This window comes from Heptranchias perlo, chromosome 20 (genome assembly GCF_035084215.1).
Source record: "Heptranchias perlo isolate sHepPer1 chromosome 20, sHepPer1.hap1, whole genome shotgun sequence".
NCBI lineage: Eukaryota > Metazoa > Chordata > Chondrichthyes > Hexanchiformes > Hexanchidae > Heptranchias > Heptranchias perlo.
Window position 1 is genome coordinate 17,039,564 of NC_090344.1, and position 144,179 is coordinate 17,183,742.

General features: G+C 43.8%; 1 protein-coding gene, 1 long non-coding RNA gene and 7 other non-coding genes across 9 annotated transcripts; 7 read left to right on the plus strand and 2 right to left on the minus strand.

Annotated features, from left to right (window-relative positions):
- Positions 1-252: 252 nt before the first annotated feature.
- trnan-guu (transfer RNA asparagine (anticodon GUU)) lies at positions 253-326 on the minus strand. Its single transcript has one exon. It is a non-coding gene; the product is annotated as a tRNA-Asn (tRNA).
- Positions 327-36,913: 36,587 nt separating this feature from the next.
- LOC137335944 (deleted in malignant brain tumors 1 protein-like) lies at positions 36,914-80,075 on the plus strand. Its single transcript, XM_068001454.1, has 13 exons — positions 36,914-37,295; positions 52,111-52,143; positions 52,843-53,059; positions 54,060-54,458; positions 58,371-58,669; positions 62,445-62,759; positions 65,021-65,106; positions 65,200-65,335; positions 76,783-77,097; positions 78,130-78,444; positions 78,532-78,609; positions 78,703-79,011; positions 79,930-80,075. Exons 1-13 carry the CDS (start codon positions 36,914-36,916, stop codon positions 80,073-80,075), a joined length of 3,030 nt encoding a protein of 1,009 aa, XP_067857555.1.
- Positions 80,076-80,319: 244 nt separating this feature from the next.
- Positions 80,320-83,664, plus strand: LOC137335639 (uncharacterized). Its single transcript, XR_010966464.1, has 4 exons — positions 80,320-80,407; positions 81,044-81,133; positions 82,318-82,407; positions 83,593-83,664. It is a non-coding gene; the product is annotated as an uncharacterized lncRNA (long non-coding RNA).
- A 30,743-nt stretch (positions 83,665-114,407) lies between these two features.
- Positions 114,408-114,492, minus strand: trnak-uuu (transfer RNA lysine (anticodon UUU)). The gene is given in 2 exon segments: positions 114,408-114,443; positions 114,456-114,492. It is a non-coding gene; the product is annotated as a tRNA-Lys (tRNA).
- A 6,452-nt stretch (positions 114,493-120,944) lies between these two features.
- trnaw-cca (transfer RNA tryptophan (anticodon CCA)) lies at positions 120,945-121,016 on the plus strand. Its single transcript has one exon. It is a non-coding gene; the product is annotated as a tRNA-Trp (tRNA).
- Positions 121,017-135,776: 14,760 nt separating this feature from the next.
- Positions 135,777-135,850, plus strand: trnaf-gaa (transfer RNA phenylalanine (anticodon GAA)). Its single transcript has one exon. It is a non-coding gene; the product is annotated as a tRNA-Phe (tRNA).
- Positions 135,851-139,888: 4,038 nt separating this feature from the next.
- trnak-uuu (transfer RNA lysine (anticodon UUU)) lies at positions 139,889-139,961 on the plus strand. The gene has a single exon. It is a non-coding gene; the product is annotated as a tRNA-Lys (tRNA).
- Positions 139,962-140,978: 1,017 nt separating this feature from the next.
- On the plus strand, positions 140,979-141,051 carry trnaf-gaa (transfer RNA phenylalanine (anticodon GAA)). Its single transcript has one exon. It is a non-coding gene; the product is annotated as a tRNA-Phe (tRNA).
- A 2,862-nt stretch (positions 141,052-143,913) lies between these two features.
- trnak-uuu (transfer RNA lysine (anticodon UUU)) lies at positions 143,914-143,986 on the plus strand. The gene has a single exon. It is a non-coding gene; the product is annotated as a tRNA-Lys (tRNA).
- The last annotated feature ends 193 nt before the right edge of the window (positions 143,987-144,179 follow it).

Sequence of the window (144,179 nt, forward strand, 5' to 3'; positions counted from 1 at the left end):
ATTTATTGTGGAAACAGTCTGGTGTCGCTCACTGCAGAAACATCCATGTCAGCGTGAAGCGGCTCTCCGACAATCTTTGGACCTTGTCTGTCAAGAACAATTCTGATTTCCGTGAAGGCAATCTCAGGTTAAATGGTGGAAGATCGGCCGTTCTCAGCTGGCAATCGAAACCGTGCATTTTTTTGCAGACAGAACATATATTTGAAACCAGGAAATACGAGACCATGAATCTGAAGGTAAAAGTTTGCCTACCGTCCCTGGGTGGGCTCGAACCACCAACCTTTCAGTTAACAGCCGAACGCGCTAACCGATTGCGCCACAGAGACACGACACGTTCTTTTTTGAACCATTGATTCAACGAGCTAAAAATTCAGGTTGCCGCGTTCCGTATAACATCTCTCCACTGTCAGTTTACTTTTCCAAAATAAAGGGTGTGAAGTTTGCATGAGTGAAAATCTGTGCTGTATTATTTCTGAACATTAAACTCACCTTGCCATTAAACATCTGTATGTTTGAAGTCTTAGTCCCATCGTGGCAGAGAGGATTGATTTTTCGAGCTGTGATTCTCCATTCTCTATTCCAGTAATATTCAGGTGTGGTGAAAATGAGAGGAGATAAAACGAGCAGGTCCAACGAGCAGGTCTGTGGCACTACACGGTGTCTACAAAGTTGTCTCTTGCACTTACAGTGCAGCGGACGGCAGTTTTCACCAGTAAACCAGTAACTGCGATGTTAAGAAAAAATGTGGCCGACAAACACTCGATTTTAGCGCGGTGACACTGGGTCAGAGTAAAGTTCAGTTAATGCGATTGCCGAGTGGCGAGAGGGTGGATTTGGAACTCTTGTGCGGATGCACTGCGCATTGTCCAGATCTGCTTTGAGCGATATTCATTCAATTCATCGCTGACAGGGACAGTTTGATTCAATGTCTCTTTACTCCTGTAATTGGTGAGATTTCAATCGTTGAAAACCACCCGTGCTGACCTCAACCTCGCCACTTACACGCTGACAGATACAATGCGGTCACAGTCTGCTTCATTGAGATGAAAACCGAGAGCGATTTCACAGTCGAATGCAACGCGAACAAAACGTATTTAAATAAAGTGCAGGTAACAGAGGTGCCTTTAAAGTCCGGATTGTTCGAAGCAGAACTGGAAAATGCGCAATGCAGCCGCACAGGAATTCCAAATGAACTCTACGTGGAAGAAAATGAGTGACAGGAGCAGAAGGAGAGGCCACGTGAAAGATTTGGACCCAGACCTGCTGCATGAGACTTTAAATGTTGTCCACCTTTAACTGTCGCTCATAGTGTCAGAACTGTCACTGTTATCATTAGCCTTCTTGCACTGCAACTCCTCAATAGCCACATGTTATCACAGCATTACTTTCTTCAAATTGAATCCCAGTGTGAAAACTGACACGATTTCAAACCTAAGCAATGGTGTTTGAGATTGGAAGGAGAGTGCGAGTGGAGATCATGGGCCTGGGGGCAGTGATATCATCACCCGAGCATTAAGATATCCCACATACCAAAGAAGCAGGGAGATGAGATCTTTGTGTTTATTTTTCCCGGCATGTGCAAAATCCACCCCTTCTCAATGGCCAGCACTGTTCTTTCCCTCTCGCTCCCTGCTGTCCAGGTCAGGATGGGATTCATGAATTCCCCTGTGTTTTCATCAAGCATCTAATTCACCTGGCAGCTGGAGGAATAGAGGAAGCGGGAGTGGAAGAATAGTCAGAAACAGGAGATGCCACGTGAAACGGACCGAATCGTGTGTGTGTCAGTTGCTTCAAATGATCCACGGCAGCCTTGCATTGCTTCGCAGCTTTCCCAGGAGCTGCATCGATTCGGCCCGTGCGGGCGTGCATTTTGGAAATGGAAACAGAGACATCCGCTGCTTGTGGTAATATTTCACCTCACTTTTCAATTTCATGCACAGGACTATCCCCACTCGATACTTTCATGGCCTGAACAAGTCTTTTGTGTTCTCACAGAAAATGCCACTTTGTGCGAGCAGCTTGTCTGGACTGGACTGCACCGAGCTGGGACACTGAAAATATTCAATGAATGAAATCAGTACTTCAAACAGAAAAAAATCTTCACTCACTCATCCTGATACAATAGGGTCTCTATTCTTGAATTATTGTTTCATTCATTGGAAAATAGGAACTGGAGTAGGCCATTCAGACCTTCGAGTCTCCAGGTTAACACATCCTTCCTGAGGTGGAGTGCCCAGAACTGAATGCAGTCCTCAAGATGGGGTCTCACCAGAGCTCTGTGCAGCTGTAACATAACTTCCACCCTTTTGTATTCCAGCCCTCTTGAGATAGATGGGGAGAGTGAGAGCTCAAGAGAGAAAGCGGGAGAGAGCAAAAACGAGAGAAAGAGAGAGAGAGAGGAGTGAGAGAGAGCGCGCACTATGCATTACATAAACCGTCGCTGTGTCGATTTCTCAGGGGCTGCTTTGAATCCCCACTGAGCTTTCGAACCACTTGTTCCACCCGACCAAAAGTTCATAAGCAGCATATGGGAAATCTAAAATCACATCGACTGCAACCGGTTTTGCAGCGCAATAGTAACACGTCGGACTTTTACTTCAAAGATTGTGGATTCGAATCTCGCCACGGTTGATTTCGAACGAACAAATTATTCCTCATCTCTGAATTTAAACGTGTTAATGAGATCACCTCATTATTCTAAACTCGAGAGAATACAGGCCCATTCTACTCCTCACAGGACAATCCTCTCATCCCAGGAATCAATCTTGTGAACCTTTGTTGCACTCATTCTAAGGCAAGTATATCATTCCGCAGGTAAGGAGATCAAAACTGTACACAGTACTCCAGATGCCGTCTCACCAAAGCCCTAGATAATTGCAGCAAGACTTCCTTACTCTTGTACTCCAACCACCTCGCAATCAAGGTCAACATATCATTTGCTTTCCTTATTGCTTGCTGCACCTGCATGTTAACTTTCTGTGATCCGTGTACAAGGACACACAAATCCCTTTGAATACCAACATTTCGTAGTCTCTCACCTTTTCAAAGATATCCTGCTTTTCTATTCTTCCTAGCAACGTAAATAAACTCACATTTCACAACTTTATACTTCATTTTCCATCTTCTCGCCCACTCAGTTAACCTGTCTTTATCACTTTGCATCCTCTTTGCGTCCTCCTCATCGCTCACTTTCCCAACTACCTTTGTATCGTCAGCAAACTTGGACACATTACACTTGGTCCCCTCATTAAGTCGTTAATATAGATTGTAAATAGCTGAGGCCCAAGCACTGATCCTCACGGCAACCCACGAGTTACAGCCTGCCTACACGAAAATTATTCCGACTTTATGTTTTCTGTACGTCAACCAATCCTCAATTCATGCTAATATACCACCCACAATCCCATGAGCCCCAATCTTGTGGAACAACCTCTTCTGTGACACCTTGTCGAATGCCTTTTTAAAATCCAAATATACTACATCCACTGGTTCTCCCGTATCTATCCTGCTAGTTGCTCTCTAAAAAGCTCTAATAGATTTGTTACACACGATTTCTTTTTCAAAGAACCGTGTTGCATGTGACTAATCGAATTATGATTTTCAAAGTGCCCTGTTACCACGGCCCTGGTAATAGATTCTAGCATTTTCCCTATTACTATTGTGAGGCTAAATGGCGTGTAGTTCCCTGTTTTCTCTCTCCCTCCTTTCTTGAAAAGCGGGGTTACATTTGCTACCTTGCAAATCAAGGGGAACTTTCTAGAATCTAGGGAATTCTGGAACATCGAAACCAATGTATCCACAGTCTCTGCAGCCACCTCTTTTAAAACCTTATGATGCAGGCCATCAGGTCCAAAGGATTTGTTGGCTTTTAGTCCGGTTAATTTCTCCAGTACTTTTTCTTTACCAATCTTAATCTTTAAGTTCCTCACTCTCATTTGCCCCTTGGTTCCCCACAATTTCTGGTATATTTTTTGTGTCTTCTACTCTGAAGAGAGATAAAAGTAGTTTTGTAACGTCTCTGCCATTTCCTTATTCCCCACTATAATTTTCCTGTCTCTGCCTCCAAGGGACCCATGTTTACTTTTGCTAATGTCTTCCTTTATGCATACTTGTCGAAGCTCTTACAATCCATTTTTATATTTCTTGCTGGTTTACACTCATTCTATTTTCTCCCTTTGTATCAATTTCTTGGTCATCCTTTGCTGGTTTCTTAAACTCTCCCAATCCTCAGGCTACCAGCCTTTATTGCAACATTGTAAGCCGCTTCGTTTAACGTAATACTATCCTTAATTTCTCCAGTTAGCCAAGATTGCACCACTTTTCCAGTGGCATTTTTAATCCTCAAGGGAATGTATTATCATTGAGAATTATTATACATTTATTTAAATGTTCGCCATTGCTTAAAACCATCATATTTTAATCTAATTTCCCAACTACCTCTGCCAACTCGCCCCTCATAAATACGCAATTCGTTTTGTTTAAATTTAAGACCCTAGTTTCGGACTTAACGACATCACTCTCAAACTCAATATGAAATTCTATCATATTATGATCATTCTTCCCCAGAGGATCATTTATTATAAGATTACTAATTAATCCTGTCTCATTACACAATACTAGGTCTAAAATAGCCTGTTCCGTGGTTGGTTCCTCGACATATTGTTCTAGAAACCTGACTCGAATGAATTCCATGAACATAAATCAGGTTATCTTGAGTTGCTAACATGATGTAAGCACGATGGGGTGAATTATGACTCGAAGACATGGCCAGATCTGCCAGTTGAATTAGATGTTTGATGCAAACACGGAGAATTAATGAAACCAAGACTTCCCTGCAGAGCAGGGAGTGGGAAAGAAAGATGCTGGGCATTGAGAAGTTGAGGATTTTGTATGTTGCAGGATGAATAGATACAAGGATCTCATCTCCCTGCTTCTTTCAGATAATGAATATCTTGACGCTCAAGAGATCACTGATCCAAGCCAATTATCCCCAGTCTCACTCTCCTTCTAATCTTGCACACGTTGCTCAGCTTTGAAACTGTGTATTTGTTCTCACAGGGGTTCAATTTGAAGACATTAGTGCTGTGATCAGCTAGTGTTGTTAAAGAGCTTTGGTGCAGCAAGCTACATCAAAGGCCAATGATAACAGTGACTGTTCGGACACTGTAAACTACAATTAAAGCTTGGGAACATTTAAAGTGTCAGTCAGCAGGTCTTTTCCAAATCTTGACAGAAATGGAAAGAAAACTTCATGCAGCTTTTGAAAAAGACGTCATTTTACACAAGGCAAAAAAGTGCATTGTGTATCGCGATAATGGTTTGTAAGATTAAGGAATGATGCGCTGCTGGCTGTTAAGGCAGGAGCAGTGGTGGTGAAAAGGCTCATGTTGATTCGAGGGATTTTGGTAGGTTTGGCGTCTTTCAGATACTGACTATCTTAATGCTCAAGATATTTTTTCACTGTCCCAGGCCCATTATCTCCAGTCGCATCTCCTTCCAATCCTGGACACGATACTTCCATTTAAATTGTGCATTTTTTCACACTGGGATTCAATTTGAAGGAAACGATGCTGTCATCAGTTGGTGTTGTTCAGGAAATAGAGTGCAAGATTATACATAAAAGGCTAATGATAAGTCACTGTTCGGACACTGCGAGCTGCAGTGAAAGGTTGGCAACATTTAAAGCGCCAGTCAGCAGATATTTTCCAAATCTTGACAAAAATGGCAAGAAGACTTCATGCATACTTTGATGAGCGGCACGACTTTAAAACAGGAGGCATTTTACACAAGGCAAGAAAGTGCATTGTGTATCGCTCTTATGGGTTGTAAGATTAAAGCTTGACCGGTTGCTGGTTGTTAAGAAAAGAGCAGAAATAGCTCATGAGCAAGCATTATACGTTGATAAAGAAATTTGGTTGGTGTCAGTTTGAGTAATATCAACAAGGTCAAATTCTCCTATCGGGAATTGAACATGGGCCACAGAAACAACAGTACCGCATCTAAACCACCATAGAATCGACCGCAATGTTACGGCAAGAAAGCAGACCAGCACTGCTTTTCCTATTTGTCCCTTTGATGCTCAAGTCACTTTCGCCCCAGACAAGTTACTCGGACAAATAGGCATTTACTTTTGGAACACGAAAGACTTGTTCATACAACGTCAGCACCAACTGCGGGTTGGCAGGTACATGAAATGGACAGTGAGGGGAAATATTACAACAAGCTGCTGGTGGAACTGTTTCCATTTCCAAAACGCACGCACCGAATCTGTGCAGCTCTCGGGAAAGAAGCAAGGCAATGCAGGGCTGTCATGTCTCACTTGAAGAAATTGACACACACAAGATTCTGCCATCACGTGTCATCTCCTTCTGTTTCTGTCATTACTTTACCTCCAGCCTCCTCTGCTCCTCCAGATGCCGGTGAAATAGATGTTCAAAGCAAATACAGCGACTTAACGAAGAAAAAAACCTTTAACCGGAAAGCAGGAGAGTGGAAGAAAGATGCTGGGCATTGAGGGATGATGTATTTTGCATATACTAGAACAAATAGACAAAAATACCTCATCTCCCTGCTTCTTTCAGATACTGACTATCTAATGCTGAAGAGATGCTCTCGCTGCCCCAGACCCATAATCTCCAGTCGCACCTCCTTCCAATCTTGCACACGTTGCTTCGCTTTGAAATTATGCATTCTTTTCACACTGGGATGCTATTTGAAGACAGTCATAAGCTCGTGTTTTTAAGAGCTCCGACTAGCTCCCGGCAGTAGTGCTGAAGACTTGAGCTGCAGAACTAGCCGCGCATCGAGCCAAACTGCACAGCTACAACACTGGCATCGACGCGACAACATGGAAAATTGCCCAGGAGTGTCCTGTCCACAAAAAGCTGGACAAATCCAACCTGGCAAATTACCGCCCCATCAGTCTACTCTCAATCATCACCAGGTGCTGGAAGGTGTCGTCTAAAATGCCAACAAGCGGCACTCACTCACCAATGATCTGCTCACCAATGTTGAATTTGGGTTCCGCCAGGAACACTCGGCTCGAGACCTTGGTCCAAACATGGACAAAAGAGCTGAATTACAGACGTGAGGTGAGAGTGACTGCCCTTGATAACAAGGCAGCATTTGACCGAGTGTGGCACCAAGGAGCCCAAGTAAAATTGTAGTCAATGGGAATCAGGGGGTAAACTCTCCAGTGGCTGGAGTCATACTTAGCAAAAAGGAAGATGGTCGTGGTTGTTGGAGGCCAATCATCTCAGCCCCAGGACATTGTTGCAGGAGTTCCTCAGGGCAGTGTCTTAGGCCCAACCATCTTCAGCTGCTTCATTATTAACCTTCCTTCCATCATAAGGTCAGAAATCGAGATGTTCGCTGATGATTCTACAGTGTTCAGTTCCATTCGCAACCATTCATATAATGAAGCAGTCCGTGCCCGCATGCAGCAAGACCTGCACACCATCCGGGCTTGGGTTGATAAGTGGCAAGTGAAATTCGCGCCAGACAAGTGCCAGGCAATGACAATCTCCAAAAGAGGGACTCTAACCACCTCTCCTTGACATTCAAGAGCATTTCCATCGGCGAATCCCCCACTATCAACATCCTGGGGGTCACCATTGACCAGAAACTTAACTGGACCAGCCACATAAGTAATGTGGCTACAAGTGCAGGTCAGAGGCTGGGTTTTCTGCGGCGAGGGATTCGCCTCCTGACTCCCCAAAGCTTTTCCACGATCTGCAAGGCACAAGTCAAGAGTGTGATGGAATACTCTCCACTTGTCTGGCTGAGTGCAGCTCCAACAACAATCAAGAAGCTCGACACCACCCAGAACAAAGCAGCCCGCTTGATTGGCACCCGACCCACCACCCTAAAAATTCACTCCCTTCACCACTGACGCACTGTGGCTGCAGTGTGTACATTCACAGGATGCACTGCAGAAACTCGCCAAGGCTTCTTCGACAGCACCTCCCAATCGCGCGACCTCTACAACCTCGAAGGACAAGGGCAGCAGGCACATGGGAACAACACCACCTGCACGTTCCCCTCCAAGTCACACACCATCCCGACTTGGAAATATATCGCCGTTCCTTCATTGTCGCCTGGTCAAAACCCTGGAACTCCCTTCCGAACAGCACTGTGGGAGAACCTTCACCACACGGACTGCAGCGGTTCAAGAAGGCGGCTCACCACCACCTTCTCAAGGGCAATTAGCGATAGGCAATAAATGCTGGCCTCGCCAGCGACGCCCACATCACTTTAACGAATGAAAAAAGATATGGAATGCAAGGAGATACATCAAAGGATATATATCATATGATATCAGTGACTGTTCGGACACTGTGAGCTACAGCTAAATTTGAGCAACATTTAAAGTGTCAGGCAGCAGGTCTTATCCAAATCTTGACAGAAATGGTAAGAGATCTTCACGCAGACTTTGATCAGCGTCATGACTTCAACAAAGTGGCATTTTATACAGGCATTCCACACTCTGGGCTTTGACCCTTCCCCTGCGATCCTCACTTCGAGCAGCTGGGATTTGTTTTGAGACAGGATGTCCCAGCTCTTCACCTTTAAAGGGACAAGGAAAGCCCAGATGGGCTGAGTGGCACTGTTTATGACATTACAGCAGTGGCTAGAAACCCTGCTCAGTATAGTCTGTGAGTGTTTGATGGCTTGGTGTAAAAGTAGTTTTACTCTGCACCTAACCCGTGCTGTACCTGCGCTGGGAGTGTTTGATGGGAAAGTGTTGAGGGAGCTTTTCTCTATATCTAACGCTTGCTGTGCCTGACTGGAGAGTGTTTCAAGCAGATACTAGGTGCTCAGAATGCCAAATTCTCCGACGCTGACATCCATCACCTCGACGAGAACATTGAATCAGAAGATAGAATCATAGAATCATAGAATCATGGATTCATCACAGCACAGAAAGAGGCCCGTCGGCCCATCGAGCCTGTGCTGGCTCTTTGTAAGTGCAATCCAGTTAGTCCCAGTCCCCCGTTATTTCCCTGTAGCTTCCGTAGATAAGATAAAACCATCAGTTTCTCCCCTGACACAGATCTGGAAGAACAGTGAGTGTCCCTAACATTTTTGTACAGTGTGTTCGATATTTTATCCCTGGAGCTGAGTCTTTTGGTGAAGATTTGAAATTGATTCCCTCCAGTTACTGACTCACTGACCAATGGGAATAGTTTTTCTTGATTTACCTGATCAATTTTTGAACACCACGCACCCTTCTTTGCTCTAATGAAAAGAGCCCCAGTTTCACCAGTCTCTCCTCACAACTGAAGTCTCTGCTATCATCTCCGTCAATCTCTTCCACACCAATGGCCTTGACATCTTTCCCAGTGTAAGATGCCCAAAACTTTATACAATATTCTAACTGCAGATTAATCAATGATTTGGACAGTTTTACATGACCTCTGTCCTTTTGTACTCTATACCCCTATTTGTGAAACATAGGGTTCATTGTGCTTTTTTAACCACTTTATCAACTTGCCATCCCACTTTTAAAGATTTCTGTATCTGAACCCCTTGTAGATTTTAGAGATATTAACATAACATGTTTAAAACACATTGAATTAAATCTGATCTAATGTGTATTATGGGAACGAGAAATTTAGTCTGAGTTAGAAACTCAAACAAGCGTTTCACAGCAGACAGGTCGCCATGGAAACATTGATCAGATATTCCATTCCACAGAATCGGCTAGTTGGAAACTCTAACCTGATAAGGAGAAAGAACAGGAGTTTGTCTGTTATTAACCAAACTATAAACTTAAACCAGAGTAAGCAAAATAATAGATTGGATTATAACGTGTGATGTTTCTACCTGTAATTGTAAAAGTATAAGAAATAATATAATTAACAGTAGGCAGGGTAGCTTAGGGTTAATGAGAAAATTACTGAACAAAAGTAATCACTGGGAACCAAGGAATGCGTCCTTGTAAATCACAGATTGGAGAAGTTCCAGCTGTCATTTCCTCGCTTCCGGCCGAAACCCAGCAGAGAAGACAAAGAAAAGTCAGGTGACAGAGATGGATCACTAAAGGGTATAAAAGTGAGGGGTTGCTGATGGAAGTGGGCAGTGGGGACTGGAGACACCAGAGATCAAGCTCAGGGCATCCGAGGTTCCGTCCAATGGGCTGACCTCGTTCACATTACTGTGGACACCAGGGTCTTGCATGTTTACTCTGATTGATGGACCGATATAAGATACGGTTGAGGACAGGCAATCTGCTCATCTTGTATCTATTAATAAAGTATTAAAGTTGCTAACGCTAGACACTCGATTCTGCTAATTAATAAGACAAGGCGTTCGTTAGAATCTTGCACCCCGCTACTGTTCCGCTCCTCTACTCCCTTTAAACTTTTATCATTTAGTCCCGATTTTATCTTTTTTATAAATCACAAAATGTATCACCTCATATTGCCCCGCTTTAAATTTCATCCGACACCCACCTGCCCCATTTACTAACCTGTGTATGTCATACTAAAGTCACTAACAGTCCTTTTAACAGTTTGCCCTGGTTCCTTTTTTGGCGTCAACTGATGGTTTTCATCTTGTGCCCCATATACCCAAACCCAGATCATTCCTTTATATTGAGAAGAGCAATGGTCCCAACACTGACCCTGGGGGACACCATTGTTTACATTCCTCCAATCTGGAGAACATCCATTCACCACTACTCTCTGTTTTTTGCCCTTTACCCAACTACCTATCCGCGCTGTCCCACTCCCTTTAATTACTTCAGCCTTCATTTTATCAACAAGGCTCCTGTACGTCACCTTATCAAACACCTTTTCACAATCCATCTACACAACATCCGCTTCATTTCCTTTGTCATGGTGTCCTTAATTAATCAATTTTACCAACAAATGTTGAAACGTTAGATCCGCTTCACAGGGTTTCATCTGTTTAAAGCCACAATATAAAGGTCCGGTTTTCTCCTGGTGTTTAAGATAAATTAAGTTTTAAAAATGATGCAGAGTTTCAGACAATTCGGGTCATCCGGGCTCAGACCTGCCCACTCCGTGCCGTCAGTCCCGCTCCTCACACACTCCGACTGGTTGGAGGATCAGCAGCCCGCTCGGTCCTCCAGTCCATCTCCGCTCTTCCTATTGGTTCGGAACTCTCATTAGTCACCAGGGCGGGTTAATGGTGAGAGTGACGTCACGAGGGACAGTTGGGCAATAAACATTAATTGAACCCGCCAGTTGCAACATTTAATAAAACGAAATTAATAGCCACGGGAAAAAAAATCAAATGTGCGGTTCACCAAAGTAGCGGGTCGCGACTGCACTGAGTGTTTGTTGCGGTTTTAATAGCACCAAGCGTTGGGGTTTCAGTTTATTTTATTACCCTTGTTCCAAATTCGTCCTCCCTGATTCCAATCTCTTTGCTTTCAGTCCGGAGATTAAGCGCATCGATGGCGGCTACAGCCCCCAGCAAGCAGCGCGGAACAGAATGTCGCCTATCTGAACCAGAGGAGACCAGTGCGCAGGCGCAGTATAGGTTCATTGTTCGGCTGTGTGTTCGGTGCATGAGCGGTCGTGGAGGCTGCGGGAGTCGGAGCGGTCGGTGTTGGTGAGAGGATCGGACGGAACAGGTTAATAAACCATGGGGTGAGTGGGCCCCAGGCCCGAGTATAAAGCAGTGAACGTTATCCCCCCAACGCGACCCAACCCGACGGATTCCGGTTTCTCCCCTTTCGCTTCGGTCCAACTCTCAAACAAAGGCCCGTGGCCCCGCGCATGCGCCAAACTCTGGGACAGCCTGGAGGTGCTCGGAATTCTCAGGGAATGTCTGAAAATGAAGGAGAAACGGAATCATGTCAGGGAGCTTCCTCAATTGAAGGAAAAGTGTTGACATATCAGGTAGCGTCTGTAAATGAAGAGGATATGGTGACATGTCAGGGAGTGTCTGTAAATGAAGGAATGATTGTGACGGGTGAGGGAGTGTCTGTAAATGAAGGAGAAATGATGACGGTCAGGAAGCGTCTGCAAATGAAGTAGGAATCGTGATCGGTCAGAGAGTGGCTTTAAATGAAGGTTAATTCGTGACTGGACAGGGAGCGTCTGTAAAGGGAAGTGAAATGGTGACCGGTCAGGGAGTGTCTATAAAGAGAACTGAAATGGTGACAGGTCAGAGCATCTGTAAGTGATGGAGAAATGGTGATGGGTCAGGGAGATCCCTTCAGCAGAGTTGGGAGATATTGCAGATGGACAGCTCACAAGGAGGGACAGGGTGATGGAACGTGGGGAGAGAGACAGAGAGAGAACATATTGATAGAGGGAGACAATTAAATATGAGAGTATACCAGCAAGAAATATAAAAAACAGATTGTAACAGCTTCCTACGCGAAGTAAAAATGAAGAGATTAGCGAAAGTAAACGTGGGTCCCTTACAGGCTGAGACAGGAGACATTATAATGGTGAATAAGGAAATGGCAGAGACGTTAAACAAATGTTTTTTTATTTGTCTTCACAGTGGAAGACACAAAAACATATCAGAAATAATGGGGAACCAAGGAAAAAAATCCTCTCCCTCTCTACTCTATGGAATCCTATTATCAGTTTAAACACCTTAAGCAGATCAGTCCTCAACTTTCTAAACTCAAGGGAACACAACTCAGGTTTATGCAACCTGTCTCCGTAATTTAAACCTTTTATCACCGGTTCATTTAGGTCAATTTTCACTGTTCCCTTTCTCAGGCCAATCCATCCTTCCTGAAGTTTGGTTCCCAAAACTGAACACCGTTCTCCAGATTGGGTCTGATCAAGGCCCGAAACAACTGAAGCATCACTTCTGCCCCTCTGTATTCCAGCCCCCTCGAGATATAAGCCAACATTCCATTCGCCATCTCGATTCCGTGTTATACCTGTTTAGCAGTTTTTAATGATTTGTTTCCTGGAACTTAAATAATATATTTGGCAATTGTTTGCTTGTTTAAAATAATTGGCAACATTTGGGGATTCCCTAAAAATGCGGCACAATCATAAAATTAGAGCAAGGACATTCAGAAGTCAAATCAGGAAGCAGTTTTTCACCAAAAGGTTCGTGGAAATCTGGAATTCTCTTCCCAAAAGGCAGTGGAGGCTGGGTGAATAGATATTTTCAAAAATGATAGATAATTTTGATGAGATAAGTGTCTCGAATATCATTGATCAAAATGGCTATATTGAGTTGAGTTAAAGATCAGCCACGATCGAATGAAATGTCGGAACAGGCACGAAGGGCTGAATGGCGTCGTCCTTTTCCGGAGTTCCCTCTGCTGGTGAATACTGGACGATGCAGCAGTTAGACTGAAAACGCCCTCTGTTGGTGAGTAATTGCATTATTTCACTTTCAAAATTAAAATCCAAAAACATTGGCCCTGAAATTGTGATCAGATTCTCCTGATCTCCCGCCACACTCCGGAATCCCCAGCAACAGGTGTAGGGCAGTGAAACAACATTGTGGTGTGTCTGCGAACCGGTAGTAGGGAAGTGCACAGTGGTGTTCCCCAGAGGTCAGTGTGAGGACAAGTGCTCTTTTTAATATATATTAATGACTGGACTTGGGAAGAGAGGATTTAATTTCAAAGTTTGCAACTCGGAAATATAGTAAACATTGTGCAGGATAGTAACGGACTTCAGGAGGCCAGAGATAGGCTGGGACAGACACATGGTGGATGAAATTTAACACAGAGAAGTGTGAAGTGATACATTTTAGTCGGAAGAACGAGGAGAGGCAATATAAACTAAATGGTACAATTTTAATGGGGGAGTGCAGGAACAGAAAGACCTGGAGATCTATGTGCACAAATCTTTGAAAGTGACAGGACAATTTGAGAAGGCTGTTCATAAATCTAAGGATCCCATATGCCTTTTCAATCTCTGTTTAAAAAGCATATGGGATCCTTAGATTCATTAACAGAGGCTTCCAGTACAAAAGCAAGGAATATTTGCTAAACCTTCATAAAACACTGGTTCGGCCTCAGCCTTATTGTGTTCAATTCTGGGCACCACACTTTGGAAAGACAAGACCTTAGAGAGGGTGCAGAAGGGATTTACCAGGTTTGTACCATGGATGAGGGACTTCAGTTATGTGGAGAGACTGGAGGAGCTGGGGTTGTTCTCCTTAGAGCAGAGAAGTTTAAGGGGAGATTTGATAGAGGTGTTCAAATTCATGAACGGTTTTGATTGAGTAAATAGAAACAGAGAAAATAGGAGCAGGAGTTGGCCATTCGGCCCTTCGAGCCTGCTCCGCATTTCAATACTATCATGGCTGATCCTTTCTCTCAATACCTTATTCCCGCTCTCTCCTCATACCCCTTGATGCCTTTTGTGTCTAGAAATTTATCTGTCTCCTTCTTAAATATATTCAGTGACTTTGCCTCCTCTGCCTTCTGTGGCAGAGAATTGCACAGGTTCACCACCATTTGAGTGAAGGAATTTCTCCTCACCTCCGTCCTAAATGTCCTATCCCATATCCTGAGACGGTGACCCCCTCGGTCTGGAGCCCATAAGAACATAAGAACATAAGAACATAAGAAATTGGAGCAGGAGTAGGCCAATCGGCCCCTCGAGCCTGCTCCGCCATTCAATAAGATCATGGCTGATCTGATCCCAACCACAAATCTAAAGAACACAAGAAGTCGGAGCAGGACCCGGCCACATAGCCCCTGGGCCCTCTCCGCCACCCACAGGGCATTGACAGTGGAAACACCATCCCTGCATCCAGTCCGTCTAGCCCTGTCAGAATTGTTTATGTTTCAATGAGATCCCCTCTCATTCTTCTAAACTCGAGTGAATACTGGCCTAGTCGACCCTATCTCTCCTCATATGACATTCCTACCATCTCAGGAATCAGTGTGGTGAACCTTCGCTGCAATCCCTCTATTGCAAGTATATCCTTTCTTAGGTAAGGCGAACAAAACTACACACAATACTCCAGGTGTGGTCTCACCTATGCCATGTATAACCGCAGTAAGACAACCTTGCTCCTGTACTCAAATCCTCTGGTAATGAAGGCCCACGTATCATTTGCCTTCCCAACTGCTTGCTGCACCTGCATGTTTCCTTTCAGTGACTGGTGTACAAGAACACACAGGTCCCTTTGCCGATCAACATTTCCCAATCTATCACCATTTAAATAATACCCTGCCATTCTGTTTTTCCTTCCGAAGTAGATAACTTCACATTTATCCACGTTATACTGCATCTGCCATGTATTTGCCCATTCACTCAACTTGTCTAAATCGCCTTGAAACCTCTTTGCATCCTCCTCACAACTCACGATCCCACCTAGTTTTGTGTCGTCAGCAAACTTGGGAATACAAAATTTGGTTCCCTCATACAAATCATTGATATATATTGTGAATAGCTCGGGCCAAGCACCGTTCCCAGCGGTACACCACTAGTCACCGCCTGCCACGACGAAAAAGACTCATTCATTCCTACTCTATGTTTCCTGTCTGTCAACCAATTTTCAATCCATGCCAGTATATTACCTCCAATCCCATGTGTTTTAATTTTGCACACTAACGTCTTACGTCGGACTTTATCAAAGGCCTTCTTAAAATCCAAATGCACCACATCCACTGATCCTCCGTAATCTATTCTAACAGTTACATCCTCAGAAAACTCCAGTCGGTTCGTCCAACACGATTTCCCATTTATAAATCCATGTTGAATTTGTCTAATCCCGTTAACATTTTTAAGTGTCCTGTTGTCATATCCTTTATAATAGACTTAAGCATTTTCCACACAAAGGATATTAGGCTAACCGATTTGTTGTTCCCTGTTTTCCCTCTCCCTTTTTTTTAAATAGTGGAGTTACATTTGCCACCCTCCAATCTGCAGTCCATAAACAGTAGAATTTTGGAAGATGACAACCAATGCATCCATCATTTCCTCTTTAATACTCTGGGATGCAGATTATCAGGCGCTGGGGATTTATCAGCTTTCAGTCCCATGAATTTCTCCAGCACTATTTGTTTTACTAATACTAATTTCCTTTAATTCCTCCTTTTCTCTGAACCCTTGGTTCCTTAGCATTTCTGGGAAGTTGTTTGTGTCCTCTTCCGTGAAGACAGATTTTGTTTAATTGCTCTGCCATTTCCTTGTTCCCCATTATAAATTCTCCCGTTTCTGACTGTGAGGGACCTACAGTTGTCTTCACTAATCTTTTTTCTCTTTAGATTCTTGTAGGAGCTTTTACAGCCCGCTTTTATGTTCCTTGCAAGTTTACTCGCGTAATTTATTTTTCCCCTCTTAATCAATCTCTTGGTCATTTGTTGCTGAGTTCTAAACTTCTCCCAATGCTCAGGCTTGCTACTTTTTCTGGCAACTTTGCATTGCTCCTCTTTGGATCTGATGCTGTCCTTAAATAAGGAGAAATTGTTTCCAGTGGCAGAAGGGTCGGTAACCGGAGGACACAGATTTAAGGTGATTAGCAAAACAACCAGAGAAATATGAGGAAACATTTTTCTTTACGCAGCATTTTTTTAATCGGGAATATGCTGCCTGAAAGAGTGGTGGAAACAGATTCAAGAGTAACTTTCAACAGAGAATTGTATAAATACTTGAAGGGAAAACATTTACAGGACTATGCGGAAACTGCAGGGGTGTGGAACTAATTGGATAGCTCTTTCATAGGCATGGTAGGCCAAATGCCTTCTGTCTGTGCTGTCCTATTCCGTGAGACTACGATACGATGTTCATAACTTGAACATCGTAAACAGAATTACACCAATAAAGGAACACATTCCAACTAAAATAGTGAACAAACGTATTTTTTTTATTACAATTGAACGCTATTTAAGCTGTACATCACCACTTACATTATGAGACTGCAGCAGTCTCTGCACATCGAGCATAAGGTGTGAAATCATCTGTTGTTTCAGCTTCTGTGGCTGTGGAGGGACCAGTTATAATAAAGGGAGATAAAACAAAGACCATCCATTGGGGCCCCCTGCGGGTTCTAAAACTCATTTAATGATGAGATGTGAAAAAGTGAAGCGATCACATAATGAAGTTCCTGTAAACCCACTGTTAATAAACATAGGTTCTCTATTACAAAGTTGCTCCATCCATGCAGAACAGCGTACATACAGTATTAACACAAACTGAGCAATGATCAGAAATACATTGTTTCTGTTTTACATTTGTCAATTAAACAGAACATAGACACTTTCAGATAGAATATGGAGAAAAACCAAATCCAGTTATTTCAACACAACGTGACATGGTGATCGATTAAAATATAGTGATGTTTATATCATGATGAAAAGCACATTCAGCATGTTCACACTGATGGATAAGTTAATGGACATTCTCTCAGAATGAACACAGAACATTTCCCGCCAGTCTGTGACACGTCTCGGGACATCACATCCTGGATTTTACGTTGACTTTTACCTGGAATATAAACAAACGATGAGAGAGAGAGTGAGAGAGAGAGAGAGAGAGAGAGAGATCGCGGTGAAAACAATTCCCCCCAGCACACCCCAGAATCAAATTTAGTCTTTCATCATCACTAAATATTCAGAATATTCTCTCTGATAGTTTCTGTATCATTAACTGTAATAACTATATCCCCACTATCACACAATTAAATAAAATGCGGTTAGTATAAAGGGAACTTTAATTTAATTATAAAGCTACAGCAGTTTCTCTTTTATAGTTTATGAATCATAAATTGTAGGAAACACACGCCACACAATAAGACAATATAATTAAATACAGCCAGTATTAAAGGGGATTTATATTTAAACAGTAAAGACACAGAATGTTCTCTCTGATACTTTCCATCACTCTGCATTATAGGACAGGAGATATCACCCGGGTCTCAACGCTTAACCAACACTGGGATATCAGGGAGAGAAACAACTGCAGCCCTTGGTTAATATGTGTATCATTATATCATAGTAGATACAGCACAGAAGGAGGACATTTGGCCCATTGTGCCTGTCCCGGCTCTTTGAAAGAAGTCCTGCTCCCCCTGCTCTTTCCACATAGCCCTATAAATGTTTTCCCTTCAAGTACTTATCCAATTTCCTTTTGAAAGTTACTATTGAATCTGCTGCCACCTTTCAGGCAGTGCATTCCAGATCATAACAACTCGCTGTGATAAAATATGTTTCCTCATTTCGCCTCTGGTTCTTTTGCCAATCACCTTAAATCTGTATCCTTTGTTTACGGACCATTCTGCCACAGTTTCTCCTCATTTATTCTATCAAAACCGTTCATGATTTTGAACACCTCCAACAAATCTGCACTTATCCTTCTCTGCTCTAAGGAAAACAATCCCAGCTTCTCCAGTCTCTCCACAAAACTGAAGTCCCTCATTCCTGGTACCATTCAGGTAAATCTCTTCTGTACCCTCTCTTAGGCCGTGACATCCTTCTTAAATGGTGGGGCCCAGAATTGTACTCAATACTCCAGCTGCGGCCTAACTAGGGTTTTATAAAGGTTTACCATAAGTTCATTGCTTTTATACTCCATACCTCCATTGATAAAGGCCTGGATCCTGTATGCGTTTTTTAACGGCCTTTTCAACTTGTCAATGTCCCGGAAACGGGGTGGAGGAGGGGAAGGGGTTCGTGGTGTGGGGGGAGGGTGTGGTGGGGCGCCTCCTGCAAGTTGCCAGGAAGCAAGCTGCCTGTCCCATCCCGTTGGACATGAGTGTCCAAACCACAGCTCATGGACACACGTCAACCCTCACCAAGCACTGGTAATTGGGCCCTCAAAGCCCAGACAACTCGTTCCTCTTTGCGCTTACATTTCTCATTTGCTTTTGTCCAGCTTGAATTTTGTGGATCTGAAGGTTTGCACAGGTCTGCTCTTGGCACTGTTGGTGGATAAACCCTCAATCAGACACCAGGATGGTTCGGATTCACGGCTTGAGACTTAACGCAGATTAACAGGAACAGGGATTTAAACTTACATGTGGCCCTTGAGGACGAAAAGCTTGTACATTTCTGATTTGGGTATATGAAGTCCATGACTCTGAAGTGACCAGCAAGGGGGATGGAGGATGAATGGGAACAGAGGAACATTAGGAACAGGAGGAGACCGTTTAGTCTCTCGAGCCTGTCCCGCCATTCAACTCGATCATTGCCTTTCTGTACCTCAACTGCTTTTACCCACCTTTGCTCCATATCTCTTCATAACTTTGCCGAACAGATATCTATCAATCTTAGCCTCGAAAGCTCCAATTATCCCGCAGCATCCACAGCCTTATGAATATCAATAACACCCGGGACTGGACACTCCCCCAGCACTGGGATATCAGGGATAGAAACAAATGCAGCCCTTGGTTAATATGTGTAATAAACAATATCACCCGGGACTGGCCACTCCCCCAGCACTGGAATATCAGAGATGGAAATAACTGCAGCCCGTTGTTAATATGTGTAATAATCAATATCACCCGGGACTGGACACTCCCCCAGCACTGGGATATCATGGAGAGAAACAACTGCAGCCCTTGGTTAATATGTGTAATAATCAATATCAACCAGGACTGGACATTCCCCCAGCACTGGGATATCAGGGAGAGAAACAACTGCAACCCTTGGTTAATATGTGTAATAATCAATATCAACCGGGACTTGGCACTGATCCAGAAATCAGCCTAAACTTCTCTTGGATTCTTCTTCACTTTAAGATCGGGGGGAGAATTGCTGCTCCCGCTCTACCTGAATATCCTGATTGATTCAGACACAGAAATATTCTGCTTATCCGGACTTATAGATATTTGTTGTACATTTCGGAAAGTTTATCCGATTACCGTCCTCTTGTACTGGGATTCAATCTTTGCGATAAAGGCTAAGTTTGTTTTCAGACATTCAGCTGTCATGTGTTTTCAGTGAATTGATGATATTTCCCAGATATACTTCCCTCTGATACATTGACCTGCTGGATGTTATGCCCCTTAAGTTCAAATCACAAGGGGAAAGTTCCAGCAGCATTATGTCAATATTTCATGTGAGCAGACAACAAAACTCGACCACAGAAATCCCCACAACGCCAGGTGCTTCCTGTCAGTTCAACAGAACAGCAAAACACACAGTGACTGGTCTGAGACACTGCAGACTGTGAGCGGCTTTTCACGCACTGGGGTTATGGAAAGTCATCCTCGATTCCAAGTGATCACCTTCTATAAATCACTTCCCTTTTTGTCAACAGGGAACACATCGTGTCTTTCCCTCGCACATTTCATCGATGGTGATAATGTGCAACTTCTGATTCCCAGTAAACGTGTCCGTCGGCTCTGCTTCTCTGTGAGAGTCTCACTGAGCGTTCACAACACATTTCCTCTAATCTTTGGCAAGTTGCCATAAAAAGTTACAAGCTCATTTATAGATTGTGACTGTTAAACTGTTCAGAATGGCACAGTTCAGAGACGGTCTGTCCCTGGACAGTGGGTAAATACAGCAAAACTGGGCGATAAACAATGGGTGTTCCAGTACAGTGGGTAAATACAGCGAAACTGGGCGATAAATAACGGGGTCTCTCTACAGTAGATAAATACAGCAAAATTGGACGATAAACAATAGGCATCCATGTACAGTGGATAAATGCATCATCACTACAGTGAGTGAAAAGACTCAGAGCAGGGTCAGCTCCAAAACAAAACCCTTCAATAAACAATGGGGTCCACATATCCAACCACATACGCACTGCATCCCAAAGACCGCCTAATTCCATCTCTGTAATCTGGCCTGTCACCGCCCCTGCCTCAGCTCATCTGCTTCTGAAACTCTCATCCATGCCTTTGTTGCCTCTGGACTTGAATATTCCAACGCTCTCATGGCTGGCGTCCCAGCCTCCACACTCTATAAACTTGTGGTTTTCCAAAACTTTGCTGCCTGCATCCTAACTCACACCAAGTCCCGTTCTCCGATGGCCCCTGTGCTCGCTGACCAACATTGGCTCCCGGTCCAGGAACGCCTCTATTTTAAAATTCTCATCGTTGTTTTCAATCTCTCCGTGTCCTCGCCCTGCCTATCTGTCTAACCTTCTCCAGCCCTACAACCCTCCGAGATCTCTGCGCTCCTCCACTTAATGCCTCTTGTGCTTCCCCAATTTTAATCGCTCCACCATTGGCCTTCAGCTGCCGAGGCCCTAAGCTCTGGAAACCCCTCCCTAAACCTCTCCGCCTCTCTACCTATTTCTCCTCCTTTAAGACATTCCTTAAATCCTAACTCTTTGATCAAGCTTTTAATCACCTGTCCTGATACCTCCTTAACTGGTTAGTGTCAAATTTAGTTTGAAAATCGCTCCCGTGAAGCGTCTTGGGACGTTTTACTACGTTAAAAGCGATGTTAAATGCAAGTAATTTTTATTGTTTTGGTCCCTATACAGTGGGTAAATTCAGCATCGCTACAGTCAGTGATAATTACATAGAATTGCATTGAATTACGTAGAATTTAGAGCACAGCTACTGGCCATTCGGCCCATTTGATCTATGCCCGTGTTTATTCCCCACACGAGACTTCTCCCACGCTTCTTCATCTCACCCTATCAACATATCCTTCTATCCCTTTCTCCCTCATGTACTAATCGAGCTTCCCCTTAAATGCATCAAAGCTATTCGCCTCAACCACTCGATGTGGCAGCGAGCTCCACATTCGCACCACTCTCTGAGAAAATAAGTTTCTCCTGATTTCCTTATTGGATTAATTAGTGACCATCTTATATTCATGCCTACTAGTTTTGTATTCCAACACAAGTGGAAACATCTGCTCTCCGTCTACCCGACGAAAACCCCAACATTATTTGAAAGACCTTTATTGTTTCATGCCTCAGCCTTCTCGTTCTAAGAGAAAAGAGCCCCAACATGTTCAGTCTTTCCTGATAGATATCAACTCTCAGTTCTGTTGTCGGCCTTATGAATCTTAATTGGACCGTCTCCAATGCCTCTCTGTCTTGTTAATGATATGGAAGCCAGAGCGCTGCAAAGTGCACTTTAGGTGTGGTCTAAACCAGGTTCTATATAAGTTTAACAGAATTTCGCTACTGTTCAATTCGATTCCTCTAGAAATGAACCCCATGGCTTTGTTACAATTGTTATGGCCTTGTTAACCTGCGTTTCTAATTTTAATGATTAGTGAATCTTTTCCCCGAGAACTCTTTGCTCCTCTACCCCTTTTCGAATCTTATTTTCCAGGGTGTATGTGGCCGCCTTATTCCTCCTGCCGAAATGTACCATCAGCCATAATGTGAGCAGGGTCAGCTCCAATACAAAACTGTACAATAAAAAATGGGGGTCCTTGTAGAGTGGGTGAATGCAGTATTACGACAACTCGGGATAATAGTCAGAGCAGGGCGAGCTCCAATACAAAACTATTCAATAAACAGTGGGGGTTCATGTACAGTGAGTAAATGCAATATCACTACATTCAGTGATAATAGTCAGAGCAGGGTCAGCAACAATACAAACTGTGCAATAAACAGCCATAAGTCTATGTCCTCTGGTTGCCGATCCGTCTGCACTGGAAACAGTTTCTCCTTTTTTCTCTATCAAAACCGTTCATAATTTTGAACACCTCTATCAAATCTTCCCTTAACCTTCTCTGCTCTAAGGAGAACAACCCCAGCTTCTCCAATCTCTCCACATAACTGAAGTCCTTCATCCCTGGCACCATTCGAGTACATCTCTTCTGTACGGCTTTCACATCCACCCTAAAGTGTGGCACCCAGAATTGAACTGAGGCCTAACCAGTAATTTTAATGGTTCAGCGTAACTTCCCTGCTTTTCCTTTGTATGCCTCTGTTAATAAAGCCCTGGACCCCATATTCTTTTATTAGCAGCCTTCTCAACTTGTCCTGCCACCTTCAAAGATTTGTGTATGTGCATCTCCAGGTCTCTCTGTTCCTGCACCCCCTTTACAATTGTACTATTTGCTTCATATTGCCTCTCCTCATTCTTGCTACCAAAATGTATCACTTCACATTTCTTTGCGTTAAATTTCATCTGCCATCTGCGAATTGACCAGTCCGTCTGTGTCCTCCTGAAGTCTGCAACTATCTTCCACATTGTTTACTACATTTCCGAGTTTCGTGTAATCTGCAAACTTTGCAATTATACCCTCGATGCCCAAGTCCTGGTCATTAATATATATCAAAAAGATCAGCAGTCCTAATACAGACCTCTGGCGTACACCACTGTCTACTTCCCTCCAGTCTGAAAAACAACCGTTCTCCACTACTCTCTGCTTTCGGTCCCCTCGCCAATTTTGTATCGACGCTGCCAATTTCGCTTTGATCCCGTGGGCTTTAAATTTGCTAACCCGTCTAGTATGTGGTACTTTATCAAATGCTTTTTGAAAGTCGATATACTCAATATCAACATTACTCCCCTCATCAATTCTCTCCGTTACTTCATCAAAGAACTCAATCAAGTTCGTCAAGCATGATTTTCCTTCAACAAATCCGTGCTGACTTTCATTTATTAACCCATACTTTTCCACGTGCCGATTTATTTTGTCTCGGATTATTGTCTCTAAAAGTTTCCCCACCACCGACGTTCGGCTGACTGGCCCATAATTGTTGGTTTATCCTTCTCCCCTTTTTTGAACAGGACTGCAACATTAACAATCCTCCAGTCCTCCGGCATCATCCCCATATCTAAGGAGGATTGGAAGAATGTGGCCAGAGCCTCCGCAATTTCCACACTTACTTCCCTCAGTAATATGGGATGCATCCCATCTGGACCGGGTGAAATTTCTACATTGAGTTTTGCCAATCTTTTAATTACCTCCACTTTATCTATTTTTATCCTATCCGATATCACTACTACCTCCTCCTTTATTGGTATACTGGCAGCATCATCTTCCCGAGTGAAGACTAACATTATTAAGTTAGTGCTTCAGCCAAGCGCTCTGCCTCCACAAGTAGATTTACTATTTTTATCCCTAATCGGCCACACCCTTCCTTTGACTGCACCTTTAATATTCATATACAGAGAAAAGACTCTGGGTTCCCTTTTATTTTAGCCGCTAATCTATTCTACTCTCTCTTTGCTCCAATTATTCCCTTTTTTAGATCTCCCCTGTACTTTCTTTATTCAGCCTGGTTCTCAACTGTATTATGAACCTTAAATTCATCATAAACCTCTTTTTTTCTGTTTCATTTTAATCTCTTCATCTTTCGTCATCCAGGTAGCTCTAGCTTTGGAATCCCTTCCTTTCTCCCCTGTAGGAACCTGTCTACTCTGTACCTGAACCATCTCCTCCTTGAAAGCCTCCCATTGTTCAGTTACTGTTTTGCCTGCCAATTTTTGATTCCAATCCACCTGGACAAGATCCCTTTTTAACTCACTGAAATTTGCCCTCCTTCAGTTAAGCATTTTCACGTTTGATTGTTCCTTGTCCTTTTCCGTAACTATTCTAAACCGAATAATATTATGATCACTGTTCCCCAAATGCTGCCCCAGTGAAACATGCTCCACCTGCCCCACTTCATTCCTCAGAACTAGATCCAGGCACCATTTCCCTCGTGGTTGGGCCGGAAACACATTGTTCCAGAAAGTTTTCTTGAACACATTTCAGGAATTCTTCTCCCCCTTTGCCCTTTACTCTGTTACTGTCGCAGCCTATATTGGGATAATTTAAGTCCCCCATTATCATAGCTCCTCTATTGTTCCTTAATTCTAACCAGATTCTGTCTTTCACCCCTTAGCTACATCATCCCTTTTCAGTGCTATTATAGTTCATTTGCTCAAAACTGCCATGCCCCCTCCTTTATCTTTCTTCTCTATCTTTCCTGAATACCTTCTAGCCCGGAATATTAAGTTCCCAATCCTCCCCTTCTTTAAACCATGTCTCCATTATTACCACTCCATCGTAGTCCCACGTGCCGACTTGAGCCTGCAGCTCATCAACCTTATTTATCACACGACTTGCATTTACACTCATGCACTCCAATCACATACTGCCTCACATTTGCCACCGATTTGATCCGTCCTCCTTCTGAAATATTCGTTATTCTAGTGCTATTTGTTCCTCCCAGTCCTTTGTGCACCTTGATTCTCCTCTCTAATGTGTCATCCAAGTGTCCATTCCCCAGCCAAATTAATTTAAACGCTCCCCCACAGCACCAGTTATCCTCCCCGTGAGGACATTGGTCCCAGTTCTGTTGAGGTGCAACCCGTCCAGATAGCTCCTGCCTCCGAACTGGTCCCAATTCCCCAGGAACCTAAAGCTATCCCTCCTGCACCATTTCTCTAGCCACGCATTAACTTGCCATATCTTCATATTACTAGATTAACGAGCACATGGCACTGAGTGTAATCCTGAAATTACTACCTTTGAGGTCCTGCTTTTTAACTGCCGCCCAGCTCCTGAAACTCTGACTGGAGTACCTCCACCCTTATCCTTCCTATGTCATTGATCCCCACATGGGCCACGAAGTCTGGCTGTTATCATTCCCCCCTCAAGTTGTTCTGCACCCCCTCAGTGATGTCCTTTACCCTGACAGTAGTGAGGCAACACAGCATGCGGGACTCACATCGTCGGTTGCAGAAACGCCTGTCTATCCCCCGACTATCGAATCCCCTGTAACAACTGAATTTCTTTTGCCCTCCTGTGCAGCCGAGTCCCCCAAGATGCCGTGGATTTGTTCCTGACTGCACTCCCCCGAGGTGTCAACTCCCTCACTGGTGTTGAACACTCAATACTGGTTGTGAGTGCCACACTCCCAGGGGACTCCTGCATTGCCTGCCTGTTACTCCTCGTTTGTCTGGTGAACACCCATTCCCTCTCCGCCTGAATTCTCTGTAGCTGCCGGCTGACCATCTCCTGAAACGTGCTATCCACATAACTATCTGCTTCCTGTATGGACTGTATTGACGCCAGCCGCTCCTCCAGCTCAGAAAGCGAAGAGCTCGAGCTCGAGCAGTTGGCGGCACTTCCTGCACATGTGGTTCTCCAGGATACACACAATGTCCTGGAGTTCCCACATGGCGTAGGATGTGCATGCGACAGGCCCCAGATATCCCGCCATGTTAGCTACAGTCATTTAAACTTTGTTTAGCTTAAATGCACTTTACTGTTTATCTGTCACTAAAACACTAACCAATAAAAACACCACCCAATGAACTAAATACTGACATACCATCGGCGCTCCTCCTTGCCTTATTTAGGTTCCTCGTGCGGCTCCGTTTATGCTCCGCTCAGTCTTAGTCTACAGTGCTTTGGTTTAAATCACTTAGCATCTCCTTCCCCCTCTGCACCTAATTCCCACACTCACCATATTCCCACACTCACCTAATTCCAAGTTGAAAGTCCTCACCCTGTTTGCATTTCAGTCTGTTAGAGATTCACTCTCTGTCTTTCACAACTTCTGTGCTCAAGCCTTTATTGTTTTTACCTCTTACCTAATCTCACCATATTCACTTTTGTCATTCTCTCCTTCATTGTAATGTGTGAATGCCTTTTTCTTTAGATTCAATTTCATCCTCACCTCTTTATTTATCCATGATATCTCATTTGTTGCTCGATTGTTCTTATTTCATCATGAAAGCATAAGAACATAAAACTTAGGAGCAGGAGTAGGCCACACAGCCCCTCGAGCCTACTCCGCCATTCAATAAGATCATGGCTGATCTTCGAACTCAACTCCATTTTCCCATCCGATCCTCTTATCCCTTGTCCCCGAGAGTCTAAATATCTATCTATCTCAGCCTTGAATATACTCAATGACTCAGCATCCACAGCCCTTTGAGGTAGAGAATCCCAAAGATTACAACACTCTGCGTGAATAAATTCCTCCTCATCTGTCGTGAATGGCCGACTCCTTATCCTGTGACTTTGCCCTCTCGTTCTAGACTCTCTATACCAGGGGAAACAATCTCTCTGCATCATCCCTGTCTAGTCCCCTCATAATCTTATATGTTTCAATGAGATCATCTCTCATTTTTTTTAAATCTCCAGAGAGTATCGGCCCATTGTACTCAACCTCGTGGAATGTATTTCTCCTGAATTCTATTGCTCTCTCCTTTAAATGTTGCCCACTGTTGTTCTATCCCTTTGTCTGTCAAAATGTTTCTCCAGTTTACTTAACTTAGATCCATCCTCGTTCCCTCATGATTGACATCACCCCCACACCTTTATGTCTCTCAATCATTACCTTAAACCTCCTTATACTGTGATCACTAACCCGTAGATCTTCTCCCACATTACTCCACTTACCTGCTTCAGCTCATTCCCCATTACCAGATCTCCCAGTGCTTCTCCCCTTGTTCGGGTTCTTACACATTGGGTCAGAAACACACAGTAAAAAGCTCATTCCCCTTTCCCCTTTCACCCCCTCTTCCTGTCAGTTTATTTGGGGTTAGTTGAAATCTCCAATGATTCCGATTCTGTGTTATTTCCTCATTCCATATATGTACCGACATATTTCCCTCTCCACTTCCTTGCCACTATTTGGTGGGCTGGAGTATATCACCAATAGTGTGACTGATCCATTCCTATCCTTCAACTTAATCCTATGGATTGTGTTTTAACTCTTTGTTAGTTATATCCTCTCCTGCGACGGCCATTAGGTTACTTCTGATGAATACCTCCACCTCACCGTCCCTTGCTCCTTTCCTCTTATTTCTAAATACATTATATCTGCAATATTTAACTACATGACGAAATCCAGCGTCATTCTGCCGCAGTAAATGGAAGATGAAATATCAGAGCAGGTGTTCAACATCACACGGATGAGGTAAGCCTCGAGAGGAAGCTAGAAAGATCATTCATTGGATACCCGCTCTCTAAAGGGTGACACGATTTGTGGCTCGAACCTCTATTGACAGTAAAGTGATAAACAACGGAAACTGTCCAAGTATTGAGTGAAGAGATGTCTTTGAAATTGTCGTTGGAACTTAATTGAACCAATGCAGAAAAAAACGAGAGGGCAAAGGAGACTGTATCGCTGTACTGAAAGTTCACTCACAATCTAACAACAAGAAGTAAATGCTCGGAGAACAGACACACGGTGATCTGTGCACCAAAAACAAACAGTCTGAGCTTCAGATAATATTGAGACGAAAGGTTATCTCAATCCCATCATTTTGCTGAATGTCCCCTGTTAGAGCGGTTGTTCTCTCTAAAATGGAAACCAATTCTTTTGATATCTCTGTGGGACTTCACTGTGAAATTCTCCCCTCTAATCGCTTTCCTTCACTCATAAAGCATGGATTTGGGATTCTGGAGAATCCACCGAATTGTATAATAATCAGAAACACAAATCCCAGTCCAAACCAGCAATATTACAAATAGCGGCACAATTGTTAGAAATGTTTCTCTGAGTAATTTGAAACTGGCCACTTTTGGGGAGTTTTCGTCATCGAGGGTGGAAAGAAAAACTTTAAGCAGATATTTCAGATGAATATCGCGGTTATGTTCAAACATGATCGAAAGGCCAGTGTAGATTAGGTGTGGATGGTTCATGTCAGTTTCTGTCTGTGTGTTAAACGGCGTGCTTAACATTTGGTTAAAGACTTTGCAGTCTGTGACTGACAGTAAACGGAGTAAACCACAAGCTCTCTCAGTTAATACACTGATTATAAGCAGGATTTAGAAAGGGCAATACATTCGGTCTAAACATAGAAACATAGAAAATAGGAACAAAACTAGGCTATTCGGCCCTTCGAGCCTGCTCCTGCATTCAATATGATCATGGCTGATCCTCTATCTCAATACCATATTCCCGCTTTCTCCCCATACCCCTTGATGCCTTAAACTGTAACAGAAAATGAGAGTGCGCACAAATAAATGAAGAACTTTCTCTGAGACTAACTAATGAGTTATCAACATATAATATCATCTTTATATCAAGGATTAAAGGATGATATTAAGCGATTACATTAAAAGATTGAACAGTTTCCTTTTTGCTCTGTTGCCAGTAGACAGGTTCCCTCTCATTCCAAAATTGCACTTCTAGCTGGAGAATAATCATCTCTTTTCACTTAAAATGTCCATTACATTTCAGGTGAGATTTCTGTCTGATCCCAGCCCCCCCCCCCCTCCTAACTCTATAGTGTCTGTCCATTACATTTCAGGTGAGATTTCTATCTGATCTCAGGGCCCTCTCTAACTGTATAATGTCTGTCCGTTACATTTAAGGGAAGATTTCAGCCTGATCCCAGGGCCCATCGAAATCCAGACAAAAGCGTGGCAGATCTAGCAGCTCAAAACTGGGCATCCATGAGGCGCTGTTGTCCATCAGCAGCAGCAGAATTGTATTCCAGCACAATCTGTAACCTCATGGCCTGGCATATCCCTCACTCAACCATTACCAACAAGCCAGAGGATCAAACCTTGTTCAATGAGGAGTGTAGAAGAGCATCCAAGGAGCAGCACCAGGCGTATTGAAAAATGAGGTGCCAACCTGGTGAAGCTACAACTTAGGGCTGCATGCATGGTAAACAGCGGAAGCAACATGGCATAGACAGAGTTAGGCGATTCAACAACCAACGGATCAGATCAAAGCTCTGCAGTCCTGCCACATCCAGTCGTGAAAGGTGTTGGACAATTAAACAAATAACGGGAGGAGGAGGCTCTGTAAACATCCCCATCCTCAATGATGGCGGAGTCCAGCACGTGAGTGCAAAAGACAAGGCTGAAGCGTTTTCAACCATCTTCAGCCAGATGTGCCGAGTGGTTGATCCATCTCGGCCTCCTCCCCATATCTCCACCATCACAGAAGCCAGTCTTCAGCCAATTCGATTCACTCCACATGATATCAAGAAACGGCTGAGTGCACTGGATTCAGCAAAGGCTATGGACCCCGACGACATTCCAGCTGTAGTGCTGAAGATTTGTGCTCCAGAACTAGCTGCGCCTCTAGCCAGGCTGTTCCAGTACAGCTACAACACTGGCATCTGACCGACAATGTGGAAAATTGCCCAGGTATGCCCTGTCCACAAAAAGCAGGTCAAATCCAATCCGGCCAATTACCGCCCCATCAGTCTACTCTCAATCATCAGCAAAGTGATGGAAGGTATCGTCGACAGTGCTATCAAGCGGCACTTACTCACCAATAACCTGCTCACCGATGCTCAGTTTGTGTTCCGCCAGGACCACTCGGCTCCAGACCTCATCACAGCCTTGGTCCAAACATGGACAAAAGAGCTGAATTCCAGAGGCGAGGTGAGAGTGGCGGCCCTTGATAACAAGGCAGCATTTGGCCGAGTGTGGCACCAAGAAGCCCGAGTAAAATTGAAGTCAATGGGAATCAGGTGGAAAACTCTCCAGTGGCTGGAATCATACCTAGCACAAAGGAAGATGGTAGTGGTTGTTGGAGGCCAATCATCTCAGCCCCAGGGCATTGCAGCAGGAGTTCCTCAGAGCAGTGCCCTAGGCCCAACTATCTTCAGCTGCTTCATCAATGACCTACGCTCCATCATAAGGTCAGAAATAGGGATGTTCGCTGATGATTGCACAATGTTCAATTCCATTCGCAACCCCTCAAATAATGAAGCAGTCCGAGCCCGCATGCAGCAAGACGTGGACAACACCCAGGCTTCGGCTCATAAGTGGCAAGTAACATTCGCGCCAGACAAGTACCAGGCAATGAATATCTCCAATAAGAGAGAGTCTAACCACCTCTCCTTGACATTCAACAGCATTAACATCGCCGGATCCCCCACCATCAACATCCTGGGTTCACCATTGACCAGAAACTTAACTGGACCAGCCATATAAATACTGTGGCTACAAGTGCAGGTCATTGGCTGGGTATTCTGCGGCGAGTGACTCACCTGCTGACTCCCCAAAGCCTTTCCACCATCTGCAAGGCACAAGTCAGGAGTGTGATGGAATACTCTGCAATTGCCTGGATGAGTGCAGCTCCAACAACATTAAAGAAGCTCGACACCATCCAGGACAAAGCAGCTCGTTGTTTGGCACCCCATCCACCACCCTAAACATTCACTCCCTTCACCACCGGCGCACCGTGGCTGCAGTGTGTACCATCCACACGATGCACTGCAGCAACTTGCCAAGGCTTCTTCGACAGCACCTCCCAAACCCGCGACCTCTACCACCTAGAAGGACAAAAGCAGCAGGTACATGGGATCAGCACCACCAGCACGTTCCCCTCCAAGTCACACACCATCCCGACTTGGAAATATATCGGCCGTTCCTTCATCACTGCTGGGTGAAAATCCCGGAACTCCCTTCCTAACAGCACTGTGGGAGAACCTTCACCACACGGACTGCAGTGGTTCAAGAAGGCGGCTCACCACCACATTCTCAAGGGCAATTAGGGATGGGCAATAAATGCCGGCCTCGACAGCGACGCGCACATCCCTTGAATGAATAAATAAATGAAAAGGTGTAATTCGACATAGGTCAGTGTGAGCTCATCCATTTTGGACCATTTTTTAAATGGTGAAAAGGTAGGAACAGTGGAGGTGCAGACTGATTTATTGGCCCCTCCATAAAGATCACTAAAAAGTAGTTGGCTGGTACAAAAATAATCAAAACGGCGAATAGAATGTTATCCTTTATCTCCACCTTTTTATCCCCTGTTCATGATGGCCTACATCCTAGAGTTCTATAACAGGTTGCTGCATAGGTGCGGATGCATTGGTTATGATCTTCTAAAATTCTTTAGATACTAGAAAGGTCCCAGTGGATTGGCAGATAGCAAATGTAACACCGCTGTTCAGGAAAGGAGAAACAGAGAAAACAGGGAACGACAGGCCAGTTAGCCTGACATCAGTCGTCGGGAAAATGCTGAATCCATTATTAAGGAAGTGGTAACAAGGCACTTAGAAAATCATAATATGATTAGGCAGAGTCAGCATGGTTTTATGACAGGGAAATTGTGTTTAACAAATTTAATTAGAGTTCTTTGAGGATGTAACCAGCAGGGTAGATAAAAGGGAACTAGTTGGAAAGTAAGCTGTGAGGGGGCATAACGAGTCTACAAAGGGATATGGACAGGTCAGATGAGTGGACAAGAATGTGGCATATGGAGTATAATGTGGGAAATGTGAGGTTATTCAATTTGGTAGGAAGAATAGAAAAACAGAATATTTTTTTTAATGGTGAAAAACTATTAAATGTTAGTGTTCAGAGAGATTTGGATGTCCTCGTACAAGAAACACAAAAGGTTAGCATGCTGTTACAGCAAGCACTAAGGAAGGCAAATGGCATGTTGGCCTTTATTGCAAGGGGGTTGGAGTACACGAGTAAGGAAGTCTTACTACAGTTGTACAGTGCTTTGGTGAGACCTCACCTGGAGTACTGTGTACAGTTCTTGTCTCCTTACCAAAGGAAGGATATACTTGTCTTGGAGGCGGTGCAACGAAGGTTAACTAGATTGAATCCTGGGATGAAAGGCTTGTTCTGTGAGGAGAAATTGAGTTGACGGGGCCCGTGCTGTCTGGAGTTTAGAAGAATGAGGGATGATTTCATTGAAACATACAAGATTCTGAGAGGGCTTAAGAGGGTAAATGCTGAGAGGTTGTTTCCCAAGAGCAAGAGAGTCTCGAACCAGGGGGAATAGTCGCAGGATTAGGGGTCGGCCATTTAAGACTGAGAAGAGGAGGAATTTCTTCGCACAGAGGGTTGTGAATCTTTGGAATTCTCCACCCCTGTGCTCTGTGGATGCTGAGTCGTTGAATATGTTCAAGGCTGAGCTAGATATATTTTTGGACTCGAGGGGAATCAGAAGATATGGGGATCGAGCAGGAAAGTAGATTTGACGTCGAAGATCAGCTTTGATCTTATTGAATGGCAGAGAAGACTCGAGAGGCCGTAAGGCCGATTCCTGCTCCTATTTTTTATGTTCATATGTTCTAAAGGGCTAGAACATTAGAAAGGATAGATTGACCTTGGAAGGAGTGCAGTGGAGTTTCACCAGAATGATACCAGGGCTCCAAGGGTTAGATTATGAGGAGAGATTACATGAACTCGGCTTGTATTCCCTGGAATATAGGTTAAGGGGTGATTTGATTGTGGGTTTTCGGATTGTGAAATGAATTGAAAGGGCAGATAGAGATTTTTTTTCCACCGATGGGGAATCTAGGACAAGGGGACTTAACCTTATAATCAGAGCCAGGCCCATTCAGGAGAGAAGTTAGGAAACACTTCTTCACCCAAAGTTTGGGAGAAATGTGGAACTCTCGCACAAAAAGCTGTAAAAGCCTCTCAATTGGTAGTTTTAAATCTGAGATCGATAAATTTCCGCAAACAAATGGTATTATGGGGTATGGAGTCAATGTCATTATGGGTACAGCACAGGAGTATCCCAGGGAATCATTTAATCCTATAATCTACAGGGTCAGTTCATTATATTTCAGGTGAAATTTATGAATGATCCGAGGGGCCCCATTGACTCTCACGTATCTGTCCGCAAGTTTTCAGGTGAGATTTCTGTCTGATGCGAGCTAAACGCTTTAACCTTGTGGTTCTGAACTCCTGGAAATGCAGTAGAATGAATCTCTCGTTTCCATTCTCCTTCATGGTTCAGAACTCCTGGACATGCTGTCGAAAGATTCCCTCTGCTGCATGTGCCAGATCCACTGATAAATTATGAGGCGAATTTTGGGCACAAAATGGAACCCGTTTAACCTGGAGAGGACCCCGGGTAACAGCAGACGGTGTCTGAGAGACCTGGAGGGAGAATCAATCCCAAGATGAGAATATACCTGTTAAACCCCCTGATATGCGGCCGTGTATTTCCCGTTCCGCAGTTGGTGATTAGAGGGCCTCATGCACTGCACTGGATTTAAACGTAGAATATCAAGGGGGCCGACACCCCGTCAGCGTTCCTGTGTCCCCACATCCACCGCGATGAAGTCAGTTTCTCCAACTTTGTGCCAGAAATGCATAGCCGCAGTTCATGGGGCAGGGACTGAAACTCTGCTCAGTGTGAGATATGTATAGCTGCAGTTCCCGGGGCAGGGACTGAAACTCTGCTCAGTGTGAGATATGTATAGCTGCAGTTCCCGGGGCAGGGACTGAAACTCTGCTCAGTGTGAGATATGTATAGCTGCAGTTCATGGGGCAGGGACTGAAACTCTGCTCAGTGTGAGATATGTATAGCTGCAGTTCCTGGGGCAGGGACTGAAACTCTGCTCAGTGTGAGATATTTATAGCCGCAGTTCCTGGGGCAGGGACTGAAACTCTGCTCAGTGTGAGATATGTATAACTGCAGTTCATGGGGCAGGGACTGAAACTCTGCTCAGTGTGAGATATGTATATCTGCAGTTCTCGGGACAGGGACTGAAACTCTGCTCAGTGTGAGATATGTATAGCTGCAGTTCCCGGGACAGGGACTGAAACTCTGCTCAGTGTGAGATATGTATATCTGCAGTTCCTGGGGCAGAGACTGAAACTCTGATCAGTTTGAAATGCATATAGCTGCAGTTCCCGGGGTAGCCCCTGAGTGACAGCACCATTCTGAGCCCGGTCACTGAGACAAGCTCCAGGTTTAGTTGGTGTGATGAAGGGCGGGAAATCCACGGGGTGAATAACAATCGGGGTATTTGTTCTGAATGGGCAGTGATTTCATATTAACATGTTAGATAGAATGATCTCAATATGTTAGAATTTAAATCAACTGATGCTGTAATGAGTGAAGTGATCTGTTTCTGCTCCGGGCCTGTCCCAATGTGGTTATCGGTCCAGCTGTAGTCCGGCTGGTGCCGACCATCAGTGGGATGGTGACCGACCGGACTCGGGAATCTCCCGGCTTGGTGTGTTCATGGATCTCATATTCTCCTCTCCGTACCGGGAAAGGCAATTTAAAAAGGTCAGTGAAATAACGATCAGTGAGAAGATGATCAATGAAATGATGATCGGGGAAATGATGATGAGCGAAACGATGATCGGCGATTTTTTTTATTCGTTCATGGGATGTGGGCGCCGCTGGCGAGGGCGGTATTTATTGCCCATCCCTAATTGCCCTTGAGAAGGTGGTGGTGAGCCGCCTTCTTGAACCGCTGCAGTCCGAGTGGTGAAGCTTCTCCCACTGTGCTGTTAGGAAGGGAGTTCCAGGATTTTGACCCAGCGACGATGAAGGAACGGCGATATATTTCCAAGTCGGGATGGTGTGTGACTTGGAGGGGAACGTGCAGGTGGTGTTGTTCCCATGTGCCTGCTGCTCTTGTCCTTCTAGGTGGTAGAGGTCGCGGGTTTGGGAGGAGATGTCGAAGAAGCCTTGGCGAGTTGCTGCAGTGCATCGTGTGGATGGTACACACTGCAGCCACTGTGCGCCGGTGGTGAAGGGAGTGAATGTTTAGTGTGCTGGATGGGGTGCCAAACAAGCGGGCTGCTTTGTCCTGGATGGTGTCGAGCTTCGTGAGTGTTGTTGGAGTTGCAATCATCCAAGCAAGTGGAGAGTATGCCATCACACTCCTGACTTGTGCCTTGTAGATGGTGGAAAGGCATTGGGGAGTCAGGAGGTGAGTCACTCGCCGCAGAATACCCAGCCTCTGACCTGCTCTCGTAGCCACAGTATTTATATGGCTGGTCCAGTTAAGTTTCTGGTCAATGGTGACATCCAGGATTTTGATGGTGGGGGATTTGACGATAGTAATGTTGACTGTCAAGGGGAGGTGGTTAGACTCTCTTGTTGGAGATGGTCATTGCCTGGCACTTATCTGGCACGAATATTACTTGCCACTTATGAGCCCAAGCCTGGATGTTGTCCACGTCTTGCTGCATGCGGGCTCGGAATGCTTCATTATTTGAGGGGTTGCGAATGGAACTGAACACTGTGCAATCATCAGCGAACATCCCCATTTCTGACTTTATGATGGAGGGAAGGTCATTGATGAAGCAGCTGAAGATGGTTGGGCCTAGGACACTGCCCTGAGGAACTCCTGCAGCATTGTCCTGGGGCTCAGATGATTGGCCTCCAACAACAACTACCACTTTCCTTTGTGCTCGGTATGACTCCAGCCACTGCAGAATTTTCCCCTTGATTACCATTGACTTCAATTTTAAGAGGGCTCCTTGGTGCCACACTCGGTCAAATGCTGCCTTAATGTCAAGGGCAGAAACTCTCACCTCACCTCTGGAATTCAGCTCTTTTGTCCATGTTTGGACCAAGGCTGTAATGTGGTCTGGAGCCAAGTGGTCCTGGCGGAACCCAAACTGAGCATTGATGAGCAGGTTATTGGTGAGTAAGTGCTGCTTGATAGCACTGTCGACGACACCTTCCATCACTTTGCTGATGATTGAGAGTAGACTCATGGGGCAGTAATTGGCCAAATTGTATTAGTCCTGCTTTTTGTGGACAGGACATACCTGGGCAATTTTCCACATTGTAGGTTAGATGCCAATGTTGGAGCTGTACTGTAACAGCCTGGCTAGACGCGCAGCTAGTTCTGGAGCACAAGTCTTCAGCACCATAGCTGGGATCCTGCTCTTTGTGGACTGGACATACCTGAGCAATTTTCCACATTGTCAGTTAGATGCCAATTTTGGAGCTGCACTGGAAAAGCCTGGCTAGAGGCGCAGCTAGTTCTGGAGCACAAGTCTCCAGCACTACATCTGGGATGTTGTCGGGGCCCATAGCCTTTGCTGTATCCAATGCACTCAGCCGTTTCTTGATATCACGTGGAGTGACTCGAATTGGCTGAAGACTGGCTTCTTTGATGGTGGGGATATCGGGAGGAGGCCGAGATGGATCATCCACTCGGCGCTTCTGGCTGAAGATGGTTGCAAATGCTTCAGCCTTGCCTTTTGCACGCACGTGCTGGACTCCGCCATCATTGAAGATGGGGATGTGTGCAGAGCCTCCTCATGATCGGTGAAATGATGGTCGGCGAAATGATGATCAGTGAAATGATGATCAGTGAAATGATGATCAATGAAATGATGATCAGTGAAATGATGATCAATGAAATGTTGATCGATGAAATGATGATCAGTGAAATGATGATCAATGAAATGATGATCAATGAAATGTAGATCGGTAAAATGATGATCAATGAAATGATGATCGGTGAAATGATGATCGGTGAAATGATGATCAATGAAATGATGGTCAGTGAAATGACGATCAATGAAATGTTGATCGGTGAAATGATGATCGGTGAAATGATGATCAGTGAAATGATGATCGGTGAAATGATAATCAATGAAATGATGATCGGTGAAATGATGATCGGTGAAATGATGATCAATGAAATGATGATCAATGAATTTGATTTGAGTCCAAGAAAACGCATTCCTCGGTTTTCCACCCGTTTACACCACCCCTCCCCCGGTTATTCCGATATTTTGCATCTTCCCCATGCCCGGTCCGTGACTGGTTTCCTTTTCAGACTCACACAGGCCATTGGTCTCTCAGGAGAAGGCGGTGGGTGGAACCTGGGCTCACTGTATCTAGAAATGCGTAGCTTACTTCTCATTGGAGGATTTTACCGGACTGTAACTCACGCTTCACACCTGATTAAAATCTATTGGTTATTTGGATGGAAACATTGGTTTCTGTACAAACTGTTGTCAACGAATTAACTCCCAGATCAGTCGGGAGGTGCTGGAGGGACCGCTCGGTATCTGCGAACAGTTCGGTTAATGTTCAGGTCCCATCGGTGTAAGCGGCTCCCGGAAAGATGCTGCGGCCCTTCCTGACCCTATTTCTACTACAGGTTCTGAACTGTGAGTTATTGATCATTGAAAGTATTCGGTTATTTATTGATACGGTGATTATTATTAAACTATCTGCCTCATTAATATAATTATTGAACTTTACTACGGAACACATTGAGGTGACGTGGAAAGGAAATGTTGATTCCTTGAATTGTAATCCTGTCATTTAGAGTTTACTGAGAAATCGGGGCTTGTTTATCAATCGCCTGCCACCTGCCGCTCTTGTACAGACAGAGCAGACTGGAGTTGAAATTCTAATCGGACTGTTTAAACTGAGCCTGTTAGAAGTAGAGCGCGGTCACTGTTAGAATAGAGAGTATCGGAGTCTGGGGTGCAAGTTAACTCACTGAGTGTAGAACACCAGTCAAAGCTGCACCTACTGCCGACTGATCCCACACAGACATTTCTGTCCCCGCACTTTCTAAGCAGAGGCGCTGTCCGACCTTCGTGTGATAGAGAGAAATTAAATAAACATTTTTAAATAGTTTGTTCAGCATTAGAATGTTAGACAAGGTTTATAAATATTGTAAAATTAAATATTAACTAGATGTGGAACCAATATTGCTTTAATTAGCATTAATTATTACAATAAATATTATTAAGTTCACGCTCCAAAAAATGATGTTACTGAAATGTCCTAACTCTCTGTGGGATTTGCTGTGTGCGGGCTGTTGTTCATTTCGTGATAATCTTCAAAATGATCAGCACGCGATTTGTCAAAATGTTAAATGTTAAATTAAGCTTTCTATTTCATGCATTGATATGTACAGTGTCATATAATGAACTTTTTCCAAGCTCCTTCCGCGTGCTCCATACTTTTTATACATTGTTATGTATTATTTAATGATAGATCTAGTCTTGTTTATCAATCGCCTGCCATCTTCGGCTCTTGCACAGACAGACAGACTGGAGTTGAAATTCTAATCGGACTATTTAAACGGAACCTGTTAGAAGTAGAGCGCGGTCACTGTTAGAATAGAGAGTATCGGAGTCTGGGGTGTAAGTTAACTCACTGAGTGTAGAACACCAGTCAAAGCTGCACCCACTGACGACTGATCCCACACAGACATTTCTGTCCCGATATTTCTCAGTGGAAGCGCTATCTGACTCCCGTGCGATAAAGAGAATTGAAATTAAATATTTTGACTTGTTTGTTCAGCGTTAGAATGTTGGACAAGGACTATAAATATTGTATAATTCAATATTAACTAGAGATGGAAACAATATTGTTTCAATTAGTATTAATAGTTAAGTACAGTCTCCAAAAATGATTTTACTGAAGATTCTAAATCTCCAGTGGATTTGCAGTATCAGAATTTTTGTTTAGTTAGTGATATCTTCAAAATTCTAACTCTTATATTAAATTTAGCTTTCCATTTCATACGGTGCTATGCAGAGTGTCATGTCGTAATTAATGTTTTATAATCTCCTTCCACATGCTCCATACTTTTTACACAGTGTCCTGTGGAGTGTAATGAGATTTCGGGACATGTTTCTCAGTCTCCTTCCACCTGCACGATATTTTTTGCTGAGTTTGTCGGTCGGTGACTCCGTTCGGTTTCTCACTCTTTCCAGTCTGTGTTTGATTATATTTGTTAATCTCTATCAATAAGAAATGCTGCTTTCCAGAAAGAGAAACGTTCTCACTCTGTTATCAGATAGGTTATGTGTTCAACAAATGTAATTTCCGTAAATATCTTTTTTTAATTTTATAAAACTAATTGGATATTAAATCCTGCTTTTGTGGATAATTTAAAGAGCATTTACTGCACATCATAGAACAGAGAAAAACATGAAATGTATTTCACTCGCTGAATCATTTTGACAAATCGCGTGCTGATCAAAACCAATTTGAAGAAAACGGTTATATTTTCTTCAAATGTGTCATTCAATGTGATCATATCAAGTGAAGATTGAGATGGTTTAATTAATTTGTAGAATTTTCATTTACTACATATTTTAATTGTCTGAGTTTGAGTTCCATCAACTTCAAATAGAGAACAATTCTCCACTTCTGTCGGTATCTGTAACTATGTTCAGAACATTTTAGATCTGATCAACACTTACTTTAATTTCCCAGAGCAGATGTGGATCAAACTTAGATTTAAAACCGAAATCTACCACAAATACCGAGGCAGTTTGTTTTATTTTGTCCCCTGCAGCTCTTGCACAGACAGTTGAAATTCTAATCGGACTATTTAAACTGAGCCTGTTGGAAGTAGAGCGCGGTCACTGTTAGAATAGAGAGTATCGGAGTCTGGGGTGTAAGTTAACTCACTGAGTGTAGAACACCAGTCAAAGCTGCACCTGCTACCGACTGATCCCACACAGACATTTCTGTCCCCGATATTTCTCAGTAGAAGCGCTGTCTGACCCCCGTGCGATACAGAGAACTGAACTAAACATACGTTAAATAGTTTGTTCAACATTAGAGTTGGACAAGGTCTATAAATATTGTATTATTAAATATTAACTAGAGATGGAACCAATACTGATTCAATTAATATTAATTATTAGTATAATTATTATAAAGTATACTCTCCGAAAAATAATGTTATTTATCGGTTCTAAATCTACAAGTATTTGCTGTGTGAATATTCTTGTTTAGTTAACGAGTATCTTCAAAATTATAAACCTTTTATATCAAATTAAGCTTTCTATTTGATGCATTTGGATGTACAGTGTCTTCTTGTCAGTAATGTTTCTTGATCTCTATTTATTAATGTCTATCAATAAGAAATGCTGGTTTACAGACAGGGAAACGTTCTCGCACTGTTATCAGATAGATTATGCGTTTACATTAAGTATTAGGGTAAATCTCATTTCATTGTATCAAACTGATTGGATACTAAAATACTATTTTTGTCGGTGATTTAAAGGGCGTTGACTGCAAAGCGTAAAACAGAGAAGAACATGACATTTATTTTACTCCCTGAAACATTTGCAAAAATATTTTGCTCATAAAAACAAATTTATCGAAAAGATGCATGTTTTATTCAATATTTATCATTGAATGCGATCGTGTGATGTGAACATTGAAAAGTATAATTTAAATTGTAGAATTTTTGTTCAGTGCACATTTTTGGTTGTTGTCTGATTTTATGTTCCATCAGCTTCAAATAGACAAAAGTCCTTCACTTCTGTCGGTGTCAGTGAACATGTTGAGAATATTTTAGATCTGATTAACACCTAGTTTAAATTACCGGAGGGCAATTGCTCAAACTTAGATTTAAAACCGAAATTGGAAAAAAAAACGGCGGCAGTTTGTTTTATTTTGTCCCCTGCGGCACTTGTACAGACACAGCAGACTGGAGTTGAAATTCTAATCATACTATTTAAACTGAGCCAGTTCGAAGTAGAGCGCGGTCACTGTTAGAATAGAGAGTATCGGAGTCTGGGGTGCAAGTTAACTCACTGAGTGTAGAACACCAGTCAAAGCTGCACCTCCTGCCGACTGATCCCACACAGACATTTCTGTCCCCGATATTTCTCAGTAGAAGCGCTATCTGATCCCGTGTGATACAGAGAATTGAACTAAAATAATATGACTAGTTTGTTCAGCATTAGAGTGTTGGACAAGGAAAATAAATATTTTATAATTAAATATTAACTGGAGATGGAACCATTAGTTTCAATTAGTATTAATCGTTAATGTAATTATTATTAAGTACAGTCTCCAAAAATGATGATGTGGAGATGCCAGTGATGGACTGGGGTTGACAATTGTAAACAATTTTACAACACCAAGTTATAGTCCAGCAATTTTATTTTAAATTCACAAGCTTTCGGAGGCTTCCTCCTTCCTCAGGTAAATGTTCAGGAGCTCCTCGAAGCCTACGCATTTATACATATAGAACAATACATGGTGTTTACAGAATGCCCCTGCAACTGCCCGTTGCCAAGGCAATCACCGTGTTCAGACAGAGAGGTGTCACCTGCAGAACCCCCGAATACACATTCAACAAAAAAACAAACAGGAAAAAAAAACAGAGAGAGGCAGAAACACCCGGAAGGCAGAGAAAGCCAGCAAATGACCCATTATATTAAAAACAGATAACATTTGTTCGCTGGTGGGGTAACGTGTAGCGTGACATGAACCCAAGATCCCGGTTGAGGCCGTCCTCATGGGTGCGGAACTTGGCTATCAATTTCTGCTCGACGATTTTGCGTTGTCGTGTGTCTCGAAGGCCGCCTTGGAGTACGCTTACCCGAAGGTCGGTGGATGAATGTCAATGACTGCTGAAGTGTTCCCCGACTGGGAGGGAACCCTCCTGTTTGGCGATTGTTGTGCGCCATGTTCTCCGCAGCCTTCAACATGTCATCAATGATGACGAACACCTCGCTATGGCCATCCCCACACCTCCACTACTCGCCTTTAAACAGCCACCCAACCTCAAACAAACCATCGTTCGCAGCAAATTACCCAGTTTTCAAGAGAACAGCGTCCACGACGCCACACAGCCCTGCCACGGTAACCTCTGCAAGACATGCCAGATCATCGACACAGATACCACCATCACACGAGAGGACACCACCCACCAGGTGCATGGTTCATACTCCTGTGACTCGGCCAATGTTGTCTACCTCATACGTTGCAGGAAAGGATGCCCCAGAGCATGGTACATTGGCGAGACCATGCAGACGCTGCGACAACGGATGAACGGACACCGCGCAACAATCGCCAAACAGGAGGGTTCCCTCCCAGTCGGGGAACACTTCAGCAGTCATGGACATTCATCCACCGACCTTCGGGTAAGCGTACTCCAAGGCGGCCTTCGAGACACACGACAACGCAAAATCGTCGAGCAGAAATTGATAGCCAAATTCCGCACCCATGAGGACGGCCTCAACCGGGATCTTGGGTTCATGTCATGCTACACGTTACCCCACCAGCGAACAAATGTTATCTGTTTTTAATATAATGGGTCATTTGCTGGCTTTCTCTGCCTTCCGGATGTTTCTGCCTCTCTCTGTTTTTTTTTCCTGTTTGTTTTTTTGTTGAATGTGTATTCGGGGGTTCTGCAGGTGACACCTCTCTGTCTGAACACGGTGATTGCCTTGGCAACGGGCAGTTGCAGGGGCATTCTGTAAACACCATGTATTGTTCTATATGTATAAATGCGTAGGCTTCGAGGAGCTCCTGAACATTTACCTGAGGAAGGAGGAAGCCTCCGAAAGCTTGTGAATTTAAAATAAAATTGCTGGACTATAACTTGGTGTTGTAAAATTGTTTCCAAAAATGATGTTACTGAAGTTCCTAAATCTCCGATGAATTTGCAGTATCAGAACTTTTGTTTAGTTGGTGATATCTTCAAAATTCTAACTCTTATATTAAATTAAGCTTTCTATTTCATACAGTGCTATGCAGAGTGTCATGTTGTAATTAATGTTTTATAATCTCCTTCCACACGCTCCATACTTTTTACACAGTGTCCTGTAGAGTGTAATGAGATATCGGGACTTGTTTCTCAGTCGCCTTCCACCTGCACGATATTTTTTGCTGAGTTTGTCGGTCGGTGACTCCGCTCGGTTTCTCACTCTTTCCAGTCTGTGTTTGATTATATTTATTAATCTCTATCAATAAGAAATGCTGTTTTACAGACAGGGAAACGTTCTCGTTCTGTTATCAGATCGGTTATGAGTTTTACAAATTTAATTTCCTTAAATTTATTTTTTAATTTTATAAAACTGCTTGGATATTAAATCCTGCTTTTGTAGACAATATAAAGAGCATTTACTGCAAATCATAGAACAGAGAAAAACATGAAATATATTTCACTCGCTGAATCATTTTGAAAAATCGCGTGCTGATTAAAACCAATTTGAAGAAAACGGTTATATTTTACACAAATATGCCATTCAATGTGATCATATCAAGTGAACATGGAGATGGTTTAATTAATTTGTAGAATTTTCATTTAATACATATTTTAATTGTCTGAGTTTGAGTTCCATCAACTTCAAACGGGGAACAATTCTCCACTTCTGTCGGTATCAGTAACTATGTTTAGAATATTTTGGATCTGATTAACACTTACTTTAATTGCCCAGAGCAGATGTGGGTCAAACATAGATTTAAAACCGAAATCTACCACAAATACCGAGGCAGTTTGCTTTATTTTGTCCCCTGCAGCTCTTGTACAGACAGAGTAGACTGGAGTTGAAATTCTAATCGGACTATTTAAACTGAGCCTGTTAGAAGTAGAGCGCGGTCACTGTTAGAATAGAGAGTATCGGAGTCAGGGGTGTAAGTTAACTCACTGAGTGTAGAACACCAATCAAAGCTGCACGTGCTGCCGACTGATCCCACACAGACATTTCTGTCCCCGATAATTCTCAGTAGAAGCGCTGTCTGACACCCGTGTGATGGAGAGAATTGAACTAAACATATTTTAAACAGTTTGTTCAACATCAGAGAGTTGGACAAGGTCTATAATATTGTATAATTAAATATTAACTCGAGATGGAACCAATACTGTTTCAATTAATATTAATTATTAGTGTAATTATTATAAAGTACACGCTCCAGAAAGTAATAATTGAAAGTTTCTACATCTCTGCGGCATTTGTTCTGTGATTATTTTTGTTTAGTTAGCGATTATCTTCAAAATTAGAACCTTTTTTTATCAAATTATTCTTTCTATTGGTGAATTTGGATGGACAGTGTCTTGTAATTAATGTTCCTTTATCTCCTTCCACATGCCCCATACTTTTTATGCAGTGTCCCGTAGAGTTTAATGAGCGATGAGGACTTGTTTCTAAATCACCTGCCACATACTCGATATTTTTGTTAAGTTTGTCGTTCGATGATTTCGTTCAGTTTCTCCCTGTTACCAGTCTGTGTTTGATTATATTTATTAATCTCTGCCAATAAGAAATGCTGGTTTACCGACAGGGAAACATTCTCGCACTGTTAACAGATAGATTGTGCGTTTACTTTAAGTATTAGGGTAAATCTCATTTTATTTTATAAAACTGATTGAATACTAAAATACTGTTTCTGTAGGTGATTTAAGAGGGTTGATTGTAAAGCACAGAACAGAGAAAAAACATGAAATGTACTTTACTCCCTGAATCATTTTCAAAAATCTCAGACTCATGAAAACCAATTTATAAAAAGCGTGTATATTTTATTCAAATTTGTCTTTGAATGTGATCGTGTGATGTGTAAATTAAAAAGAATAAATTAATTCGTACAATTTTCGTTCAATGCACGTTTTTGGTCTGATTTTATGTTCCATCTGCTTCAAATAGACAACAATCCTCCATTTCTGTCGGTGTCAGTGAACATGTTGAGAATATTTTAGATCTGATTAACACATAGTTTAAATTACCGGAGGACATTTGTGTCAAACTTAGATTTAAAACCGAAATTGAAGAAAAATACCGTGGCAGTGTGTTTTATTTTGTCCCCTGCGGCTCTTGTACAGACAGAGCAGACTGGAGTTCAAATTCTAATCGGACTATTTAAACTGAGCCTGTTCGAAGTAGAGCGCAGTCACTGTTAGAAAAGAGAGTATCGGAGTCTGGGGTGCAAGTTAACTCACTGAGTGTAGAACACCAGTCAAAGCTGCACCTACTGCCGACTGATCCACACAGACATTTCTGTCCCCGATATTTCTCAGTCGTAACGCTGTCTGACATATTTTAAATAGTTTGTTCAAAATTAGTGTTGGACAAGGTAGATAAATATTGCAAAATTAAAGATTAACTGGAGATGGAACAAATACTGATTCAATTATTATTAATTATTACCATTAATATTATTAAGTTCACGTTCCAAAAAATTAGGTAACTGAAATTTCCTAAATGTCTGTGGGATTTGCTGTGTGAGGATTGTTGTTCAGTTAGTGATGATCTTCAAAATGATCACCTTTTTATATTAAATTAAGCTTTCTATTTCATACATTTTTATGTACAGTTTCATATAATGAACTTTTCTCAAGCTCCTACTTATTAGACAGTGTTATGTGGAGTTTAATAATAGATCGAGACTTGTTAATCAATCGCCTTGCACCTGCGCCTCCTGCACAGACAGAGCAGACCGGAGTTGAAATTCTAACCGGACTGTTTAAACTGAGCCTGTTAGAAGTAGAGCGCGGTCACTGTTAGAATAGAGAGTATCGGAGTCTGGGGTGTAAGTTAACGCACTGAGTGTGGAACACCAGTCAAAGCTGCACCGACTGCCGACTGATCCCACACAGATATTTCTGTCCCCGATATTTCTTACTGGAAGCGCTGTCTGACCCCCGTGTGATGATAAGAATTGAACTAATCATATTGTGACTAGTTTTTTCAGCATTAGAGTGTTCGACAAGGACTACAAATATTGTATAATGAAATATTAACGAGAGAAGGAACCAGTATTGTTTCAATTAGTGACAATCGTTAATATAATTATTACGGTCTCCAAAAATGATTTTACTGAAGATCCTAAATCTCCGGTGGATTTGCAGTATCAGAATTTTTGTTTAGTTAGTGATATCTTCAAATTCTATTGTTTCAATTAATAGTTATTAGTATTATTATTAAGTGCACACGCTAAATTACTGAAAATTCCCAAATCTCCGGGAGTTTGCAGTGTAAGTATTTTTCTTTAGTTAATGATAATATTCAAAATTATGACCTTTTTAAATTAAATTTCTATTTCATATGGACAGTGTGATGTAGCAATTAATGTTTCTCAAGCTCCTTCCACATGCCCCATACTTTTTATACAGTATCATGTGTTTAGTGAGATATCGGGACCTGTTTCTCAATCTCCTTCCACATGTTCTATACTTTGGTTCCTTTGTGTAACAAATACTAAATACTCATTTTATATTTATCTTCGACAGATAGTGACCAGAGCAATTTTTCCCCGGTCTTGTAAATATTCGCTGCATGTTTGGTTATTTTCTAATCGTGGTATCGTTTATTCAGGGATTAGTTAAGGTTTATAGAATTATTATGTTGGAAATTACTGTTTGCGCTATTAACCACAGAGTCTGGATTCTTTGGTGTGACCTCCATCTGTCCGGTGTTTCAATGGAGTTTTTAACCTGTTCTACTCAGACTGAGGCATCTCAACCCAACGCCTTAATAGTTACTTCGCTCATAGCGGATACCTCTCGGCGATAATCTTACATTTCAATTAAAGATAAATGTTTCAGTAATAATAATACCACTAATAATTGGTGGATCGCGACGTGTTAACGGTCAAGTTCCATTACTGGAACCAGCTACAATTAATGTTTGAACTTCATTTGCTTCGTAAATCCAACAGGAACTCCTTTAATTGTGAAAGCTGTCAAATTGATCCTGGAATTTTTTAGTATTTAATTATTGTTTTGATTATTGACATACTTAATAATCTGTTATGGGAGAAATACTTTTTTAGAAACAGTCTGTATTGACTGTCGGTTATAATCCACAATTCACCCCTGTTGTTGAATTCAATGAACTGAAAAAGAGCGCGGCTTTGTATCTCATTCAGGAAGTTAAATTCCCGAACCAGAATATCCCCAACTTCTGGCCTTTTAGTTCATGTCCTTCCAGTTTCTTTTTTAATTATATTAATAATTGTATTTCACTGTTTGTTCTGATACCAGAGCAAACCACCTGAAATATAACGTTTAAAATTAACTAAACAATTTCACACTCAGCTCATTACTCTAAACATCAGGAGGTCATTAGTGGGGTTTTGTGCGACCATTGAAATTTGGGGCGTTGGGGAACCAGGAGCCAATGTCGGTCAGTGAGGGCAGGGGTGAAGGGTGAGCGGGACTTGGTGTGAGATAGGATACCAGCAGCAGAGTTTTGGATCAGCTGAATTTTACTGAGAGTGGAGAATAAATTTAAAACAGAAATAGACAGTTTCCTAGAAGTAAAGGGAATTAGGGGTTACGGGGAGCCGGCAGGAAATTGGACATGAATTTAAATTTGAGGTTAGGATCAGATCAGCCATGATCTTATTGAATGGCGGAGCAGGCTCGAGGGGCCGATTGGCCTACTCCTGCTCCTATTTCTTATCTTCTTATGTTATGTAATGTCAGGCCGACCGGGAGAGCGTTGGGATCGTCGATATACTCTCTGTATAGATCAATGATTTGGACATGGGTTTACAGAGAATTAGATTCAACATTTGTTTAAAAAAACAAATGAGAGCGGATTGGAAACTATGAGGAAGGATACAGGAGATGTTGGAGGAATCAGCAGGTTAAGAGAGTTGTGGAGATGAATGGGAAATAGTGCCGTCTGAGGACAGGAAAAGACTGAACATTTATCCGATGTATATTAGATCATAGGATTACAGTAGGTACCGCACAGGAGGAGGCCATTGGGCCCATCGACCAATGTGCGGACTTGGGAGTCTCGGTTATCCTCTAATTCTTGCCTCTTGCGCATCCCCTGATTTTAGTCACTCCACTATTGGCGGCCGTGCCTTCATTTACTTGGACCTAAGCTCTGGAATTCCGTCTTTAAACCTCTCCACCTCTCTCTCCTTCTTTAAGGCGCTCCTTAATACCTACCTCTTTGACCAAGCTTTTGGTCACCTGTCCTAATATCACCTTATGTCGCTTGGTGTCAGATTTTGTTTGATTACACTCCTGTGAAGCGCCTTGGGACGTATTACGATGTTAAAAGTGCTATATAAATTCAGGTTGTTGTTGTAGATTGCTTTTATTGATTCTTGTGGTGTGGTCATCACTGCCCGGGGTGGAATTTATTGTCCATCTGTCCTGAGAAGCTGGTGACGGGCGTTATTCTTGAACCCTTCAGTTCCTGTGGTGATGATGTTCTGGGTCATTTATTGTCCATCTGTCCTGAGAAGCTGGTGACGGGCGTTCTTCTTGATCTCTCCAGTTCCTGTGGTGATGATGTTCTGGGTCATTTATTGTCCATCTGTCCTGAGAAGCTGGTGACGGGCGTTCTTCTTGAACTCTCCAGTTCCTGTGGTGATGATGTTCTGGGTCATTTATTGTCTATCTGTCCTGAGAAGCTGGTGACGGGCGTTCTTCTTGAACCCTTCAGTTCCTGTGGTGATGATGTTCTGGGGTCATTTGCTGCCCATCCTTAACTGTCCTGTGAAGGTGGTGGTGGGAATTCTTCTTGAACCACTGCAATATAAGTATTCAGGCGCTGAACGTTTTTAAGAGAGTAAATAGCAACAACAACTACTTGCATTTATATAGCGCCTTTAACGTAGTAAAACGTCCCAATGTGCTTCACAGGAGCGTTATCAAACAAAATTTCACACCGAGCCGCATAAGGAGTTAGTAGGACAGGTGACCAAAAGCTTGGTCAAAGAGGTAGGTTTTAAGGAGTGCCTTAAAGGAGGACAGAGAGTTTGAGAGGTGGGGAGGTTTAGGGAGGGAATTCCAGAGCTTAATGCCGAAGTAACTGAAGGCATGGCCACCAATGGCGGAGCAATTCAAATCGGGGATGCACAAGAGGCAAGAATTGAAGGAGCGCAGATGTCTCGGAGGGTTGTGGGACTGGAGGAGGTTACAGAGATAGGGAGGGGCGAAGCCATGGAGGGATTTGAAAACAAGGATGAGAATTTTAAAATCGAGGCATTCAATGATCACCTATTGTAGGTCGGCGAGCACAGTTGTGATGGGAGAACGGGTCTTGTTGCGAGTTAGGATACGGGCAGCAGAATATTGGATGAGCTCAAGTTTATGGAGGGTGGAAGCTGGGAAGCTGGCCAGGAGAGCATTGGAATAATCCATTCTGGAGGTAACAACGGCATGGATGAGGGTTTTAGCAGTGGTTCAGCTGAGGCAGCGGTGGGAATAGAGAACGATTATTCCCTCTAGTCTGTCAATGAGTAACAAGAAAAGGGGAATTTGCGGGTCACTGACTATTATCAGGGGAGTGTTGGTAAGGACTGTGAAGCACTACTGGGGTGGAAGCAAGTCGCGCACAGTCTACATTACAGAACCGGGTACAGAAAGACACCAGTGAGATTATGTTTGGGAAACTGGCTATCATTCAAGATTTCTCGGCAAGCACACCTGAGGACAGGAATCGGTGTCACACTGTCATAAGTACATAAGTAATAGGAGCAGGAGTAGGCCATACGGCCTCTCGAGCCGGCTCCATCATTCAGTAAGATCATGGCTGATCTTCTACCGCAACTCCACTTTCCCGCCCAATCCCCATATCCCTTGATTCCCTTAGTGCCCAAATATCCATCGATCTCAGTCTTGAATGTACTCATTGGCTGAGTATCCACAGCCCTCTGGGGTAGAGAATTCCAAAGATTCACAACCCCGTGAGTTAAGAATTTTTTCCTCATCTCGGTCTTGAATGGCTGACACCTTATCTTGAGACAATAATACATAACCTAGAGAATAGAAAGTGACCAGGAAATCTGCAACACAATATCATCAGGGGGATTGGGAGCAGGTCAATATACACGCTACATTTTAAAGAACAGCAAAGCTTAACCAGTGAACAAGAGGACCATTAACTGAACATCATTAACTGGTAAAATGATGGGACAAATCGGAGAGGGCAGGTTACAAGAGAACCCATAGAGTAGGAAATTAATGAGGAACAGCCCGCACGGAATTAGGAGGCGAGATCCCACCTGATAAACTCTTTCTTAAAATGTTGTTTTGTTTGAGAAAGTTAGGAATTCAATGTGTAATAAATCCCCCAATTAGAACTTGGAAAGTTCCACGTGGAAGAATATGGATCAAACTAAAAGGCAACGAAATTCATCACACAATTTAATAATCTTTATTTAAAACTATATCTCCGTTCCTTCCTTCATGGACATTGGATCGAAATCCTGGAATTCGCTACTTAACATCACCGTGAGAGCGCCATCACTCCAACGGGTTAAAGAGCAGTCCATCACCACCACCTTCTCAGGGCATCTACGCACGGGTAAAATATGGTCAGAGCACCTTCACCACAAGGAGCGGGCCCATCACCACCACCTTCTCAGGGCATCTACACCCGAGTAATAAATGGTCAGAGCACCGTCATCACAAGGAGCGGGCCCATCACCACCACCTTCTCAGGGCACCTACACACGGGTAATATATGGTCAGAGCACCTTCACCACAAGGACCGGGCCCATTACCACCACCTTCTCAGGGCATCTACACCCGAGTAAAAAATGGTCAGAGCACCGTCACCACAAGGAGCGGGCGCATCACCACCACGTTCTCAGGGCATCTACAAAGGTATTAGGGATATGGGGCTAAGGCGGGTATATGGAGTTCGGTCACAGATCAGCCATGATATCATTGAACGGCGGAACAAGCTTGAGGGGCTAAATGGACTACTCCTGTTCCTATGTTCCTGTGATCCTATGTCACCACAAGGAGCGGGCCCTGTCACCACCTCCTTCTCAGGACACCTACACACGGGTAATAAATGGTCAGAGCACCGTCACCACAAGGAGCGGGCCCATCACCACCGCCTTCTCAGGACACCTACACACGGGTAATAAATGGTCAGAGCACCGTCACCACAAGGAGCGGGGCCCATCACCACCGCCTTCTCAGGGCACCTACATATGGGTAATAAATGGTCACAGCACCGTCACCACAAGGAGCGGGGCCCATCACCACCACCTTCTCAGGGCACCTACATATGGGTAATAAATGGTCACAGCACCGTCACCACAAGGAGCGGGTCCATCACTACCACCTTCGCTGGACACCTACACACGGGTAATACATGGGGCAGATCCCGCGTTGCCCTCATCCCGAGGACAATGTAAGTCCTCTGTACACATAATGATTTGCGGAATTATTCTCCATGTGTTACATATCGACCAGAGCAATTATTGAACAGTGTTAAATAACGCACAATATTTCTGACCCTATCCCCTCCCGCTACGATAATTCGAGTTGAAATCGGTGACCAGTGAGAGGTACCTGAAATAATTAAAGTGGCCACAAGTGGCACTAACTTTTTTAGCAAATTTAATGGAGGCTTTAGGAGATATCACTAATTGTACAAGTTATATAGACAAGGAAAGTGAAGTACATACAGTGTATGTGGATTTCAAGAAGGAATGTAAAATAGGTGTACGGTACAGGAGGAGATGGAGCAGAATGTATAGAGCATTGGGTGTCAGAAAAGAAACAAAGGAGTCGGGTTAATGGGTCTTGATCAGTTTGAAAATGAATCAGAAATAGTGCACCCAGTTGTCAGTGCTGGACGTATATATATGTCTGTATGTGAGTGTTAATTTGTCTGTGTCCTCGTGTATAAGTCTGTATGTGCGTGTATTGTCCGTGTGAGTGTATCTGTGTGTGTTTGTGTTTGTGTGTGCGTGTGCGTATTAATTTTCTGGATAAATTGTTGGCACGTTACAAATGTTAGAATGTTGGAGAGACTGTGTTTGAGGTTTTATAAAGAATGAAGAACAGATGAAATCACAGACCAAGGTGTCATTTCTTACACAAAGTGACGGGAATATTTACTCACAGTTTGTTGCATTTGTAACTTTTTTTTCTGATATTTTCATTTATTTTTTGCCCGAGCGAACTCTAATTCTCAATGTCTCATTTCAGGCCGACCGGGAAACAGTCAGGCTGAGCGGTCAGGTAATCGCCCTTTTTTTTCAGATTCTCTGTTGAGGTGAACAGAATAGATGCATTTCAGGTGAAGCTAGATAAGCAGATGAGGGTGGAAGCAATAGAAGGATATGCTGATAGGGTGAGATGAAGTAGGGAGGGAGGAGGCTCGTGTGGAGCATAAATACCGGCAGAGACCAGTTGGGCCGAATGGCCGATGTCTGTGCTCGAGTTTCGATGTTCCGTCGTCCATGGAGGTCACATGGCCAACCAGCCCACCTCTTTCTTCATTGGCTCCGGGGGCAATATATCTTCCAATCCTTGCTGGAGCTCTGCTCTCATTATGCTTGTCCAATCAATTCCGAGCATGAAGGACAGCTGACCATTTTAGCCACGCCCATCTGTTGACCTGTTCAGACTGAAATACATTCTGAGCCTGTGGTCCATCCGCCCCGTGGGAGCCGCTCTGGTGCTGGGAATCTCCCGGTGACTGGGATTTAATACACTGTAACCGCTTGATGTTATTTCTGATATTTCACAGACTGTGGGACTGGTGAATGGGGACAGTCCTTGCAATGGGAGACTGGGAGTTTAATATACTGTAACTGCTTGATGTAATTTCTGATATTTTACACACTGTGAGACTGGTGAATGGGGACAGTCCGTGCACTGGGAGACTGGGGGTTTAATACACTGTAACCGCTTGATGTTATTTCTGATATTTCACAGAGACTGTGAAGCTGAGACTCGTGAATGGGGACAGTCCGTGCGCTGGGAGAGTGGAGATTCATTACGGAGGACGGTGGGGGACTGTGTTGGATCATTCCTGGGACCTGTTGGACGCAATTGTCGTGTGTCGGGAGCTGGGCTGCGGGGCCGCGCTGTCAGCACCGGGCGGGGCTCACTTTGGGGAAGGGCCCGGGCCCATTGTGACGTATAATGTTCGGTGCGGCGGGACCGAGGCCGCTCTGCGGGACTGTGATTCATATCCATGGGATCACTATTCCTACTCACACTCCAGAGATGCCGGCGTCATCTGCTCAGGTAAAAATCTTCCTTCTGTCTCTCATCTCCCGCCGGGTCTGACGGTTTCCGGGAAAAGCGAGAGTAAAATAATCCGGTACTCTCTGTACCCGGAAAGTGAGATAATAATTCCAGTATTCTCAGATTATTATTAATGTTGTATTATTAATAATAGGATCACTGTTTGTTATAATATCACTTATTATATTTAATCAACACCTCCCACCGGGAGCAGTAAATACCTGATACTCGGCACATTTACAAAGCAGACAGAACAAGTTCCCATTGAGATTTGACCCAGAGCCGCGGTGAATGATCCGAACCGCTGGAAATGTCCCAATCTCAATCCAACTCTCCATTCTCAACCCACCAACCGCTACCGGGCATATGCCGTGAGCCCGGCTGTGCCCATGCACTCATCGCCTGATGTGAGATCTGAGATTTTACCCAGACTCTGAAGCTGAGACTGGGGAGGGAGGTTTCTCAGCCTCGGGGCGAGCCTGCGCATTGGGTCCGCCGTTCCTGTGAGCACCACTGCACAGTAGGATCCCACATCTGCCTGCACGCCCACATTCATGTTATACTTTGAACGATAATAAGAACGAATTATCTGAATTCTCAGACAAAAGAGCATTAAAATATTTCTCGAGATTAACGCAATCCCGTGGAACTATTAGAAGTAGAGCAGGGAGTTCACCTGGAATCCTGGCCCATAATTCTCGCTCGGTCACCATCAAAACAGATTAAGCGCCAATTTGTACCATTTGCTAATCGTGGGCTCTTGCTGTGCACAAAGTGGCTGTCCCCTTTGCCAATTAACAACAGTAGCCGTAGTTTAAAGATAATTGATGGGATGAGAAGGGCTTCGGGTGTCTTTAGACCGTGCCAAGGGCTACCGCCGGGTCAATGCTTTCTGTCTTTAGATCCATTCCGCGTGATATCAAGAAATGGCTGAGTGCACTGGACACAGAAAAGGCTACAGGTCCCGACAACATCCCGGCTGTAATGCTGAAGACCTGTGCTCCAGGGCTAGCCTTGCCTCCAGCCGAGTTGTTCCAGGACAGCTGCAACACTGGCATCTCCCCAACAAAGTGGAACATTGCCCAGGTGCGTCCTGTCCACAAGGAGCAGGACAAATCCGACCTGGTCAATTACAGTCCTATCAGCCCATTCTCAATCATCAGCCTAGTGATCAAAGAAGTAATTAAAAGCGCTGTCAAGCGGCACTTACTCACCAATAACGTGCTCAGTTTTGGTTCCGCCAGTAACACTCGGCTCCAGACCTCATTGACAAATAAGGGCCAAAGAGCTGAATTCCAGAGGTGAGGTGAGTGACTGTCCTGGCCATCAAGGCAGCATTCGACGGAGTGATGGACTAAAGAGCCCTGGTAAAACTGAAGTCAATGGGGATCAAAGGGAAAACTGTCCAGTGGCTGGATTCATAACCTGTACAAAGAAAGATGGTTGTGGTTGTTGGAGTCCAATCATCTCAGCTCCAGAACATTGCTGCAGCAGTTCCTCATGGCAGTGACCTTGGCCCAACCATCTTCAGTTGGTTCATCAATAACCTTCCCTCCATCATAAGGTCAGAATTGAGGCTATTCTCTGATGATTGCAGAGCGTTCAGCTCCATTCGCAACCCCTCAGATAATGAAGCAGTCCCTGTCCACATGCAGCAGGCAGGAAGACATGGACAACATTCAGGCTTGGGCTGACAAATTACAAGTAACGTTCATCAAACAAGTGCCAGGCAATGACCATCTCCACCAAAAGAGAGTCTAACCAACTCCCCTTGACATTCATTGACATTACCATCATCGAATCCCCCACTATCACCATCCTGGGGGTCACCATTGACCACAAACTCACTGGAAGCCACAAAAATGCCCTGGCTACTCGAGTAGGTCAGAAGCTGATATTCTGTGGCAAGTGCTCACCTCCTGAACCCCCAGAGTTTCTCCACTTACATCACTTACAAGGCACAAGTCAGGAGTGTGATGGAATATTCTTCACTTGCCTGGGTGGGTGCAACTGCAACAACAATCAAGAAGCTCTACACCATGCAGGACAAAGCAGTCCACTTGATCGGCAGCCCATCCACCACCTTAAACATCCAGTCCCTCCACCACCGGCACACCGAGACTGCAGTGTGTACCATCTACATGATGCACTGCAGAAACTGGCTGAGGCTTCTCCGAAGGCATCTCCCAAACCCGCGACCTCCATCACCGAGAAGGACAAAAGCAGCAGATGCATGGGACACCACCACCTCAAACTTGAATCAAAATCATGGACATCCCCACGTTACCGCCTCCCCAAAGCCTCTCCAATACCTACAAGTTAGGAGTGTGAGGCAATCCTCTCCACCTGCCTGGATAGGTGCAGCTCACACAACCCCCATGAAGCTCGACACCATCAAGGACAACACAGTCTGCTTGATCAGCAGCACATCCACCACTTTAAACATCCACTCACTTCACCAGCGGTGCACCGGGGCTGCAATGTGTAGTAAGTGTCGGATGTACTGCAGCAACTCACCAAAGCTGCTTCCACAGCACCTCTCAAACACGTGACCTGCTCCACCTCGAACGCCAAGGACCGCAGGTGCATGGGAACACCATCACCTCCAAATTCCCCTCCAAGTCACACACCATCCTGACTTGGAAATATATCGCTGTTTCTTCATCGTCCCTCAGTCAAAATCCTGGAACTCCCGACCGAACAGCACTGAGAGATACCTTCACCATACGGACTGTAGCGGTTCAAGAAGTGGCTCACTACCACTTTCTAAAGGGCAGCTATGGATGGGCAATAAATACTGTCATTCTATAGACGCCCACAAACAGAGAACGACAAAAACGTCTGAAAATAAGAGGGAATGTTCAGGGATAGGAACTGCGATTCGGGGAAGGACCTGAACGTTGATTGTAGCGGTCATCAAAGGGAGCCGTCTGGGTCCCGGTCATCAAAGGGAGCGGTCTGGGTCCCGGTCATCAAAGGGAGCGGTCTGGGTCCCGGTCATCAAAGGGAAAGGTTTGGGTCCCGGTCATCAAAGGGAGCGGTCTGGGTCCCGGTCATCAAAGGGAGCGGTCTGGGCCCCGGTCATCAAAGGGAGCGGTCTGGGCCCCGGTCATCAAAGGGAGTGGTCTGGGTCCCGGTCATCAAAGGGAGAGGTCTGGGTCCCGGTCATCAACGTGAGTAGAAAGGAGCAATCAATATAAAGGTTATACTGGGCGACGACAAAACAAACCGGACACATGTAAATAGGAGGATCAGCTGTGGATGGAATTTAATAGGGACACGTGGAAAGTGCTGCGCATGGGAAGGGAAAGTGGGCGACAGGCGGACTGCGGGAATGGGGTGGGACCAGCCAGAGTGACGGGGAGAAATATCGAGTGGGTTTCGCGGCCTTGAACCTCAACATGTTCATTCATCGAAAATCAACAATCAGCGAAACAAAGCAGGTGCTGGACTATGTCACCAAACTGTACAGGACAAGTCTGGGAGATCAGCGTTAAACTGAACAGAGTTCTGTCCAGATATCGCCTTGTGCACTGTGTATAGTTCAAGTCACAAGGTGCAAGAGGTCAGTTAGACTGAACAGTGATCTGTCCAGATATCGCCTTGTGCACTGTGTATAGTTCAAGTACAAGGTGCAAGAGGTCAGTTAGACTGAACAGTGATCTGTCCAGATATCGCCTTGTGCACTGTGTATAGTTCAAGTACAAGGTGCAAGAGGTCAGTTAGACTGAAGATTGATCTGTCCAGATATCGCCTTGTGCACTGTGTATCGTTCAAGTCACAATGTGCAAGAGGTCAGTTCGACTGAACAGTGATCTGTCCAGATATCTCCCTGTGCATTTTTCATAGTTCTGGTCACCAATTACAATTGGTCAGAATTAAACTGAACACAGCTCTGTCAAGGGTTCGCCTTGTGCGCTGTGTATAGTTCTGATCACCGGGTACAAGTGGTTAAAGTTAAACTTAACAGACCTCTGCCCAGATATCGCCGAGTGCACTATGTATCATTCCGGTCATAAGGTACAAAAGGTCAGAATTGAACTGAACAGAGTTCTTTCAAGACCCCGCCTTCTGTATTGTGTATAGTCCGGTCTCCAGGTACAGGGGGAAAATCAGACCCCGGAAGAGGTGTGTAGAAAAGCCTGGAGACTGATGTCTACGGGTAGATACGGTACATTGTGGGCCTTGTAGCGGGAAATGCGGAGACTCAGAAGTGAGCTGCTGGAGGTATTAAATGTAGAGAAAAGGTAAATCTGGGAAACGACATTTAATTAAATCTTTACAGTGGAACAAAGTGGGAAATACAAAGTGGGAGAGAGACAAAGTTAGGACTGGCATCGGGATATTTTTCTCACAAAGAGAGGTGGATTGGTCCTGGTTGAGGAAAATAGAAACATTGAAGAAACTGCTGTGAAAAGCCTTCTTTAGGGTATTTCTGGGTTAATGAGCTGTACCGGCTTTGACCATCATCAGAAAACGTATGTATCATGTGTTGGGTAAAAGAGAGAGTGTGACCTGAGAGGGACGGGACAGTCCTGAGTTCTCCCCTCAGTGTCCTTCAGTTCCAGGGTGAAAGGAGGGTGTGATCTGAGGGGGGCGGGACGGACCTGAGTTCTCCACTCAGTGTCCTTCAGTTCCAGGGTGAAAGGAGGGTGTGATCTGAGGGGGATGGGACAGTCCTGATTTCTCCCCTCAGTGTCCTTCAGTTCCAGGGTGAAAGGAGGGTGTGATCTGAGGGGGACGGGACGGTCCTGAGTTCTCCACTCAGCGTCCTTCAGTTCCAGGGAAAAATAACTGTGCCAGCCCACCTCGGCCTCTGGTTTCTGGAGGAGAAAATGTATTCAGTCGGCAGTGGAGCGAACCCAAAGTGGGTGCAGGTAAGACAGAGATTGTTTGAATTGAATTTACCCATCTCTCGCCATTGATACTTTGCCGAGTTCTCTCAGTACGTGATTGCAACATCACAGTGACGGCAACTGGGTAAGGTAGCAATAAATAGAGGAATGTTATCAACAGCCATGCAGTCACAGTGTAACCAATAGCGTTTGGGGGGAAACAGCATTATCCATATTGGAACAGAATGGAACCAACCTGAAAGTAATAATCACAGATCTGTGATTACTCATGTGTATTCATTTGTAAATATTTAATGTTATTGTTATTATGATGCTTATTATTATGATTAATATGATTTTAGATCACAAAATTCCCAGACTGGTATTCGGAGACTCCCCATGCTCGGGCAGACTAGAGGTCCAATACGGTGAAACCTGGGGTTCAGTGTGTGACCTTCACTGGGATTTGAATGACGCCAATGTAGTCTGTGCGCAGCTTCAGTGTGGAGTCGCGGTGTCCGTGCCAAGAGGTGCTTATTTTGGAGAGAGCACTGGGATTGTAAGGAGTGATACCTTTCAATGTAAAGGGAATGAGACATCTCTTCGGGACTGCCCTCTTTCTCCAGTAAATCAGCAGGAGTGCACCCACAGGAACGATGCCAGTGTGATCTGTTCCGGTGAGTACAGATTTACTGAAAAACAGACAAATTCCTCCTTAATATTTGGAAAACTGATGGTGATGACATTCCTGTGCTTCTCTTTAACACGGTCATATCTAAACTCGCCCTGACAGTTTACTATTATTGTTCTACGTCTGGTGGAACGTGGTATAAGGTATCCACAATTATTTGTAAATAAGAAGTTTCTAAACTTTAACTTTTGTTCTGGAAGAAGTAGATTTGTTACTAGTTTGTTTACCGCCTGCACCGAATGTATTTTTCTCCATCACATTTGACCAAGTTTTCGGTGTCAATCAACTCACAGGTCCTGCGCTGACTCACGAACCGTGCACACCCTTCATGGACCATAATGGTAACTTCATTAATCTTGCACAACATCATCAACTATGGGTTGTCTTCATTAACTATAGGGTAACTTCATTAACTATAGGTTGCCTTCACGCAGAACACTTGTGACTTGATCAACCGTGCGTTGACTTCTTTAGTTCTGGGACTTTTCCGTTAACCTTCCTTAAAGTTCAGTTCCAGGCAGTCCATTGTCCTCATTGCTCAAACACTGACTTACTGATCACTGCACTGTCCTCATTAACCATCCGCTGACTGCACTGACCTCAACACCGTGCCACTGTATACATTTCTAATGCTCCTCTGTAATTAAGCGTGCATGAGGTCATCACCCTGACGTTCACTTCGCTAACAACTCAATTATATCAGCAGCTGTGGACTGTCCTCGGAGTCACACACTGAACCCCTCAGTGGTGCAGATACCTTCATAATTAGCATCAAATGTATTAACGTGGCACTGAACAGCGATCGCTTTAACTGATCACCCATCTCATTAACTGATCACTGATCTCATTAACAGATCATTAACCACAATAACTGACCTTTGACCTCAATAATTGACAATTGACCAAGAATCAGCCATTGATTTCATGAAACGGATAAACACGACACTGATACCTGATCGCATGAACTGATCGCATGAACTGATCGCATGAACTGGCCATTAACCGCAAAAATCGAATATTGACATCATGAAGTGCGCACTGACCTAATCAGATACTTTGATTTCAACGTCAGACCACATCAATTGTACACGGATAGAATATTGAAGTGAATTTCTAATGGTAAAACTGGTTTCTTTGAATATGGCTGTGAATATCTCTAATTAATAAATATTATTATGGAGAATTTATCCAAGGGATTTATAGGGTCGCTATCTGGGAGCTGCAGTTGTCCTCAGTGTCCCACACACCAGCAATAGGGGACTGAGCTCGAGCTCCTGCTTCTAGTCACTTGAGAATAATTGAATGTGTGTGTAGGATCTGACTGTTCCACACGGCAATAGCCTTCCGACCCTCCCTGTCCAGGGTCAGACTTACGGAACAGTAGGGTATCAGAGGGCGGCTGTGCTCCAGCACGGGTGTGTACAATCAGGCCAGATGGAGCGGATTTGGAAGTTATTTTACAGAATGTGTGCATTTTGCTGTCCACGGGGATATTGACAGGTTAAGCGAATGTGCAAAATTTGACAGATGGAATATAATGTGGGAAAATATGAAGTAATCCACCTTGGGTCGAAAAATAAAAAAGCAAAATATTATTTGAATGGAGAAATATTACAAAATGCTGCGGTACAGAGGTATTTGGGTGCCCTCGTAGATGAAACACAAAAAGTCTACATACAGGTGCAGCAGGTAATCCGGAAGGCAAACGGAATATTGGCCTTTGTTTCCGGGGGATGGAGTATAAAAGCAGGGATGTCATGCTACAACTGTACAGGTTGCTGGTGAGACCACACCTGGAGTAATGCATACAGTTGTGGTGCCCTTATTTAAGGAAGGACATACTTGCATTGGAGGCAGTACAGAGAAGGTTCACTCGGTTGATTCCGGGTATGGAAGGGTTGTCTTATGAGGAAAGATTGAATAGGTTGGGTCTATACTCATTGGAGTTCAGAAGAATGAGAGGAGATCTTATGGAACATACGAGATTCTGAGGGAACTCGATAGGGTAGATGCTGAGAGGATGTTACCCCTGATGGGGGAATCTAAAATTAGGGGCATTGTCTCAGAATAAGAGATCGCCCGTTTAAGACAGAAATTAGGAGGAATTTCTTCTCCCAGAGTGTCGTGAATCTTTGGAATTCTTTACCGCAAATTGCTGTGGAGGCTGAGTCATTGAATACATTCAAGGCTGAGCTAGACAAATTTTTGATCAGCAAGGGAGTCAAAGGATATGGGGAAAAGGCGGGAAAGTGGAGTTGAGGTAAAAATCAGATCAGCCATGATCTCATTGAATGGCGGAGCAGGCTCGAGGGTTCGAATGGCCTATTCCTGCTCCTATCATTTATGGTCTTATGGTCTCGGACCAACTGTCTTCAGGTGAGTCATCGATAATTTTGCCTCCATCATAAGGTCAACAGTGGGGCTGTTCGCTGATGATTGCACAGTTTTCAGCTTCATTCGCAATTCCTCAGTTAATGAAGCAGTCCCTCCCCGCTTGCAGCAAGACCTGGACATCACCCAGGTTTGGGCTGATAGGTGGCAAGTAAAATTCGCACCACACAAGTGACAGGTAATGGCCATCTCCAACATGAGGAAGTGCAACCAACTCCTCTTGTCATGAAATGGCATTACCATCGCTGATCACATACCATCAATATCCTGGGGTCCGCCATTGACCAGAAAATTAACTGGACCAGCCGCATAAATGCCGTGGCTACTACAGTAGGCCAGAGGTTAGGTATTCTGTGGAAAGTGGTTCACGTCCTGACTTCCCAAAGCCTCTTCACCATCTACAAGGCACAAGTCAAGAGTGAGATAAATTACCCTCTATTTGCCTGCATGGGTGCAACTGCAACAAAATTCAACAATTTCGACACCATCCAGGACAAAGCAGTCTGCTGGATCGCCAGCCCATCTACCATCTTAAACATCTATTCCATCCTTCATTGGCGTAGAGTGACTGCAGTGTACTATCTACAGGATGAACTGCATATATTACCGTTCTTTCATCGTCGCTGGTTCACAATTCTGGAACTCCTTACCAAAGAGATTTAAAGGACAGCTTTCACCACACTGATTACAGCGGTTCATGAAGGCCCCAAACCACCTCTCAATGGCAAGTGGGGATGAGCAACAAATGCTGGCCCTGCCAGCGATGGCCATATCCATAGGATGAATAAAATAAAATCCTTAATGGCCTTGTTCTGAATTGCTCCATCAGAACTTCTGTGCCTAATCTATCGAATCCCTTTATTAATTTAAACACATCAACGAGATCAGCGGTAAACCTTCTAAACTCAAGGGACTACAAGCCAAGTTTAAGCAACATGTCTTGATAATATAATGATTTAAGTCCAGGAATCATTCTGGTGAATGTGCGTTGCACCCCCTCCAACGCCAATAGATCCTTCCTGAGGTGCGGTGCCCAAAACTGAATGCAATAACTCGAGATGGGGTCTGACCAAGGGTCGGTTCAATTGAGGCATCATTTCCTCATTTTTGTATCCCAACCCCCTTTAGATGAAGGCCGAATTCGATTAGATTTTTTTCTAGGACGAGCTGTCACCTTTGTGTTCATCGGACAACTTTTTAACGTGGGTCCTGTCGTAATTTTAATTGTTTTTAGACAATTTGGATAAAATCCGGACAGACGATAGTGGTGTCTGAGGTTTACCTTATTGTCCCCTATTCTCGAGTTCGCCCCGTATTTATTCTGGGTATGATTTATAATTTATTTCGATCTGTATTTGTTTCCAAAACAGGGAACCATGGCCCACGATTGGTTGGTGGGGAGAGCCGATGCTCCGGTCGGGTTGAAGTGCTACACGGAGACCAGTGGGGGACGGTGTGTGATATTTACTTTGGTTTAGAAGACGCCAGTGTGGTCTGTGAGCACCTTCAGTGCGGGGCAGTAATCGCATCCCCGGGAGGAGCTCACTTTGGGGAGGGAACCGGCCCAGTGTGGAAGGAGAACTACAGGTGCAGAGGGAACGAGTCCCGATTGTGGGATTGTCCGGTTTCATCCTGGGATCAGTTCAACTGCTTACATGGAAATGACGCCAGTGTCATCTGCTCAGGTGAGTCCTCACAGTCTATTGAAATGAAATACACCAACTGTTCTACACTCCAGTAGAGTCTCACGTCAGTGAATCGATTTCCACCTTTCATTGATCCACCAGTTTTACTGATGACGATCTCATATTTTCATTCAGCAATGACGGCTGCTTAGTAGATTGGTTCATTACTGAACTACATCAGACTAAAGGGTTTCACTCCAGCACATGTCATTAATAAATGGTTCGACCTACTGTTTAATCTATCCGTGTGAATCCATTACGGATGGCACCAAATTGAGGGGGGGTGGGGGCGAACAGCTAACACTGAGGAAGAATACAACAAAATTGCAGAATGTTTAAATGTCCATTTAATTTCAATATAGACAAGTGTGAGGTGGTGCATGGTGGTAGGTGGAATAAGCAGGCCACGTACTCCTTGGAAAATAACGGACAAAATGGCGCAGAGGTACAAAGGGATCTGTGGGTACAGATTCACAAATCATTAAAAGTAACAAAGCAGGTCAACAAAACCATAAAAAGCGCAAACAAAGAGCTGGATTTCATTTCTAGTGGAATAGAATTCAAAATCAGAGAAGTTATGTGAAACTTAAATGTGACCTTGATTCGAACACACTTGTAGTCCTGAAAGGGTACAACTATCAGGAAAGACTGAACAGGCTGGGGCTCTTTACCCTGGAAAAGACTGAGAGGTGACCTGATAGAGGTCTTCAAAATTATGAAGCGGTTCGATAGGGCAGAGGTGGAGAAGTTGTTTCCACTAGTCGGGGAATTTAAAACTAGGGGCCATAAATATAAGATAGTCACTAATAAATCCAATATGGAATTCGGGAGAACTTCTTTAACCAGAGAGTGGATAGAATGTGGAATTCGCTACCACAAGGAATGGTTGAGGCAAAAAGCACAGATGCATTCAAGTACATGAGGGAGAAAGGAATAGAAGTGTATATTGATAGGGTGACGTGAAGTAAGGTGGGGGGCTCGTGTGGAACAAAAACATCGGCATAGATCCGGTGGGCCGAATGGCCTGTTTCTGCGCCGTCAAATTTAATAAAATTCTATACAACATCTCACGTTGCTGTAGCACAGAAATCCTGTGGTCGTATTTAAACCGTTACAAATGTTACCGGCTTAAATGTATCAGTCAACATAAAATTCATCGCAAAGATGAGATGTGCTTTTTCCTGGAAACCTTCGGCGTTAATTCGGCAGCAGATAAATGTTTTTCCAGATGAGTTTTTACCTGGTGTGCACGTTTCAGTATGTGTTAAATAGAGAACAATGTAATCTTGAGTGAATGGATCCTCTCGTCCTCTCCTTGGTTCACGATCACTCTTCTGGTGTCAGGAGCTTTATCTTTATCACAGCCCGTCATTTCCGATAATTGACTTGAATACGTTGCTAAAATCAATAATTAGTTGGCTGGTTCCTATTATTTGAACAGATTTATGCCCCGCGATGCGAAAGTAAAATTGTTTTTCAGCTTTGTCGAAATGACCGTTGAAATTGTAAAATTGTGGCTGGGAGGAACTTGTGAAACTGACTCGGTGAAATTCGTGCCTTTCTGGTCATTGGGGATCTCGGTCAGAAATACACCAGTGACCAAGTGACGGATTTACACAATGCACCTGTTGTGCTCCAAATCACACAGGGCCATGAATTTTACAGAGTAGTGATCCAGGCAGCGCTGAAACTAACAATCGCCCGTTTACCTGTGACTGGATTGTGTGTCTACTTCCTGTAATATAGTATCGCTATCTTCAACCATCGGTCCCAGTGATCACCCGCCACTCTCCTCATATGGTGAGGGCCTGATTGTGGCAGCTCTGCCCCCTGACACCGTGATCCACTTTACAAAGGGCATTTATACTGGGCTTAATTTCAAAGGATGAAATCCTGTCACTAACTCGGGACCCGCTCCCTATGGGAAAGGGAACCTGAGAGGCAGTTAATAGCTGTTATGACCATGTGAGCACTGTCTGAACCCGACCTCTATATACTGGAGGAGGCATAGTGCGAGTGGCCAGGAGTCATTTTCTGACCGAGCTCCTGCCATCGATCGCAGCACTACAACCACCGCCGGCCTGGACCGATCGCCCTCTGATTTATCTCCGATTCTCCGGAGCAGCGGCTGGTTTCGGCTCGGTATTTCTCCAGAATCTCTTCACCCGAGATCAGGAGACGACAGAAAGGATGTGCGCGCAACCCGCCTGTCCAACTGGGAGTTTCAGGTTATCCGCTGTTATTAATTTATTCTTCTTCAGATGAAGGTTGGCCGCCGAGACTGATGAATGGGGGAAGCCGCTGTGACGGGCGAGTGGAGATTTACTCCAACAGCAGCTGGGGGCGAGTGCGGGATAATCTCTGGGATTTAAATGGTGCCAGCGTGGTCTGAAGACAGCTGGGCTGCGGCTATGAGATATCCGCTTATAACTCTTCAAAGTACGGAGAGGGTGAAGGGCCCGTGTGGGTGAATGAAGTCCAATGTGAGGGAAACGAGTCGCGGCTCTGGGACTGCAGCTCATTCACATTGAATCAGAGTCTAACTGACAGCGAGGATGTCGGCGTGCTCTGTTCAGGTGAGTGAATGGTGACAATTAAGGAAACATAAACCATCGTTATTAGAGATCTGAGAAATAGAGAATGTAGATCCAGTGTTCATTCGTTTCCATGCAAACTGGATATTTAGCACAGAATGTGAGCCGACATGGGAGAAAATTCACAAACATTACGCAAGACTAGGAGAGATTTTCCCGCTAAATGTGGAGCAGACTCTCGACTGCAGCAGGCATCACCAAGGGCTTTGTACCACTTGCTTGGCAAAATGTTTGAGCGTTTTAAGGATAATGAGAACGGTTGGGGTTATGGAAATATTACACAAATAAAACAGTTTGCCTGAGTTGTATTATTCGGTGCAAGGAAATCTCCCCTGGCGTTGATCACGGTTAGTGGGTGGAACAGTTGTTTCTTCAGCTGCCTTTTCACTGACAGTCTGAACGAGGTTAAAGCGCCACCTCGCGGCCAACAAGGATCACCAGCTTTCCAGAAACATTGCTTGTGAGATAACAGCGCCATCCATTGGATGAAGTAACAAAAGCAGATGGGGTCTTTCGAGAACCACCCATTATTTTCAATGGACTGGTATCTCAGTGGTAATCAGGTAAATAAATATCAAAAGCGAACATTTCGACATATGTATTCTGTATTTGTGCTTGGATTGTTTTTGTAGAATTCTCGAACACAAGAGACGAGACAGGAAATGAGAGGAGAATGTAGATTGAGTGGAACTTCACTTCTCTGGGAGTTTGGCGCTAGAATGAGTTCAGTCAAACTCTCGGCACATGTTTTAATTTAGTCAGTCTGACACCGCAGGGTGGCAGTGCAGAGAGCCCAGGTGAGTTTCATGGAGTGAGCTTTGTCGGAGGTCATGTATTACTATGATGGGAGGAGGAAGTTACAAAGGGACATAGGCAGAATGAAGGAGTGGGCAAAACTATGGAAGATGGCGTTTAATGAAGGGGAGTGTAAGACCATCCGCTTTGAATCTCAAAGGGCAAATTTTAACATTGTCTCAATGGGAACAGACCAAAAACTGTGGAGAAGCAAAGAGGTTTAGGTTTCTAGGCACACAAATCACTAAAAGCTAGTGCACAGGTACAAGTGGTAGTCAAAAGGCTAATCGGATGTTGACCTTTATCTCAAGGAGAATGAAATACATAGGGGAGGAAGTGATGGTTCAATTGCATAGAGCATTGTTTAGACCCCAGCTGGAGCAATGTGTTCAGTTTTTAGCATTGGCCTTCAGATTTGTGCAGGGCAAATGGTTAAATTATGAGGACAGATTGCATATACAATGTTTGTATTGTCTTCAGCATAGATGATTGAGGGTGATTGTAAATGAAAATAAGGAAACAGTGGACATGTTAAATAATTATTCTTCATCAGTATTTACAGCAGAGGAAGAGGATAGCATGCCAGACACCCCAAGGAAACTAATTTTGAATCAGGGCCGGGCGTCACCATAATTAATGTAAGCAAATTAACAGTAATGAAGAAAATAATGGCACTAAAGAGTCACAAATCTCCAGGCCAGATGGTTTTCATCCCAGGATTTTGAAGGAAGGAGGTGAGAACATTGCAGAAGCCCGAACTACAATCTTCCAAAGTTCTTTCAATTTAAGAACCGTTCCTTTAGATTGGGAAATTACACATGTCACTCTGCTCTATAAGAAAGGTGAGCGAAGGAAACCATGGAATTATAGACCAGTTAGCCTGACATCTGTTGTCGGGAAATTACTAGAATCTAAAATTAAGGATAGAGTGACTGAACTCCTTGAAAACTTTCAGTTGATCAGAGAGCAACATCATGGATTTGTAAAGGGTAGGTCATGCCTGATGAAACTGATTGAATTTTTTGAAGAGGTGACGAAAGCAGTAGACGGGAGTGTCTATTGATTATGTCTATATGGACTTCAAGAAGGCATTCAATAAAATCCCTCATAAAAGACTGTTAGCCATAGTTGAAGCTCATGGAATTGAGGGCAAATTATTGACCTGGTTAGGAAGTTGACTGAGCGGCAGAAGACAGAGAGTAGGGATAATGGACACGTACTCAAATTGGCAAGATGTCCCAAAGGGATCTGTGTTGGGGCCTCAACTATTCACTGTATTTATTAACGACTTAGATGACGGGATGTAGAGTCACAGATCCACGTTTGCCGATGAGACGAAGATAGGCAGCATTGTAAGCAGTGTAGATGGAAGCTTAAAATTACAGAGAGATATTAATAGGTTAAGTGGATGGGCAAAACTGTGGCAAATTGATTACAATGTAGACAACTGTGAGGTCATCCGCATTGGACCTAAAAAAAGATAGATCAGAGTACTTTCTAAATGGTGAGAAGCTCGAAATAGTGGAGGTCCAAAGAGACTTTAGGGGTTCACGTACATAGATCATTAAAATGTCATGGATAGGTACAGAAAATAATCTCAAAGGGTAATGGAATGCTGGATTTATATAAGTAGAGGACTAGGATACAAGAAGGTAGAAGTTATGCTACAGCGATAGAAATCCCTAATTAGACCACACCTGGAGTATTGTGATCAGTTCAGGGCACCGCACCTTAGGTAGGATACATTGGCCTTGGAGAGAGTGCAGTGTAGATTTACTGGAATGATACCTGGACCCCAACCGAGGGCTAAATTACGAGGAGAGGTTACACAAACTAGAGTTGTATTCCCTGGAATTTAGAAAAATGAGGCATGATTTGATCAAAGTTTTCAAAATATTAAGGTGAACTGATAGGGTGGATTGAGAGAAACTATTTCTGCTGGTTGGGGAGTCTAGGACTAGGAGACATAGCCTAAAGATTAGAGCCAGGACTTTCAGGAGTGAAGTTAGGAAACACTTCTATACGCAAAGGGTGGTAGAAGTTTGGAACTCTCTTCTACAAACGGCAGTTAATGTGTGCTCAATTGTTAATTTTAAATCTGATATTGATAGATTTTTGTTAACCAAAGATATTAAGGGGTATGGGGCTAAGGCGGGTCTCTGGAGTTAGGTCACAGATCTGCCATGATTTTACTGAATGGTGGAACAGGCTCGAGGGGTTAAATGGTCTATTTATGTTCCGATGATCGAGGCATTTAAAATGATAAAGGATTCCAACAGTAGATAATGATACTATTTCCTCTGTTGGGGAATCCAGAACGAGTGGGCATAATCTTAAAATTAGAGCTAGGCCGTTTGGGAGAGAAATGAGGAAATCTATTTTCACCCAGAGGATAATACAAACCTGGAAGTCTGTTCCCGCAGACGGCTGTGGATTCTGGGTCACTTGACACATTCAAGACTGAGATAGATAGATATTTTTGTTGGGTAAGGGGATCAAGTGATATGGCCCAAAGCCGGTATATGGGGTTAAGATACAATACAGCCATGATCTAATTGAATGCCAGAACAGGTTCCAGTGAGGGTTGGTGGTGATTGTCCTCCTCGTCTTCCTCCATTCCTCCCCTTCTCTCCAGCACCACTTGCACTAAGTGACGAATATCTGGAGCAGGGGCGCCTACTGCTGGAGCAGAACCTGGTCACGTCCCACAGTATCAGAGGCTGAGTGCATTCGGGATGCGGTTGATGGGTGATTCCACAATCTGACAATTACAGCCAGGATGTATAGAAACATACAGCTCAGAAGGAGACCATTCGTCCCACCTTGCCTGTGGCAGCTCATTGGAAGAGCTATCCAATAAGTCCCACTCTCCTGTTACTTTCCCATAGCCCTGCACTGTTATCCTTTTCAAGTATTTATCTATTCCCTTATGAAAGTTACTGTTGAATCTGCTGTCACCACACTTTCAGGCAGTGAATTCAGGATCATAGCAATTCGCTGCGTAAAAAAACCTCCTCATCTCCTCTGGTTCTTTTGCCAATTATCTTCAATATGAATCCTGTAGTTATCGACCTTCCTGCCAGTGGAAACAGTTTCTCGTTATTTACTCTATGAAAATCCATCATAATTTTGAACACCTCAGTTAAATCTCCCTCTTTACCTTCTCTGGTCTGGACTGGGAATTCCAGATGTGGAACAGGGACAGTGCAGCTGCAAGTCGTGGTTTTGAGAAGTCCCAGAGAGAGCTTAAACAGTTAGACAATAATCTGAGATTGTAATATTTGAACGACTTTGTGCCATACGATGGCCAAGTAAGGTCGAGGATGTCTGGACAGATTAGCGGGTGGTTAAAGGGCTGGGCTAGGGTGTTCACATTCTTGGGCCATTGGAAGTAACTCTGGAACAAGCAAAAGAGGTACTGAAGATACAGCCTGTATCTGAACCAAATGGCCTAATGCCCTTGCGGATAGGTTAACAGGACCATTTGGAGATGCTAAACTAATATTTCCAGGGTCGTCGGAACGTGTAGACTTTGGACTAGAGGTAAAACATGATTAGTAACACAGTTGGGACAGAATAAGACTTGGCTGCAATAAGCAATAAGAAATATCACGAGAGGAGGAAGGGAAAGAAACAGGTTTCCAGGAAGTGAGAGATGCACGAAATGTATTAAAGTGGACAAGAGTTTGCCGGATTTAGGAGAGAGCTGCACAGAGGAGGACAGGAGCGCCGAGAGGTGCGGCAGAGGGAGGCGGAGGGACAGGAGGCCGGAATCAGAGGGACAAGGAGTACAGGGGATGGGGGGCTGGGGGAACTTGAGAGATGGGGTGTGTGAACATCATGGGGGAAGGGGATTGTAAACTGACAGTGTGGGAGGGGCGGTGGGAAAGGTTGAGAGATGGAGTTGGGTGACACCATGGGGAGATGGGACTGGTAACTCTCGGTGTGGGGTGATGTGGGGCTGGAGATGGTTGAGAGATGGGGTGGGGCTGAAGCCATGGAGGGGCGGGGATTTAAAGTGACACTTACGGGAGAAAGTTAAATAAGAAAATTAGAAATGGGAATCAGAAGACTTTCTGAAATAATCGGGTCAGGATAGCGGATGACTTATGTGCATACATAAGGCATTGGAAAGATTTATGAAGAATTTAAAAAGTTGTTAATTATAGCTGGACATGACCAAATTGCTATAACAAAGAGATGCCTTGTTTTTGGCAATTTGGGGACCTTTATATTCCTGGTCACCATAGTTAAGATGTGGTGAGGAGTTGAACTCCCCATTGTAATTTTTTCCCTCTATCTCATTAACATTTACCCCCTTGGGACCTTTCTCAGTCATTCCATCTCTGAAACATTTGCAAATGACTTTGTCACCTCATGAATTGGCCACCTTACTGCCCTCCCATACTCCACCCTCCAGAAACTCGACATTGTCCAAATCTCGGCTGCACATTCCATGTCCCACAATAATTCCTCACCGTTCATCATCCCTGTCCCACAACAATTCCTCACTCCCCATCATCCCTGTCCCACAACAATTCCTCACTCCCCATCATCCATGTCCCACAACAATTCCTCACTCCCCATCATCCCTGTCCCACAACAATTCCTCACTTCCCATCATCCATGTCCCACAACAATTCCTCACTCCCCATCATCCCTGTCCCACAACAATTCCTCACTCCCCATCATCCCTGTCCCACAACAATTCCTCACTCCCCATCATTCCTGTCCCACAACAATTCCTCAATCCCCATCATCCCTGTCACACAACAATTCCTCACTCCCCATCTTTCCTGTCCCACAACAATTCCTCAATTCCCCTTATTCATGTCCCCGCTGATATACAATTCCTTACCACCTATTATCCCTGTCCCCACTGATAGTCTTCTACATGCATGCAAACAGTAACCGGGTAGTAAGAGGAGGGGTCCGGCCGATTCGGGACCAGAAAGGAGATCTACTCATGGAGGCAGAGGGGACGGCCGAGGTACCAAATGAGTACTTTGCATCTGTGTTTATCATTAAAGAAGATGCTGTCAGAGTCTCAGTAAAGGAAGATATAGTTGAGATACTGGATGAGCTAAAATTTGATGAAGAAGAGCTACGAGAAAGGCTAGCTGTACTTAAAGTGGATAAGTCACCCGGTCTGGATGGGATGTATCCTAGGTGAAGTAAGGGTGGAAATTGCGGAGGTACTGGCCATAATCTTCCAAACATCCGTAGATACGGGGATGGTGCCAGAGGACTGTAGAATTACAAATGTTACACCATTGTTCGAAAACGGGTGTAAAGATAAACCCAGCAACTATAGGCCAGTCAGTTTAACCTCGGTGGTGGGGGAACTTTTAGAAATGATAATCCAGGACAGACTTAACAGTCACTTGGACGAGCGTGGATTGATTAAGGAAAGCCATCACGGATTTGTTAAAGGCAAATCGTGTTTAGCTAACTTGCTTGAGTTTTTGGAGTAGGCTACAGAGATGGTGGAAGAGGGCAATACAGTTGATGTGTTGCATATATGGACTTTCAAAAGGGGTTTGATAAAGTGCCGCATGGTAGGCTTATCAAGATCGCAGCCCATTGAATAAAGGGGGCAATAGCAACATGGATACAGACTTGGCCAAGTGACAGGATTCAGAGAGTTGTGATGAACGGTTGTTTTTCGGACTGGAGGGAGGTGTCCAGTGGTGTTCCCCGTGGGTCGGTGCTGGGTCAAAACTGGAAAGGGTAGTAAAGAGTGAGGAGGATAGTGATAGACCGCAAGAGGATATCGACAGGCTGGTGGCATGGGCAAATGAAATTTAAGGCAGAAAAATACGAAATGATACATTTCGGTAGGAACAACGAGGAGAGCCAATATAAACTAGAGGGCACAAATCTAAAAGTGGTACAAGAACGGAGAGATCTGGGGGTGTATGTGCAGGAATCGTTAAAGGTGGCACGGCAGGCTGAGAAAGCGGTTAAAAAAAGCATACGAGATCCTGGGCTTTATAAATAGAGGCATAGAGTATAAAAGTATGAAAGTCACGATGAACCTTTCTAAAACACTGGTTCGGCCACAACTGGAGTATTGTGGCCAGTTCTGGGCACCGCACTGTAAGAAAGATGTGAAGGCCTGAGAGAGGGTGCAGAAGAGATTTACTGGAATGATTCCAGGGTGAGGGACTATAATAACGTGGATGGACTGGAGAAGCTGGTGTTTTTGTCCTTGGAACAGAGATGTTTGCGACGAGATTTGATAGAGGTATTCAAAATCATGAAGGGTCCAGACAGAGTGGACAGAGACAAACTGTTCCCATTGGCGGAAAGGTCATGAACCACAGGGCATAGATTTAAGGTGATTGACAAAACAACCATGACATGAGGAGAAACTTGTTCACACAGCGAGTGATTAGCATCTGGAATGCACTGCCCGAGGGGCTGGTGGAGGTAAATTCAATCATGGCCTTCAAAAGGGAACTAGATAAGTACTTGAAAGGTAAAAAAATTGAAGTGCTGCGGGGTAAGTGCGGGGGTGGGGGCGGTCGTGGGGGGGGGGGGGGTGGCGTGAACTCGCTTGATTGCTCTTGCATCGAGCCGACGCGGATTAGTTGGGCCGAATGGCCACCTTCTGTGCTGTCCTTTCTATGATTCTATACACAATTCCTCACCACTCATTACCTCTGTCCCCGCTGATATACAATTCCTAACGCCCACTATCCCTGTCCCCGCTGATATACAATTCCTCACCATCCATTATTCCTGTCCCTGCTTTTATACAATTCCTCACCACCCAATATCCCCGTCCCCGCTGACATACAATTCCTCACCATCCATTATCCCTGTCCCCGCTGATATACAATTCCTCACCACCCAATATCCCCGTCCCCGCTGATATACAATTCCTCACCATCCATTATCCCTGTCCCCGCTGATATACAATTCCTCACCATCCATTATCCCTGTCCCTGCTTTTATACAATTCCTCACCACCCAATATCCCTGTCCCCGCTGACATACAATTCCTCACCACTCATTATCCCTGTCCCCGCTGATATACAATTCCTCACCATCCATTATCCCTGTCCCTGCTTTTATACAATTCCTAACCACCCATTATCCCTGTCCCTGCTTTTATACAATTCCTCACCACTCATTATCTCTGTCTCCGCTGATATACAATTCATTACACCCATCAGCCGTGTCCCCGCTGATATACAATTCCTCACCACCCATTATCCCTGTCCCCGCTGATATACAATTCCTCACCACCCATTATCACTGTCCCCGCTGATATACAATTCCTCACCATCCATTATCCCTGTCCCCGCTGATATACAATTCCTCACCACCCATTATCCCTGTCCACGCAGAGCTGCCCGTTCTCGCGGCATATAATCCCAGTCTGCAATGATCGACAACAGATCCCTACCACACATAATCCCAGTCCACACTGATCTACAATAGATCCCGACACACATAATCCCAGTCCATTTTGATTTACAACAGATCCCGACACACATAATCCCATTCCGCACTGATCTACAACAGATCCCCAACTCACATAATCCCAGTCCACACTGATCTACACAGATCCCCACGCACATAATCCCAGTCCACACTGATCGAAAACAGATCCCCCCACATAATCCCAGTCCACACTGATCAACACCAGGTTCTCCAACACATAATCCCAGTCCACGCTATTCCATAACAAGCCCTCAACGCACAGCAACACTTTCCACCATCTTTGCCCCACTGTTTGCAGAGCATTCTGCTGAGTCGCTACTCTCTGGTATCTCTGCTAATCTCCTATGACTCTCCGCTTCTCTCTCTTTTTGAACACCGTCTCAAAACCCAAGCATTTGACCCAGATCTTGGTCACACCTCATGTTTTCGGCTCGTAGAAAAAAAATGTTTTCTGTTACCTGGGTTTTCAAGAAGGCGTTCAATTGGCATCTCACTGAAGGCTGGTTGTAAATGATCTATCGTATCATTAAGTATTCTTAATGAATACATTGCGTCTGATTTCATAACAGAGGGGGATGAAGCAGAGATTGTAGTTAAGGAGGAGGAATGTGAAATATTAGCTGCGATAAACATAGTGCGAGAGGAAGTATTAAGGGCTTTAGCATCTTTGAAAGTAAATAAATCACCAGGCCCAGATGAAATGTATCCCAGTCTGTTAAGAAAAGCAAGGGAGGAAACAGCAGAGGCTCTGACCAACATTTTCCAATCCTTCCTGGCGACAGGCGTGGAGCCGGAGGATTGGAGGACGGCTAACGTTGTACCGTTGTTTAAAAAAAGAAAAGAGTAAACCTAGTGATTACAGGCCGGTCAGTTTAACCTCAGTGGTAAGAAAATTATTGGAATCAATTCTGAGGGTCAGTATAAACCATCATTTAGAAAGGCACGGGTTAATCAGGGACAGTCAACACGGCTTTGTTAAGGGAAAGTCATGTCTGACTAACTTGATTAAATTTTTTGAAGAAGTAACAAGGATGTTCGGTGAGGGTAATGCATTTCCTGGAGTCCACATGGATTTTAGCAAGGCTTTTAACAAGGTCCCATCTAGCAGGCTGGTCAGAAAAGTAAAAGCCATGGGATCCAAAGGAAAGTAGTAAATTGGATCCAGAATTGGCTCAGCGGAAGGAAGCAAAGGATAATGGGCGACGGGTGTTTTTCTGATTGCAAGGCTGTTTCCAGTGGGGTTCCGCAGGGCTCAGTTCCAAGTCGCTTGCTTTTCGTTGTACATATTAATGATTCAGACTTAAATGGAGGGGTCCTGATTCAGAAGTTTACTGATGATTCAAAAATTGGCATGCAGCTGATAGTGAGGAGGAAAGCTGTAGACTGCAGGACGATATCAATGGACTGGTCAGGTGGGCAGAAAAGTGGCAAATGGAATTCAATCCGGAGAAGTGTGAGGTAATTCATTTGTGGAGGTCAAGCAAGGCAAGGGAATACACAATAAATGAGAGGATACAGAGAGGTGAAGTGGAAGTGAGCGACCTTGGAGTACATGTCCACAGATTCCTGAAGCCAGCAGGAAAGGGAGACACGGTAGTTAAAAAGGCATACGGGATCGTTTCCTTTATTGGCCGAGGTATACAATATAAGAACAGGTAGGTTCTGTTCGGACTGTATAAAACATTAGTTAGGCCATAGCTTGGGTTCTGCGTACAGTTCTGGTCACCACATTACAGGAAAGATGTGATTGCAGTAGAGAGGGTACAGGGGAGATTTATGAGGATGTTGCCAGGACTGGAAAATAATAGCTATGAGGAAAGATTGGCTAGGCTGAGGTTATTTTCTTTGTAACAGAGGAGGCTGAGGGGTGATTTAATTGAGGTGTATAAATTTATGAGGGGTCGAGATAGAGTGGATAGGAAGGACTTATTTCCCTTAACAGAGAGGTCAGTAACCAGGGAGCACAGATTTAAAGTAATTGGTGGAAGGATTAGAGGGGAGATGCGGAAAAAAACCCACCAGTGGGTGTGTGGGTGTCTGGAACTCACTGCATGAAAAGGTGGTAGAGGCAGAAACCCTCATCGCATTTTAAAGCTACCTGGATATGGACTGGAAGTGCCGTAACCTGCAAGGCTGCGGACCAAATGTTGGAAAGTGGGATTCGGCTGGGGAGCTCTATTTCGACCGGCACAGACACGATGGGTCGAATGGCCTCATTCTGTACCATAAATTTTCAATATTTCTATGTAAGATATAAATGGAGATGAAGCAGCATTGGGTGATAGCTGTTTTTCGGACAGGAAGCAAAGTGCTGGAGTGCGTGGGCATTGCTTGGATTGGAGAAGGTTTGGAAGTCCCACACCCCGGGGTTCATTAATGCTCCACTTTTCTCCCCGATATATAGATGATTTGGATTGGAGAAGGTTTGGAAGTCCTACACCCCGGGTTCATTAATGCTCCACTTTTCTCCCCGATATATAGATGATTTGGATTGGAGAAGGTTTGGAAGTCCTGCGCCCCGGGTTCATTAATGCTCCACTTTTATTCCTGATATACAGATGATTTGGATTGGAAATGGGGAACACAATACTGAGATTGGCTGACGATAAAACAGTAAGGGATGTGGTTAACAGTGAGAATAGTGAAATGTTTCAGGCGAACACAAACACGATAGGAGAAATGTATTTCTTCACGAAACTGTTAGAGGACACATTGCTTTGCCACAGGCATTAGTTGCTGCACAGACCATTGCATTTTTACGGAGAATGTGAGTCAGCATTTGAACCAGATGAACATTCAGGGTTTTGGGAGAAAGAAAGGAAGTGGGATTAGTTTTTGACTTATCTGGCTAGGAGCTGACAAATTGGCTCCTTGTGTGCTGTAAGTATCTGTGGAAGGAACCGGAACAAACCGCAGACCTTTTCTAACCTCGGAAATGTAGTGTTGGGAGTTCCTGACACTGCGGATTGTCTGTGGTTAGTGTACGGAACGGAAGGAGAGGCCAGTTGGTCTTTTCTATTGCCGTTCCTTTGTACTGTGGTCCGGCAGGAGTCAGCTGATACTGGAGAGGAGACAAGGGGATTGGTGGAATAAAAGGGAAGACAACTTGTAGAAATGTTGCAAGAACTAATCAAGCCCTTTCAATCCACTACATCTAATACAACCTACCTGATTTACAACAGAACATAAACAGATAAGACTGGTGGACGGCGGAAGTCCTTGTGCTGGAAGAGTGGAAATGTACTACAATGGTGCCTGGGGGACAGTGTGCGATGACTCCTGGGATCGACTGGACGCCGATGTTGTTTGTAGGCAACTGGGTTGTGGATATTCACTAACGGCGACAGCTCCGGTTTCCTGTGGACAGGCCTCTGGGCCAATTTGGTTGGATGAACTGAGATGCACGGGTAACGAGTCGGTACTTTGGGAGTGTGATTCATCACCTTGGGGAGAGCATGACTGTATTCATAAAGAAGATGTCAGGATCGTATGCTCAGGTAAGTGAGTCGACACAGCAAGAGGGTATTCATGTTAAAGGAGTGAGGATTATATATTCAGATAAGGAACTAAAGACAACAGGAGTGTGTTCATATAAAAGGGGGAAAGGATGTACAATTATGGAAGGGACTAAACACTTGGTCCTATTCACTTGAAAAGATTGTGGATTAGTGTTGGATTAGCGATTGACTGTTTCCCTGTTTAAAATTCGGTGCTATTTACATGAGCGGATGTTGTCGTAGAATGGTATCAATCCGCTCTGCTGTAATCCTGGAACTTTAACCAATAATACAGTTCAGGCTGTGGCAGTCCCGCCACCAGAACCGTTTGTCGGTGTCGTAACTACTTTCTCTTCACTCCACCTTTTGCTCTGGGAGCGGCGTCAGACGATTCAAGTCTGAAATCGCTTTTTAAAAAAGTTTATAGCCGATTTACTTGGTAAGAAATCATTTTCACTGCGCTGCCGTATAATATAACCAGAGTGTGGACGCTCCTTTAGGTGTTGAACATACTGGGCGGGAAGCGAAGCTCTAGCATGTTTGTGAGCGGGGCTCACTGCTGGCTGGGCTCAGAGCCCGAGTCAGTGATGAATGAATTGATCGAGACAGTAAATGGTCGGGAGTCATTACAGGTAAGGAGGCGGTATTGTTCACTGAAACTCTCCCCCTACCGTCCAGGAATGAATTTATAAAGATTGACAGTGAAGCGAATTCCATCAGATGATATTTACAGATTCCAGTATCAATATCCCTTCCTTACTCCATCAGATAATGGTGACAGATTCCAGTATCAATATCCCTTCCTCACTCCATCAGATGTCGGTGACAGATTCCAGTATCAATATCCCTACCTCACCCCATCAGATGTCGGTGACAGATTCCTGTATCAATATCCCTTCCTCACTCCATCAGATGTCGATGACAGATTCCAGTATCAATATCCCTTCCTCACTCCATCAGATGTCGATGACAGAGGGCTGTATCAACATTCCTTCATCATTGTCAATTACTGACACTCTCTTCTATTCACAGAGCATAAGGAGATCAGATTAGTGAAAGGACACCATCCCTGTGAGGGCCGAGTGGAGGTGTTCTATCGAGGATCCTGGGGGACAGTTTGTTACGATGACTGGGATAAGAAAGACGGCGAGGTGGTCTGTAAACAGCTGGATTGTGGATCAGTTACCGAGATTCCATTCGAAGCCCATTTTGGAGAAGGCACTGGGCCCATTTGGCTGGATAACGTTGAATGCCGGTCAGACGAGTCCTTCTTGTGGCAATGTCTCTCCACACCATGGGGTCAGCATGACTGTAAGCACAGAGAGGATGCCGGTGTGGTTTGCTCAGGTAACAGTCTGTGTTTAATCAGTGCAAGTACCATTCATGGATATCTTTATTACAGTGCATCATTGGCGCATGTGTCTTGTACTGCAGGAAATCAATCGTCAACGAGGAGCGACAGTTTCCATTCCTGTCCTGGGACACCTGACCACACAAGTGATCATTTAACAGGTAGTTTCCTTTTAAATAATATGGTCTTTACGTGGGATTCCGCTAATGAGTCATAAAAAACTGAACTTCCTGTTGATTTGTTATTTTATTCAGGACAACAATTACGATTAGTTGGAGGAAAGACTAACTGTTCGGGAAGAGTTGATATCATGTTCAATAACACATGGGGGACGGTGTGTGACGATTCCTGGGATAGGCGAGAGGCCCGTGTGGTGTGCCGGCAGCTGGATTGCGGCTCCGCCCTTGCCGATTCCGGGGAGCCCGTGTATGGGAAAGGCGAAGGCCCTGTATGGCTGAACAGAGTCCAGTGCAAGGGAAGCGAACTCTTCCTGTGGGACTGTCGGTCATCAACATGGGCTCAGCGGGTCTGTGCTCACAAAGTCGCCAGTGTGATGTGTTCTGGTAGGAGCAGGAACATATTTATTCAGTCAATGGACGCCTTCATTTATTCATTTCCGTGCTTCATAGGAAATCTCTTGTTATGTATTTTAAAAGCGAGAATGTAAAATGATGATTTCCTTTTAACTGATATTGAATATTCGGGTTTGCCATCTCCCCCTAAAACTGCAAAAAAACGACATGTACTTTTCAATAGAAGTTTATGTTGTTCTTTAATTTGTGAATATTGATTGATGCGGATCAGTAGTCACTCTGTTTACTGATAAGATGAGACTGTTTGTTGTTTCAAACATTCTATGATTGAACCATAACCCCTTCCCCCTGTTTCCTGTAACAAACCAGTTCTCCAGTTTGTTCTCTTCCTAAAAACAGCCTCAACTAAAATGTGCGAATTTCCCCCTTTCTGGAAGTGTTGTTTCATTGAAGCAGACTTGTCGCTGTTCCCACAATAAGTCGCTCTGTTTGTCTTAATCAAACTCCTCATTGCCCCTCCTCTGTCACTCCGTCTATCGTTTGTCTCTCTGCCCACAGTAAGGCAGTTCAAGTCGAGATTCATTGTGTCAACTGTTTTCAAACTTTTCGAATTGATAGGGCAAACAATAAATACAAATATATATTAGTATCTTTCATTCATGCTTTATCCCAATTTAAATTCATTAAATTTTGACCATAGTTACTGTCCCTTCAATCATGACATCCAACAAATCAACTGACCCACAGCCAGTTTGTCTCCTCTTCAATCCTTGTCCTTGTTATAAGAACTTCCTGCTCTGACCCTATCTCAAAGTTCCTCTTTACTGCGATAGTTTTCTGCTCCTTGACTAAAAATCCAGCATTAACTCTTGACCTTAGTTAGATTTGAATCGTGTCAATGGAGAAATCGCTGCTTTGGTTTGTTTATTTTCCTCGTGTCTGTTTTAGTTACAGATGTGCTGATCCCGGGGGTAATAATATCCACGCCCGTTGCCGTTTCCATCATCCTGGGAACCCTGTTGGTTTTTGTGCTGATTGCACTGACTGTACAACAACAGAGACAGTCGTCTAGAAGAGGTACCTTTAATCTTTGATCCTCGGTGATCAGCAGTTTTCTGTGTGTGTTAAGTGGCTGTAAATTGCTCGCTATAATGCCGGATCCCAGTTGCGAATCAATCACCTTCTCACACTTGAAAATTCATTCTCTTTTGGGGGTTTTGAATGTAACAAAACAGGGGTCGTTTATTCGGTGGATTTAGTTCTGTTCTGAGGAGACAGCAGTCGGGAGGAGTCCGGAATCTAATAAATTAAATATGTCTGTTTTGCTCCTGAACAGTGAAAAAGCGCAGCTTCAGTTATACGATTTCCAGACCGGGCGAACCAATTTATCAAGAAATCGATGACATTACAGCTGGAAGAGGATCGCGTGAGTCCCAGCCCATGACATGTTCTGTCTGTCCAGGTGTCGCTTCCCCCCAATAAAGCTCCGCTGCATTGAATGTATTTGGGACCAGTCCCGTGATATTCGGCCCTGTTCACTGGACACCTCCTTTCACGGTGAATATGGTGCTGTCTGATTTTTCAGATTATTAACTGTTGTCAGCTTCATGTTTGATGGGATTTCTATATTTCTCACTTTCCTGTCTTTTCCCCGTCCTCCTAGTTTCTAATTCTGAAGCTTTTTCTGAGTGTTTTTCCCTACTCTCATTCAGAAGATTGTGTCGATGTACTCTGAGCAGTCACTGTGCAGTTTATCACACTCTCCTTGCCGCAGAGGGCAGTGATGCTCCGTGTTGCTCCCACAGCTGGGGTCACTGAGAGCACTGCGGTTTAATAGTCCATACAATGAATATGATCATACTTATTGCAAAGACTCTGAGGTGTGAAGACTGTAAATGTATGCTTGTCTTTGTATTCTGGTGTCATACTAATTAATGATGGTATTTACTGGCGATCTGAACAGTTGACAAGATTTCTGTATGACAGCATTTGTGTATTTGAAAGAATTTAACATCTTCAATTTACATTAAATGTTCTTCACCGTTCTCATTTGTTTTGACAGTTTATCGATCTAATAGCGGAGAGATTGATCTGGAATATTATACCAGTACAAGTTTATCTCAAACCGACCAGAACTCGCAGAATCCTGAAGGTATGTAATACCCAGAACTGTGTAATAGTTTGTGACTGTTACATTCCGCATCTAATTACTCAGATCTGTGTAATATTTTGTAAATGTGCCTTTCGGTGTGTAATTACTCAGATCATAGAATTTTACAACACAGAAGGAGACCATTCGGCCCGTCGTGCCTGTACCTGCTCTTTGAAAGAGCTGTCCAATTTAGTCCCACACCCCAGCTTTTTCCCATGACCCTGTGAATTAGTCCCCTTCAAGTACATACCGAATTGCCTTGAAAAGTTCCTATGGAATCTGATTCCACCGCCCTTTCAAGTAGTGCGTTCCAAATCTGAGTGAAACAATTTCTCCTCATTTCCCCTCTAGTTCTTTTGCCAAATCTGTGACCTCTGTTTACCGACCCACTTGCCAAATGAAACAGTTTCTCCCGACTGGCTCTATCGAACCCCCTCATAATTTTGAATATCTTTTATTTCTCCCCTTAACCTTCTCTGCTCCAAGGAGAACAATCCCAGCTTCTCCAATCTGTTCACAAATCTGAAGTCCCTCATGCCTGATATCATCCTGATAAACCTCCTCTGTACCCTCACCAAGGCCTTTACATCCTTTCTAAACTGTGGTGCCCAGAATTGTACACAATACCCCAGCTGAGGCCTAACGGTTTAACATGACTTCCTTGCTTTTGATACGATACCTCTATTTACAAAGCCAAATATCCCATACGCTTTCTTACACACATTATCAACCTGCTCATTATATACTAAGATCTGAGTAATATTTTGTTAGTGACATTCGGTTTGTAAATACTTAGATCTGTGTATTTTCTTGTAAATGTAACAGTCGGTGTGTAATTAATCAGATCTGTGTAATATTTTGTGAATATGATAATTAAGCACCAGCCACTGCTTGAAACATCGACACAATGTTCCACTCAGGGTGACAAAGAACCCGGAATAATTAAAACATTTTCTCACGCACCCAGATCCCTAAACCGGTGATGGTGATTGTTTTGCCATCAGATTGTAACAATAGCCGTGATGTCAATCAGGAATCCAGGAGCTCCACCCGATGGGTTCCCTTGAATACTTGACAGGACGTGTGCGTCATTAATTTAGGAGAACTCTGTTTAAATGGTCTGGAAAAGACCGCCTTGCGCCTCCACCGCTGTTCTCCGCTAAAATGAACATTTCCTTTTATAGATAAGACCAGAGAACGCCTCATTAAGCAGAATTACGATGACATTGATTCTGGCCCATTGAATGGCCAGACCCCCAGCACAGAGGGTCCTGGTAAGTTAAACCCTGGGCTCGGAGGCTGCCGACTCATTCTTTTATTTGTAATCACATTTCTTTACAATTGCACCAGCCCAATGCCAATGATTAATCGCCATTCGTACAATTGTTTTACAATTTGCGTTGAAAGATCCCATTGGTGACTCATGCCTGTTGCCCTAAAAAGCCCGGAAATTGCTGTTGGTGATTAAACCGACGAACACTTAACCCTTTCATACCACACTCAATTACCTGATATCGTGACAACGAAATAAGTCCAGTTTAAAGAAATAAATCAAACTCAGTTTTAAAATAGCGGAGAAAGCAATTTCAATGTGTTCGCCAATATCTGCGGCAATAATTAACGCCTACGGTTACATGTTGATGAAGAGATTTCTCCTGAATTACCTATTGGATTTACTAGCCACTATTTTATATTTATGACCTCTAGTTTTGGTCTCTCCCACAAGTGGAAATATTTTCTTTACTTCTCACCTATCAAAGCCTTTCATAATCTTAAAGACCTCGATCAGTGGGGATGGAGCTCACCGTGTGTGAGGTCCCGCATTCCATCCCCAGCAGCTCCAAACGCTTTACCCTGCACGGGCTCGAGAGGCCGAATGACCTCATGTGCTGTAACCATTCTATCGATCACCCATTAGCCTTCTCTTTTCCAGGACTGAGGACTGTTCCATATTGTAGATGGTCCCAAACTGTTCCCTGTAGTTTGATGTGTTTAATGACTGAGGATTATTCCATATTGTAGATGGGCCCAAACTGTTCCCTGTGGTTTGATGTGTTTAATGACTGAGGATTATTCCATATTGTAGATGGTCCCAAACTGTTCCCTGTGGTTTGATGTGTTTAATGACTGAGGATTATTCCATATTGTCGATGGTCTCAAACTGTTCCCTGTGGTTTGATGTGTTTAATGACTGAGGATTATTCCATATTGTCGATGGTCTCAAACTGTTCCCTGTGGTTTGATGTGTTTAATGACTGAGGATTATTCCATATTGTCGATGGTCTCAAACTGTTCCCTGTGGTTTGATGTGTTTAATGACTGAGGATTATTCCATATTGTAGATGGACCCAAACTGTTCCCTGTGGTTTGATGACTGAGTAACGAGGGGTTTCTGTTTTTTTTTTCTGAATTACCTTTTAAAGCTCCTGCTCTGATTCCCAACAATCATTTCCTTCCAGCGCCAGTTCCGGGAAGTTGTGACGATGTTGAGGACGTGACCCCGAGCAGCCCGGATCGTGATTCCGTGCTGGACAGAGGATTTCGTCTCACACTCAGAAAGACCGCGGATCACCCCGCCACAGACTGTGAGTTCAATTCAGCAGAGCGTCCTCGATAGTTAGTTCTCAGTAATCGACCGAGTGTCCATTAGTCTGTTTATTGACAGATCCCTGTCCAGAAATATTCGATTATTCAAAAAGTTGGGGAGGAAAGTGCAAATTATCTTTCTGGCTCTCCACATGCAGCAATATCAGCCTCTGTGTTCCCTCCCTCCCGCCCTGTCTTTTGCTCTGTCTCTCTGTCTGACTCTGCCTTTCTATTTATCTATTTATATATATATATATTTAGCTATCGCTCTTTATCGTCTCTCTATCATCATCTCTATATCTCTATCATCGTCTCTTTCAATCTCACTCTTCATCTCTCAACCTCCATATCTCTCTCTCCATCTTTCTACATCTATTCCTCCAACTCTCTATTTTTCTAATTTGACAGAAAGATTTGCCAAACCAATCAAAAGAATAATGTAGACTCAATTCTTATGCTGAGACAATGGAGCAAATGGCACTGGGCCTGGGGTTCATAGGACAAAGTTCGGTCAGAGAGACATCAACTGCTGCACATTGTTGCCAGAAGATGAGCTGAGGCCAGGTCACCGGACTCGCTTAACAAACAGCGCGATGTTGAGAAGGTTCTTCTGTTGAAAAAAAACGCTAAACTGGGGGGTCGGTGGTTGTGAGGGATCGACAGTGACATTTCACCTCCGGGTTAAAGTTCAGCCCTGAATGGTGGAATGGAAGTCTCCTCTCGTGCGAGCTGCAATTGAATTCAAACAATGTCGGTCCCAGTTCCAGATACAACCCAGTGAGCACTGGTCTACAGCATAAAACGGACCGGATTCAGCTTCAGTTGGCGCTAAATTGGCAACATTCCTGCAGGATGAGTGTGGGAATGAGAAAATATCAGACTGGGGCAATGGGGAGGGTATCCTGAGGTTGTAGTAATGTAAGGTTTTTGTGGCGGAACACGGGCTCTGACTGTAAACCGTATTATATTTGATGAATGAGCAGTTGATACCATCACTGATACACGCAATGGAAAGGAGTCCATGTCCTGCCAACAGAAGCGTCAGTGTCCACTTGTACAGCGCTCTCAGAAGTTTTCATATGGTGGAATTTGGAAATGCTGCTAGGAATATGATAAACACTAGGGGTCCAGTCCGAGGACGTGCTCCAACATGGAGCTTGATGCCTAGGAGTGAGGAGAGATAGATCCAGGTCTGTGCATTCAGGTGGAGAAATACAACGGCCTACCGTCACCTTCTCTGGACAACTAGAGATTGGCAATAAACGCTGGCCTTGCCAGTGACATCCCACATGCCGAGAAATAATTAAACAGATACTGAATGAAGATGGGTGATTTGTGAAAGGTTAACAGTGATGTTGGCGGGAGTGGGGTGGGGTGATACACAGCAGACCATAGTCAGAGACGTGGAGGGCGTGAGTTGGCGTCTATGGTAAAGCAGGTTGCAGAGGTAGATGGTCCGGACAGTGGAGGGATTCGTAAACAAGCAGGAGAATTTCCTTTCAAACGGAATGCGGGAAAGAAACTCGGGCACAGTCGGCCCCGGCCGCAACTCGGGCACAGTCAGCCCAGGCCACAACTCGGGCACCGTCGGCCCAGGCCACAACCCGGGCACGGTCGGCCCAGGCCACAACCCGGGCACGGTTGGCCCAGGCCACAACCCGGGCACAGTCAGCCCAGGCCACAACTCGGGCAAAGTCAGCCCAGGCCACAACTCGGGCAATGTCAGCCCAGGCCACAACTCGGGCAAAGTCAGCCCAGGCCACAACTCGGGCACAGTCAGCCCAGGCCACAACTCGGGCACGGTCGGCCCAGGCCGTAACCCAGATTGATTTACTTTAACGGTGGACAGTTTTTAACAGTGAGGTGAGAGCTCCTGATCGCAATCCACAATTGGAAAGCTTTCCTCAGTCTTCTGTGCCATTGCCTCATTATGCGGACAGTTTGATTTTCAATTTCATAAAAGTTATCAACTATCTAAAATGATCTTAAATTCTTAAATTGCAAATGTCCCAGAGATTGTGACACACATCAGTTTAAAATCAAACCTTTTTTTTATTCGTTCATGGGATGTGTGCGTCGCTGGCGAGGCCAGCATTTATTGCCCATCCCTAATTGCCCTCGAGAAGGTGGTGGTGAGCCGCCTTCTTGAACCGCTGCAGTCCGTGTGGAGACGGTTCTCCCACAGTGCTGTTAGGAAGGGAGTTCCAGGATTTTGACCCAGCGACAATGAAGGAACGGCGATATATTTCCAACTCGGGATGGTCTGTGACTTGGAGGGGAACGTGCAGGTGGTGTTGTTCTCATGTGCCTGCTACTCTTGTCCTTCTAGGTGGTAGAGTTCGCGGGTTTGGGAGGTGCTGTCGAAGAAGCCTTGGCGAGTTGCTGCAGTGCATCCTGTGGATGGTACACACTGCAGCCACAGTGCGCCGGTGGTGAAGGGAGTGAATGTTTAGGGTGGTGGATGGGGTGCCAATCAAGCGGGCTGCTTTATCTTGGATGGTGTCGAGCTTATTGAGTGTTGTTGGAGCTGCACTCATCCAAGCAAGTGGAAAGTATTCCATCACACTCCAGACTTGTGCCTTGCAGATGGTGGAAAGGCTTTGGGGAGTCAGGAGGTGAGTCACTCGCCGCAGAATACCCAGCCTCTGACCTGCTCTCGTAGCCACTGTATGGCTGGTCCAGTTAAGTTTCTGGTCAATGGTGACCCCTGATCGAAACTGATTGTATTTAATCCATTTACAGAGTGGGAATGAGACAATTAACTTCATTTACCAACAATGTTTTCTTTCTTCTCGTGGCAGAATTTTGGTTGAAATATTCCAACCGGATGTTTGATAATTTATCACCGGAAGTCCTAAAGTATTCGGCTCGATCATGGACGAATCTCGACTGACTGTCTCCACAGCCGTGGGTATTTTAGATGTTAGCTCATGTACGTTGCTAAGACAGCTTTATTTTCTGCTAAAATCCCTCCATGAAATTTGCCTTCTCAATCGATAGAATCTTATAGCGCAGAAGGAGACCATTCGGCCCATCGTGCCTGTGCCGACTCTTTCAAAGAGCTGTCCAATTAGTCCCACTACACCGCTCTTTCCCCATTCCCCTGTAACTGTTTCCTTTTCAAATATACAAAAAGAAAGAAAGGCTTGCATTTATATAGCGCCTTTCTCGACCCCCGGACGCCCCAAAGCACTTTACAACCAATGAAATACTTCTGAATTGTCGTCACTGTTGTAATATAGGAAATGCGGCAGCCAATTCGTGCACAGCAAGATCCCACAAACAGTAATATGATACTGATGAGATGATCTGTTTTCGTGATGTGGATTGAGGGATAAATATTGGCCAGGACACCAGGGATAACTCCCCTGCTCTTCTTCGAAATAGTGCCATGAGATCTTTCACGTCCACCTGAGAGGGCAGATGGGGTGTCGGTTTAACATCTCATAAAAAAGACCGCACCTCTGACAGTCCAGCATTCCCTCAGTACTGATCTGGGAGTGTCAGCCTAGATATTGTGCTCAATTCTCTGGAGTGGGAATGAACCCACAATCTTCTAACTCAGAGGCGAGAATGCAGCCAACCGAATCACTCCAATACATCCAATTCCCTTTTGAAAGCAACTATTGAATCTGCTTCCACCACCCTTTCAGGCAGAGCGGTGCAGACCAGTAAGAACTCCCTGTGCAAAAACAAACATATCTCCTCATCTCCTCTCTGGTTCTGTTGATAATTACCTTAAGTGTGTGCCCTTTGGTTACTGACGCTCCTACCAGTGGAAACGCTTCATCCGGATTTACTCCCTATCAAACCCCTAACTATTCTGAGGACCTCTATCAAATCTCCCCTTAACTTTCTTTGTTCCAAGGAGAACAATTGCAGCTTCCCCAGTCTCTCCACATATCTGAATTCCCTCATCACTTGTACCATTCCAGTGAACCTCCTCTGCACCCTCTCCAAGGCCTTCACATCCTTCCTAAAATGTGGTGCCCAGAATGAGACACAATACTCCAGCTGAGGACTCACCAGTGATATATAAAAGTTTACCATAACTTCTTTGCTTTTTACTTTATATCTCTGTTCAATAAGGGAAGGGTCCCTTTTATTTTTAACAGGTTTATCACCTTCTTCTCTGTAACCTGCTCCAGCCTGACAACCCCACTCACCCAACTTTCCCCGCACTCTGGCTTGGATCTCTTCTAACTCTCCCTCCGTTCAATCTGCCATCAGCGCCTCGGCCTTCAGCCGGCGAGCTCCCACATTCTAGAATCACCCCGCTCCACTCCCCCGAGGATCAATTTCCCTCGGCCCGAGTTATACCCGGCTCTTCGATCAAGCAGCGACGAATGCCTCCTCCTCTCTCTCCTTCACGCTGTGTTGCTTTTATTTCACATTCTCTTTGAGGAGCCTTTGGGTATTTTTCTACCTTAAAGGCGCCATTTCAAAAGCAAGTTATTGTTGTAAAATAAATTGATTTAATGTCTTTCTTCGATCAACAAACATGGGGAATTTGTTTAACTGATGTAATTCTGCGGAAAAAATGCATTTTGAATTGAATAGTTTTATCAGCTGATGATCTTTGTATCATTTTATGTCGTTGTTTTTACTCAAATATTGTTAATGAAGAATATTAAAAATATCTGATATAACAGACTGAGAACTGCGGTGTTTTGCTATTACTAAGGAAAGTTGCTGTCCTCACCATTGTTAGTATCGGCATCATCCGTTTTAGTTACATTTTTAATCAGACTATTGCGGTTCCAGCAGAATCACCAACAAACAAATATTCCAGTTTCTCTGAAACCCTCATGGAACCAAAGAGGGACATCGGTTTCAAAATGAAATATTCCTCAATTTGGATTCTGCTTCTTGCGAAATGTCCACCAGGACCGTCACAGAAAAATGAGACTGAGTTGAATCCCCATCTCACACAAGCTATTCTTGCGGCCGAGTGTGGAGTTTAAGGAAAACAGTTATATAGGAACATAGGAACAGGAGTAGGCCATTCATCCTCTCGTGCCTGCTCCGCCATTTGATAAGATCATGGCTGATCTGTGATCGAACTCCATAAACCTGCCTTTGGTTCATATCCCTTAATACCTTTGGTTGCCAAAAAGCTATCTATCTCAGATTTAAATTTAGCAATTGAGCTCGTATCAATTGCCATTTGCGGAAGAGAGTTCCAAACTTCTACAACCCTTTGTGTGTAGAAATGTTTTCTAATCTCGCACCTGAAAGGCCTGGCTCTAATTTTTAGACTGTGCCCCCCACTCCTAAAATCCCCAACCAGCGGAAATAGTTTCTCTCTATCCACCCTATCTGTTCCCCTTAATATCTTATAAACTTCGATCAGATCACCCCTTAACCTTCGAAACTCGAGGGAATACAACCCCAATTTGTGTAATCGCTCCTCGTAACTTAACCCTTGAAGTCCGGGTATCATTCTAGTAAACCTACGCTGCACTCCCTCCAAGGCCAATATGTCCTTCCGATGGTGCGGTGCCCAGAACTAATCACAGTACTCCAAGTCCGGTCTAACCAGGAATTATCGATAATTCAAAGAGTAAATGGTGTTTAGTCAAATCCAGTGGTCATTAAACATCTGCTCCTGCCCTTGATTTCTGTTAAATTTCTAACTGGCATAAGGTCAATGGACAGACATCATGTAAGAGTTAGGGTGGGAGATGATGACCATGTGATAGGTATGAGTGGGATGTCCAGGCGTGATTTGATCTCTGGGTGAGGATCGAGACCTGGGACCGGGATGGGGACTGCATTATAGAGCAGTGATATTTATGGAATAATGTCACCTCTTGCCGGTGTGTACTACATCATACAGCAGTGATATTTAGAGAATAATGTCACCTCCTGCTGGTGTGTACTGAATCATACAGCAGTGAGATTTATAGAATAATGTGCGGACAACACAGTGAACTACTGAGAGTTTGGTAAGTGTGGGAGTTCGGTGAAGTGGGGGAGGGAGGTGCTGCTTTGCCTTGCTTTTCCGAACATTTTCCACAGAGCGGCAGTGGACCTGAGCGTAGAAGACTGAGATTGGGGAATAAAAGCAGCAGCAGACCTGCATAAACTACTGTGCGACGTCACAGGTGAGGCAGGAGAGTCCGGGAGGTGAGCAGATTAAAAAAGGAGAGAACTAGAGCGGGAGGAGAGTCTGAGAGTCAAAGGCAAGTCATGGCAGCACAGCTTGCACCCGTGATATGCTCCTCCTGCACTATGTGGGAAGTCATGGACACTACCATTGTCCCTGGCGACCATGTGTGCAGGACGTGTGTCCATCTGCAGCTACTGGCAAACCGTATTTCGGAGCTGGAGCTGCGGGTGGATTCACTGTGGAGCATCCGCGATGCTGAGACTATCGAGGATAGCACGTTCAGTGAGGTGGTCACACTGCAGGTAAAGATTACTCAGGCAGAAAGGAAATGGGTGACCGCCAGGCAGCGTAAAATGACTAGGCAGGTAGAGCAGGAGTCCCCAAGGGCCATCTCCCTCTCAAACAGATAATCGGTTTTGGATACGGTTGGCGGAGATGGCTTATTAGGGGAATGCAGCAAGAGCCAGGTTCGGGGCACCACGGGTGGCTCTGCTGCACAGGAGGGGAGGAAGAAGAGTGGCAGGGCTACAGTGATAGGGGCTTCAACTGAAAGGGGAACAGATAGGCGTTTCTGCGGCCGCAAACGTGTCTCCAGGATGGTAGGTTGCCTCCCTGGTGCGAGGGTCAAGGATGTAACGGAGCGGCTGCAGGGCATTCTGGAGGGGGAGGATGAACAGCCAGTAGTCGTGGTCCATATTGGTACCAACGACATAGGTAAAAAAGGGATGAGGTCCTGCAAGGGGAATTTAAGGAGTTACGAGATAAATTAAAAAGCAGGACTTCAAAGGAAGTGATCTCAGGATTCCTACCAGTGCCACGTGCTAATGAGTATAGAAACAGGAGAATAGACCGGATGAATGCGTGGCTACAGGGATGGTGTAGGAGGGAGGGATTTAGATTCCTGGGACATTGGGACCGGTTCTGGGGAAGGTGGCACCTGTACAAGCGGGACAGGTTACACCCGAGCAGGACCGAGACCAATGTCCTCGTGGGGGTGTTTGCTAGTGCTGTTGGGGAAGGCTTAAACTGGAGTGGCAGGGGGATGGGAACCTGAGCGGGGAGTCAGATGGGAGTAAAGTTGATAGCAGCAAGAGAGGGGAAGACCCAGGGGAAATTTACAATACAAATAGTACAAACAGTTGTTCAAGAACAAGTGAAAGGGAAAAGCGTAGAGCAGCAGAAAGAAAGTGTACCTTAGACACTACAGATAAAGTGAAAACTGGAAGGCGTAAGGCGATTAACCGAGCATCAAAGCTGAAGGTCAGGCTAGGGTGTGTGGCCCAACTACGATTTCCAAGGAGTACAAGGAATACATTAAATGAACTACAGGTTCAGTTTCAAATTGGAGGGTATGACATGATAGCTATTACTGAGACATGGCTGCAGGATGGTCAGGATTGGGAACTAAATATACCGGGTTATAAGGTCTACAGGAGAGATAGGGAAAATGGAAGAGGTGGAGGAGTAGCCTTAGTGATTAGAGATGAAATCACTTCAATGATAAAGTAGGATATAACGAGAGGTAAGCAGCCAACAGAGACCTTATGGGTTGAATTGAGAAACAGGAAAGGATCTAAGACTATGGTGGAAGTTTTGTATCGGACCCCTGGCAGCAGCTCTGAAGTGCTAGATTGGATAATTGCAGAGATTAGACAAGCGTGTAAGAAAGGCATAGTGGTCTTAATGGGGGGACTTTAACCTTCACATAGATTGGGGAAAGCAGACGAGCAACTGTCAAAAAGTAGTGAATTTCTTATGTGTGTTCGGGATAGTTTTCTACAGCAGTATGTCCTAGAGGCAACAAGGGGGCAAGCCATACTAGATTTAGTAATGAGTAATGAACCAGATTTAGTGAACGGCTTAATTGTGCGTGAACATCTATCCAATAGCGATCATAACATGATCGAGTTTAATGTAGGTTTTGAAGGGGAAAAAGTGAGTCAGCTGCTAAGATTCTAGACTTGGGTAAGGTCGACTTCAGTGGGATGAGACAGAGACTGTCCACAGTAAACTGGGCAAATCTGTTAATGGGTAAAACAACTGATGATAAGTGGGAAATGTTTAAAGAAACATTTAACGTGATACAGAATCGGTTTATACCCCTGAGGGGCAAGAGCTCCACTTGCCAAAAAAAAACAGCCATGGACAACTAAAGAGGTAAGGGACAGTATAAGACATAAGGAAAGGGCATACAAAAAGGCAAAAAATAGCACAGATCCTGGCGAATGGGAAAGATACAAAGATCAACAAAGGGTCACAGCAGATAATAAGAGCTACAAAAAGAGAGTATGAAAATAAATTTGCAAGGGATATCAAAACCAATACGAAGAATTTTTATTGTTATATTGGGAAAAAGAGGGTGGTCATGAGCAGTGTTGGCCCCTTAAAAACTGAAAGTGGGGATATTGTCATTGACAATGGGGAAATGGCGGACATGTTGAACAATTATTTTGCCTCAGTATTTACAGTAGAAAAAGAGGATAGCATGCCAGAAATCCAAAGAAAACTAATATTGAATCGGGGACAGTGTCTCGATAAAATTAACATTATTAAAGCAACAGTAATGAAGAAAATAATAGCACGAAAGAGTGACAAATCCCCAGGACCAGATGGTTTCCATCCCAGGGTTTTAAAGGAAGTAGGTGAGCAGACTGCAGATGCCCTAACTATAATCTTTCAAAGTTCTCTAGATTCAGGAACTGTCCCTCTAGATTGGAAAATTGCACATGTCACTCCGCTTTTTAAGAAAGGTGAGAGAGGGAAACCGGGGAATTATAGACCAGTTAGCCGAACATCTGTTGCGGGAAAATTGCTGGATTCTATAATTAAGGATAGGGTGACTGAACACCTCGAGAATTTTCAGTTAATCAGGGAGAACCAGCATGGATTTGTGAAAGGTAGGTCGTGCCTGACAAACCTCGTTGAATTTTTTGAAGAGATGACTAAAGTAGTGGGCAGGGGAATGTCAATGGATGTTATTTATATGACTTCCAGAAGGCATTTGATAAGGTCCCACATAAGAGACTGTTAGCTAAGTTAGAAGCCCATGGAATCGAGGGAGAAATATGGACTTGGTTAGAAAGTTGGCTGAGCGAAAGGCGACAGAGAGTAGGGATAATGGGTAAGTATTCACATTGGCAGGATGTGACTAGTAGAGTCCCGCAGGGATCTGTCTTGGGGCCTCAATTATTCACAATATTTATTAACGACTTAGATGAAGACACAGAAAGTCTCATATCTAAGTTTGCCGATGACACAAAGATTGGTGGCATTGTAAGCAGTGTAGATAAAAACATAACATTACAAAGGGATATTGACAGATTAGGTGAATGGGCAAAACTGTGGCAAATGGAATTCAATGCAGACAAATGAGAGATCATCCACTTAGGATCAAAAAAGAATAGAACAGGGTACTTTTTAACTGGTAAACAGTTAAAAACAGTGGATGTCCAAAGGGACTTAGCGGTTCAGGTACATAGATCATTGAAGTGTCATGAACAGGTGCAGAAAATAATCAATAAGGCTAATGGAATGCTGGCCTTCATATCTGGAGGACTGGAGTACAAGGGGGCAGAAGTTATGCTGCAGCTATACAAAACCCTGGTTAGACCACACCTGGAGTACTGTGAGCAGTTCTGGACACCGCACCTTCGGAACGACATATTGGCCTTGGAGGGGGTGCAGCGTAGGTTTTCTAGAATGATACCCGGACTTCAAGGATTAAGTTACGATGAGAGATTACACAAATTGGGGTTGTATTCTCTCGAGTTTAGAAGATTAAGGGGTGATCTGATCGAAGTTTGTAAGATTTTAAGGGGAACGGATAGGGTGGATAGAGAGAAACTATTTCCGCTGGTTGAGGATTTTAGGAGTAGGGGGCACAGTCTAAAAATTAGAGCCAGACCTTTCAGGAGTGAGATTAGAAAACATTTCTACACACAAAGGGTGGTAGAAGTTTGGAACTCTCTTCCGCAAACGGCAATTAATACTAGCTCAATTGCTAAATTTAAATGTGAGATAGATTGCTTTTTGGCAACCAAAGGTATTAAGGGATATGGGCCAAAGGCAGGTATATGGAGCTAGATCACAGATCAGTCATGATCTTATCAAATGGCGGAGCAGGCACTAGGGGTTGAATGGCCTACTCCTGTTCCTATGTTCCTGTGTTCCCAATAGGCGTACGTTGATGTGTCAGCAGTTCATTTCTGCTTTTAAGCTCTTCTCACAGTCAGTGAATTAAAAGGTCACTCAATAGTGTGAACAAGTTGATGTTTCAGAAGGTGAGATGAATTAGTGAATCCCTTCCCACACACGGAGCAGGTGAACGGCCTCTCCCCAGTGTGAGTACGTCGATGTCTCAGCAGTTTGTTTCTGATTTTAAATCTCTTCCCACAGTCAGATCATTTAAAGGTCTCTTATCAGAGTGAACTCGCTGGTGTAACAGAAGGTGTGATGACTGAGTGAATCTCTTCCCACATACAGAGCAGGTGAACGGCCTCTCCCCAGTGTGAACTCGCTGGTGTCTCAGCAGGGTGGATGACCGAGTGAATCCCTTCCCACACACTGAGCAGGTGAATGGCCTCTCCCCAGTGTGAGTGCGTTGGTGTATCCGCAAATAAATTTTGCATTTAAATCTCTTCTCACAGTCAGAACATTTAAATGGTGTCTCATCGGAGTGAACTCGATGGTGTGACAGAAGGTGGGATGACCGAGTAAATCTCTTTTTGCACACGGAGCAGGTGAACGGCCTCTCCCCAGTGTGTGTGCGTTGGTGCCTCTGCAAATTAATTTTGATTTTAAACCTCTTCTCACAATCAGACCATTTAAAACATCTCTCATCAGTGTGAAGTCGCTGGTGTATTAGCAGGGTGGATAAAAAAGTGAATCCCTTCCCACACACAGAGCAGGTGAACGGCCTCTCCCCAGTGTGAGTGCGTTGGTGTGTCAGCAGATTACTTTTGCTTTGAAACCTCTTCTCACAGTCAGAACATTTAAAACATCTCTCATCAGTGTGAACTCGCTGATGTGTCAGCAGGTGGCATGACTGAGTGAATCCCTTCCGACACACGGAGCAGGTGAACGGCCTCTCCCCAGTGTAACTGCGTCGATGAGTTTCCAGCTCTGAGGGGTAATTGAATCCCTTCCCACAGTCCCCACATTTCCACGGTTTCTCCATGGTGTGGGTAGCCTTGTCTCTCTCCAGGTCGGTCGATCAGTTGAAGCCTCGTCCACACACAGAACACGTGTACGGTTTCTCCCCGCTGTGAATGGTGCGGTGTTTTTTCAGACTGTGTAACTGGTTAAAGCTCTTTCCACAGTCAGTGCACTGGAACACTCTCACTCGGGTGTGTGTGTCTCGGTGATTTTCCACTCACACTGATGTTTGAACTCTTCTCCCAGAGATAGAACAGACAAACATTTCTCCTTCCACATTCAAAGGCCGAAGATATTCAGGTCCTGATGAATCGAGTGGCTCTGTCAGATCTTGATATGATCTTTGGTTTGAGTTTCCTGTCTGCAAATCCTCCCCTTCTCATACCCTGTAAAAGGAGTTTATAAAAGTTATCACTGTAAGTACAGGATAGAAATTCAGAACAGACAACTCTACTTTCTATGGAACATTCTTTCCTCTCTTGTTTCACAAAGCTGTAAATCTCCGTCCCACATACTCTCCCTCCTCCCTGTGCTGAAATCCAAACCGATCGCATCATCTTTTAGTGGCCCTAAAAGATGAGTGAAAGGGTGATAGAGCGAGGTAGTAATCTCAGGATTGCTACCAGTGGCACGGGCTAGTCAGAGTAGGAATGACAGGATAGGTAGGATGAATACGTGGCTTGAGAGATGGTGCAAGAGGGAGGGATTCAAATTCCTGGGCCATTGGAACCGGTTCTGGGGGAGGTGGGACCAGTACAAATCGGACGGTCTGCATCTGGGCAGGACTGAAACCAATGTCCTAGGGGGAGTGTTTGCTAGTGCTGTTGGGGAGGGTTTAAACTAATGTGGCAGGGGGATGGGAACCGATGCAGGAAGTCAGTGGGAAGTGAAGTGGTGACAGAAAGAAAAGGCAATAAGGGAGAGTATACAAAACATGACCGGACAGATGGTCTGCGAAAGCAGTGCAAAGACCAAGGGAAGTCCAGATTAAACTGCATTTATTTCAATGCAAGGCAGATGAACTCAGGGCATTGATGGGTACATGGGACTGGGATGTTATAGCTATTACTGAAACATGGATAAGGGAGGGGCAGGACTGGCAGCTCAATGTTCCAGGGTACAGATGCTATAGGAAAGATAGAGCAGGAGGTAAGAGAGGAGGGGGAGTTGCGTTCTTGATTAGGGAGAACATCACGGCAGTAGTGAGAGGGGATATATCCGAGGGTTCGCCCACTGAGTCGATATGGGTAGAACTGAAAAATAAGAAGGGAGAGATCACGTTCATAGGATTGTACTCCAGACCCCCAAATAGTCAACGGCAAATTGAGGAGCAAATATGTAAGGAGATTACAGACAGCTGCAAGAAAAATAGGGTGGTAATAGTAGGGGTCTTTAACTTTCCCAACATTGACTGGGACAGCCATAGCATTAGGGGCTTGGATGGAGAGAAATTTGTTGAGTGCATTCAGGAGGAATTTCTCATTCAGTATGTGGATGGCCCGACTAGAGAGGGGGCAAAACTTGACCTCCTCTTGGGAAATAAGGAAGGGCAGGTGACAGAAGTGTTAGTGAGGGATCACGTTGGGACCAGTGATCATAATTCCATTAGTTTTAAGATAGCTATGGAGAATGATAGGTCTGGCCCAAAAGTTAAAATTCTAAATTGGGGAAAGGCCAATTTTGATGGTATTAGACAGGAACTTTCAGAAGTTGATTGGGAGAGTCTGTTGGTAGGCAAAGGGACGTCTGCTAAGTGGGAGGCTTTCAAAAGTGTGTTAACCAGGGTTCAGGGTAAGCACATTCCTTATAAAGTGAAGGGCAAGGCTGGTAGAAGTAGGGAACGTTGGATGACTCGGGAGATTGAGGCCCTGGTCAAAAAGAAGAAGGAGGCATATGACATGCATAGGCACGTGGGATCAAGTGGATCCTTTGAAGAGTATAGAGATTGCCGGAGTAGAGTTAAGAGAGAATTCAGGAGGGCAAAAAGGGGACATGAAATTGCTTTGGCAGATAAGGCAAAGGAGAATCCAAAGAGCTACTACAAATACATAAAGGGCAAAAGAGTAACGAGGGAGAGAGTAGGGCCTCTTAAGGATCAACATAGTCATCTATATGCGGAACCACAAGAGATGGGTGAGATTCTAAATGAATATTTTACATCGGTATTTACGGTTGAGAAAGGCATGGATGTTAGGGAACTTGGGGAAATAAATAGTGATGTCTTGAGGAGTATATATATTACAGAGAGGGAGGTGCTGGAAGTCATAACGAGCATCAAGGTAGTTAAATCTCCGGGACCTGATGAAATGTATCCAAGGACGTTATGGTGACGATCCGGATTCTTTCCCCTCAGTCTGGTTCAGTAATAACTGAAGTCGAATACATTTTAAAGTCCAACACATCTTTAATAGCAGGGTTCTTAGTCTGCAGCATAGATTTGGACTCCTGATAGAGTCCCTCTATGCTGGCAGAGCAAGAACAACAACATACAGAAATCCACACGTTTTTATACAGATGAATAGGGTTGGAACATACTTAACGAGGGTCAACACCAATCATAAGCCGGGCATAGGTTGCCATGCGAGGTTACATTATTTCCGACCAATCATAAATCGTCCATGTGCTGATCATGCTGCTGTTAGACATCAAAGGGGATAACCTCCTCACTTTCCAACTTAGAATGTTCTTCCCTGTTCCTTCTGTTCCTTATCTCCCAACCTGGAATGTCTTTCAACTTTGGCTAAGCTCGTTACCTATATTGATCTGCCATAAACATGGAGACATTCAGACCAGTCCTTGACTCACATCAAAGCCTCTACATTGCTAAGACCATGCAACCCTGCTGACTAAGCAAACATATGGCCCAGCAGGAGGGCCAGGCCACTTGTATCAATCTCAGTTACTAACTAATTAACCCTTTCTAACCATTTTGCATTCTGCTTCTTTGCCACGTAGGCATCTTAATATTTTACCGAAAACTGACCACGTAGGGATTCTCATTCCCCCCTTTTATCATTTTATGATAACCAATTATTACGGTGCTCACTGGTTCTGCAGGTTCTGCAGTGCAGCAACATTTAAGTAAGCAATAAACTATAAGAATTATAACAATGAATATGACTAGCCCTTGAACTAGAGAAGTCCCAATAGAACACAGACATGTTTCATCAATACGCCTTTGTATCTTATCTGTTCTCAGGAACAGACTCCTTCTAAACATCTCTCAAGTAAGCTGCGAATGTCCTTGGTCAGCTAAACCTATTCATGTTAGTTTGAAAAGGCTAACATAGTCAAATATCCTATGGTGATTTATATTTTGTTTCCAGCCTATCTAGACTGAATGGTACCTTTCAGACCATTTTACACCTGTGAATTGGTGCCCTCCCCATTATATCCCTTAATCCAAATTCTCCCTACAATATCCCGTTAGATGCTGTACCTCATCTTAACCAGGTTCCCTTCGTGTTGGCCACCAGTCCGGGTGGAAGAGAGGCAGAGCATCTGATAATCCTATCAAACTATAATTGTCTTCCCTTTTACATGCACCTTACCCCAGCGGGTGCTACTCCCGGTACCATTAAGATGTGTTCTTAGTTGAAACCACAGAGACAATGGGGACATTCTCACCCAGGCTCTGTTTTACTATCTTTGCCAAACCCTTCATCCTCTGCTTACATTTATTACATGCAATGAAAACCAAGAAGCACATTACAACAAACTGCACTACGACTAATACATATGAAATTAACCTAATCCAAGGATGGATCTGTATATTCAGTCCCAAATTCCAGAGGTCATTTCACCAGGTGGTGACTTTAATTTGGTCAATGTCATGCTTAATGTTGTTACTGTCCTGTTGTAGGTTATAATAAACCTTCTGGGAGAGGCGTATCTCCATTCGCAATGCTTTCAAGTATTTAGGCAACAGGGGTGTCAGATACCCAAATGTGTCCTGATATGCTTTGAACTCCTTTCTGACATTCTCAGAAACTTGCAAGGTGGTGAGGTTATGCCGGTGTATCTCTACCAGTTCCTCGGGTCCAATCCAAACCAGGACTTCAGAAATGGAGTAGAATTCTGGACTTAAAATATCACAAGTTAGATTGGCATATTTAAACGTTTTCAAATTAGTTGTAACACAGTATTCGCCCTCTCCGGCATATACCACTTAAGTGGGTTTTAGATCCACCTCTAGGGCCTCCATGGTACAGTTAATATCCCGATTGGTACCGGTATTATTAAACCCACACTGTGCTTCTAGGCTGTGTCCAACACTATGTGGACACACAGTGACAGCATGTCTAGTAACACATCCCTTTAATTTTGTTCCAGCCAATCAGCTTAAATCTACGTCCTCTAGTTCTTGAACCCTCTGCTAGGGGAAACAGGTACTTCCTGTCTACTTTATCTGGGCCCCTCATAATCTTGTAATTTTGTATCCATCGTGCGGATATCTTCTAAATATTGTTTCTCCCAATTTTATTGTTAACTGATGGGAACCTAACCCTGAATTTTGGAAATCCAAATTACTGTGTCCCTTTGTACTCTAATTTCAGTCCTTTTGATTGATACCAGTGTTTCCTGACTGTTTCATTAATTAGTTGGTTTCTCTATGGACCATGTGTCAGTGCCTTGTTTAAAAGGATTTCTCACTCGCCTGGACCACATTAACCATTTTCCTGTTGTGCTGTTGTCAAGTAACTGAGCCTGTCTGAGACTCATTCTTCAATGTATCTTCTTCATGTATCTCCGCACACTAGCAGCATCTCATAGGAATGAGCTTAGTGTTCTTGGATATTAACTTTCTGCTGGCCAGTCTCTTCTTCCTCATGGTATTTCCGAACATTTTCCATGGCACACATCATATGACCTGTAGGATTCAGTCCTGTAAAAGCAACTGGTTTGTTTAAAGAGTGGTTGCAATAGCTCACCAGGCCATAGGCCTTTGTAATCATGTTCTTCATCCTGATCTCCATTTCAGATGATGGCAACATATATTTGTATCTTTTATGTCCACTGTAGCCATTCTTAGGTTTTCAGGTTATCTTATCAAAAAGATCAGGGGTATCTAGAGTGCTTATCTCCCCCTGCATGGTCCCGATGTCAGGGTAGTGGCCAGGCTATTGAGTGTAGTTTTCTCATTATTCATTATAGGCAAGGACACAAATATCTCCACGAGAAAGCTATCAATTTACTATTCTCAACTACACTTTCCTGACTTCCACTAGATTGTATATTTATGCCAGATTGATTTTTTATCATGCCCAATTCAATGACTTTAGAGAAATTCCCATATCTCCGCACCTCGAGCATTCTGTCTCGGAAGACAACAAATAGGTTAAAACAAAACACATCAAAATGTTTTCAAAAGAGAATCAGGTTGATACCACCACGCTGTGACATTTGGTATCCGCTGATGTCTGCAGCTAAAGTCTTAAATCTGGATCGTTTCCTGCACCAAATTTCTCCAGCAAAGGTTGCACCGTAACTTTGTAATTACTCTTGGTAATCCTGCACCATCAACACTCACGTGGTCCAAAAAAAAAAAACAGGGTCACCTGTTTTAAAAGAAACACAGAAAATCCATTGCGGCTCTTCTTGAGAGCCCAAGTGATTAATTTGTCAAATCTTCATTTATTATTTATTTATCCAAAGGAATAATCCCTATACCCAAAACAAATACAGAAAACAAAACAGGAGAGAGAAATTGCCTAGTTCCACTCTTGCTCTTTCTCTGAAGCCCGCAGCCTGTCTGAAATAAACACTGTCTCTCCCACATACAGATGTACGCAGGGCTGCAGACTGGAATTTCTAACTCCAGGTCCTAATCTCTGTGTTTTCAAGATGTAACCACATTAAGCAGATATCATTAGCAGCCGCCTGCTAAGATACGTTATATTCCTCTTTTATTAATTTATTAATGGTTTGGGCATGTGTTTCTAGCACTGTAGCTATCCTTTGCAAATATATGGTCAGCATTTGATCCTCAGACAATTCCTTATCTGTATTTTCATTTATCTTTTAATATATCTTTAATCCGAGACCCTAAATCTCTGACCTTTTGATCTAATGTTGCCAAATCAATGGTGTTAACAACTGAGGCAAAGGCAGTTGCTATATCACTTATCACAGATCTTTACGTCCCCATATTTGCCTATCTCTTTTTACGATGTCCACCTCCATTCCATGTGGCTCTTTGTTTTAACACTTGAGTTAGGAGGTGTTGATCGAATTGTTGAGTTTTCTTAGCAGTCTCAATGCGAGTTATATAATTTGTCAGGGAAGGTCTCCCCTCTTTGGTCAGATCTTGTATTCTACTATGAATTTCAAATAAAATTGAATAGCCCCAGAACTTGTCAAAACTTTCTTATCATACTGTGGCAGGGTAAAACTGATAGGCGTTTAGTACCCTGTGTCAGTACATAGCTCAAGTAATGGACTTCCTTTTCATATGATTTGTTTTACATTCCTTTCTTATCAATTTTTCACTGTAGCATGAAAACTTATATCTCAGTCAATTGTAGCCTTTGGCATTTCCGAGTGATTGGGACAATTTTACTAACATAACCTATACCAATTGTTACCTCATGTTCACCTGTGTAATGGTTAGCCTCAGACAGTTCTCAACCGACTGGGTCATTTCTATCTGTTTGAACTGCTCTTGGCATGACAGTCTGGCTTCTTGGGATGGAAGGGGTTAATATTAACTTGCTCTTGTGGTAGGAGTAACTTGATCCTTCTCCCTTTTGAGATTAAGTTCCCACCTTCAAAATTTCACTTCACACAGGTTTGACTGATTTTTTTACTTCTCACATTTGTGGATTGCTTTATACTATATTTTTGCACACTATTTTTTACATACATACAGTGGATGTGATTATAATCAATGCTCCGAGCTGTTCCAGCTTTCCAACTTTTCCTATCACAGTGATACCAGATAGTTTTTTAATGTATCCCGTTAATTTTTAACCTCTTTTTAAACCACAGCCAATCACAAAATAAACATTCAAAATGCCAATTTTTTGAAGATCCCATGTCTAGAATTTAACATGCCCACACTTTATAAGAACCAGAATTTAATAGGTCACTTAACCTCAATAACTCCAATTTTAATTCGGCAGTATCAGAATTAAACACACGACAAGACAGATACATTACACAAAGGAAGAAAACACACAAGACACAGTAAGAAGGGGGCGTAGCCCACAACACCGACAAAAACAACACTGATCAAGACAGGCTTTTTAAAGGGACAGTACACTGAAACAACAGAACCTTTCTTTTTCGGGTCTCTGTCTTTTAAACATTTCTCTAGTCACTTAATTCTATCCATATTTTTTACAGTACTGTCTCCATAAAGCAATTAGTTCTTTGGCTGAGGTACCTCTGTTATTTTTCCAAATTAATTCCTGAGCCTTTTTGGCGGCATCTAAATTTTTATCAATAGTTCCTGTTTATATCCAATCATCAGGAACTTAAACCCTGACTACCCTCAGTGATATTAACCACTGACCTACCGCTTACAAGTTATTCCCTCAGTGATATCCGACCACTGACCTCTTCCTGCTATTTCTGTGTATTCGCCAGACTGACCTGAATCTTGTAAGGACGCCACGCGAGTGTTAGCGATTGGACGATTCGTCGTCAGACTGACGGATTGGAGGAAAACCGACATAGTAAATTAAGACTACTTACATCGGGGCGCCATTTCCTTCCTCCGTGTCAGACTGGTGAACCTGACATCTGTAGTGGGTAAGTTGTCAGAGGGTATTCTGAGAGACAGGATCTACAGGCATTTGGAGAGGCAGGGACTGATTAGGAACAGTCAGCATGGTTTTGTGAGAGGAAAATCATGTCTCACGAATTTGATTGAGTTTTTTGAAGGGGTAACCAAGAAGATAGATGAGGGCTGTGCAGTAGACGTGGTCTACATGGACTTCAGCAAAGCCTTTGACAAGGTACCACAAGGTAGGTTGTTACATATGTTTAAATCTCACGGGATCCAAGGTGAGGTAGCCAATTGGATACAAAATTAGATTGACGATAGAAGAAAGAGGGTGGTATAAGAGGGTTGTTTTTCAAACTGGAGGCCTGTGACCAGCGGTGTGCCTCAGGGATCTGTGCTGGGTCCGCTGTTATTTGTTATTTATATCAATGATTTGGATGAGAATTTAGAAGGCATGGTTAGAAACTTTGCAGATGACACCAAGATTGGTGGCATTGTGGACAGTGAAGAAGGTTATCTAAGATTGCAACGGGATCTTGATAAATTGGGCCAGTGGGCCGATGAATGGCAGATGGAGTTTAATTTAGATAAATGTGAGGTGATGCATTTTGGTAGATCGAATCGGGCCAGGACCTACTCTGTTAATGGTAGGGCGTTGGGGAGAGTTATAGAACAAAGTGAGCTCGGAGTACAGTGTCATAGCTCCTTGAAAGTGGAGTCACAGGTGGATAGGGTGGTGAAGAAGGCATTCAGCATGTTTGGTTTCATTGGTCAGAACATTGAATACAGGAGTTGGGATGTCTTGTTGAAGTTGTACAATACATTAGTAAGGCCACACTTGGAATACTGTGTACAGTTCTGGTCACCCTATTATAGAAAGGATATTATTAAACTAGAACGAGTACAGAAAAGATTTACTAGGATGCAACCGGGACTTGATAGTTTGACTTATAGGGAGAGGTTGGATAGACTGAGACTTTTTTCCCTGGAGAGGAGGAGGTTTAGGGGTGATCTTATAGAAGTCTATAAAATAATGAGGGGCATAGATAAGGTAGATAGTCAAAATCTTTCCCCAAAGGTAGGGGAGTCTATAACGTGGGGGCATAGATTTAAGGTGAGAGGGGAGATATACAAAAGGGTCCAGAGGGGCAATTTTTTCACTCAAAGGGTGGTGAGTCTCTGGAACGAGCTGCCAGAGGCAGTAGTGGAGGCGGGTACAATTTTGTCTTTTGAAAAGCATTTGGACAGTTACATGGGTAAGATGGGTATGGAGGGATATGGGCCAAGTGCAGGAAATTGGGACTAGCTTAGTGGTATAAACTGGGCGACATGGACATGTTGGGCCAAAGGGCCTGTTTCCGTGTTGTAAACTTCTCTGATTCTAGGATTCTATGAATTTGAGAGAGCGCGAGAGAGTGAATGTGAGAGTGCGCAAGAGAGTGACTGAACAAAGAGAATCCTTCAAGGAAGAATTGGTTTGGGTACAGAATAGACAGATTGCCACGAGGAGGAAAGGAATGGCCTCCAAAGCTAGATCTCCCTGGATGAGTTAAGATACAGAGATCACCATTTCACCTTCATTTACAGATGCTCACTGACCGATCCCCATTTCTCCATTATTTACGGACGCTCCATGACCGATCACCATTCCCCTTCATTTACACACTCTCCCAGACCGATCACTATTTCTCATTCATTTACAGACGTTCCCTAACCGATCACCATTTCTCATTCATTTACAGACATTCCCTGATATCTCACCATTTCTCCTTCATTTCCAGGCATTCCCTGACCAATCATCAATTCTCCTTCATTTGCAAACCTTCCCCGACTGATCATCGTTTCTCATTCATTTACAGACGTTCCCTGACCGATAATCATTGTCTTTCATTTACAGACTCCCCCTGACCGATCACCATTTCTCCTTCATTTCGACTCCCCCTAACCGATCGCCATTTCTCCTTCGTTTCCAGACTCCCCCGACAGACCACCGTTTTGTCATTATTTACAGACTCTCCCTGACCAATCACCATTTCTCCTTTACTTAAAGACGCTCCCTGACCTATCATAATTCTCCTTCATTTACAGACGCTTCCTGACCGATCACCATTTCCCCTTCATTTACAGACGCTCCCTGACCGATCACCATTTCACCTTTAATTACAGACGCTCCCTGACCGATCATCATTTCTTCTTCATTAACAGACGCTCCCTGTCTCCCTGAAAATTCCCAGTTTACACCGCGCATTGGCGGGGACGCGGCCTTTCGTTGAGAGTTGGGTCGGAGCGAAAAGGGAGAAACCGGAAACCGGCGGGTAGTGAGGGGGGGATAATGTTCACTGTTTTATATTCGGGTCTGGGGCCGCACTCGGGGTTTGTGAAGCCTGAACCTGGGCCTGAGACCGGACCCGGGCCCCGTGGTTTATTGAGCCTCTTGCTCCGATCCTCTTTCCTGCACCGAACGCGCTCCTCCCGCAGCCTCGACGAACCACTGCCCGCTAATGAGTCAGACTGCGCCTGCGCGCTGTGCTCAACTGATTCAGACAGGGCACAATCTGTACCGTGCTGCATGCTGGTTGATGCAGCCGCCATTGATGGTCTTAACATCTTGCCGAGAAGCAAAGACATTGGAAGCAGCGAGAGCGCGTTTGGACCAAGGAAAATAAAAGTAACTGAAATCCCAGCTCTTCGTGCCATTTAAACTGGTACAAACACACAGCGCAGACGCTCCACCACTTTGGTAAACTCCAGAAAATATTTTTTACGGTAACTTTTATTAATTTCGTTTGATAAAATGTTGCAACTGACGGGTTCAATGCAGGTTTATTTTCGAACTGCACCTCAGGATGTCAGCGTCAACACTAATCCCGCCATGGTGATTAAGGAGAGTTCCGGACCAATAGGAGGAGCGGAAATTGACTGGAGGGGTGAGCGGGTGTGGGGTGAGTTGGTCCTCCAATCAATCGGAGTGTGTGAGGGGCGGGAGTTGCGGCACAGAATGGGCGGGTCTAAGCCCAGATGTCCGTCATTGTCTGAAACGTAATTTTTAAAATCTAATTTATCTTAAACTCCAGAAGACGACTTGATCTTTCTGTTGCGTTTTGAAACAGATCAAACCAGATGAGGTGGAGCAAGCATTTCAACATTTGTTAGAAAAACACGTTAATTAAGAACAGCCAAAATGGATCATTTGAGATAACTCAAGTCTACTGATAAAGGAATGTCGTGGATATTGTGTGCATTGATTGTGAAAGGGTGTTTGGTAAGATGCCGGACAGGAGGCTTGTTGATAAAATTAATACTGCCCGTATTATCGGGAATGAGGCAGTGTGGATAGGAAGTTGTGTAAAGGGCAGAAAACAGAGAGTAGTGGTTAATGGATGTTCTTCAGACTGGAGGGATGTAAACAGTGGTGTGCTCCAGGGTCAGTGTTACCATTGCTCTTCTCAATACAGAGAATGATCTGAGCTTGGATATGTGGGACACAAGGTGAAGATTTCTAGATGACGCCAAAATTGGCACCTTGGGCAATTGTGACGTCCACGGGTTAGTAAATGGGGCAGGTGAAATTTAATGCAGAGAAATGTGACGTGATACATTTTGAGAGGAAGAAAAATGAGATGAAATATAAACTAAATGGTCAAAGTTTTAAATTAGAGCAGCAAAGAGACTTAGGGGTGGAAGTTTCTAACTAATGCATTGTCTTATTGATTAACAAGTCTGAGAGTCAGCAACTTTAATACCTCATTAAGAAATATATGAGCAAAATCTCTTGCCTCTACCGTTCCAGAGTAAACATGCAAATCCCCCGTGTAGACGAGATCAGTCCTCTGGATGGAACGACGGACGCCCTGAGCTTGATCTCGGGTGTCTCCAGTCCTAACTGCCCCTTACATCAGTATCCCCTCATTTTTATACCCTGTTGTGATCCATCTCTGTCACAGGAGCTGCAACTTCCCTAATCTGTGGTTTACAAGGACACATTGCTTGGTTCCCAGCAGTTACTTTTCTTCAGTAGTGTTCTCCTGATCGCTGAACTACCCTGCTTACTGTTAATTAGAATCATAGAATCATAGAAAATTTACGGCACAGAAGGAGGCCATTCGTCCCATCCTGCCAAATCCCACTTTCCAGCACTTGGTCCATAGCCTTCTAGGTCACGCCACTTCAGGTGCATATCCGGTTACCTTTTAAATGAGTTGAGGGTTTCTGCCTCTGCCACCCTTTCAGGCAGTGAGTTCCAGACAACTACCAGCCTCTGGGTGAAGAATGTTTTCCTCAGCTCCTCAATAAACCTTCTACCAATCACTTTAAATCTATGCCCTGCCCTTTGTTTATTGACCTCTCTGCTAAGGGAAATCGGTCCTTGCTACCCAGCCTATCTAGGCCACACATAATTTTGTACACCTCAATTAAATTACTCCTCAGCCTCCTCTGTTTCAAAGAGAACAATCCCAGCCTATCCAATCTTTCCTCGTGGCTAAAATTATCCAGTCCTGGCAACATCCTCGTAAATCTCCCCTGTACCCAATCAAGTGCAATTACACCCTTCCTGTATTGTGGTGACCAGAACTGTACACATTACTCAAGTTGTGACCTAATCACTGTTATATTCAGTTCCAGCATAAACTCCCTGGTCTATGCCGTGGCTAGTAAAGGAAAGAATTCCATATGCCTTGTTACCCACCTTATCTACCTATCCTGCTACCTTCAGGGATCTGTGGACATGCATTCCAAGGTCCCCCACTTCATCGACACCTTTCAGTATCCTCCCAATTATTTGTACTCCCTTGCCTTATTAGCTGGCTGCAAATGCATTACCTCACACTTCTCCTGATTGAATTCCATTTACCACTTTTCTGCCCACCTGACCAGTCCATTGATATCTTCCTGCACTCTACAACTTCCTCCTCATTATCAAACATACGGCCAATGTTGTATCATCTGCAAACTTCTTGATCAAGCCCCCTACATTTCAGTCCAAATCATTAATATACATCGCAAAAAGCAAGGCACCGAGAAATGAGCTCTGCGGAACCCTACTGGAAACAGCCTTCCAGTCATTACCTTTTTTTTTCCTGCCACTGAGCCAATTTTGGATCCAACTTGCAACTCTCCCTTGGATCCCATGGGATTGTACCTTTTTGACCAGTCTGCCATGTGCAATCTTGTCAAAACTCTTGCTGAAATCCATGTAGACTACATCAAATACATTACCCTCATCGACTCTCCTTGTTACCTCCTCAAAAAAATCAATCAAGTTAGTCAGACACGACCTTCCCATAACAAATCCACGCTGACTGTCCTTGATTACTCCGTGCCTTTCTAAGTGATGGTTTATCATGTCCCTCAGAATTGATTCCCAAACTTGCCCACCACCAAAGTTAGACTAACTGGCCTGTAATTACTCGGTCTATCCCTCGCTCCCTTTTTAAACAATAGTACAACATTAGCAGTCCTCCAATCCTCCAGCACCACGCCTGTATCAACTGAGAATTGGAAAATGATGGTTTGGGCCTCCGTTTTTTCCTCCCTTGCATCTTGTAACACCCTGTGATACATTTCATCCGGCCCTGGTGATTTATCTACTTTCAAAGATGCTAAACCCCTTAATGCTGCTTCTCTCACTAAGTTTATCGCATCCAATATTTCACACACCTTCTCCTTAACTACAATGTCTGCACCATCCCTCTCTTTTGTGAAGACGGTAGCAAAGTATTCATTAAGAACCATACCTACATCTTCTGCCTCTACACATAGGTTCATTTTTTGGTCTCTAAAAGGCCCTACCCTTTCCTTCATTTTCCTCTTGCTCTTAATGTATTTATAAAACATCTTTGGATTTTCCTTGATTTTATTTGCCAATATTTTTTGATGCTCTCTCTTTGGTTTCCTAATTTCCTTTTTAATTTCACCCCTGCAATTTTTATACTCCTCTCGGCTTTCTGTATTATTGAGCTCTCGGTGTCTGACATGAGCTTTCCTTTTCTGCCATATCTTACCCTGTATGCTACTTGACAGCAGGAGATAAAATTTCATATTCATTAAATAAGCATCACACATTACAATCTAATCTATTATATTGATCACTCTGGTTTAGGTGTACATTATGGTTAATAACAGACGAATTCCTCTTCCTTCCCCTTATCGGATTAGAGATTCCAACCAGCCGACTCTGTGGAATGGAATGGCTGATTAGTGTTGACATGGCGACCTGTCTGCGCCTGTTTGAGTTTATAACTCAGATTAAACTTCTCTTTCCCATAATACACATTATATCAGATATTTAATGTCTGCACCATATTGTAGCCATGTTATGTTAATATCTCGAAAACCTGCGAAGTGTTCAGATACACAAACCTTTAGAAGTGGGAGTTCAAGTTGATCAAGTGGTTGAAAAAATACATGTGATCCTCGGTTCCACAAACAGGGGTATAGAGTACAAAAGGACAGAGGTCATGTAAACCTGTACAAGTTATTGGTCAGGCTGTGGTTAGAATATTGTGTCAAGTTTTGGCGATCTTACACTAGGGAAGATGTCAAGGCCATGGGGAGGGTGCAGAAGAGATTCACTGAAATGATACCAGTGACGAGAGACTTTAGTTATGAGGAGAGACTAATGAAACTGGGACTCTTTTCATAGAACAAAGAACGGTAAGGGGAGATCTGAGGGAGGTGATCAAAATTTGATTATGGGCATTGTCTAAATATGTTAGGGACACTCAATGTCTCCCAACGTCTGTGCACAGGGCAGGAGCAGATGGGTTTATCTTTTCATCTTCGGGTTAAGTGTTGTTCTCATCGAGGTGAGCACCCAGTGTCAACACTCTCCAGTCAGGTACAGCACGGGTTAGATACAGACTAAAGACACTCTACACTGTGCCATCAAACACTCCCAGGACAGGTACAGCACGGGTTACATACAAAGTAAAGCTCCCTCCACACTGTACCATCAAACACTCCCAGGGCAGGTACAGCACGGGTTACATATAGAGTCAAGCTCCCTCCACACTGTACCTTCAAACCCTCCCAGGGGCTGGTCCAGCACTGGTAAGATACAAACTAAAGATCCACTCTACTGTCCCATCAAACACTCCCAGGGCAGGTACAGCACGGGTTACATATAGAGTGAAGCTCCCTCTACAGTGTCCCATCAAACACTCCCAGGGCAGGTACAGAATGGTTTAGATACAGAGTGAAGCTCCCTCTACACTGTCCCATCAAGCACTCCCAGGGCAGGTACAGTGTTAGATGTAGAGTAAAGCTCCCTCTACACTGTCCCATCAAACACTCCCAGGGCAGGTACAGCACGGGTTACATATAGAGTAAAGCTCCCTCCACACTGTACCACCAAACCCTCCGAGGGCAAGTACAGCACGGGTTAGATACAGAGTAAGGCTCCCTCAGCACTGCCCTATCAAACACACCCAGGATAACTACAGCACAGGTGAGACACAGAGTAATGCTCCCTCTCCAATGTCGCATCAAACTCTCTCAAGGCAGGGACAGCACGGGTTAGATACAGAGTAAAGCTCCCTCGCCTTGTCCCATCAAACACTCTAAGGGCAGGGACAGCACAGAGTAAAGCTCCCTCCACACCCTCTACACCGCCCAATCAAACACTCACATACCGAGTTGGGTTTCTCGGCACTGCAGTGATGTCATAAAGCAGTGCCATTCAGCCCATCTGGTCCTGTCCTTGTCCCATTAAAGGTGGAGAGCTGGGACATCCTGTCTCAAAACAAATCCCTCCGGTTCATAGTGAGAATCAGAGGGGAAGGGTCAAGGTCCAGAGTGTGGAATGCTGGTATAAAATGTCAGCTTTTTTAAAGTCATGACGCTGATCAAAGGCTGCATGAAGTTTTCTTGCCATTTGTGTCAAGATTTGGAAAAGACCTGCTGCCTGACACTTTAAATATTGCCCAGCTTTAACTGTTGCTCACACTGTCCGAAGAGGCAGTGATATCATTAGGTTTTTATATATCTCCTTGTGTTCCACCTCCTTAACAACACGAGCTGATTAGAGCAATGTTTTCATCAAATGGAATCCCAGTGTGAAAAATTGCACAATTTCACAGCGAAGCAACATAGGCAAGATTGGTGGGAGATGCGACAGGAGAAAAAGAGCCTGGGGCAGTGAGAACATCTCTTTAGCATTAAGATATTCAGTATCCGAAGAAGCAGGGAGATGACGTCGTTGTGTCTATTAATCCAGGTATCTGCAAAATCCATCGTCTCTCAACACCCAGCATCATTCTCCCCCTCCCCTGCTTTCCAGTTAAGGTTTTTTTCTCGTTAAGTCGCAGTATTTGCTTTGAACATCTATTTCACCGGCATCTGGAGGAGCAGAGGAAGCTGGAGATAAAGTAGTGTAAAATGGGGCTGTCGTTGTCTGAACAAATCGTTCATGTTCTAACAGTAAATTCCATTTTGTGCGAGCAACTTGTCTGGGGCGAAAGTGAAGTGAGTTTCAAAGGGACAAGTAGGAAAAGCAGCGTTGGTCTGCTTGCTTGAATGAAAACTGCCTGAACAGCCAGCAGCCCATCATTCTTCAATTTTACAACCCATAAGAGCGATACACAATGCACTTTCTTGCCTTCTGTAAAATGCCTCCTGTTCGAAAGTCGTGCCGCTGATCAAAGTCTGCATGTAGTTTTCTTGTCAATTCTGTCATGATTTGGAAAAGATCTGTTGCCTGACACTTTAAATGTTGCCGACCTGTATCTGTAGCTCAGAGTGTCCGAACAGTCACTGTTATCATTAGCCTTTTATGTATCTTCTTGTGTTCCATTTCCTGAACAGCACTAGCTGATGACAGCATCGTTTTCTTCAAATTGAATCGCAATGTGAAAAAGTGCACAATTTCAAAGCTAAGCAACGTGTGCAAGATTGGAAGGAAAGTGCGAGTGGAGATAATTGGCTTGGATCAGTAATCTTTTGAGCATTAAGACATTCATTATCTGAAAGAAGCATGGGGATGAGATTTTTGTCTATATTTATCAGTGTAGAAAAGAAGCAGGGAGTTGAGATCCTTTTCTCTATTCATCCTGCTATCGACAAAATCCTTCGCCTATCAATGCCCAGTATCTTTCTTTCCAACTCCCTGCTCTGCAGGGAAGTCTTGGTTTCATTAATTCTCCGTGTTTGCAGCAAACATCTAATTCACATGGCAGATCTGGCCTTGTCTTCCAGTCATAAGTCATCCCATCGTGCTTACATCATGTTATCAACTCAAGATGAGCTGTTTTATGTTGATGGAATGCATTCGAGCCAGTTTTCTAGATCAATATGTCGAGGAACCAACAAGGGAACAGGCTATTTTAGATCTAGTATTGTGTAATGAGACAGGATTAATTAGTAATCTTATAGTAAATGATCCTCTGGGGAAGAATTATCATAATACGATAGAATTTCATATCGAGTTTGAGAGTGATGTCATTCAGTCCGAAACATGGGTATTAAATTTAAACAAAACCAATAACTTAGTTATGAGGGGCGAGTTGACTAAAAACGTTTGGGAAATTAGATGAAACATATGATGGTAGATAAGCAATGGCGAACATTTAAAGACATAATTCATAATTCTTCAACAAAATTACATTCCCTTGAGGGTTAAAAACTTCACCGGAAAAGTGGTGCAATCTTGGTTAACTGGAGAAATTAATGATAGTATTACGTTAAAAGAGGCTTACAATGTTGCCAAAAAGAGAAGTAAGCCTGAGGAATAGGAGGGTTTTTAGAAATCAGCAAAGGATGACCAAGAAATTGTTAAAATGGGAGAAAATAGAATGAGGGTAAACCAGCAAGAAATATTAAAATGGATTGTAAGAGCTTCTACAAGTGTCTATAAAGTAAGAGATTAGTGAAAGTAAACATGGGTCCCTTGGAGACAGACAGGAGAATTGACAATGGAGAAAACGGAAATGGCAGAGACGTTAAACAAGTATTTTGTATCTGTCTTCACAGGAGAAGACACAAAAATCATACCGGAATTATTGGGGAACCAAGGTTCTAATGAGAGAGAGGAACCTAAAGCAATGAAGATTAGTAATGAAAAAGTACTGGATAAATTAATGGGACTAAAAGCTAACAAATTCATTGGAACTGATAGCCTACATCCTAGGGTTTAAAAAGAGGTGGCTGCAGAGAAAGTGGACGCATTGGATTTACCTTCCAGAGTTCCCAGGATTTTAGAAAGGTCCCCATGGATTGGCAGGTACCAAATGTAACCCCGCCATTCAAGAAAGGAGGGTGAGAGAAAACAAGGAACTACAGCCCATTTAGCCCGACAATAGTAGTAGGGAAATTGGGAGAATCTATTCGTAGGGACGTGGTATCACGGCACTTAGAAACTCATAATATGATTAGGCACATGGAACACGGTTTTATGAAAGGTAAATCGTGTTTGACAACTCCATTATAGGTTTTGAGGGTGTAGATAGCAGGGTAGATAAGGGAGAACCAGTGGATGTAGAATATTTGGATTTTCAAAAGGCATTCGATAAGTTGCCACGCAAAATGTTGTTAAACAAGATTAGGGCTCATGGAATTGTGAGTAATATATTAGCATGGATTGGGGATTTGTTGACGTACAGAAAACAGAAAGTCGCAATGAACAGGTCATTTTCGTCTTGGCAGGTTGTAACTAGTTGGGTGCTGTGAAGATCAGTGCTTGGGCCTCAGCTATTTACAATTTATATTAATGGCTTAGATGAGGGAACCGAGTGTAATGTATCCAAGTTTGCTGACGATACAAAACTAGGTGGGAAAGTAAGCTGTGAGGAGGACGCAAAGAGGATGCAAAGTGATACAGACAGGTTAAGTTAATGGGCTAGAAGTTGACAAATGAAGTATAAAGTGTGGAAATGTGAGGTTATTCACTTTGGTAGGAAGATTAGAAAAGCAGAATATCTTTTAAAAGGTGAGAGACTACGAAATGTTGATAGTCAGGGAGATTTGTGTGTCCTTGTACACGGATCACAGAAAGTTAACATGCAGGTGCAGCAAGCAATTAGGAAAGCAAATGATATGTTGGTCTTTATTGCGAGGTGGTTGGAGTGCAAGGAAAAGGAATTCTTGCTCTAATTATATCCGGTTTGGTGAGACCGCATCTGGAGTACTGTGTACAATTTTGACCTCCTTACCTGCGGAACGATATATTTGTCTTATAGTGGGTGCAACAAAGGTTCACTCGATTGATTCCTGGGATAAGACGGTTGTCCTGTGAGGAGAGATTGAGTAAAATGGGCCGATGTTCTCTGGAGTTTACAATAATGAGGTGATTTCATTGAAACATATAAAATTCTTTGAGGGCAGATGCTGGGACGCTGTTTCCCCTAGCTGGAGAGTGTAGAACTAATGGTTATAATCTCAACATAAGGGGCCGGCCATTTCGAACAGAGATGAGGAATAATTTCTTCACTGAGATGGTTGTGAACCATTGGAATTCTGTACAGCAGAAAGCTGTGGATGCTGAGACATTGAATAGATTCAAAGCTGAGATCGATAGATTTTTAGACACGAAGGAACTCAAGAGATATGGGGAGAGGTCGGGAAAGTGGAGTTTAGGTCGAAGATCAGCGATGACGATATCAAATGGCGAAGCAAGCTCGAGGGACTGGATGGCCAATTCTTGCTCCTTTCGCAAATTTTGGTCCGCTGGAAAAGCAGAACTTGCCAGCTGTTTTAAAATTTTGAGCCTGAACAGGGACTTGAACCCTGGACCCTCAGATCACTACCTGTTTTAAAAGTCTGATGCTCTACCGACTGAGCTATTCAGGCTCGTTGCTACACTAGTTTCCATCATACAGATTCATGGTCGGACTCTGAATTATCCCTGTCGATGTCGAATTCGGGGGAGTATCCCTTTTATTCAATTTTCAGCATCGTGTTGAGGAGAATCCTTGTTTCTGTTGAACATGATGAAAGAAACATGGACACGAACTCGTGATTTTGCAATTCTTCTTGTTTGTACAAAATGCCTTGTCATTCCTCAGCAGCAATTAAAAGAAAACACTTTACCCAATGGCTCAAAAGCTAAACTTGTTCCACAGGGAGCTGGAAAAAGCCTCTCGACCTTTCAGCCGATCATTAATTGAAAGCTGAATAAGGCAGCATATTTGCCTCCAGAATTTTCCCTACACGACACTTCAAACAGATGAATCCCTGCTTCACGGAAAGAAGAATTGTGTTTTTGGTTGTTTAGATTTAAAGATGTCGTGCCGGCCGCTTTACCATTTCAGCTGTCGCCAAACGCCCCCTCTCCCTTTTACAAACAAATAAACTCTCACCTGCTATTGCAAGACGGTAGGCCAGAGAAGCTTCAGTGCCCACATGGGGACACGAAGGAGTTGATGCGTTATGGAACATACCGTTTGTACCTTGAACTCCGGTCAACATGTTCAAAAGGTTCAACGACTTTAGGTGAGGCTGAAACTCACAACCTCGCCATTTCTCGAGCGTATAATTATTGTAGATATATCGCGCGCTGACCGATTGCTCCACTGGAGCCGCGCACGGTCTGTGTCACCAGTGCTCCCATCAAACAGCTTCAGTGAATCTGCGCTTCACCCCCTCCAAGGCCAATATATCCTTCCCGAGGTGTGATGCCTAGAACTGAATGCAGTAATTTAAATGTGGTCTCAGCAGAGTTTATATAACTGTAACATAACTTACACCCCTTTGAATTCCAGCTCCCTTAAGATAAAGGCCAAAGTTCCATTAGACTTTTAAAATTATTTTTTGTAACTGTCCACTGACTTTTAATGATTTCTGCACTTGGACCCGTAAATATATTTCCTCCCACAAAGTTCCTAGCTTCTCACCAGTTAGAAAATATTCTCATCTATTTTGCTTAGGTCCAAAGTGGATGACCTCACACTTCCCCATATTGAAGTATTGAACAGTCTTCGGCTCTTTTCCATAGGAAATAGAAGGCTGAGGGTTTGATAGGTCAGACGTAGATAAGGTGTTTGCAATTTTGGGGGGAGGAGTTCAAAATTGGGGCCATAAATATAAGATAGTCAGAAATTAATCCAATATGGCATTCAAGAGAACCATATTTACAAAGAGGCACGCTGGAATGTGCAACTCGCTACCACAAGGAGTAGTTAAAGCGAAAAGCATGGATGCATTTACGGGGAAGCGAGATAAACACATGGAGGAGAAAGGAATATGAGGGTTTGCTCATAGGGTTAGATGAAGAGGGGTTGGAGGAGGCTCGTCTGCAGCATAAACACCGGCATAGTCCAGTTGGTCCGAATTGTCCGTTTCTGTGATGTACATTCTATGTAATTCTATGTAAGCTCCATCTGACACAGTTTTACCAACTCACTTCATCTATCAATTTCCCTTTGCAACTTTATGCTCCCATCTACATTACTGACTGTGCCACCGAACTTGGTGTCGTCGACAAACTTGGATATATTGCTCTCTATTTCTTCATTTGCCTCATTTATAAATATAGTAAAAAGCTGATGCCCCGGTACAGACCCCTGAGGGACACCACTAATCACAGCCTGTCAAAGCACAGACTCATTATCCCTACTCTCTGCCTCCTACCTCCCAACCAACTCCCTACCCTTGTCAATAGGTTGCTTTAATTTCCATGTGCTCTCATTTCTGTTAACAGTCTCTTATGTGGCACCTTATCGAATGCCACTGGAAGTCAATATACATATAACACCCATAGACACTGCATTATCTACCACGTTATTTACATCTTCAAAAAGTTCAACAATGTTGTTAGACTTGACTTATCGTTTACAAATCCATGCTGGCTCTCTCTGATCAATTCATGTGTATCCAAGTGCTCAGTCACTGTTCCCTAATAACAGATACTGGTAACTGCCGCACAATAGACGTCAGACTTATAGGTGTATAATTTCCTACTTTATCTCTCCTCCCATTCCTAAATAATGGAGTGACATTGGCAATTTTTCAATCCATGGAACAATTTATGAAACAAGAGAGTTTGAACGATCATGACTAAAGCATGTACAATTTTCTCACCGATTCCTTTTAATCCCCTGGAATGGTAACCATCAGGTCCTGGTGATTTGTCTATCTTTAGTCTAATTAATTTCTCCAATACCATTATTTTACTTGGACTGAATCGGCGAAGCCCAAATTTAGCCCTAGACTTTTGATCTTGAGCTGCAGTTCAAACTTTTGTAAAGAGGGAAAAGAAGTCCCCAAATTACTCCACCTGAATCTCAAGCGCTTTCGGAAGAAGTTCAGTTCAAACAATCTGTACTTTAAAGGCACCTCAATGACCTGCACTTTCATTGAATGAGCTTTCTTTGCAATTGCCATGTCGATGACGAGGTTAGCTTTGATATCGGTCGCTTTCAATATTGAAGATATCTTCAAGTTCAGGGAAAAGAAACCGAGAATCGAATTGTCCCTGTAAGTGATGAATTGAAGGGATTGGTGCTCCAAGCAGATCTGGGAAATTCACAGAGCGGTCGATCAGGAGTTCCAAATTCACCCTCTCGCCACTCGGCGATCATATTAACTGAACTTTACTCTGGCCCAGTTGTCACCGCGCTGAAATTGAGTAGTTCTCCGGCACGTTTCTCTTAACTTCACAGTTGCTGGTTTAAGAGTGGATTTTCGTTGGATTTTCATTCCTGAAAACTTCAACCATTCATTGTGGAAAAGTAAACTGACAGGAGACAGCTGTTATATTGGTCACTGCAGACTCAAGGTTTAGCTCAGTGAATCACTGGTTTAGAAGGTGGCCTCTTCACTTGTCTCGATGGTGCTATTGGTTAGATTGATTCGAGCCCTTATTTTATTTTTCCGAAGGATTCATCGCCTCAAAGTTCCACGGTTTCAATGTGTGTTTTGTCTGCAAGAAAATGTACCGTGATCATTGCCGGCTGAGCTCGGCTGATATTCCACCACTTACCCTGTGGACCAAAAAAAACGTTTGAGTCGGATAGAAGGACATGAAACTTATAAAGTAATGGAACATTGGCATCACGTAAATCACAAATCACCTTGACAGACAAGGTCCCGAAAGGCGAAGTCGCTGTGACATGGAGATTTCTGTAGTGAGCGAGACCAGACTGTTTCTCTGTTCAGAGAATAAATGTCACAACCTTTATGTTGGAAAAGCAAAACGGTGGGGATTTTTGTCATAGCCCGATGCCTTTCGCGTTGTATCAGATGTCCCTCGTTGCGCTACTTTCATCTTGATCGCATAAGCAGTTAGGGCGTTCCTGTGATAAACGGCGACAACTGCATGTTATTGATAAATTTAACATCGGCTGCACCAGATTCCTGCTGTCAGAAGCACTGAACTTTTAATCCCACTCTTAAGATACAGACTGGAAAATGATCAAATTTCATCACATGCAAAGCACACAAATCAAAGATTCCAACCACTCGCTGTGTAAAGAAGTTTTTACTCATGTCACTTTTGGTTCTTTCGCCAATCACCTTAAATTTATGCCATTTGGTTCATGTCCCTTCCGCCAATGGGAACAGTTTTACTCTATCTACTCTGTCTAGGCCCTCCATAATTTTGAATATCTCTATCAAATCTCCTCTCAAACTTCTCAGTTCCAAGGAGAACAATCCCAGCTTCTTCAGTCTATCCATGTAATTTAAGTCCCTCATCCCTGGAATCATTCTAGTAAATCTCGTCTGCATCCTCTCAAGGCCTTCACACCCTTCCAAAAGTGCACTGCCCAGAACTGGACACAATACTTCATTTGTGGCCGAAATAGTGTTTTATAAAGGTTCATCATGCCTTCCTTGTTTTTGTACTCTATGCCTCTTTTATAAAGCCCAGCACCACGTTTGCTTTTTAAACCGCTTTCTCAACCTGCCCTGCCACTTTCAACGATTTCTGCACATATACCCCCAGATCTCTCTGTTCCTCGAATATTTTAGAATTGTGCCCTCTAGTTTATATTGCCTCTCCTCGTTTTTCCCACCGAAATGCATCACCTCGCATTTTTCCGTGTTAAACTTCATCTGCCACGTGTCCATCTATGCCACCGGCGTGTCCATATCCCCTTCAAGTCTATCCACCTGACTGTTCTCTACCCTTCCAAGTATTGTGTCATCTGCAAATTTTGATATTGTACCCTTTACTCCCAAGTCCAAGTCATTAATATATATCAAGAAAAGCAGTGGTCCCAGCACCGACCCCTATGGAACACCATTGCGCACCTCCCTCCAGTCCGAAAAACAATCATTCACCACAACTCTCTCTTTCTTGTCATTTAGCCAGTGCTGCATCCATGTCGCTATTGCCCCCTTTATTCAATGGGCTGCATTCTTGATCGCAAGCCTACCACGTGGCACTTTATCAAACGGTTTTGAAAGTCCATATGCACCACGTCAACTGCATTGACCTCATCTACCCTCTCTGTTACCTCATCAAACAACTCTATCAAGTTGGTTAATCACGATTTGCCTTCAACAAATCCGTGTTGGCATTCCCTAATTAATCCACACTCGTCCAAGTGACTGTTAATTCTGGCCCGGATTATCATTTCCAAAACTTTCTCCATCACCGAGGTTAAACAGACTGGCCTATATTTGCTGGGTTTATCTTTACACCCTTTTTTTGAACAAGGTTGTAACCTTTGCAATTCTCCAGTCCTCTGGCACCATACCCATATCGAAGGATGTCTGGAAGATTATGGCCAGCACCTCTGCAATTTTCCTCTTTACTTCCCTCAGCATCCTCAGGTGCATCCCATCCAGACTAGTTGACTTATCTATTTTAAGTACAGCAAGCCTTTCTAGTACATCTACTTTCTCATTTTTTAGCCCATCCAGTATCTTAACTATATCTTCCTTTATCGAGAATCTGGCAGCATCTTATTCCTTGGTAAAGAACAATGCGAAGTTCTCATTTAGTACCTCTGCCATGCCCACTGCCTCCATGAGTAGATCTCCTTTATGGTCCCTATTCGTCTCCGACCCTCCTCTTACTACCCGTTTACTGTTAACATGTCTGTCGAAGACGTTTTGATTCCCATTTATGTTTTCCGCTATTCTTATACTCTCTCTTTGCCTCTCTTATTTCCTTTTTCACTTCCCCTCTGAACTTTCTATATTCTCTCTGGTTGGCACTTGTGTTATCAACCTGACACCTGTCATACGCCAATTTTTCCCGCTTCATCTTACTCTCTATCTCTCTTATTATCCAGGGAGCTCTGGCTTTCGTTGCCCTACCTTTCTACCTCGTTGGAATGTACCTTCTCTATACCTGAATAATCTTTTTAAAAGCCGCCCACTGTCCAATTACAGTTTTGCGTGACAATCTTTAATTCCAATTTACCGGGGCCAGATCTTTTCTTATCCCACTGAAATTGACCCTCCTCCAATTGAGTATTTTTACTTTAGAGTGGACAGAGTCCATTTCCATAGCTATTCTAATCCTTATGATACTGATCGCTGCTCCCTAAATGCTCCCCCACTGACACTTGCTCCACTTCGCCCGAGTCATTCCCTTGAACCAAGTCCAGCAATGCCTCCTTCCTCAGTGGGCCAGAAACGTACTGGTCGAGAAAGTTATCCTGAACACATTTCAAAAATTCTTCCCCTTCTTTGCGCCTTATATTATTGTTATCCCAGTCTATATTAGGATAGTTGAAATCCCCTGTTATCACGACTCCATGGCTTTTGCACGTCTCTGTAATTTCCCTCCAAATTTGTTCCTCTATATCCGTCCCACTAGCTGGTGGCCCATAGAATACACCAAGTAGTGCAATCGCACCTCTATTGTTCCTTAACTCAGTACCCAGGAGAAATTCCCTCGTTACTGGGAACTTTGTATTAAGCAGAAGTTAGCAGCAAAAAGTGTTCGTGGTGGGACTGAGAAATGCTGGAACAGCCGGCACCCTGTAAAACAGAGCTCCAAGTGTCGGTTTAAATAAAGTCCTGAACTGACAGAGCGGAGGGCCGATAAGGATTGAATTAAATCCCAATTCACTGAATCTAAGCAAGGTTTAAATAAGTGAATCTGTCAGGAGTGGGATTCCTGAGCTTGTGTGTGAGCTGAAACTGGATCGGTCCCGTTCTGCAAAGAAAGACCGGCAGGCGGCTCCCAGACAGGGCTTCCGCTGGGACTGGCAGCTCTCCACTGGGAACGGCTGGATTCGAGAGCGGGGCTCCTGCGCTGTTGCTGCTGCTGCTTCCGCCTCTTCGAGTCCATGTGGCTGTCCGTAGCGATCTCCCTCCGGTGGATCCAGCTCCATTTGCGTTCTGTGGACCCCGTGGCGCAACGGTAGCGCGTCTGACTCCAGATCAGAAGGATGCGTGTTCGAATCACGTCAGGGTCATTGCATTTTCGCAATGTTTCAGCGTCACTCTGTTTTATCGCGGGGCAGTCTTTCAGGGATGGTCCATTCACTGTATGTAAAATAATATTTATCATAGAATGAACACACCACAGAAGGAGGCCATTCGACCCATCAATTCGTTACCTGCCCTTTTGTAAGAACAATCCCATTGGTCCCTTTCCCCGTGGCCCTGCATTTTCCCCTTCAAGTATTTATCAAATTCCTTTTTGAAAGCCACGATTGAATTTGCTTCCACCACCCTTTCAGGCAGCGCATTCCAGATCATAACCATTCGCTGCGTAAAAAAGATTTTCCTCATGTCGCCTTTGGTTCTTTTGCAATCACCTCAAATCTGTGTCCTCTGGTTCTCGACACTTCCGCCAATGGCAACAGCTTCTCTTTATTGACTTTATCTAAACCCTTTATGACTTTGAACACTTCTATCAAATCTCCTCTGAACCTTCTCTGCTCGAAGGAGAACAATCCCAGCACGGCGTAAATGCGGTCAATCAGCTCCAATTTATTTATTTGCGCATTAAACAAAACGTCAAAGACTGGTAAGGCGGTGTGCTCGCGGAGCTTACTGCTTTCAGACAATAAATACAATCGCTGCGTGGGCGCTGGGTTCAAATCATTCTACTGAAGAATTTCTGGCAATGTTCATTTTGACCTGTTCGCAGAAAACCCGATTGTCGTGCGATGGAGCAGAGGATGTGAAAGAAGCTGAAAGTGAAAGTGCAGATATTAGTTTCATCACAGTGACTGGACACGTTTCCACAGGTCGGGGCCTCTCACCTTAAGATTCTTTCCAGCAGAGTGGGACAGGTGATCAGAGTGACCGGGCTCCAGCGGCACAATCGGTCAGTGCGCGGTCCTTGTATGACAGGACACGCTCGGGAAATACCGAGTTTGTTAATTCGAGTCTCAGCTAGCTCAAACAATCCTTTTGCTTGTGAACATTTCGACCGGAGTTGAAGGCACAATTGGTGTGTTCCAAAATGCATCTACTCATTTTAATTGCAATGTGGTTCCTCCGAACTACGCTGTTACAACAGCAGATGAGATGTTTAGTATTACTTGTTTAAAGGAGGGAGGATGCCGTTTTCGAGACACAAACTATTATTTTGATCCATCTACAAATCGTGGGATTTAACTGGAGCTTTAAACCAGCGCCTTTGACCGCTCAGCCAAGATACTTTCCATCTTGCGATCTTCAGGAGCCAGTTTTACAGGAATAGAATTATTGCAAGCAAGAATTCTACCCCTCAAGCACCAATGCTCGCACGGCAGCAGGATGCATGTCGTCAGTTAGAAACCTATCTGAAGGAACATGCAGTCTGACAGAGCCGGAAGTCCAGCAAATTTACTTTCGGTCTGAGCCGATCTTGAGTCTCCTTCTTGACAGTGTTTCGCCAATCCAGCTCGGAGTGGTTTAAGAAACATGAATTCGGGTGTGACTGGAGCCACTTGTGTAAGATGAAGTGTCGGGGCAGTTTCACCTCCTTGACGAACATGAATCATCCTGTTGCGGTTTTGCAGCAAAATTTCACTTCCCAGCTCCCTAAGCTAAAATCCAACTCTCGTGGGACTCGAGTCCACAACCTTTGAATATTTCCTCCAACCACTGAGTGGAAGTCCAACACGCTATCCATTGCGCCACAGAGTCAGTGATGCATTGCGAAGGAGAGCAGGGATACTGTGCTGTGGTTGAGGCCGTCTGACTGCTGCTGCTTCCGCCTCTCACATTCCGAGAGCCGTGGCGGCAGCCTGCACCGATCGCCCTCCAATGGATCCAGCTCCAACCGCTGACTTGTGGGCCTGGTGCAAGAACAGTCGTGTCTGACTCCACGTCAGAAGGCTGTGTGTTTTGAACCAGGTTGAAATCACAGCATTTTCACCGTGGCTCAGGGTCCTGCTGACTGATTTTAGATCGGGACAGTGTTTTAGGGATGGAATGTTCAGTGTTTGTGCAACAATATCAAAATTAAATTTGATGCATTAATGAGCTTTTTTTTCTGTTACTTTCTATTCACACCCTCTCCAGTTTTATGTAGAATCAGTTCACAATGTTTAAAGGATGTGGTGTGCAGTGTTTGTGGAATCAGTGCAATAAAATTTGATACTTTCATCTGTTCCTTCTCCAACCCAGACCCTTATCATTCGATTTGTAGCTTCACCCTGTGTAAAACAGGTTACTCAGTGATAGAAATAAATCAGTAACAGCCCCGAAACCTCAGCGGGTATATTTGATCCAATGCTTTGTGATGGTCGCGATTTCCATTCAAATTTTCAATCGGCAAATCTCAAAGGGTGTTTTGGGTTTGATAAACTAATTTAAGTACTTGATTGGTTCCTGGAAATGATCCAATGGGGATTTCCTTACCCGTACAGATATAGAAATAAATACATTCCTTCATTTCACAAATGACAGTTGTGTAAATAAATATATCGCGATATCCAACATGGAAAAGCAGCTCTTCATGCTCTTAAACAAATTTCTTCATTTTATTTTATTAATCCACTTCCGTTTCAATGTAGAACATATATTCAGAGCATCTCGCTAAACTTAAAGAATGGTAGAACAATTGCAGATTTTACAAACACATAACACGCTATCGTATAAGTAAGATTAAGGCCTACTTTGTGAAAATTTTTTATTCTAATTGTCTTTATGATGGTACGAAAAATATTTCTAGATGTACGTCCCCAACTTAACGGAGAAACTAAGATGAAAATCGAAAGGATTTTTCAAAAACTATTTGGAGCGATTTGATCGGTTCCACTTCTCCTTTCTTTAATTGTTACCTTTTGCTAATTGTTCATCTTGATCCGTTTGCTTCATTTTTTCTCAGTCATTTATGGTGAATTTTCTATCTGTTAACGTTCTTAAATATTTGATTTGTTTGTTCCCTTCCTCTTGACTTGTGATTTGTTGATCTTCAGGTGAACGTCTGAAGCAGAAATTTGGTTATATTCAGGCGTGACTCTGCAGTATGAGACCGAGAGGTGATGCCGGATGTGTGACCGAGAGAACAATTGCTGGAGGCAGAATTGTCCCTAACCTAACATATCCCGTGTGGCATTGCTCATGGTAGGTCGGATGACAATGTTTAAGATTGACTGAACGGCTATGTATATAACACACAACGGATTTTACTGCTGCTTTAACTCCACAAAGTATAATCACCATAAATGACCAAAGTCTCAGATCAGTTCGAATTGAATTACTGTTGGTGAGGGGAGTTTGTACATTGGAAGGAGTTTATACATTTACAGCTCCAGGTAAACCTGCAAACATCTCTCGCCTGTCGGTGACGTCACCATGAGGTGTCCACCTTCCTTTTTGCTTCTGGACTTCTGAAGTGTGATTGAACCTGACCAAAAGTTTCCTATAATTAGTGAGGAAGGAAGGTATCAGTGTAAATGTGAGATATAAACGTGGATGTTTCACTGGGTAACCATGGGAACCAGATACACTGCTCATTCCAGTTATTTGTCCAGCAGGAAACAGAAATCATTCTCTTCAACTGTACTCGCCCGAAGGAAAAGGAAACAAACAAAACTGCTCAGTTCTTTGTTTTAGCTTCTTCTGCTGGTTTACGTTCACTCACCGAGAAAGTGACAGATAAAGAGACTGAGAGATTGGATTGGCTTTTTCACTTTGTAATCGATTATACTTCGTACTTATTGTAAGAGACGGTTCCATCCCAATTGTCATGCACCTGACATTCTCATTCATACTAAGATGTGTTCAAAATGAGTTTCTGCTAATTTTACAAATGCTGAACAGCGAAAACTGCTCTGAAACGAGTTTCGCTGCGTAACTTTTAATGGAGATGGGTTACTGGTTGTAACTAAAGTAGTTTGTAAAATCAGCCCTCTGGAACAGTATCCTCGAAACGTGTTTCGGAGACATTGTATGAGAGGTCCGTCTGTACAATGAAGGAGCACTTCCGCACTGCAGTTCTGGAATCCTTTCCTTGTTGACTCCGAAACTAATACAAATATTATTTTGTGAAATGTTATTTTGTTGCTTAACTCACAAATTGGGTAAATATCACAGAGGAGGCTTCAGACAATAAAGGACCCGACGAAACAGGCACTTTGAGCAGCGAAGCCACGGAGCCAAATCAAGCTGCAAAATCATCTTTCTGCTCTCACTGATACCTGTCAGATACTCGCCACTGTGTGTTGGAGTTTGAGCCCGTTTGGTTCGTTTCGATTTCTCTTGTCCATTTCGCTGTGTTTCTCTCTGTGTCAACCTGTCGGTTGATTCTGAATGAAAAATGAAATAAAACATATCACTCATCATCAGATGGGCCAGTTGCGCAATGGATAACGCGTCTGACTACGGATCAGAAGATTGTAGGTTCGACTCCTTCCTGGTTCGGGTTTGTGCAATTTTATCTCTGAAACTGGGGAACGAAGAATCAAATTTCGTGATAAGATATTGTTTATGGTGAAGCATAAAAGAAAACATTCCATCTTGAAAGATTTAGGTTCAATTACAAAAAGAAACTGTGACCACAACGTTTTCCAACAAGCCGCCTTTTAGTTTGATGTCAGACACACGAACATTGCAGCCCGAGGTGGAGGCACCGCGCTGATGATCTTCAGGTGTATCCGGGCCGTTCAGACACTTCGTGTGTTACAAGAGCTTTTCAATCCCCGCGAGCTCGAGGTCGCCGAGACGTTCGTTGAAAGCAGCATTCACCGGCAATACCGCTATTCCGCTCCCTTTGCCGGTCTGCGGGAAATCCGATGCTGAAAATACAAAGTAGGACGGAGAGTATCTGGAAAACAGTTAAACTTTCAGTGTTCAGACTTTGGTGAGAACCATAAACAGGCCTTTGGATACATATAAACTGGGTGTGGATGAGGAGTGCGCTGTTCTTTTATAAACTGTGGGAGTGTACATATGAGTGCGATGTTTATTTATGAACTGTGGGTGAGTATATATGAGTGTGATGTTTATGTATTAACTGTGTGTGAGTATATATGAGTGCGATGTTTATATATGAACTGTGGGTGAGCTTCTATGAGTGCAATGTGTATATATGAACTATGAGTGTGTATATATGAGTGCAATGTTTATATATGAACGGTGGGTGAGTATATATGAGTGTGATGTTTATATATGAACTGTAAAGAATCTTACAACACCAGGCTATAGTCCAAAATTGTTGGACTATAACCTGGTGTTGTAAGATTCTTTACATTTGTCAACCCCAGTCCATCACCGGCATCTCCACATCATATATATATGAACTGTGCATGAGTATATATGAGTGCGATGTTTATATATGAACGATGGGTGTTTATATATGAGTGCGATGTTCATATATGAAGTGCGGAATGACCGGGAGGGGCAATTCCCCCTGGGGTTTTATGTTGTTCCAACATAAGGACACAAAGATCAATTAACAGTGGGGTGGAAATAGCTCAGATGGGAGGGCGTTTGACTAAAGGTCTAAAGATCTCGGGTTTCGGCAGTTTGAGATATTTAGTTTCTGTTTCTTTGAATCCTAGAATGGTTACAGCACGGAAGGAGGGCATTCGGCCCATCGGGTCCATGTCGACACTTCCGCCAATGGGAACAGCTTCTCTTTATTAACTTTATCTGAACCCTTCATGACTTTGAACACTTCAATCAAATCTCCTCTGAACCTTCTCTGCTCTAAGGAGAACAACCCTGATGAACTGGATTCTTTCACCCCTCAGTCTGGTTCAGCAAACACTGAGTCGAATACACCTTTAAAGTTCAACACAACTTTATTAGCAGGACTTGGTCTGCAGCTTCGATTTTGACTCCTGATAGAGCCTTGTCGATTCTGACAGAGCAAGACAAAAACACATACAGAAATTCACACGTTTATACAGATCAATAGGGGTTGGAACATTGTTAACACAAGGGTCAACACCAATCATAAGCCGTGCTGGGTTACATGATTGCAGGCCAATCACAGATAATAAACTTGGCTGATCACACCACAGAGACAGATATAGATGGATGTCTCCTCATTTCCAAGCTTGGAATGCTTCTCCTGTTCATCCCACATCCTTATCTACTAACTTGGGATGTTTAGGGCTTCGCTCAGCTCAATATTTCTATTGATCACCGAGCTGTACAGAGACCCCTACACCAGACTCCCTAACCGATGAGCATAAGCAGACCTCGACATCTGACAAGCTACTCACACCACTATTAGCCTTGAAGGGGCCCATTGTTCCAACCCTTAGCAGGCAGGATTCTAATTAACCCTTGCTTAATCATATTACTACGTCTTCTACTTTGCCACTTAGGCATTTTACTATCGACTGAAAACTGACGATATAGGCATTTTCATTAAAGGGGCACTACGTAGGCATTCTCAACCCAAGCACGGCGTAAATTAGCTCCAATTTATTTATTTGGGCATTAAACAAAACGTGAAAGACTGGTGAGGCGTTGTGCGAACGGAATTCACTGCTTTAAGACAATAAATCCAATGGCTGGGATCAAATCCTACCACTGATAGAATTTCTGGCAATGTGCATTTTGACCTGTTCGCAGAAAGCACGATTGCATTGCGATCGAGCAGAGGATGTGAAAGAAGCTGAAAGTGAAAGTGCAGATATTAGTTTCATCACAGTGACTGGACACGTTTCCACAGGTAAGGGCCTCTTACCTGAATATTCTTTCCAGCAGAGTGGGACAGGTGATCAGAGTGACCGGGCTCTAGCCGCGCAATCGATTAGTGCGCGGTCCTGAAATAACAGTATAGGATCAGTCAATGACGAGGTTGTTAATTCGAGTCTCACCGAGATCAAACAATCCTTTTGCTTGTGAACATTTCGACCGGAGTTAAAGGTACAATTGGTGTGTTCCAAAATGCATCCACTTATTTGTATTGCCATGTGGTTCCTCCGGTCTACGCTGTTGCAATAGCAGGTGAGATGTTTGGTATTACTTGTTTACAGGAGGGAGGCTGCGGTTTGGAGACGCAAACTATGATTTTGATCCATCTCCAAATTGTGGGATTTAACTGGAGCTTTAAACCAGCGCCAGAGGCCGCTCAGCCAGGATACTTTCCATCCTAACTTCAGAAGCTAGTTTTACAGGAATAGAATTACTGCAAACAAGAATTGTACCCCTCAAGCACCAATGCTCGCACGGCAGCAGGATGAATGTGTCCAGTCAGAAACCTGTCTGAAGGAACATGCAGTCTGACAGAGCCGGAAGTCCAGCAGATTGACTTTCGGTCTGAGCAGATGAAGAGTCTCCTCCTTGAGAGTGTGTCGCCAATCCAGCTCAGAGTGGATTTAGAATCATAAAATCGGGTGTGACTGGAGCCACTTGTGGGGGCAGTTTCCCGTTCGTGACGGACATGAATGATCCTGTTGCGGATTTGCTGCAAAATTTCACTACCCAGCTCCCTGAAATGAAATCGAACTCTGGTGGGACTCAAACTCACAAACCTTGAACGTCTCCTCTCAAACCATTAAGTCGAAATCCAACACGCTGTCCATTGCGCCACACTATCAATTCAGAAATAAAATGGAGAGCGGGGATCTTGTGCTGTGGTTGAGACGGTCAGGCTGCTCCTGCTTCTGTTTCTCACATTCCGAGAGCCGCGGGAGCGGTCTGCACCGATCGCCCTCCAATGTATCCTGCTCCAGCCGCTTGTTGTGGGCCTGGTGCAAGAACAGTCGCGTCTGACTCTAAATCAGAAAGTTGCGTGTTCTGAACCAGGTGGAAATCACAGCATTTTCATTGTGGCTCAGGGTCCTGCCGACTGATTTTAGATCGGGACAGTGTTTTATGGATGGAATGTTCAGTGTTTGTGCAACAATATCAAAATTAAATTTGATGCATTAATGAGCTTTTTATCTGTTACTTTCTATTCACACCCTCTCCAGTTTTATGTAGAAACAGTTAACAATGTTTAAAGGATGTGGTGTGCAGTGTTTGTGGAATCAGTGTGATTAAATTTGATACTTTCATCTGTTCCTTCTCCAACCCAGACCCTTATCATTCCATTTGCAGCTTCACCCTGTTCAAAATCGGTAACTCAGTGATAGAAATAAATCAGTCGTAACCCCGAAACCTCAGCGGGTATATTTGTTCCAATGCTTTGTGATGGTCTCGATTTCCATTCAAATTTTCAATCAGCAATTCCCAACGGGTGTTTTGGGTTTGACGAACTAATTTAAGTACTTGACTGGTTCCTGGAAATGATCCGGTGGAGATTTCCTGACCCGTACAGATATATAAATAAATACATTCCATTATTTCACAAATGACAGTTGCGCAAATAAATATATCGCGATATCCAACATGGAAAAGCAGCTCTTCATCGTCATAAAAAAACTATCACATTTTATTGTATTAATCCAATTACGTTTCAATGTAGAACATATATTCAGAGCATCTCTCTAAACTTAAAGAATGGTAAAACAATTGCAGATTTTACAAACACATAACACGCGATCGTATAAGTAAGTTTATGGCCTACTTTGTGAAATTTGTATTCTAATTGTCTTTATGATGGTACGAAAAATATTTCGAGATGCACGTCCCCAACTTAACGGAGAAACTAAGATGAAAACCAAAAAAAATTGTCAATACCGATTTGGAGCGATTTGATCGGTTCCGCTTCTCCTTTCTTTATTTGTTACATTTTGCTAATTGTTCATCTTGATCCGTTTGCTTCATTTTTTCCTCAGTCATTTATGGTGAATTTTCTATCCGTTAACATTCTTAAATATTTGATTTGTTTGTTCCTTTCCTCTTGACTTGTGATTTGTTGACCTTCAGGTAAAAGTCTGAAGCAGAAATGTGTTTATATTCAGGCTTGACTCTGAAGTGTGGGGCCGAGAGGTGATGCCGGATGTGTGACCGAGAGAACAACTGCTGGAGGCAGAACTGTCCGTAACCTAACATACCCCCTGTGGCATTGCTCATGGTAGGTCGGATGACAATGTTTTACATTAAATGAACGGCTATGTACATAACACAAAACGGATTTTACTGCTGCTTTAACTCCACAAAGCATAATCACCATAAATGACCAAAGTCTCAGATCAGTTGGAATTGAATTTCTGTTGGTGAGGGGAGTTTGTACATTGGAAGGAGTTTATACATTTACAGCTCCAGGTAAAACTGCAAACATCACTCGCCTGTCGGTGACGTCACCGTGAGGTGTCCACCTTCCATTGCGCTTCTGGACTTCTGAAGTGTGATTGAACCTTACCAAAAGTTTCCTATAATTCGTAACGAAGGAAGGTATCAGTGTTAATGTGAGATAGAACCGTGGATGTTTCACTGGGTACAATGGGAACCAGATACACTGCTCATTCCAGTTATTTATCCAGCAGAAATCAGAAATCATTCTCTTCAACTTTACTCGCTCGAAGGAAAATGAAACAAAAACAAAACTGCTCAGTTCTTTGTTTTAGCTTCTTCTGCTGGTTTACGTTCACTCACCGAGAAAGTGACAGAGAGAGACTGAGAGATTAGATTGGCTTTTTCACTTTATCATCTATTACACTTTGTAATTATTATAAGAGACGGTTCCATCCCAACTGTCCTGTGCCTGACATTCTCACTGATATTTGATGTGTTTTAACTGAGTTTCTACGAATTGCACATTGCGGACAAATCCTGAACGCCGAAAACTGCACTGAAATCAGCTTCGCTTCGCAACCTTTAATGGAGATGGGTTGCTGGTTGTCGGTAAAGAAGTTTGTAAAATAAGCCCTCCAGAGCAATATCCTCAAAACATGTTTTGGACACATGCGCAGGTCAAATATCTTACATTAAATGTAACGAATATACAAATACGTCACAGGTGTTAATATTAACACATAATGATACGAGGAAGGAGACATTGGTGGATCTGGTTTTGCTGAATGAGGTGGGTCAAGTGGAGCAAGTGTCAGTGTCATAAATAGGGAACGGTGATCATAGTATCATAAGATTTAGATTAGTTTAGAGAAGGAGCTATCTCGAGTAAAGTACTTATCAGGAGAAGGGCCAATTTTAATGGGTTGAGAACATACATGGCCCGTGAAAATTGGGATCAAAGATTGGCAGGCTAAAATATAATCGAACAGTGGGTGGCCTTTAAGGAGGAGATGTTTCGGGTACAGACTAGGTAGATTCCCAATAGGGGGGAAGGTAGGGCATCTAAAGCCTGAGCTCCCTCGATGACGAAAGAGATAGGGGGTCAAATGAAGCAGATAAAGGGGGTTTATGACAGATATCAGTTTGACAATACAAGTGAGAACCAGGCTGAATATAGGAAGTACCGTGAAAAAGTAAATAAGAGGGGCAAAGAGAGAGCATGAACATAGATTGGCGGCTAACATAAAAGATAATACCAAAGTCTTCCACAGGCATTTAAATAATGAAAGGGTCATAAGAGGACGGGTGTGGCCGATTAGGGACCAAAAAGGAGATCTACGCATGGAGGCAGAAAGCGTGACTGAGGCACTAAAAGAGTACTTTGCATCTGTCTCCACCAAGGAAGAAGATGCTGCCAAAGTCACAGTAAAAAGGGAGGTAGTTGAGACACTGGATGTGGTGAAAATTGATACAGAGGAGGTACTTGAAAGGCTGGCTATGCTTAAAGTTGATAAGTCACCCGGTCCGGATGGGATGCTTTCAAGGTTGCTGAGGGAAGTAAGGGTGGAAATTTCAGAGGTCCTGGTCATAATCTTCCAATCCGCCTTAGATGCAGGGGTGATGCTAAAGGTCTGGATGATTACAAATGTTAGATGCTTGTTCAAAAGAGGATGTAAGGATAAACCCAGCAACTCCAGGCCAGTAAAATTAAGCTCGGTGGTGGGAAACTTTTTACAAACGATGATCCTGGGCCAAAATGTATAGTCACTTGGGCAAGTGTGGATTAATAAAGGAAAGCCAGCATGGATTTGTTAAAGTCCAATCGTGTTTAACGAACTTGATTAAGTTTTTTGATGAGGTAATAGAGAGGGTTGATGAGGGCAATGCGGTTGATAAAGTGCCACATAACAACAAGAAGAAGAACAAGAAGAACAACAACTTGCATTTATTTCGGTCCTGTAACGTGCTGAAACGACCCAAGGCGACTCACAGGAGAGATTATCGAACACAATTTCACACTGAGCCACATAAGAAGGTATTAGGAGAGATGAACAAAAGCTTGCTTGAAGAGGTAGGTTTTAAGGAACATCTTAAACGAGGAGAGAGAGGTAGAGAGGCCGAGAGGTTTAGGGAGGGAATTCCAGACCTTAGGGCCGAGGCAGCTGATGGCACGGCCGCCAATGGTGGAGCAATTAAAATCGGGGATGCAAAAGAAGGAAGAATTGGAGGAGCGCTAAGATCTTGGAGGGTTGTAGGGCTGGAGGAGTTTACAGAGACAGGGAGGGGCGAGGCCATAGAGGCATTTGAAAAGAAGGATGAGAATTGTAGGGCTGGAGGAGGTTGCAGAGATAGGGATAGGCGAAGAGATGGAGGGATTTGAAAACATGGATGAGCATTTTTAAATCGAGGCTTTCCCGGACTGGGAGCCAATGTAGGTTAGTGATCACAGGGGAGGTGGGAGAACGGGACTTGTTGAGCGTTCGGATACGGGCAGCAGAGTTTTGGATGAGCTCAGTTTTATGGAGGGTGGAAGATTGGAGATGAGCCAGGAGACCATTGGAATGGTCCAGTAATAAGCTTGTCAGCAAAATTGAAGCCATCGGAACAAACAGGGGCAGTGGCACCATGGATGCGAATTGGCTAACTGACGGGAAACAGAGTGTAGTGGTAAACGGTTGTTTTTTGGACTGCAGGAAGGTAGACAGTGGTGCTCCCCAGGGGTCGGTACTAGGATGGCTGCTTTTTTTGATATATATTAATGAATTGGACTTGGGTGTACAGGGCACAATTTCAAATTGCAGATAACACAAAACTGAGAAGCGCAGTAAACAGTGAGGAGGACAGTAATAGACTCCTAGATGACATAGACAGTCTGGTGGAATGGACGGACACATAGCAGATAACATTTAATGCAGAGAAATGCGAAGTGATACATTTTGGAAGGAAGAACGAGGAGATGCAAAATAAACTAAATGGCACAATTCTAAAGGGGTGCAGGAAAAGCGACCTGGTGGTATCTGTGCACAAATCTTTGAAGGTGGCAGGAGAGATTGAGAAAGCAGTTAAATAGGATACGGAATCTGGGGCTTTATAGATAGAGGCATAGAGCACAAAAGCAAGGAAGTTATGTTAAACCTTTATAAAACATTAGTTCAGCCACAACTTGAGCATTATGTCCAATTCGGGGCACCGCAGTTTCGGAAGGATGTGAAGGCCTTAGAGAGGGTGCAGAAAAGATGCAGAAAAGAAGGTGCAGAAATGGTTCCAGGGATGAGGGACTTCAGTTCCGCGAATAGACTGGAGAAGCTCGGGTTGTTCTCCTGAGAACAGAAAAGTTTGAGAGGAGATTTGATGGAAGTGTTCAAAATTATGACGGGTTTAGATAAAGTAAATAGAGAGAAACTGTTCCCATTGGCGGAAGGATCGGGAACCAGAGAGCACAGATTTAAGGTGATTGGCAAAAAACCAAAGGCGACATCAGGGAAAAAAAAGCAGCGAGAAGTTCTGATCTGGAAGGCACTGCCTGAAAGGATGGCGGAAACAGATTCGATCGTGGCTTTCAAAAGGGAATTGGATAAATAGTAGAAGGGAAGAAAATGCAGGGCTACGGGGAAAGAGAGAGGGAATGGGACTAACTGGATTGCTCTTACAAAGAGACGGCATAGACTCGATGGGCCGAATGGCATCCTTCCAAACTCCAACGATTCTATGATTTGTCAAGCTCAAAGTGCTTGCTACTTCAGTGAGAGGTCCGTCTGTACAAAGAACGAGCACTTCCGCGTTACAGTTCAGCAGTCCTTTCCTTGTTGGCTCCGGAATTAATACAAATACGGCTTGTGTTACTTTGTTGTTTAATTCAGAAATGGGGTAAATATCAGATAGAATAAAAAGGCACTGCTGGGAATCGAACCGAGGACCTCTTGTGAAGAAAATGGCAATTTGCCCAGCTTTTGCAAATTGATGATACAAATTAAGCTGCAACGACCCCATCTCCACTTTCTGATATCTACCTCTCACTGTCTGTTAGCGTTTGAGGTAGTTTGTATTTTTCTATTTCTCTTGTCTATTTCGCTGTGTTTACCGATACTCTGTATCTCTCGCTGTGTTTACCGATACTCTGTATCTCTCGCTGTGTTTACCGATACTCTGTATCTCTCGCTGTGTTTACCGATACTCTGTATCTCTCGCTGTGTTTACCGATACTCTGTATCTCTCGCTGTGTTTACCGATACTCTGTATCTCTCGCTGTGTTTACCGATACTCTGTATCTCTCGCTGTGTTTACCGATACTCTGTATCTTTTGCTATGTTTACCGATACTCTGTATCTCTCGCTGTGTTTATCTCTCTGTGTCAATCGTGGGCTGATTCTGAATAAACAATGAATTAAATGAGGAGTTTTGGACAATTCTCCCTCTGACACTGAGGAACCAATGAGCGAAACTTTATTATAAGATATTGTTTATTGTGAAACAGCAAAGAAAACATTGCATTTTGAACGATTGAGGTTCAGTTCTGTGCAAAAAGAAACTGAGACCACAAGGTGTTTGCAACAAGCCGCCTTTTAAGTTGATGTCAGGCTCGCTAACATTGCAGCACGAGGTGTAGACACCGCGCTGATGATCTTCATGTGTATCCGGGCCTTTCAGACACTTCGTGTGGCACAGGAGCTTTCCAATCCCCTGGACACCGACACATCCGTCGAAGTAGCATTCACCGGCAGGACCGACATCTCGCCCCCTTTGCCAGACTTCAGCAAATTTAACGCTGAAAATACAAAACAGGACGTGTAGTGAGAGTGCGCTGTTGTTTTATAAAGTGTAGGAGTCCATATATGAGTGTGATGTTCACATATGAACTGTGGGTGTGTATATATGAGTGTGATGTTTATATATGAACTGTGGGTGTGTATATATGAGTGTGATGTTTAAATATGAACTGTGGGTGTGTATATATGAGTGCGATGTTTATATATGAACTGTGGGTGTGTATATATGAGTGTGATGCTTATATATGAACTGTGGGAGTCGAGATATGAGTGCGATGTTTATAAATGAACTGTGTGTGTATATATGAGTGTAATATTTATATATGAACTGTGGGAGTCTATATATGAGTGCGATGTTTATATATGAACTGTGTGTGTATATATGAGTGTGATGTTTAAATATGAACAATGTGTGTGTATATATGAGTGTGATGTTTATACATGAACTGTGGATGTGTATATATGAGTGTGATGTTTAAATATGAACTGTGGGTGTGTATATATGAGTGCGATGTTTATATATGAACTGTGGGTGTGTATATATGAGTGTGATGCTTATATATGAACTGTGGGAGTCGAGATATGAGTGAGATGTTTATATATGAACTGTGTGTGTATATATGAGTGTGATGTTTATATATGAACTGTGGGTGTGTATATATGAGGATGATATTTATACATGAACAGTGGGAGTGTATATATGAGTGTGATGTTTATATATGAACTGTGGGTGTGTATATATGAGTGCGATGTTTATATACGAACTCAGGGTGTGTACATATGAGTGCGTTGTTTTTCTACGACTTGCGGAATAAACAGGAGCTGCAATTCCTCCTGGGGTTATGTTTTCTTCCAAGACAATGATGTAAAGGGATAATTTGACAAGCGGCCGAAATAGCTCGGTTGGGAGAGCGTTGGACTGAAGATCTTAAAGGTCCTTGGTTCAATCCCGAGTTTCGGCAGGTTTTGGTTATTTAGTTTCTTCTTCCTTGCTTCGATTCTCGCATTTCATTGCAGTGAAATTTGATACCCGCCACTGAAGGATTGGGGATGAAATCGAGAGGCATCAAGGATGGGAAATATTTTTTCGTCTTGATTTAGTTTTTATTTCTCTGTTACCTTCTCCCTTTTTCTCTTGTTTTTTCTCTTTCGGTGCCGGGGGACAATTTCATTTGATGCATTTGTCCTAAACCGATGCCTTTTCCACATCTCGGGGCGGTCAGACCCGCTCTGTCTGTCTGTTGCTGCTGATGATCATTAATGGGAACAGGCCGCGAGTTAAACGTTTCTCTGCAAACCGGAGAAAGACAAATAAAAAGAAAGACGTGTTTCTCCGGCCCAGGGGCAAAGTTACAATGGATGTTATTCAATAAAACTGTCCCCGTGAATTTGTCTGTGGACTTGATTGTAAAGCTTGCATTTTAAAAGTTACAAAAACCCGAAATAAATAAAGTAAATTACAAGAATTGAATCCATGATCATGACATTACGGCATACTCTTTGCAAATGAGCTAACCGGCGGTCCGAACGGCTGTTTAATTAATTGTTGTACCTGTATGCTGATTGGTAGCGATTTCTGTGCTTGGACCCCGAAATCTCCCTGCTCCTCCATAGTTCCTTTTTTCTCACCATTTAGAAAATACTCTGATTTATCTTTCTCAGGTTTAAAGTGGATGACCTCGCTCTCCCCCACATTGAACTCTATTTGCCGCAGTTTTGCCCACTCACTGAATCGATTAATTCCCACTTTTCAACGTCCTGCTTCTATCCACATGACTTATTGCGCCACCAGAAGGCTGCGTGTTCAAATCACCGGGTAACCGTTACTTCTCGAGCTGATCGGATTCTGGATCGTTCCGGAATGAATGTTTCATCTGCTTTTTCTCAATAAACAGAACCTTGCTCAAAAGTCTGCTTCCCTGGTTCCCAAATTTCAGGAAGGCGTCTCATTCTGCCCTTGACTTTTGATCTTGACCTGCAATTGAAACTTTTGCAAAGAGGGAAATAACTCGCCAAATCGCTCCACGTGAATCTGAAACGCTTTCGGAAGAAGTTCAGTGCAAACAATCAGGACTTTAAAGGCACCTCAATGACCTGCACTTTCATTGAATGAGTTTTGTTCGCCTCTCGGCTTTCATCTCACTGAAGTTAAGAGTGTGACCGCCTTGTATCTGTCAGCGTGTAAGTGACGAGTTTGGGGTCGGTATGGGTCGTCTTTATTTTTGAAATCTCACCAAGCAACAGGGAAAAGAAACTTCGAATCAAACTGTCCCTGTCAGTGAAGAATTGAAGTGAATATCGCTCCAAGCAGATCTGGACAATGAGCAGTGCAGCCGCACAGAAGTCCCAAATCCACCCTCTCGCCACTCGGCAATCACAACTTTACTCCGTCCCAGTATCGCCACGCTGAAATCAAGTATTTCTCGAACACCTTTTTTTCAACATCATAGTTACTGGTTTAATAGTGAAGACTACGGTCCGCTTCACTGTAAGTGCAAGCGACAACTTTGTAGACATCGTGTCGTGTCACAGAGCTGCTCCTTGGACCTGCTCATTTCATCTCATCTCATTTTCAGCAAACCTGAATATTACTGGAATATAGAATGGCGAATTACAGCTCAAAAGGTCAATCCTCTCTACCACGAGGGGACTGAGTCTTCCAACATACGGTGGTTAATGGCAAGGTTGGCTTCATGTTCAGAAATAACACAGCACAGATTTTCACTCATGCAAGCTGCACACCCTTTATTTTGGAAAAGTAAACTGATTGGAAGAAAGCTGTTACATTGAGCGCGGCAAGCTGAAGCTTCAGCTCGATGAATTAGTCCTTCAGCAAATACAAAGTTGTGTTTCTGTGGCGCAATTGTTTTGCGCGTTCGGCTGTCAACTGAAAGGTTGTTGGTTCAAGCTCCACCCGGTGGACGCTGGGTAGTAACTTTCACCTGAACATTCAATGTCTCGCGTTTCCAGCATTCGAATGTGTGTCCTGTCTGAATGAAAATATACAGGTGAGGTGCCTGAAGATTGGAGGGTAGCAAATGTTGTGCCTTTGTTTAAGAAGGGCGGCAGGGAAAAGCCTGGGAACTACAGACCGGTGAGCCTGACATCTGTAGTGGGTAAGTTGTTGGAGGGTATTCTGAGAGACAGGATCTGCAGGCATTTGGAGATGCAGGGACTAATTAGGAACAGTCAGCATGGTTTTGTGAGTGGAAAATCATGTCTCACGAATTTGATTGAGTGTTTTGAAGGGGTAACCAAGAAGATAGATGAGGGCTGTGCAGTAGACGTGGTCTACATGGACTTCAGCAAAGCCTTTGACAAGGTACCGCATGGTAGGTTGTTACATAAGGTTAAATCTCACGGGATCCAAGGTGAGGTAGCCAATTGGATACAAAATTGGCTTGACGACAGAAGACAGAGGGTGGTTGTAGAGGGTTGTTTTTCAAACTGGAGGCCTGTGTCCAGCGGTGTGCCTCAGGGATCGGTGCTGGGTCCACTGTTATTTGTTATTTATATTAATGATTTGGTTGAGAATTTAGGAGGCATGGTTAGTAAGTTTGCAAATGACACCAAGATTGGTGGCAGTGTGGACAGTGAAGAAGGTTATCTAGGATTGCAACGGGACCTTGATAAATTGGGCCAGTGGGCCGCTGAATGGCAGATGGAGTTTCATTTAGATAAATGTGAGGTGATGCATTTTGGTAGATCGAATCGGGCCAGGACCTACTCCGTTAATGGCAGGGCGTTGGGAAGAGTTGTAGAGCAAAGAGATCTCGGAGTACAGGGTCATAGCTCCTTGAAAGTGGAGTCACAGGTGGATAGGGTGGTGAAGAAGGCATTCAGAATGCTTGGTTTCATTGGTCAGAACATTGAATACAGGAGTTGGGATGTCTTGTTGAAGTTGTACAAGACATTAGTAAGGCCACACTTGGAATACTGTGTACAGTTCTGGTCACCCTATTATAGAAAGGATATTATTAAACTAGAAAGAGTGCAGAAAAGATTTTCTAGGATGCTACCGGGACTTGATGGTTTGACTTATAGGGAGAGGTTGAATAGACTGACACTTTTTTCCCTGGAGAGTAGGAGGTTTAGGCAGTAGTAGAGGCGGGTACAATTTTGTCTTTTAGAAAGCATTTGGACAGTTACATGGGTAAGATGGGTATAGATGGATATGGGCCAAGTGCATGCAATTGGGACTAGCTTAGTGTTATAAACTGGGCGACATGGACATGTTGGGCCGAAGGGCCTGTTTCCATGTTGTAAACTTCTATGATTCTATGATCCTGTACCGTGAAAATTGCCAGCGGAGTGCGTCTAATTTTCCACCATTTAATCTGCTGTCTGAAAAATATTCAAAGAAAACGAGATTGGCTTGAAAGAATTCGGATTACTTCTTGTTTCCACAATGAATGACACTCCCTTTATTTTGGAAAAGTAAAATGGCATTCACATTCCGACAGGTTTCAGTTGATTTGTGAGAGATCTTCAAAGGATCAATCTCCTGTTAAGGCGGCCTTTTTATCTCTCTCTCTCTCTGTTGGCAGAATCCAAAGTGAAATTGGAGCTGGACTAATCAGGCAAGAAATCAGAAATCACTCTAGCAAACAAAATACGGCCGGAAGCTGGAACTCTCTCATCCCAAAGGATGTGGATTGAGGCTCAATTCAAATTTTGAAGTCTGATATTGATAGATCTTTTTTCCGGTTCGGTTACCAAGGGATATGAGTCCAAGGCGGGAAAACAGAGATGAATTACTGATCACCTCATGATCTAATTGAATGGGACAGCAGGCTCGAGGGGCTGAATGGTCTTCTCCTCTACCGATGTTACACTCAGTGCGGGGCTGGACGACTGGTAAGAGGCATCAGACTGACTCCAGAATGAAAATCGGGTGTTCAGATTCTGCCACCTTGGGATTGTCGAACAAACTGAACCCCGACAGCAAAGTCACCACCTGCCTCTCTGCAATATTAGGGTGAGAAGGAGCCCTGCCGCTGGCCCGGCAAGCTCAGTCAGTAGAGCATGAGACTTTTAATCTCAGGGTCGTGGGTTCGAGCCCCACGTTGGGCGATTTGTGTTCCACTTTTCACACTCGGTGATAAACTTTTTAAGTTGAACCTGTTGTCTCCAGATTCGAAAAAGGCACAACCCTGAGCTGTGTGAAAGGAAACCGTGAGCGTTGCCAAATATCCACTCCCTCCCGATTCTACCTTCTCGTTCCCTCCACATGGGACACGGACAGGTTATCGGTTCAATTGGATTCACTTTTTGTTGTTATTAAAAATGTTGAAGGTCAGAAAATGTAATATTTAGGAGATGCCAACGCTGGAACAATTCGCCTCTCTGATACCTCCTGATCCCCCCTTACCCTATTTGATTCTCCCTGTGCTCCTTATCATCGCTGATACGCTCTGTCTCTTACCTTCTCCGATACCCTCAGAGAGTCCATGATCCACTTTGAACCTTGTCAGCGCCATTCACCTGCTCTGATACCTATTGATTGCCCCTTACACAGATGCGCCCTGAGCCGCCTTACACTCTCCCATGCTCGGCAGTCCTTCCCCTCTCTCAGATCTTAATACACTCTCTGATGCCATTTGACTGGCCGCTCTCCTCTTTGAGCCCCCTAACACTCTCTGATGCCCTCTGATAGTACCTTCCCCTCTCTGAGATGCCCTTGCCCCAATGGATGTCCACTAAGAAGCGATTAGACGCCCTGAGGCCTTCTCAGAACCAATTACCGTCCCTGCTATCAAAGTGCGGTGTAACTTCACAGGTGGATCTACCGGTCTGTGTTAAGGATGAGATCAAGAGTTTGATCGGTCGCTGCTGCTTCCGCCTCTGAGAGCTCTATCGGCGGTCGTTACCGATCTTCCTCCCATGAACGAGGTGTGGATGTATGAGTGCGCTGTTGATTTATAAACTTTGGTAGTTTACGTATGACAACGATGTTTATATATGAACTGTGGGTGTATCTCTTTGAGTGCGATGTTTATATATGAATTGTGGAATGAACAGGAGGGGCAATTCCTCCTGGGGTTATATTTTCTTCCACGACAATAACACAAAGTAATCGTTGGGTGTAGAGCCGAAATAGCTCAGTTGGGAGAGCGTTAGACTGAAGCTATGAAGGTCCTTGGTTCAATCCCGAGTTTCGGTAGTTTTTGGTTGTTTACTTTCTTCTTCCGTGCTTCGATTCTCGGATTGATTTGCAGTGAAATTTAATTCCCGCCACTGTCGGATTGGGGATTGAATAGAGAGACATCAAGGATGGAAAATATTTATATCGTTTGTATTTGGCTGTTATTTCACTGTTACCTTCTGCCTTTTTCTCTTGGTTTTGTCTCTCTCGGTGCCAGGTGACTATTTGATTTGTCCGAAACTGATCCATTTTCCACATCTCGGGGCGGTCAGACCCGCTCTGTCTGTCTGTTGCTGCTGATGATCATTAATGGGAACAGGCCGCGAGTTAAACGTTTATCTGCAAATTGGAGAAAGACAAATAAAAAGAAAGACGTGTTTATCCTGCCCAGGGGCAAAGTTACAACGGATGTAATTCAAAAAACGGTCCCCGTGAATTTTTCTGTGGATTTTCTTTGTAAAGCTTCGATTTCAAGAGTTACAAAAACGCGAAATAAATAAAGTAAATTACAAGAATCGAGTCCGTGATCATTATGTTACAGTATACTCTTTGCAAACGAGTTAACCGGCCGTACCAACGGCACATTAGGCTGTTTAATTAATTTTTGTACCTGCAGCGATTTCTGGACTTGGACCCCTAAATCTCTCTGCTCCTCCACAGCACCGAGTTTCTCACCATTTAGAAAAGACACTGATTCATCTTTCTGAGATTGAAAGTGTATGACCTCGGTCTCCCCCACATTGAACACTATTTGCCACAGTTTTGTCCACACACTTAATCTATCAATTCCCACTTTTCAATTTCCTGCTATCATCTGCGTTACTTCCTGCGTCACCAGAAGGCTGCGTGTTCAAAACACGGGGTAACCGTTGCCTTTAGAGCTGATAGGGTTCTGCATCGTTCCGGAATGAATGTTTCATCTGCTTTTTCTCAATAAACAGAACCTTGCTCTCAATCCTGGTTCTCTGGATCTCAAATTTCAGCAAATCGTTTCATTTTGCCCTCGACTTTTGATCTTGTGCTGCGGATGAAACTTTTGCAAAGAGGGAGAAGAAGTCTCCAAATCGCCCCACGTGTATCTCAAACGCTTTGGGAAGAATTTCTGTGCAAACAATCAGGAATTTAAATGCACCTCAATGACCTGCACTTTCATTGAATGAGTTTTTTTCGCCATTGGAATCGACGTGAAATCGCTGTCGGCTTTCATCTCACTGAAGTGCAGAGTGTGGCCGCCTTGTATCGGTCAACGTGTTAGTGACGAGTTTGGGTTAAGCACGGGTCGCGTTTATTTCTGAAATCACACCAAGCACCGGGGAAAAGAAACTTAGAATCAAACTGTCCCTGTAAGTGATGAATTGAAGTGAATATCGCTCCAAACAGATCTGGACAATGCGCAGCGCAGCCGCACAGGAGTTACAAATCCAACCTCTCGCCACTCGGCAATCGCATTAACTGAACTTTACTCTGGCCCGTGTCACCGACCTGAAATCGAGTCTTTCTCGGCCACATTTTTTCTCAATAAAATAATTACTGGTTTAAGAGTGAAAATTGTCGTCCACTTCACTGTTAATGCAAGAGACAACTTTGGAGACACCGTGTTGTGTCACAGACCTGCTGGTTTGTCCTGCTCATTTCATCTCATCTCATTTTCAGCAAACCTGAATATTACTGGAACAGAGAATGGCGAATCACAGCTCAGAAATCAATCCTCTCTTCCACGAGCGGACTGAGTCTTTCAACATACTGGTGTTTAATGGCAAGGTGAGTTTAATTTTCAGAAATAATACAGCACAGATTTTGACTCGTGCAAGCTGCACACATTTTATTTTGGAAAAGTAAACTGATTGGAAGAAAGCTGTTACATTGAGTGCGGCAACCTGAAGCGTCAGCTCGATGAATTAGTCCTTGAACATTTGCAAGGTCTGTTTCTGTGGCGCAATTGGTTCGCGCGTTCAGCTGCTAATTGAAAAGTTTGGTGGTTCGAACAAACCAGAAAAACGCTAAAGCAAGCTTTTACCTTAACATTCATTGTCTCGCATTTCTTGGTTTCGAATATGTGTCTTGTCTGCCAGAAAATGTACCGCAAACATTGCCAGCTGAGTGCGTCTGATTTTCCACCATTTCATCTGCGGTTGGATGACAGGCATCTGAAAAATATCCAAAAAAAACGAGATTGGCTTGAACGAAGTCGGAATACTTCTTGACAGAGAAGGTTCGAGGGTTGCAAGCGAGCTCCTTCACACTGACATGGATATTTCTGCAGTGAGCGACATCAGACTGTTTCCACAATGAATGTCACTCCCTTTAATTTGGAAAAGTGAAATGGTATTCACATTCCGACTGGTTTCAGTTGATTTGTGAGAGATCGTTAAAGGATCAATCTCCGGTTAAGGCGGCCTTTTTCTCTCTCTCTGTTGGCCGAATCCAAAATGAAATTGGAGCTGGACAAATCATGCAAGAAATCACGAATCACTTTAGCAAACAAAATACGGTCGAAAGCTGGAACTCTCTCATCCCAAAGGATGTGGATTGTGGTTCAATTCATAATTTGAAGTCTGATATTGATAGATCGTTTTTCGATTCGGGTACCAAGGAATATGAGTCCAAGGCGGAGAAACAGAGATGAATTGCAGATCAACTCATGATCTCATTGAATGGGGCAGCAGGTTCGAGGGGCTGAATGGCCTTCTTTTGTCCCGATGTTCCTAAACTGCTCAGCGCGGGGCTGGACGAATGGTAACATACATCAGACTAACTCCAGAATGAAAAAACGGGTGTTCAGTAGTAGATACCCTGAGATTTTGGAACGAACTGAACTCCTGCAGCAAAGCCAACAGCTGTCTCTCTGCAATAATAGGATGGGAAGAATTTTGGTAGTCGGCCCGGCTAGCTCAGTCGGTAGAGCATGAGACTTTTAATCTCAGGGTCGTGGGTGCGAGTCCCACGTTGGGCGATTTGTGTTCTACTTTTCACACTGACTGATAAAAGTTTCGAAGTGCAACCTCTTATCTCCAGATTCTGACCAGACACAACCCTGAGCTGTGTGAAAGGAAACCGTGAGCGTTGCCAAATATCCACTCCCTTCCGATTCTCCCTTCTCGTTCCCTCCACATGGGACACGGACAGGTTATCGGTTCAATCGGATT

Bases quoted from the DNA above. Each gene is read 5' to 3' on its own strand.
- LOC137335944 (XM_068001454.1), top strand. From the start codon at position 36,914: ATGATGATCAATGAAATGATGATCGGTGAAATGATGATCGGTGAAATG. The intron at 65,107-65,199 runs GTGCGGGATAAT...AACTCTTCAAAG, and splicing joins CCAACAGCAGCTGGGGGCGA to TACGGAGAGGGTGAAGGGCC. The intron at 78,610-78,702 runs GTAGTTTCCTTT...TATTTTATTCAG, and splicing joins CACAAGTGATCATTTAACAG to GACAACAATTACGATTAGTT.